The sequence below is a fragment of the Antechinus flavipes genome, chromosome 3 (genome assembly GCF_016432865.1).
Source record: "Antechinus flavipes isolate AdamAnt ecotype Samford, QLD, Australia chromosome 3, AdamAnt_v2, whole genome shotgun sequence".
Classification (NCBI taxonomy): Eukaryota; Metazoa; Chordata; class Mammalia; order Dasyuromorphia; family Dasyuridae; genus Antechinus; species Antechinus flavipes.
This window is the reverse complement of record NC_067400.1, coordinates 321,719,530-321,839,850: the sequence shown is the minus strand read 5'-3', so window position 1 is coordinate 321,839,850 and position 120,321 is coordinate 321,719,530. Positions and strand designations below refer to the sequence as shown.

At 34.3% G+C, this 120,321-nt stretch overlaps 1 protein-coding gene and 1 non-coding gene across 4 annotated transcripts; both read left to right on the top strand.

Annotated features, from left to right (window-relative positions):
• The first annotated feature begins 14,705 nt into the window (after positions 1-14,705).
• Positions 14,706-93,192, top strand: SNX4 (sorting nexin 4). 3 transcript variants are annotated; one of them, XM_051985478.1, is made up of 15 exons: positions 14,956-15,039; positions 31,313-31,414; positions 32,662-32,783; positions 36,224-36,359; positions 36,747-36,896; positions 37,306-37,353; positions 42,112-42,167; positions 47,201-47,273; positions 56,930-56,991; positions 61,881-61,946; positions 73,873-73,962; positions 86,682-86,781; positions 88,514-88,659; positions 89,798-89,912; positions 92,005-93,192. In XM_051985478.1, exons 3-15 carry the CDS (start codon positions 32,662-32,664, stop codon positions 92,050-92,052), a joined length of 1,212 nt encoding a protein of 403 aa, XP_051841438.1. In that variant the 5' UTR covers positions 14,956-15,039; positions 31,313-31,414; the 3' UTR covers positions 92,053-93,192. The 3 variants fall into 3 exon arrangements, with proteins under 3 accessions (XP_051841437.1, XP_051841439.1, XP_051841438.1); XM_051985477.1 differs by lacking the exon at positions 31,313-31,414 and having other exon boundaries at positions 14,706-15,039; XM_051985479.1 differs by lacking the exons at positions 31,313-31,414; positions 32,662-32,783 and having other exon boundaries at positions 14,887-15,039.
• On the top strand, positions 70,056-70,174 carry LOC127558402 (5S ribosomal RNA). The gene has a single exon (XR_007952800.1). It is a non-coding gene; the product is annotated as a 5S ribosomal RNA (ribosomal RNA).
• Positions 93,193-120,321: the final 27,129 nt, after the last annotated feature.

Genomic DNA, 120,321 nt, shown 5'->3' with positions numbered 1-120,321 from the left:
TGGCAGTAGCTGAAAAGAAAAAAAATATTTGAAAGGCGTTGCAAAGCTGGAATTGATATACTTTGACAACAAATTGGATACAGGGGGTGAGAGAGAAAAGTCCAGGATGTTTCCTACTGTGAGCATAGGAACCGAGAGGATGGTGCTCTTATTAGTAATATGGAAGTTTGGAAATAGGGGAGATTTTTGTGGAAAGGATAATGAGTTCAGTTTTGGACATGTTGAATTTAAGCTATTGGACATCCAATTGATAACTAGTGAACAGTAGGAAATTTTAAGATGAGGTCTTCATAGAAGTTAGAATTGAATGACTAGATTTGAGAAATAGCATAGAGATAATTGAATCTATTAGATGAGTTGATGAGATCACCTAGTGAAGTGGTATAAAAAGAGAAGAGAAGGGGACCCAGAACAGAGCCCTTTTGTATACTCATGCTTAGTGATTCTAACTTAGAGAAGTATATGGCAGAACAGCCTGAAAGGGATTGATCATAGAAGCAGAAAAATCTACAAAGAAAAGTATATCAAGAAGAGAGTAAGCAACAATGTCAAAAGCTTCAGAGAAGTCCAGATGGATGAAGATAAAGAAGAGGTCATTGGATTAGTGTAGAGGGCCGGAACTTTGGAGAAGTTTACCTGAAACAAGGATACTTACAAGTAACAACTGGGTATAATTGATGAAATTATATTCTCTAGTATACATATACTTAGTACTTAGCATGGTGATGTAATGGTTCTCTAGTTCACACATAATCAGTATACTGTAATGATATAATTACAATTAGGTAGTTAGGACTGGAAGAGAGATGGTCATTTTTGACCATCCTCCGGGTGCCCCTCCTGCACTCCTGCGCTAAGATCAGGGTTGGTCCTGAGGTCCTCCAGAAAGCTAGCCTGAACATTACAGATTAGGCAATGAAGAGATCATTCATTGGTAATTGTGGAGAAAATAGTTTCAGTGGAATAATGACGTTGAAAGCTGATTATAGGAAGTTAGAGAGTGAGAGGAGAAAACTGGGACACTAATGAATTGTTGGTGGAATTGTGAAATGATTCAACCATTCTGGAGAGCAGTCTGGAACTATGCCCAAAGGGCTATCAAAATGTGCATACCCTTTGACTCAGCAGTATCACTACTGGGTCTGTATCCCAAGGAGATCTTAAAGAAGGAAAAGGGACCCATATGTGCAAAAATGTTTGTATGGGCTCTTTTTGTGGTTGCAAAGAATTGAAAAATGAGTAGATGCTCATCACTTGGGAAATGGCTGAACAAGTTGTGATATACAAAGATAATGGAATTTTATTGTTCTATTAAAAAATGATTAATAAGGTGATTTTAGAAAGGCCTGGAAAGATTTACACAAACTGATGCTGAGCGAAACAAGCGGAACCATGAATACATTGTACACCATAACAGCAAGAATGTGCAATGATCAACTATGAAAGACTTGGTTCTTCTCAGTGGTTTAAAGATCCAAGGCAATCCCAATAGGCTTTGGATAGAAAACACCATCTGCTTTCAGAAAGAGAATTGTGGAGATTGAAGATAAATCAACATATACTATATTCACTTCTTTTTTGCTCTTTTTTTTCTCTCATGCTCTTTTTTAATTTTTCTCTCCCAACATGATTCATAAAGAAATGTGTATTTTAATAGTTAATATACATGTATAACCAGAAAAAATAAAATTTTAAAAAAGAGAGTGAAAGGAAGTAGAGGCAACTATTACAGACAATCCTTTCAACTTTAGCCATAAAGCAGGAGACATATGTAAGGATAGCAAAAGATCAAAAAAGGGTTTGTTTGTTTTTTTTTTTTTGAGGATGAGGAAGACATTGGGCATGTTTGCAGATAATGAATAAGGAGAGATTAAAGATAAATAAAAAGATGGAAGTGATAGGGGGAAATCTGCTAAAGGGGACTTGTATTCACTTTCTCAGGGACACAAACTGACCATTTCATCATGTGAGACAGGTGAGGAAATATATAGAGTGACAGGGGCATCTGGGTGATGTGAGTTAAGGAGAGAGAAAAGAGATTTCTTGACAAATGAACTTATTCAGTATGTTAAAAGCGAAGGTTCTCAAGACAGAGGGAGCACAGGAACTGTTGGAGATCTGAGGAGGGATGGGATTATTAGCAAGTTTGGTTAGTAAATGGGTTAGTGAGTTAAGAAAAATGTAAATTGTCTACTGGCATTGATGGTCTAGTTAAGATTATGCAATATAAATGTGTAGTGTACCCAGTCAGGATTGTTGCATGATTTTTCTCCACTTTTATTCAGCAGTTCATGCGAAAAAAAGGCCATTGAATGGTGATTCAAAACTAAGGTTTGGAGAGGCACAATTGGTGATAATGATATGGAGACTTGAGAAAAGGATATTATAGAGGTGAACTAATTCATCAAAGGGTCAAGGAAGAAAGTGTGACTAGGGCAGAAGTGATGACGGCCTAGAAGAGAGTGAGGAGTCAAGGGATTGGAGGTCACATTGTAGACAAAAATTAGGATTTGATCATGGAAGGCAGAGGGAGAGATTTGTTTTAAAATTTATTTTCCCTCAATTACATATAAAAACAAATTTTAACATTAGTTTTTTTTTTAATTTTGAGTTCCAAATTCTTTTCCTCATCCTCTCTCCCTGAGATGGTAAGCAATCTGACATAAGTTATCCATCTGCAATCATGTAAGATATTTCTGTATTAGCATTTTATGCAAGAAAATTCAAATTTAAAAATAAAGTGAAAAAACAGTATGCTTCAATCTGCATCCAGACTCCCATCAGTTCTTTCTTTGAAAGTGGATAGCATTTTTCAGCTGTCCTTTTGGATTGTCTTGGATCATTGTGTAGCTGAGAATAGCTAAGTCATTCATAATTGTTCATTGTACAGTATTGCTGTTATTGTATACAGTGTTCTGATTCTGCTCACTTTACTCTGCATAAGTTCTTTTAAGTCTTCCCAGGCTTTTCTGAAATCACCTGCTTTTCATTTCTTACAGAACAATAATATTCCATTGCAATCAAATACCACAAGCATTTCCCAATTCATGGATATGTCCTTAATTTCTATTTCTTTACCACAACAGAAAGACCTGTTAGATATATTTTAATACAAATAGGTCCTTTTCCTTTAAAAAAAAATCTCTTTGGAATTTAGACCTGATAGTTGTATTGTTAGATCAAAAGATATGCAGTTTTATAGCCCTTTGGGCTTAGTTCCAAATTGCTCTCCAGAATAGTTGGATCAGTTCACAACTCTACCAACAATGCCTTAGTGTCCCACTTTTTCCTCATGTCGCCAACATCCAACATTTTCTTTTCTGTCATATTAGTCAGTCTGATAAGTGTGAAATGGAACCTAAAAGTTGTTTTAATTTGCATTTCTCTTAATAGTGATTTGGAACATTTTAAAATGACTAGATAGTTTTGATTTCATCAAACAATTCTTTTGCAAATTTTATTTTACTTTTAAATGAACAAAAATGTTTTCCCAATTTAAAAATAAACAAGCCTTGTAACATACACACAATGAATCAAAACAAATTCCCACATTGACGTCAATTTACACTTTTGAGTCCACTACCTCTCTATCAGGAAGTAGGTAGGATGTTTCATCATTAGTCCTGTAGAATCATGATTGGTAATTGCATTGATCAGAGTTCAAATCTAGCTCTTCCATCAGTTGCTTTGTTACAACTAGCCCTTTTTAAGCTAGCCTATTAAAAACAATATACAAGTATTTGAGTACTTGCTGTGTGCCAAATACTTTACTAAGCACTGAGGTTATAAAATGATTAAATACAATAATCCTGGGAGTTTACCTTCTCCCAAACTATTGTTAACAGTCTTTGAAAATCATGGAAAATAGAGAAGGTATTAGGATATCATAGACAATATGTGATCCTGATTTCAAAAAATGAGAGAAAGTTGATTCTTTTAATCTCTGGGACTTTAATTCTTGGAAAATTCTAGGGATGGTTTGTGAGCCTTTCAAAAGTTAACAGTAATAGTAGCTATGAGCCAATATGAATTCATTGAGAACAAATAAAAAAAATCAGAATTAGAGCTGGAAGATCTTGATGTCATATATTCCAACATGTTTACATGTTACATGTACAGATGAGAAAAATGAAAGCTGATAAGATGACTTAGCAAACTAAATTCTTCCTTTTTTTTTTTTTTTTTTTTTTTTTGGACAGGGTGATCATGGAATACTATATAGCATGTGCACATAGAATGAATTTACTATTGTATATTTACAAAAGGCCTATATTAGTAATGATGACTTAGGCATGAAAATAAAATACCTGCAGAGGTAAGGAGCTCATAATCTACCAAGGCAAGGCATTATATTTTTGAATAGCTCCATTTTGATTAGGATGTTCTTATGTCAGTCATCAACAAGAATTTGTTATACCCAAATGTACCTTTCTACAATTTTTATCCTTGACTCTTTGTTCTCCCTTCTATGATCAAACAAATAAATCTAATCCCTTTTCCCAGCATAATCCTTCAGAACATGAAGATAGCAATTATGTCCACTAAAATCTTTTCCCCAGACTAAACGTTTTAGTTTCTTTAGCAAGTTCTCCCATGTCATTGACTTCAGTTCTCTTACCATCTTGGTTGTCTCCTTTTGGACATATTCCTGTCGATATCTAAAACATATTTCTTAGAACTAATTTATAACACTCCATACATGAGATCTGACTAAGGCAGCATATAATAGAACTATTAATTCCTTCATTCTAGACACTAGTCTTCTATTAAAGTAACTTTTTTTTTTTTTTTTTTTTTTTAACTACCAAAGCCCATTGTAGTTACAGGGTGAATGTGAATTGATGTGAATTGATGTCTGAGTTGGAAAGACTCAGCTGCCTGCTGTATTAGGGTCTGTCAGTAGATGTCACCCTCTGTTCTTAAGAAAAGCTGCAATGTCTTATGCCCTCCTATGCTGAAAAACGATGTCTCTTTTAACTTGGCTGGTAGCCATTCCAAGGGAAGAAGCCTTGCCAATCCTATTCAGGTTGAGCTTGATCATCAAAATAACTTGATGAGAATTACCTGCTCTGCTCAGGGAGAGCTGCCTGAAAAGTAAATGAGATCTATTTTAGATTACTCACTCAGGAAGCCATAGTTTAGAGGAAAGAGCCCTGGACTTAGAACTTATTGATTCAGTTTGAATGCCAGTCCCTAAATTATTGTGATATTGGAAAGGTCATTTCATCTCTGATGGGCCTCAACTCCCCATCCATAAATTAAAGAGGTTATACTAAATGATTTGTGAAATTCTAAGTTTCTCTGATGATTTGAAAAGAAAATTACACTGAGAGTAAGGAGACCTAGATTCTTATCTCTACTAATACCCTTATTAAATGTATTTATGTAAATTATCCTCAATTTTTAAAATTTAAGTCCTGCTTGATATTAATAATTTTGTTCCATGTACTCTTGATTTATTTTAGTGTGTGGTTGTTCTTTTCATTTACATTGTTGTAGTTACTATGTATATTATTGTTTGTTAAAACAATAGTTAGTTTCTTACTTCACTCCAAGATAAATTCATATAGCTCTTCCCATTTTTCTCTGTATCACACAAGTCCTAATTGCTCAATAATATTCCATTACACTCATGTACTACAATTTGTTGAGCCATTCTCCAATTAATGGGCATCTACTCTTGTTTCTAATTCTTAGCTATCACAGAAAAAGTTTTTGTAAATATTTGGTATATATGAGGACTTAATAAGCCTTGGGGAATAAACTCAGTAATGGAGTTGTGTTTCAAAGGATGTGGACATTTTAGTCTTATTTGTATAATTCCAAATTACTTTCCAAAATGATTGTGCAATTTCATAACTCTATCAATTATGTATTAATATGCCTATCATTCCACAACCCCTCCAACATTAATGGTTGCCATTAAAAACATATATATATATATGTATATATATATATATATATATTAACAATTTTCAGCACTCAAGGTGAAACATCAAGATTATTATGATTTACATTTCTCTTATTAGTGATTTAAAGCATTCTTTAATGCAGTTGGGAATAACTGAACTTTTTCTTTTGAGAACTTTTTGGAATATCTTTTGATATTACTTACCTATTGAAGAATGGCTTAGTCATATATATGCATATATGTATAATATGGATTTTGGATACCAATCCTTATCAGAGAAATTTGATACAAAGTGACTTTTTCCTCCCATTCGACCTTTCTTATGGGGCATTTATTTTGTCTGTATAGAAGCTTTTCATTTTCAAGTATTCAAAGTTATCTATTCCATCTTTTGTTTGGGTAAGAATACATATCCTACCCAAAGTTGTGAAAAGTATCTAATCTCCTAATTTTTTTTTAACCTGATCTTTAGATCATGTCCCTTTAGAATATATTGTGGAATATGGTAATTTGTTGGTCTATACCTAGTTTCTGCCAGACTATTTTCCAGTTTTCCCAAGTTTTTTTTTTTTTTTAATCAAATGTGGAGTTTTTTTTTCCCAGATAATTTATGTTTTCCACTTCATCAATCACTAGGTTATTATTGAGCTCTCCTGTTTCTGATTCTTGTTTAATCTTTTTCATTTTTTAAACCAAAACTGTATCAAATAATTTTAAAGAGAGCAGGTATCTAAAACCCATATTTATTGGGAAAAGTTCCAGTTTATTTTCATTACATATTATGCTTACTTTTGGTTTTAGATAAATACTTTTTATGATGTTAAAAAAGTCCCTCTAGCCTTATACTTTGTGGGATTTTTAGCATTAAAAGTGTTGTATTTTGTTAAAGTCTTTTTCTGCATCTATTGTGATGATCATGTAGTTTTAGATATTTTGATTTGGAATATGATTGTTTTTCCTCCCCTAAGTCTTGAATCATCCTGCTAAAAATTCCTGCTATAAATTCCTACTTAAATACCACAATTTAAAGAATGATTTTTTGAATAATCACTATAGTCTGCTTGACAGAATTTTAAACTTTTTGAGTCAGTATTTATGAATGATATTGGCTATGGCTGTTTTTTTTTCCCCTATGTTTTAATATTGTTTTGATTTAGGAATCAGAATTATATTTGTCTCATGAAAGAATTCTGTTAGGTTGCTACCCCCCAATTAAAAAAACAATTCATGAAGTGTGGGTACTAACTTTCTCAAAAAGTTTGATAAAATTCTCCATGATTTTATCAAGATCAGTAGTTTCTTTCTCCCCTCACTGCCTTTGGTAATTCCTATACAGCTAGATCTTTTTCCTGTTCTGAGAATGATTTATTTATCTAACTGGTTTTCTGTTGTTGTTGTTGTTGTTGTTTTTGATGTTGGTTAAGTCATGTATTTGGGGTTTTTGTTTTTTTGTTTTTCTTGGCAAAGGTGCTGGAGTAGTTTGCTATTTCCTTCTCTAATTCATTTTACAAATGAGGAAACTGAGGCAGAGTTAAGCTGTCGTTCTTTTTTGAGGCAAACAGAGTTAAGATGTCTTCCTGATTCCAAGCCCAGAGTTCTACTCATTGCATCACCTATCTGTCCTTTTTGTTGGTCAGGGTATTTTATATACTTGAAGGTATTTTTCTATTCCTCTTTTGTTTTCTGTTTTGATAGAACATAATATGTTCTAATTTTTTTTATTTCTTCTGCTTTTGCTGTTATTTCACCTTGCTCATTTACTATTTTATTTTATCTTAATTTTTTGATTTTTTAATCTAATTTTTCATTCTTTTTCATTTTATTGGATTTTAAATCAATTTACATTTAAGGTTATGCAAATTCAGTTTATATTTTCCTCCATCTCTATTTCCCCACTTCTGTGGTAAACATCTCAATCTTTTTGTAAAGGTGATTTATTCTTTGTAGCTCTCTTCCTCTCACCTTTGATCTTTTTCTTACCTCCTTTCCTTTAAAGCTTTATTTCTTCTGTCCTGCTTTTAATCTAGTTATATATTTCTTCTCCCTCTTTTTCTGGTCAATTAGATTCTACTTCTCAGTTACTCTTGTTCATTAGTTTTTAAAAATTCATTTTTATGTTCCTTTCCAAAAATGATTTCTCCCTCTCTGCTATTCATCTTTTCTTTCTGCTTACTATAGATCCTTATTCTCTCATTCATGACCCCCATAATCATCTGATCTTTTTTTTTTTCATATATTCTTCTTACAATCAAAGCTTCCAAGGTATCCATTCCAGGTTTTCCTCTCTAAGTACTGTCTACCACTGCTTTGTAGGGCTTACTCCATGATTTTCCCTTTTGTTGGGCTCACTTTCAAAATAATGCCAATTATTAAGTGTCATAGAAGACATTGCTGCATAATAGAATTCCTCTCCCCTCTCCAACCCCCCCACAAAAAAAAATTCATCTCTTATTGATCTTTTTTTTTTTCTTTCTATATTTGCCTGGAAATCTTTCTGTGTTCACAGTTTCCCCAATCCTCTTAAGTGCCAGTTTCTCCAAGAGTTCCAACTCCTCTGTTCCCAGAATAAGGGATTTTTCAAGCACCAAATCCCCCAGGCCTCATCCAATATAAAGACCTCATCTGCTTCACTCTCTCTCTTTACCTTTAGTAACATTCATCAGTGGAACTCCTCTACCACCAAACCAATACCTCCTTCTTTTCCTTCTTTTTCCAATTCTCAGTACATCACTTACTCTTCTCTATTTCCCTGCTATTCCACTTTCACATAAATTCTCATGTCCCATAAAAAAAGTATTCACCTGCAGGCAATGTGTTGCCAGTTTCTGTCTGGTTATGCTTCTTGTTTACTTCTTCACTGTTCTCTCTATTGAATTTCTACCTTTATTCTTATAACCTTAAGAAAATTTAGAAATAAGTATTTTTTCTGCTGTCACACTGTTGCTGTCACTTTCTTTTTCTACTGCATTTATTCAGTTCTTCTGTATTTCAGTTGATTGGGGTATTTGAAAAGCATATAATCTCTTCAGTTATGGTTTTCTAATAACTTTTCAACCTTTTTTTGTTATAGAACATCTTTTTGTCCTGTAGCTATGCTCAGAGTTGTCTGATCAGTCACCCTGGACGATATTCAGAGTTTCCCTGTTCTTCAGAATACATTACATTCCTTCCTCCTTTTTCTAGTGAGTGCAGAATGGTTTTTCATTACTTGAAATATCTTGGAGTCTTTCTCATGATGGCTTATAGAACTTATTATTTATGAACTGAATTGTTAAATTTAGCCATTAAGTGTTCTTGGATTTTACAAACTTGGTATGTCCTATCAAAAACAACTGAACTGGAAGCAAGAAAGATAATCTAATAATTAGACTATCTGAACCATTAAAAAGAGATACCACATTTCAAGAAATCATAAACTCCATATATATTACAGTCAGAGGACAAAGTGAAAACAGAAATAATCCACTGGTTACCTCTTAAAAGAAATTTGAAAATCAAAATTCCCAGAAATGTCATAGACAAAATCCAGAACATTTAGGGGAAAAAAAAAATACTCCAAGCAACCTGAAAGAATTCAAGGACCATAGTCAGCGTTACACATGACTTAGCAGCTATCATAATAATGGAGAGAAGAGCTTCAAATCTGATATTATAAAAGGCAATAATAATAAAGACTTAAAACCAAGAAAAACTTAATCAACAAATTTGAATGTGATTTTACGGGAATAAAGAAATAGAGGACTTTCTTTAATGAAATACTTGAAGTATTACTGAAGAGGCAGAGCTGAGTAGACAATCTGAAATGCAGAGGAGTCAAAAAGTTTTAGAAAAAGTACATAGTTGTCTTGAGAAGAAAGAAATGAGAGAAAAAGGGGAAGATATGGAGAATAAGGAGGAAATAGAGAAAGAAAAGGGAACGTACTATTTTATATAAAGGTACATGAAATGAACACCATACATAGATGAAGGACCAAAGGGAAAAAATTATTCGATAAATCTTACCTCTGCAAATGTAGATTGCAACATACTCTAGGCTTTTAATAGACAATATTTAAAGTGTTTGTAATCTGACCTTAACATAAAACAAACAAAAAAATATTTCCACATACAAAGTAAAACTTAAAAAGAGAAATTGCCATTCTGATCTTCCTTTTTTCTTTCTTTGAAATTTTTCATTAATCTGCTAAGTGAAATAAGCAGAACCATAGATCATTATATACCACAAGACTATACTATGATTAGTTCTGATGGACATGGCTTTCTTCAACAATGAGATGATTCAAACCAGTTCCAATTGTTCTGTGATAAAGAGAACCATTTACACCAGAGAGAGGCCTGTGGGAACTGAGTGTGGACCACAACATAGCATTTTCACTCTTTTTTTGTTGATGTTTGCTTGCATTTTGTTTTCCTTCTCAGGTTTATTTTCTTTCTAGATCAGATTTTTCTTATGCAGCAAGATAACTGTAAAAAGATATATACAAAAAAGTTGTCGAAAGCAGCAAAAGCAAAAAGAAGCAGAGAAAAAGATATATACATATATTGGATTTAACATATATTTTAACATATTTAACATGTATTGGATTACCTGCCATTTAGGGGAGGGGGTGGGGGGAAGGAGGAAAAATTTGGAACAGAATGTTTTGCAAGGGTCAGTGTTGAAAAATTATCCCTGCGTGTGTTTTGTAAATAAAAAGTTTTAATAAAAAAAATTCTCTACTAATGCTTTTTTCCCCTTTTCTTGCCAACAGTTATGTTGTCAAAAAAAAAAAAAAAACCCTACTTGTAACAAATCAGTATAGCCAAGCAAAACAAGTTCACATATATGCCATGTCCAAAGTTCTCATTAATCAATTCCATAGGTGTTTTAATTTGCATTTCTAATCAGTAATGATTTAGAGTATTTCTTTTCATGTGATTGTATATAATTGACTTGTCATTAAATGTTTGTAGCAGCCCTGTTTGTAGTGGCTAGAAACTGGAAAATGAATGGATGCCCATCAATTGGAGAATGGCTGGGTAAATTGTGGTATATGAATGTTATGGAATATTATTGTTCTGTAAGAAATGACCAGCAGGATGAATACAGAGAGGACTGGCGAGACTTACATGAACTGATGCTAAGTGAAATGAGCAGAACCAGGAGATCATTATACACTTCGACAACAATATTGTATGAGGACATATTTTGATGGAAGTGGATTTCTTTGACAAAGAGACCTGAGTTTCAATTGATAAATGACGGACAAAAGCAGCTACACCCAAAGAAAGAACACTGGGAAACGAATGTGAACTATCTGCATTTTAGTTTTTCTTCCCGGGTTATTTATACCTTCTGAATCCAATTCTCCCTATGCAACAAGAGAACTGTTCGGTTCTGCAAACATATATTGTATCTAGGATATACTGCAACATATCCAACATATAAAGGACTGCTTGCCATCTAGGGGAGGGGGTGGAGGGAGGGAGGGAAAAAAAAATCGGAACAGAAACGAGTGTCAATATAAAGTAATTATTAAATAAAAATTAAAAAAAAAAGAGTAAAAAAAAAATTGACTTGTCATTAAAAAAAATTTGCTGGGGTAGCTAGATTGCACAGTGGATAAAGCACCAGCCCTGAAGTCAGGAAGACCTGAGTTCAAATCTTACCTCAGATACTTAATACTTCCTAGCTGTGTGACCCTGGGCAAGTCACTTAACCCCAATTGCCTCAGCAAAAAAAAATAAAAATAAATTGCCTCTTCATATCCTTTGACCATTTATCAACTGGGGAATGTCTCACATTCTTATACATTTTACAGAGTTCTCTATATATTTGAGATAAGACCTTTATCCAAGAAACTATCCATTAAATTATACACACACACACACACACACACACATACATATCCAATTTTCTGTTTTCCTTCTAATCTGGCTATATTGATTTTATTTGCATAAAACATTTTTAATGTAATGAAATCAAAATATCCATTTTATATCTCACACTGATCTCTCTTGCTTATTCAAAAATTCTTCTCCTATATATGTCTGATAATATATTCCATGTTCTTCTAATGTTCTTATATATCTCCTCTTATATCTATATTATGTGTGCATTTCAAAAACTTGGAGCTAATCTTGGTAAATGGGCCCAATGTTTGTCAGACTGCTTTCCAGTTTTCCCAAATTTTAATTTGCCCCAAAATGAATTCTTATCACCAAAGTTTAAAACTTTACCTTTATCAAACACAAGTTTCTATAATCATTTACTATTCTATACTGTATGTCTCCTCTGTTCCACTGATTCATCTTGCTATTAATCAGTACTTGATAATTTTTATGATTATTGCTTTATACTATAATTTAAGATCTAGTATCACTAAATGTCCTTTACATTAAAAAAAATTCCTTTGATATTCTTGACCTTTTGTTCTTACAAATGAATTATTATTTTTCTATTTCAATACATTCAACATATATTTCTAGATCAACAAAATTTTTTTTGTAATTTGTGATGACATTAAACAAGTACATTTGGATAGAATTGTCATTTTTATTATATTGACTTTACCTACCCATGAACAATATTTCTCCAATTATTTAAATCTGATAAAAGTATTATATAGTTATGTTCATTTAATTCCTGAGTATGTCTTGGTAGATATACCCCCAGCTCTTTATTGTCTATAAATATTTTATTTTTAATATTTTTGTTTTTTTAATAGTATTTTATTTTTTCAAATACATGTAAAGATAATTTTCAACATACATTTTCATAAAGCTTTCCTCCTCCCTTATTTCCCCCTCCCCAAGACAGCAAGCATTCTGAAATAGTTAAATATGTGAATTCTTTTAAACATATTTTCATATTTGTCATTTTGTGCAAGAAAAATCAGACCAAAAGGGAGAAAAAAAGTAACAAATAAACTAAAAAGGTGAAAAATCAATATGCGTTGATCCACATTCAGTCTTCATAGTTCTATCTCTTTGGAAGTGGAGGACTGTGTCCATGACAAGTCTATTGGAATTGCCTTGAATCACCTCATTGTTGTAAAGAGCCAAGTTCATCACAGTTGATTATCTTATAAACTTGTTACTGTGTTGTTACCTTTATAAACTATAACTTATTTAGCCATTCCCCAATTAATGAGCATTCATTAAATTTCTAGTTCCTTGCCATGACAAAAAGAGCTGCTACAATCATTTTGCACATGTGGGTCCTTTTCCCTCTTTTATGATCTCTTTGGGATATAAAGACCCAGTAGTGGCATTGTTGGATCAAAGGGTATGCACAGAATGATAGCTCTTTGGGCATAATTCCAACTTGCTCTCCAGAATGGTTGGATCAATTCACAACTCCACCAGCAAACATTAATGTATTGGAAAAATTTATTATTGCAATTATAGATAATGCTTGCTGATGGGTTTAGATCAATGCTGCTATCATTTTAAGGAAAAATCCTTATCTTTGCTTTCAAGTTTTTACTTAGAATGAATGTTGTATTTTGTCAAAAGCTTTTTCTGTACTGATGTAATTTTATGATTTTTGTTGCATTCATTATTAATATAATCAATTATGTTAATAGTTTTCTTTATATTACACCATACTTACATTTCTGGTTGTGACCTCATTTGATCACAATGTGTAATCTTTGTGATATATTATTGTAATCTCCTAGCTAGTATTTTAGGATTTTTATATTCATTTACATTAATGAAATTTGTCTATGACTTTCTTTTACTGCTTTTGCTCTTCTTAGGTTAGGTATCAGCACCACATGTGTTTCATAAAAGGAGTTTGGGTAGGACTTCGTTGTCTGTTATTCCAAATAATTATTAAAAATTGGAATTAGTTGATTCACCACAAAAAGAACTAACAATTTTTTTTTGGGGGGGAGGGTATAAATAGGTCCTTTTCCCTTTTCTTTGCTCTCTTTAGGGCATAGACCTAGTAGTGGTATTGCCAGGTCAGTTTTATAGTCTTCCAAATTGTTTTCCAGAACGGTTGGACCAGTTCACAACTCTGCCAATTAACGCATTAACGTCTCAATCTTTCCACATCCCCTCCAACATCTGTCATTTTCCTTTTCTGTCATGTTAACCATTCTGATAGGCGGTCAGGTGTAACCTTAGAGTTGTTTTAATTTACATTTCTCTAACCAATAGTGCTTTAGAGCAATTTTTATCCAACTAGTGTTTACATTTTTTCTTGAAGGGTATCATCACCCTTTAACTCTCCACTCTGGGGACACTCGCCAAGAAGATCACCAGAAAGGCATCTTCCAGCTAGGATATCCAGTCAGCTCTAGGGGCTCTGTTTGGCTTTTCTAGGGATCCTTCGAGACCTGGTTCCTTACACTTTCCCCTCTCCCGTGTAATCTGTGATGCAGACACCCCGGCCTCCGGGCCGCTTCTTTCGGCTCAGAGCGTGTCTCCGGCTGTCCCCCGTACCTACGGGCTTTCATGAGATCTCTCCCCAAATCCCTCCCCTCCAACACGAAGCCTTTCCTGATCTCCCTTCACGCCAGAGCCTCCCCGTGCTGATCGTCTGTAGCTTGTTGGTACACACTTGTCTGAGGGCGGTCTCCCCCCCTTAGATCAGGCTTTCATCTCTTTCCATACCCCTGAATTACACAAAATGGGGATTTGCTGACTTTTTATTCCCCTGTCCAGGCTGTCGTCCTTCCCCGCCCATCCCCCACCTCCTCTCTCCACAGGGCGCCCCACCCCAGGCCTTCCTCCTTTTTCCTCCAGCTCCTACTCTCTCCTCCTCCTTCTCCTTCTCCCACTTCTCTTCCTCCTCCTCCTCCTCCTTTGTCCTGCCTCCCTTCCCTAGGCCGCCTTCCTCCTCCTCCTCTTCCTCATCCTCCTCTTCTTCCTCATCCTCCTCCTCTTCTCTACTCCTCCGCCCCCAGGAAACCTCAGATCTAGGGGCTCCGAGGTGGAGGCGGGGCGGACGGCTGCGCAGGCGCACTGGACGAACTGAGCCCGTAGCCATGGAGCAGGGAGCTCCCGAACTGCCGCCGGGGCCTCTGGCCGAGCCCCTGGGGGGCCTGGACACCGACCGAGTGGCAACCGGGGATGAGGAAGCGGCCGGGATGGGAAGCGAGACCGAAGGCCACCTTACAGACTCCGGGGACGCCAAGGTGAGGATCGGAGGAGAACCGGACCGGGCTCGGGCCTGAGCTCGGCGAGGAGGCAGCGGCAGCGCCGGCGCCTTGGTTCCGCTGGACCGGCGGGCGGGGGTGAGGGGAGGCCCGGAGAGCCGGGAGGAGAGAGGCTGGCGGAGCTACTGGCCGGAGACGTTCGAATTTGAACGTGAGTGTGGGTATTGTCAGTGACTGTGAATGGGTGTGCCTGCGAGCGTGAGTGTGTGCCTGTGAATCAGTGTCAGGCTGAGCGTGTGACTGAATGGGTGTGTCAGCCCTCCCCCCTCCGTCTGTAATCGTCTATGTGTGATTATGAATGCGTGTGTCCCTGTGAGTGAGTATATGAACGTGTGTACCCTTGTATGAGTGTGAGTGTGAATGTGAACGCATGAGTGTGAGTGATAGTGAATGGGTGTGTCCCTGTGAATGGATGTCAGTGTCAGTGTGCGTGAATGTCTGTCAGCAGGTGAACGTTGGAGTTTGTGAGTGTGAATGTCAGTGTATGAATGTCAGTGAGTAAATTCCAGTGTACCATTTCTTCCTGTGGGAAGGGTTCGATGTGTGATTGCGCTTTTTAGATAGGGCATGGGTAGACTCGAGAAGAATTTAATTCAAATCCTGCGCCCGAATATGTATTAGCTATGTCATCCTCAGTTTTCTTTTCTGTAAAATGGGGATAACAACAGCACCTGCCTCCCAGGGTTGCGAGGATCAAATGAGATAATATATGTAAAATGTTTTTTGATTCAGCCTTAAAAGTTCTGTATCAATGATTTGTGTAGATATGAATGTATGTAGAAGTATGTATCGTCAGGTGCAAAGACTGCAATGATAGACCACTGGAATAACAAATGAGTCTCAAGGGAAGAGAAGAACAAGGAAGGAAAATGGATTAGGGAGTGGGGATTTGAACCCACTAGTGTTATTTGAGGACGGCATAGACTGTCCAGGGTAGGTTTGAGTAAATCGGTTTGGAAGGGAGTTGGATTTAGTAAGCCATAAATTTGGGGATTTGGAGAACTACAGTTCCAGTCTGTAGAACTTTGAGGACAAGGTTGGGGAGCGTAGTATTGTGGGATGGTCTTGAGATGAGTTTCAGTCACTCTAGCAGCATTTACTAAATACTTCGTTTATACCAGGGACTATGCTAAGGCCTTGGAGATAGAGACAAAGATAAAACAGCCCTTGACCTCACAAAGGTTAGATTCTTGGGAAGGAGGGACATAACATGTATATACATTTGAATGTAAATGGTTCCTGGTGAGAAACTTCTCTACCTTTTCAGCTCGAGTACCCTCTCGGCAATTTATATTCATAGACCTGAGGCACTGAGAGATTGTGTAACTTAGAATCCCACTTTGACTTGATGCCAGCCCTCTTTCCTAATCGAAACTATTCTTTTGTGTTTATAAGTATGCAGAGAATAAATATGAGTATTTTTTTAAAGAGAAGGCACTGGCAACTGGGTGAATTTCATGTAGAACAGTGCACTTGAGGTCAGTTTTAAAGGAAAGGAGTTTTCTCAGAGGCAGAGGTGAGGAGGGAGTCCCTTGCTGTGGGCATGGGGAATGTGCCAAACCAAAGGCAGAGCTATATAGATGGAAGTGTAAAAAACAGCAAGAGTTCTAGTTTGACTCTGCTACAGAGTGTAGGAAAGGGAGTAATGTCTGATAAGGTTGCAAAGATGGGTGGAATGTTCTGATGTGGGAGTTTAGGGCTAGAGAATGGGATGGGGGGAGGGGTGTATAATCAAGTGACCGTGGTTCAGTTGTTTTTACTTTTTATGTGGCTTGTTCTTGTGCCTCAAAGACCCAGTAAATTGATGGCCTTGAAAAGTAGGGGTTTGAAATTTTTTTTTTCCCTCTTTAATAGTGACTTATTTGTCTAATTACTGCTTTCATTTAGTAAACTCTTACTGAGGTCCGTGTTTCTAGCTCCTGACTTTGCAAAAGTTCTTTGGTCTGTCTTTTAAGTTCAGCAATTCAATTAAACATTTATTAAATGATGACTTTGTTCTAGGTGCTGTATTAGGAGCTGGGGATACAAGGACAAAAATGAAACAGGACCCTTCCTTAAGGAACTTACATTTCACTGAAAGATATAGCATGTAGCTAGAGAAGTAAAACAAAGTAATTTAAGGAAGCAAAAGGCAGTCGTTAATAACTGGGATGGGTGTGTGAAATCAAGAAAAGCTGGGGGTGGCACTTGGCTGTAAGAAGAAAGCTCTTGATTCTAGGACTTAAAGGTGAGAAAAGAGGACATTTTAGACTTAGGAGAAGCAGTCTGTATAAAAGCCCAGACTGGGACATGGCATAGCCAGTCCAGGGAACAGCTGGTTGATCAGTTTAGATGGAATGTGATAAGTGAAAGATCATAGGATCATACATTTAGAAATGAGGAAAAACCTCAGAGATCATTTTGTTCAGCCCCCTCATTTTAAATATAGGTATTTGAGGCCCAGAAGGAGAGGTATATAGGACTTGCTTTCAAGGCCACACAGCTAGTAGGTGGCACAGCTGGGACTTGAATTGGGGTCCTCTGAACTCCAGAGCTCTCTGTGCTTTTCCCACTGTACCACACTAATTCAGGAAAAATAGGTGAATAATACATTATGATAACTTTTAAGGGCCAGGATGAGGACTTTGTATTTTATCTTGCAGGTAAATAAGGAGACATTGAAAATTTTGGAAATAGTGATATGAGGTGGACATACCTTATCAACATCACTTTGGTAACCCTGTGGAGAGGGGAGAGAGCCTGGTAGCAGGAATTTCAGTTAGAAAGTTGTTGCAGTAGTTCAGATTAGATATAATTAGGGATTCTATCAAGAAGCATTTATTAAATATATGTCTTAGACACATACACACAGAGTAGGTTAGTTAAGACTTGTCAATTAGATATATAGAATGAGGGAGAATAGATTGACAAAAGTTATTCCCAGTTTGTGAACCTGAGTGATTGAAAGAATAGTAATACTCTTGGCAAAAATAAGGAAGAGAGGAGGAGAAAAGCCCCAGGTTAAGAAGAAAATTCTGGTTTTAGGTATGCTGCATTTGAGATGCCTATGGGATATCCATGTGATGATGTCTAGTAGAGAGAAGAATCATGAAGAGGATGGTTTAGGAAAAAACTGGTCAATTCAGTCTCCATTGTGGGGATCATAGGTGGCTTGGCTTTGAATGATGTGTGATCAGCCAGTGAGAAGATGGGAAATTGAATTGTATCCCATCTTCCCTCTTTTCATAGTCTTTTTGGGGCTTGTCTCTGGCACAAACATTCCAATCCCATCTATCACTTAGGTAAAGTCTTTTGTTGAAATATGACTGATAAATTTCTATATTCACTGATGACTGTCATTTGTTCTTGCAAACTGTTGGAAGACTTCTTTAAAAATGCATATTTTAAACAAGTGGATTCAAAATCCACTATAATTCTTCAGTTAGAAGATAGGGTGGAAGTTTCCAAGGTTTTTTTTTTTAATGAGAGTTTTTATAAATTATATGCTTTTGAGCAGAGAGGAGAGAATAAATTTGTATAAGAGGGGTGATCATCAATATCAGATGCTGCAGAGAGGTCTCAGTAGTGATTATATACATAAGATGTATGAGAACTGAGAAAAGGCCACAACTAGATGTAGCAATTAAAAAATCATTGATAAAATTTGAGGTAACAGAGAGGTTGAGACTTTGGAAGACAGAAAGATGTGGGTATCCTTAATAGTAATAGACACATTTGGAAGAGTAGTGGGTTAAAGCAGGGAAAATAATCATTTATACTTACCTGAGCTACTCATTCTTTTCCACTGAGAATATGAAACATAAGGGTGTGGGAGTCCTTACTGTCCTCTATATCAGAGAGCCGCTATGCTGATAGATGTATGGGTCCACCATGGGGTGATCTAGAGAATAAATAGTATGTAATAATTCTGGGGAGGAGGACAGGGGATTTCATCTGCACAGCGGATGCCATGCTGACATTACCATCCTAAACAAGTAACTTAACCTTCTTCACCCTCAGTGGTGGAAGGCAGCTAAATGAGGAGTGTTAAGGGATTTTGGATGGTGTGGTTGTATTAGAGACAAATGGAAGGTGTCACCCAATCCATTTTTCCAATTTTCAGTTACATATCTCAGTCATAGGCCCAGCCTCAAGACCCCACTTTGAAGACTTTTAGACCACCTTCCTAATGCCTTTTATCATGTTGCATTCTTCTGCTTTTTTCCAGTCACTATGTTTGCTAGAAATCCATGCAATCTGCTGATGTAGAACTTTTCATTCTCTATAATAAAGTGAAAAGAAAAAGTAGAGCTGTTTGCAAATATTTTAATCTTGAATTTAAGAACATGTTTTTTAAATATACCAAATAAAACAGTTAAGATAGTGTCTGCTTATCAAGGGAATTAGTAGGATGGCTGATTGTATATGTAGGATAGGCACATATTTCTTAGAAGTGAAAAAGAATGTTAAACATTTAGGAAAATACTTGGATATGAGATCTTCTGATTATCTTTGTTTTTACTGGTATTTTATAATGTAAAATTTATTGATCCTTTTATTTTGGATATGACATTTTACAACAAATACACAAATAAGCCTTCCTCTAATATACATTCTTCCTCACATTTGGATTATTGAAAAAAATTGTTTTTCATACCAATTATTTCCTGATATTGCACAACATTCCTCTGAACCATTCCTTGTAACAAAGAAACAGTTTAACAAAACTAGAGTATTTAACAATCCTATACACTATGTCCTCTACTTTTTTGCTGAAACAAGTTGACCATTTCATTTAAAAATTTTTTACAAACATCACATTCATTTTTTAATGTATCTCCCTTTTGTCTGCCTCCCTATAAACCAAGTAAGCTTGGACCACTGTACTTGGTATTTATTTTATTTATATTGTTACTATTGTATGCCCTTTAGGCTCTACTTTTTTCCTTCTCTGCATCACTTAATACATTTTTTTTCATATTTCTCTTCAGTCTTCATATTGTCTATAAGGTGAGCATCTAATCCAGAAGTTCTTAGGCTTAAGTCCACAGATAGGTGAGTGGATAGGTTTCGAGGGGTGTGTAGAGGAATATGGTTACATTCTTATTTTATTATAATTGGTTTCCTTTGTAATTATAAGTATTTTATACTTTGAAAATATGTTAAGAAGGGGTCCATAGGCTTCACTAGACTGCACAAGGGGTCCATAACATAAAAAAAGTTAAGATTTCCTTGATAATGTAATGATAAATGGGAAAGAAGCATGTGTTCCTTTTGCATCTTATAAAAATATTTGCTGACTTATAAATTTGGTTTATTCAATTAAAAAAATTAGTTTACATTTATATGTCATTATATATGTTTGTCTTTAAATTGTTTACATTAGGTTATAATCTTCTAAAGGAAAGGACTCATGTATTTTTGTTTTCTGTTGATTTCTTCATGCTCTTATACATGTGATATTATTTTCTAAATATAGTGGTAGTTAACACTTGTTGATTGTGAACCATTTTTAAAGTGCTTGTAGAATTTTAGTTAACTATTTGGTTGCAAACATTGTATATAAATTCATTTTAGTCAGATTTAAAAATTAATATTTTCATGACTTCAAATTTTTCTTAGTTACTTTCCAGAGCTGCAAAGGCAGCTAGGTGGTGCAGTGGATAGAGTGCTTGTTAACAGGAAGACATGAATTCAAATGTGGTCTCATATACTTAGCTGTGTAACCCTGAGCAAGTCACTTAATCTCTGCTTCAATTTCTTCAACTGTAAATTGGAAATAATAATAGCACTTATTTCCCAGGATTATTGTGAAGATCAAGTGAGATAATATTTGTAAAGTGCTTTACAAACCTTTAAGCACTATATAAATCTTAGTTATCCTTATCACCTATATATGCTATTTCAGAAGTCTCAAGACATTTGGGACACTGTATAGTGGCACTTCATTTTAATATATTTTAAAGCCCAGAGATAATAATAGACTAGGGGTTATAAATTCTAATTATATAGTATTTGAGATTATTATATTTATATAATATTTTAAGTACACAAAATTCTTTCTGTAGTACCTCATCATGGTGCTGAAGTGACCCTGAGTTCTTGAAGGTCATGTCAGTGGGATACAAACTCAGATAGGCTTCATTAAGTTGTAAAGGCATTAGTTGTGAGTCTAGTGAAGAAATCTGTCACATGAGGAATAATTTGGCAAATTTAGGAGAGCTTTATCATCTAAAGATTGGTTACTAAATGGTGAATTGCTCAGGTGGAAAAATTAGTAAGATCTTTTGCTGAAGTGTGAACCTTGTTTGAAATTCTGTGATTGTCAACATAGAAAGTTCCCTCACTTATGAAATTCTGAGGTTTGTGAGGAAAATTTCCAGGCATTTTACAACTATATTACATCAACCAAGGGCCCAAAGGAAAAAGAGCTGAGTTTGGAGTCGAGATCTAAGGGTCAAATCCTGACTCTGCCACTTCCTGTTTGACCAGAATCAAGTCACTTGATCTTTTTGAGACCTCTGATTCCTCATCTATTAAGTGAAAGGATTGGATTTTGTAAGGTGTAAAAATTCAATTCTAAATCTGTAGTCTATGCTCTTTTGTATATATCCATCTATTTATTATTTATATTTTTTCTATCAGCAAAATCCCTGATTGAGATCTATAGAGAAACAAAACCCATTACTACCATGAATATTCAATCAAAACACATTTCTGCATTGGCCATGTTTATGTGCAATTTGTCTTATTCTATACTTCATGAATCTTTCACCTATCAGGAAATGGACAACATAATTCATCATTTAGCCCCCTCTGGAAACATGGTTGGTCATTATAATGATAAAGGTTACCTTTACTGTTCTGTTGCCTTTGTATAAATTGTTTTTCTGATTCTGTTTACTTTATTCTGCATAAGTTCATACCAATCTTACAGGTTTCTCTGAAATCATCCTCTTCATCATTTCTTAAAGCAAAATGTACTCCAAAGCTAAATGATATCCAAACTTGTTTATCCATTTCCCAATTGGTGGGCACTTTCTCAAATTCCCATTATTTTCCATTTCAGAAAAACTATAAATATTTTTGTACATTGTTAGAGTTTGTTTTAGGATTAATTTCTCCTTTAATATATTCTTCCTTCCTCTTGCCCCTTCTATTTTCCATGTCAAATGAAATATATTTCTGGACCAGCTATGTTTGTGTGTATTCTTCCCTATGTGGCATTAAACTCATTTTTGCTAGTTATGGACTGTAAGCCTTTATTCTTTGCTTTTTAGACTGTTTTATTCCAAATTCTCTGCTTCATTATAGTGGTGGCTGCTAAATTGGGAGTGATCCTGACTTTGGCTTCTCAGTACTTAAATCTTTCTTGCAGTATCGTTTCTTTAACTTAGAATCTCTGGTTTTGGAGGCTCTCATGTACTTGTGAGTTTTTATTTTAGGGTTTCCATCATGAAGAGACTGGTAAAGTCTTCTTATTTCCTCTTTCAGTTTCTCAGAGATCTGGGTAGGGTTGGCTTTCTTTTTTTTAAGATTTCTTGAAATCTGGAGTCTGGGTTCTGAGTTAGTTCATGGTATTTAGGTTGTTCCTCAGATCTTTCCCTGTTCCAGGCTTCCTTGGGCAGTTACCTTAGTTTGTAACCTCAGAATAATCCTTGACTCTTCAATCTTCCTAATCCTCCATATCTAGTTGATTGCCTAGTAGTTTTTTATTTCATTTCTACAGCATCTCTTTTATCCATCTCCCCAAAAGCAAAACCCTATTTTGTGCTTTTATTATATTTTTCTCCTAAACTCTCACCATAGCTTCTTGACTGGTCACCTTATCTCCATTCTTTCCCCTTCCCAGTCATTCTCTATATTGCTGCCATTTTGTATTCTTAAAGTATTGGGCAAATGTTATTTCATTGATTTTCTACATTAAGATAAAATACTAATTCCTCTGTTTGGCATTTAAACTCCTTCATAATACCAATTCAACCTATTATTCCAGACTAATTTCACTTAACTCTCCCTTATATACTTTTATGTTTCAGACAAACTGTATCTGGTATTACCCACATATGACAATACAATTTCACTCATGTATATTTGGAATTTCTTTCTTTCTCATTTGTACTTCTTAGGCTCTTTTCTACTCTATTTTATTCTATTCTTAACATAGGATTCATGAATTTGCTTTAAAAAAAAGTTTTAATGACTTTATTTTTATTTTTTGTTATTAGTATTATTTATTATACTTGATTTTCTTCATAATCCTATGTATTTTATGCATTTAAAAAACATTTTGAGAGAGTTACAAAGGAGTCCTTGACATTAAAAAAAGGTTACGAATCTGTGCTTGAAGGTCTCCTACTCAAGGCCCAGTCTGATTAGTCCCTAATTGCTAGCTTCCTCCATCTCTTGTAAGTTGGTTTCTAGTTATATTTGTTGTTTACCCCCAACTATGCTGTTTCTTCACAATAAAATGTAAGCTCTTTGAGGACAGGGATAGTTTTGTTTTTTGTCTTTGCAATTGCTTTACACAGGCTCAGGAAACTCCAAAAGATCTGGCTGATCATGCCAGGGCTTGGGTTCTGTCTGTCAGTGGCCACCAGTTACTAGTGTAGGAAAGTCTTCTTGCTACTATTTGGCCCCTGCTTTGAGACCCAGGAGACCTGACATTTTGAATTCACTTTGCTACCAAGACAAGTAATGTCTAGCTTTAGTGTATCTGTCTACCTATGCTCTGGTAAAGAAACAAAGCAATACAAAAAGCAATAAAACCTCTTTCCTAGACCTGTATATTTGCTCAGTTGTCTAATACAGGGGTCCTCAAACTACGGCTCTTGGGCCAGATGCAGCAGCTGAGGACATTTATCCCCCTCACCCAGGGCTATGAAGTTTCTTTATTTAAAGGCCCACAAAACAAAGTTTTTGTTTTTACTATAGTCTGGTCCTCCGACAGTGTGAGGGACTGACCCCTATTTAAAAAGTTTGAGGACCCTTTAGAGTCACTTTAAAACCATTCAAAACTAAACAGTATATTCTCCATTCACACTCAAATCCAAGTCCCTTAAAACTCTAAGGGGATCTTATTTCCTTAAACTTTCCCTGAAGCAATTAGATGAAGACCTTTAGCTACTAAAAATTAAGGGAGACTAAGGCCTCTGGTTCTTGTCTTGGCTGAACATGCCTCATTCTTCTGCATTTGTCCTTTTCTACTGAGGTTAGGTGTTTGAAAATCCTTAATTCCCTCAAATTCCATTCATTCTGGTGACTTTGAAGGCAAACATAGTTCTCAGAAATCCTCCAGTAAAACTTGAAGAATGCTTAAATTACCGTGCTGGGAGGCCCAGAAGCAATTTAGCTGGTGGTCCTGAAAGATAGTTTGCTGCAGTTATCTTTAAAGTAAAGTCATTTTAAGGACGCTGGGCCTAGTCACCTTGGTCTCTCCTTGCTTAATGATTGTGAGAAGTTATTCTCTAATCTCCTAGAGATGGGTGAGATTCTCATCATAAATAACTAATCTTCTCTGTAGGCATCCCCTGAAGCATAAAACCAGAATGGACTCACTTTCTGTCTTGCCTATCCCCCTGGTTCATCCCGAGCTTGAGTTCCAAAAATCTGAGTGACCAACTGTCCTGGACTGGATCTGACTAAGTCCATTTTCCAGTATATGGTCAATAATTAGATATCAGACTAGAATGAGACCCCTTTGGGTCATTCATCAGTTTGAGTTTAAAGTAGATTCACTTAGTCATAAGTAGAAGGGTATTCATCAAGTATGTATATGGGTATTAAGAATAATCTAAATTCTTTTTTGTTGTTGTTCAAATGAAGTTAGGAATTTTTTAACATCTCAAACATAATAATGTAACGTTGATAACATGATATATAGTTTTCATATATTATTAAAATAATATGTGATAGGTAGGCTTATCTGTAAAATTTTTCAAACAGTGGAATATTGATGGGTGTTGCCACTCAATTATTTTTTAACCAGTACTCAAGACTAATATTTTATCTTTAGCAGCTACAGCAGAAAAATATTATACACATAAAATGTTAGGAACAGCAATAGAATTTATATTGCTTTGCTTAATAAAGGATGCTCTTTATTCATCTATCTGAAACAGACTATAATTTTCATGTTCAAATGCTTATTTCAACAAAGAATAGCTTAAGTTGATTGAATTAAGCTAGCTCCCTTCCCTGAATTGCTCATGGTTTTCCACCAGCTAAACATTAGTGACTGTGCTAGGAGCTTCTCCTGGCGTTTTGAACTCAGCTGGTCAGGAAGTGAGGGCCACAGTCTGAGCTTTTTAGCCCCCTGAGCCAGTCTGGTCTATTGTTCAGTCATTTCAGTACTGCCTGAATCTTCATGACCCCATTTGAGTTTTTTTTAGCAGAGATACTCCAGCTCATTTTACAGATGAGGAAGCTAAGGCAAACGGAGATTAAGTTAGTTGGCTAGGGTCACACAACTAGTATGTATCTGAACTTGGGTCTTTGGGACTCCAGCCCTACCACTCTATCTAATGCTTCACCTCGCTGCCTCTCGTCTGATTTAGAGGGTGATTGTAAAAGAAAAACTAACCAAACCTCGTGGGGAGGGTTAGGTTATTACCCCCATTTTTCACTCTTTTCCTATTGCCTACAAACATGTTCAGGTTTCTCCTCTTCTAAAAGTTCTTTCCTTGATAGTGCTGTATCTCTCTCTAGCTGTCATCCTATTTCTGTACTCTGATTTCATTGCTGTACTTCTATAAAGAGCAGCCTATAACTGCTGGCTCTATTTTCTCTTAATGTCCTTCACAAATTTGTTTCTATCAGTCTAATGAAACTGTTCTCTCAAAAGTCTTTAATACTTTATTTCCAAATGAACTTTTTAAAAAGTCTTTATCTGCCTTAACTCATGTATAGTATTAAACATAATGTCCTCCTTATCAAATCTCCTACTTACCTCTTTATTATTCCTTTTAGTCTTTATCTTTTTTTGCAATGTTGGTACTGTTGACTATTCATCCTCCTCTTGATACTATTCTTATATATCTTTTCTTCTGTTAACATGGTAGTTTCTTGATGTCTTCTGCTCTTATTACCTCTAAGTAAATTTATCTCTATGGTTTCACCTCTTCCCAAATATGCAGTTTGTACTTCTAATTATCTACTGTTTTCCTATTAAAACTTCAAAGGTAACATGCCTAAAACCAAACTTATCATTCCCCATCCCCCCTTTAAAAAAATCCTTAAAGAATCTTTTCTTTGTCCTAATTCTGAGGTTCTCCTCAACCTGTCACCACACTTTTTGTCTGGTCTTATCCCAGATTATTTCTCTTCATCTACTATATATATAGACTAGTGACCAAGTTAAACTATGTGATTCTTTCTTGTACATACTATATGTTTTTCTGTTTCTCTGCCATTGTTCAAATTGATTTTTTCAGGATCACATATGGCAGGGTTTATACCATGTGCTAATACTGCCATTGTTACTTATAATATGCATTTTTTTCATGCTATAATGTTTTTAGAATGAGGTATTTTAATGATTTCCCCCAGTAGTGTAATTGGATGGTATGTTAAAGTGAGATGGTATTTCACCCTCATTTGTCCCTATAGATAATTGCAATCAAAATTTTCATTTAGTCGTATGTTTATGCAATGCAGTGATTTGTGTGTGTGTGTGTGTGTGTAGTTAAGTACATTTGATAAAATCAGGTTATTTGCAGCTAGTCAAAAATAATAATTTAGAAATAGAAATTGAGTTTCATTTACCATTTTTGAGACTTTAGGCAAGTTATTTAATCATTCTAAGACCATTCTAGCGTTTAACAAAGCATCTATCATATAATAGAGTTGAGATATTCCAGAGATGATGGGGAATGGGCTTGAACCCTGCTGGAAAAAAATGTTGAGTAGTTTGTTTTAGCTGGAGTATACAGCAAATGAATAGAAATAATGGGAGACAAAGTGAGTTAGTTAGAATGGAAGGCCTTGAGTATTGAAACACAAGTAGTTTGGAATTTTGTTAATTAGGCATCAGGGAGCCATTGAATATTTGTAACCAGAAGAGTGAATGATTAGACCTAAGCTTTAAGAATAGTAATAATAGCATGTAAAATGGATTGGGTGAGAAGATATAAGAAGATATTTTAATAGCCAAGATATGATCAAAAAGCATTTATTAACTTCTTATATGCTACAGTGCTAGGTATATAATATCAAATGACTTTTAGAATTCATTAACTAGACTTATTTAAAGTGGTGAGGTGGTACAATGGAGAGACATGCTGGTCCTAGAATCAAACCTGCATCCAAATTCTGCCTCAGACACCTGCTAGCTATGACTCCAGAAGTCATCTACCCTTGTATACTTCAATTTCTTCTACTGTAAAATGAGGGTAGTCATAGCACCTCCCTCCCAGAGTTGTTGTGAGGATCAAACGAGATAATATTTGTAAAGTACTTAGCATAGTACCTGGTATGTAGTAGATCCTATGTAAATGCTTATTCCCTTTTTCTTTCTCTTCTAAATGATTATTATTTACAGAGCTGAGGATACAAATAAATAAGCACTGATTGTCTCTCCTTAAGAAAGTCACATTATAATGGGGGAGATAATATATGAGAAGGTTTCTGCTGTAACTCTGATTTTTAAAAAGGCCCAGTCAGTAGCAAAACAAATGATAATTCATCTTCCATTACTATCACTTACATTAATAAACCATCTTGAGCCCTGATATCGAACTGTTTGACAATGCTGAGCACTTTGTTCATGAAATTTTGCTTTTGGAGGAACTGAGTGACTGTACATACTGAAGAGGTTGGGGTGGTAGCATCTGCTTGGTTTTTGTTGTTTAGCCTTTATTTTTAAAGAAAACTAATGCTTGTAATTAGCAATTGGTGTTGGTGATAGTGGCAGAGAGCAAGCCCATCACAGGGATTGCTCTCCTGGATGATAACTTTTGGAACTAGGCTAACAGGTCTGAGGGTGGTATATGATTTACCTATAAGTTGGTGTTCATTTGGTGATGTTAGGAATGGCACATTGCTTCTTCATGAGACCTGCTTCTTTCTGTGTGGGGCCAGGCTGAAAGGGCCACTGGACTGGGGAGTGGGAGAAGAGAGAGGGAGTTGGAGGCAATCAATGATTTCTCATAGTTTTAGATTTAAGATTATTTTCTCAAATATACAAAATTCACAGTTGAGTGGTTGATAATGAAATAGAAAAATGGTGACAGAATTAAGAGATCTTTAGGAGGTTGAATAAACAGGATTCAGCAATTAGTTGGTTATTTCTGTTCATTCCTTATATCCAAAAATAAGATGCTTTGAATATGTATGACTGAGAGAATGGGTTTGAGAAGTGAATGGGTGGTGAGATAAAGGAAAGCATTGTAGATAAATTCTTTAGAAATTTAGCAATGAAAAGCAAAAAAGAAATGGAATAGGAATTTGAGGGGTTAGCAGAATCTATGTAAGATTGGGGTATGAGCTAGGACAGATCTTTGAGGGTGTGCCTTCTTTTCTTCATCTCATAATCCCTTGATAACTTCCTTTTTTCTTTTTTCCAAGACCAATCCAAGAACATGGCACTTTGATCTCATCTTCTTTCATCTTCTGCAGCTGATTGTCTTCATTATTCTTTCTTTCTTCCTTGCCAAATATATATTTTCTTAGAATATTTGAACAAGATTTATACTCTCACACTATTTTGAACCTTCTGTAATCTGGCATCTGATCTCACTCAACTGAGATTGACTTCTCCAATGTCATGATTGTTTTTAATTGGAAAATATCTATGTCTTCATCTTTCTTGACTTTGTAGCATTTGACATTGTTGATCACTCTCTCCTCCTAGATACTCTATCCTCCCCGAATCTTCATGATTGCTCTTTATTTATTGTCTTCTTACTTGTCAGACTTATTTTGATGATTGGTGAGTACTAGATTTCTTTCTTGATATGCCTTTTCTTTCTACATTCTGTCTTATAGCCTCATTGGCTTAACCTTGGTTTAATTACCATTTCTATAGGATGATTTCCAGATTTATATTTCTTCCTCTTATGTCTCTTTGAGCTCCATGTCCACAGCATCAGCTGTGTGTTGGACATTTCAGACTGGAATTCCCATAGTCATCTCAAACTCATCATGTACAAAACTAAATTATCTTTCCCCCCAGATTTACTTGTCTTTAGAACTTGCTTAGTTCTGTTGAGAGCATTACTATTCTCATTTTCAACTTTGGGGTCATCCTTGCTTGACTTTTTACCCTCACAAACTCCATATACCTTTCAGTTATATAAAAATATAACATTTTTAAATGTTATATCTGCTCTCTTTTCTCTTCTTACATGGCTACCACTCTACTTTACCTTTCACCTAAATCAGTGATATCCAGAATGTTTTGATTGCTCATTCATATTAGTATGCATTGTCAATATGTGTAGATTTACTCATTTTAAAATTCATAATTTAAACAATTACATAGATTATAAAATCTTCACAAAAGGAAAAGCTTTTTAAGGGAAGAGGTAAATATTATTATTGTTCCAATATTTGATCATAGAGTCAATTCAGCATCATTAGAGTTTGAGTAGAACAGTGATCTGTTTTTGTGGAGGGCAGATTGAAAAGGAGAGCTATCTGAGATAGAGAAATCATAAGTCTTCTAATGAAGGCTGTTGCAGTAATCCAAGAGAGGGAATGAGGAAATGGTGGAATTTTAAGCAGGAAGAAGAGGAGAGAGATATGAGATGTCATGGAGGTAGAAATGACAAGATTTGGTAAATGATAGCATGTGTGAAGTAAGGGAAAGTAAGGAGTCAAGGATAATATCAAGGTCGTAAAAGCTGGGTGGTTCAAAGGAGAGTTGTACTCTTCTGGTCAGATGTCCCAGAACACAGAGCCAGCCTGCTCAATGGTGCCTGCTGTAGTTATGAGGTGACCTGAAGGAAAGAGTATAGAGACAATGGTGGGAGCCAAAAAATTTTGCTTGTTACATATGACTGGGTCCTAGTTATATTAGAATTAGAAGCCAAATTCCAAAGGACTTGTGATAGAGAGAACCATTTGTATCCAGAAAGAGGACTATGAGGACTGAATGTGGATCACATCATAGCATTTCTAACTTTTTTGTTGTTGTTCTTTGTTTGCTTTTTGTTTTCTTTCTCATTTTTTCCTTTTTTTTAATCTGTGTAGCATGATAATTGTGGAAATATGTATAGAAGAATGGCCTATGTTTAACACATATTGGATTATTTGCTGTCTAAGGGAGGGGATGGGAGAAGGGAGGGAGAAAAATTTTTTGTAAGGGTGAATATTGAAAACTATCTTGGTATATATTTTGAAAATAAAAAGCTATTATTTGAAAAAAAAAGGTACAGTAACAGTATTGTTAGTCACCATGAGAAAGGATATTGATATTGTTCTTACATGTCATATACATGTCTTATGTCATCATCTAATTATAAGCATAGTATTATCTCCTCCAATAGAATATACAGTCTTTAAGGGAAGAGATGCCTTCTAGTACTTCCTACTGTGCCTAGCATATTGTTTTTCATACATTAGATTAGATTAGTAAATATTAAGAAGTTAAAAAGAAAAAAAGAATTACAATTTATACTTTAATATATTTAACATGTATTGGTCATCCTGCCATCTAGGGGAGGGGGTGGAGGGAAGGAGGGGAAAAATTGGAACAAAAGGTTGGCAGTTGTCAATGCTGTAAAATTACCCATGCATATAACTTGTAAATAAAAAGCTATTAAAAATTTTAAAGAAAGAAAAAAAGAATTAGAGGCCGGTGTTGGGAAGGGGCAGAATAGGGGAGTGTTGATCGATATTGTATATTGGGGGCAGGGTGTAATTGTGTTGGAGGCAAGTGTATGATTGGTTGCCTCACTGAGATTGGATTGCAGCCCATCTTGCTCTGGAGAGCACAGTCCCAGGCAATTTTCATAACCCACAATGGCTCTTCCTATCTCAGATCTCTTTCACTCTGAAATTTATTTTTCATATTGCTGCTATATTGGCTGTCCTAAAATGCAAGATTGGTTATGTCACTCCCTTACTTTGTAAAGTCTAGTGGATATACCCCACTAATGGCTTCTCAGAATCTCTCCTAGACAAGTGGGGAGTCAGAAGATCTGCGATTCTTAGAGAAGGGAGTCCTTCCTTGACTTCCTAGGGTTTAGATAAGAGGGGAATAACCAGCTCTGATCCTTCAGATAACATGGATGTTCCTGGGCCTTAACTGTTTTCTCTTTTACTGCCTCCCAAGGTCTTCAGGGTCCTTGCCTCTACTTCCTAAATGCCTCTGGGTCTTGCCATCTGAGTACTTTTGCACCCTTAAACCATCAGCGCTTTTTTATCTGCCTTGCAGGTGAACTTTCTTTTATGTGTTTTGTCTGCCACTTGTGAATTCTTTGAGAGGAGGATTATCTAGCTTTTTCTGTTTTTATTCCCAGTGTTAGGTATAATGTTTGGCACATACTGAGCATTTAATACATTCATTTTCTTTCATTCATTCATTGATTACCTTCAAGATCAAATATAAACTCCTAGTAGGCATTTTAAAATCTTTCTCACTCTTACCCCACATATTTCTCCAGTCTTGTGAAACGTTATTGCTCTCTCCAGGTACTGTGGTCCACCCAAATTGTCCATCTTGTGTTTCCTCATACGTAACACTGCATCTCTCTGCCAGGCCTTTGTACCTTTTGTCCCTCCTGCCTGCAACAAAATACAGTCAGTACACATTTAAGTTCCTTCTCTTTGCCAAGCTTTGCCCTCCAAGGTAGAGGATCTGCTCAGAAGGCCAGAGAGTACTGATGTGATAAATGAGTACCAGGTGTATTCAGTCTTACAGAGTAATAAAATTTCCTAATGATGAATTTCCTGGGGAAGGAAGGCAGGCATATTGGAGAGTTTTGAGGAAGATAAGATTAGTTGAATTTGTACTGACAAGTTAGTAGAACAGTCTAACCCCAGGGCAGAATTTCAAAATAGGGAGAAAGATGGCAGGATGCTCAGAGTGGGTGCAGTGACTTATCCCTATTAACTGTTGCAGCACAATCTGCAAAAACTACCTGGAATTTAAGATTACTTTGAAAGGAAGGAGAGTTTGGACTTAGGTTTGAGGCTAGAATAGGGAAACCTTCCTTTCTGAGGAATATGGTTTTTATCTGAATTTTTGTAAGACCCAATTTTTGTTGTAATTGTGAGGAAAGCTAAATTGCTTTAATAAGTTTGATATTGATACTTATGAGAATCATTTATCATTTGTAAACATTATATAATAAATCTTAGCAACTTTGGTTAGGCTGAGAAAAGTAACTGCAAACATGGTAAGTGGTAATTAGCTTTCCAAAAAAATTATTGTATGTCTTAATTCATTAATGACAGTAATATTACTGCCAGATGCCAGTAGTTTATCGGCCAAAAACATGGGTATAAGAGATATGAAAGATAAAAAAGTTAAAACAAGCTAGTCTGAAAGATTTATGCTTGTAATCTGAAAGGTTTTATACTGGAGTCTCAAAAATGGCTTCACTATGTTCCTATGTTATATGTTTATTTTTTCTTCTTTACCAATGTGAAAATTTTATTTTTCCCTTTGGTTTTGGTTAGATGACAGAAGGTACTTTTTGGTCAAAGAAAATTGAAATAACTGTTTCAGAAGCAGAAAAAAGGACTGGAAGAAATGCTATGAATATGCAAGAAACTTACACAGCTTACCTCATTGAGACAAGGTGGGTTACAAAAATTATAGCAAGTTTATACTCTTTTAGCAGTTAACAAAGGTTATTGAGGTATGAAGGACTCTTCTGCCAATATAGCAGTTAACAAAGTATCTTTATTCAGCTATAATATTTCAATTTACTACTTGAATTTTTGTTTTGTGGGGAAGATTTTCTTTCTTTTGGGGGGGGGTGCTGTGGAGTGGGGTTTGTGGACATGAAGTCCACATATTTTGTCCAGGTCTGATTCTTGCTGTGTGTGAAAGAATGCTAGGGCCATCATTTGGACCATGGACCAGCTTATAGATAAAAGTGTTAGAATGTGCAAGATAGAAATTTGTAATAACTAGGGTAGCTAGGTGGCAAAGTGGATATAGTACCAACCCTGGAATCAAAAGGATCAGAATTCAAGTGTGGCCTCAGACACTTAACACTTGCTAGCTATGTGATTGGGCAAGTCACTTAATCCCAATTGCCTTGCCGCCCCCCCCCCCCAAAAAAAAAATGTAAGAACAAAGATTGATAGAGATTGGCTAGGACTAAGGTTAGCTGTGACAAAAGAGTAAAAAATGAAGAAATAATGGAGGAAAACTCTCCTATCTCTTAAGCTGATAATACGTTTGCTAAAGGAAATAAAAGTTCTTGGGGATTAAAAGTTTTTTTTGGAACTTATAATACATTTTTTCTATGCTAATAATATAAAAGGTGATTGATTTTTCTGCTTAACCTACCAAAAAATTCAACTTGTGATGCTGTATCTTGTCAGAGTCTCTCTCTCATTGATTTTTCCCAAGCCCATATCAACAGTATGGGATGGGATTTGAATCGAGATCTTCTGACTCCATAGCTAGTACTCTTTCCATTGTACCATACTGCCTCCTATGTAGATTTGATACCATTTAAGCAGATGGGCTAACAGGAAAGGAATTCATTAGGAAAGCATTTGAAATGTCTCGTTGAGTGAAACCCTCCATTGACTCTTGGCTTCTCTGTAAGAAGGAAATGCAGTGGTTTGAAGAATAATTTTTGTTCTTTTTTGTTCTTTTTCTCTCCTGTCTCAGTATGGTACAGGACAGTTTTGTTTATATGTTGACATATATATTGGATATTAAGAAAAAGGTTGATGCTTGTAGAGTATCTAAATACTTCCATGTTGTTAATTTTAGCAGAGTTGTGATTTTCTTTCAGGTTTTTTGATTTCTAAATCCAGCATTCTTTTCGAATAAGTATGATAATAAGGAAAGTTCCTGAAGTAACATGGAAAGAGGGAATATATAGAGGGGATAGGAACTTAGTCTGCTGAGGAGCAACATCTTGGTCATAGTTCTCAATTGCTTTCCAGAATGGCAGTACCAATTCATAGCTCTACTAGCAGCACATAAATATGCATGTTTTCATATAGCCCCTCCAGTGTTTATCATTTTGTTGATTTGCCAGTGTGTTGGCTATGAAGTGGAGCCTCAGAATTGCTTTAATCTTCATTTCTCTGATTATTAGTGATTTATAGCCATTTTAAAAAAAATATCCTATATCTAGCTAGCTAGAATTTCTTCCCTCGAGAACTGCCTATTTATGTATTTTTGACTAATGATTGAGGAATGGCTCTTATTCTTTTAAGTGTGAATCAGTTTCATATCTTGTAAGTGTCTTTGAAGATTTTATATCTTGTAAGTTTCATATCTTTCAGTATTTTGTAAATGAGATGTTTATCAAAGAACTTTGCTCCAAATATTTTTCCCAGTCAACTATTTCTGTTGTAGTCTTAGCTATTTTAGATTTATTTATGCACAAACTTTAATTTTAGATAATCAAAATTATCTATTATTTTCTTATGTGGTTTCTTATTTATGTAGTCATGAATTCTTCCCTTATCTTAGATTTCAAAGGTAATTTCTGATTTGCTTATGATCTGACCTTTTATATTTATGTCATATATCCATTTGGAGCATATCTTTGTGTATGGTGTGAGATGTTAGTCAATCTAATTTCAGCTAAATTCTTCTCTAGTTTTTTCAGCAGTTTTTGTCAAATAGTAGTTATTTTAGTAGCTGATTTCTGAGCTTTGGTAGTTTGTATACCTTATTTGTTTCATTAATCTACTGCTCTATTTATTTTATCAAATCATATTTATTTATTTATTTATTTAACTCATATTGGTTTGACCTGTCTTTGAATTCCATTTCATTCTTAGTTAGGGGCAATTTACATTGATTATTATGTGGAATTAGTCATTCAGAATTCAGAAAAAGCCAGTGTCCTAATAGTGTTGAAAATTCTGTTTCTTTATAGCAGTAGTTGCACTCAGTTGGCATTATTGAATAATTATTATTTAAACTCTATTTAAAATTTTTTTTTTGCAACATGTATGTATTAAATCTTGCTTTTTTCTTATTTAACCTCATGTTTAAACGTCTGTGACATGAAAGATTGATTACTGGCTTTAAGATTAAAACATTTTTCCTTGGAGAATTTGGAAGAATGTTGATATATCTGATGCTTTTGTTAGGTTGAAATATCTCATCTTAATCAGTGTACCTGACCTGGACATTAGGTAAAGTTAGAATTGAATTTTGATTCTCATTTTTGAAAGTTTTTTTTCCAATAATATTTTGTTTTACCAGATACATGTAAAGATAGTTTTCACCACACATTTTTGTAAAACTTTCTGTTCCAAATTTTTCTCCCTTCCTCTTTTCTCTCCTCCTTTCCTAAGACAGCAAACAATCTGATATAGATTAAATATATGCAGTTCTTTTAAACATTTCCATATTTGTCATATTGTGCAAGAAAAATCAGACCAAAAGGGGAAAACATCCATTAGAAAAAAAAAAAAACTAGCAAAAAAATGAAAATACTAGGTTTCAATCCACATTCAGTCTCCATAGTTCTTTCTCTGGATATGATTGGCATTTTTCCTTCCCAAGTCTATTGGAATTGCCTTGGGTCATTGCATTGTTGAGAAGTTGTGTGGATCTAGTCCATCACAATTGATCATCTAAAATCAGCCTGCTCATCATATCTTATAGGACAATAATATTCCATTAATTTCATATCGCATAACTTATTTAGGTATTCTCTAGCTGATAGGCAGCCATTCAATTGAAAGTTAATTTTAACACTTTGCTGGAATGATTTTCATGGATTGAGTTTATTTTGAATTGGGATTTTAAAATCTCAATTTGAAATGATCTTGGTCATGATAAAGACATCATTGGGAAAAAAAAAAGACATCATTGGAAAGAAAGTTCGATAAATGAGCTTTTACCATATTTTGAATCCATTCTTTTAGATTAACTGACTTGTTTTTAAGAGTATTTTAAAATGTCTTTATTAAAGAGTTTTCATTAATTTTTTTTTTGAAGTTTTGTCCGACATGAGTTTAAATATTTGTGGTAAGTTCTGAAGTTACCTTTTTTTTTATTTAAACATTCTCATTTTTATTTCCTTCCTAGATCAGTAGAATCAAGTGATGGCCAGAGTGTTCTTACAGATTCTCTTTGGAGACGCTATAGCGAATTTGAATTATTGAGAAATTATTTGCTAGTTTACTATCCACATATTGTTGTCCCACCACTTCCTGAAAAGAGGGTAAGAAGTTAAGCATTTGTTTCTGTAGCATTTTCCATTAAATAATTTTTGATATATTTTGTCTCAATTATTTAAAACCCTAGTGTATTCCAAGTTCTTTCCCATACAATGTGCCACATCTCCAAAGAGTAAAGCACATGAATATAAACATTAATGCTATATATACATCTTTACATTTGAGTGGTTTTCTACTGATTAAAAGAAAGAGGATATAAGTTTATTAGAAGTTGATGCCATTGTTGTCCTGTATTTTAACCTGAGTTTTATTGATAATTAAAGTGAATTGTACTTACATTGTTGTAATAATGGTGTATATATTTTTTGGTTTTGCTTTTAATCTTATTTAGCTTTGAAGCTTTTTTATTTGTGATTGATGTATTTACACAGGCAGAATTTGTTTGGCACAAACTCTCTGCAGACAACATGGATCCTGATTTTGTGGAAAGACGAAGAATTGGTTTGGAAAACTTTCTTTTAAGAGTGGCTTCACATTCTGTCCTTTCTGGAGATAAAATCTTCTATCTGTTTTTAACACAGGTATTTTATTTTATATCACCTTTGATCCTTTTATCTTCTAGAAACATTTTTGCCTGGCTGATTTTTTTTTTTTAATGAGTAATAAAAACTTGAAGTTTCTTGCTGAAACTTTAGTTAATACAACTACTGAAGACATTTACTGATATTGATTAGCTAATAGAAAATAATTTTGTCTCTTGTTTTTCCTGATGCAGTTATTTAAAATATAGATCTATAAGAACTCTGGTTTTCCTCCAGAGTCTCTTTTGGATTCTGGATGGTGATAGAGTTTTAAATTTTTAAATCAAGGATTTCCTCTTTTTACTACCTCTTCTTGGGAAAAAAAAATTTTTTTTTTTTTGGAAGTATTAGCGCTTTGATTTTTGTTTTGTAATAATTATGATGACTAAAATTTAATTCTGGTTTTTAGGAAAATAACTGGAAGGAGACTGTGAATGAAACAGGATTCCAGCTAAAGGTAATAATTGTGTGAATTAATTTTGTTATTAGAGAAATTTTATATCTAGCATTTTGGTAAAATTTTCAAAGTAACATCAATATAGTTCTTTGCATATTACTAGTTTGTATTAAGACTGTATCTGGAATTTAGTCATATCAGGAAATAGTTGAAATAGCAGTGGTAGATTTTTTTCACTACATTTCATTTATGTTAGTATATATATTGACATTTTGTCTAACAATCTTGTCTTTTTAAAAAATTGCAGTCCTGTGTAATGAACTCTTCATTGAAAGTGAAGAAAACTTTTATAGTATGTAATCTGTCCTTACATCCTAAGCAGACTGCAAATAGGTCATTTTAGTTTCATTGCATCATCCACTGGCACGGTGCTTTTTTTTATATATATATATAATGAAATTATATATATATATATATATATATATATATATAAAATGAAATGAGGTGATTCCTAAAAAATCATTCTACTTATTCTAAATAAAACTTTCTTGAAGACCAAGGAAAATTCAGGCCTTCTTGGGTTTGTCATTAGAATTTATATTTGGGATAGAAAAATAGTTCCACAAGCATTTTGGAGCATGGCGAGGGGAATCAATTACAAATGAAACCTTCTTCCTAAATAAATACACACACACATACAAACACAAACACAAACATACACACACATATGTACATATATTAGCATGCGTATATGTATTTATGTTTCTAAAAAGAGATTTTAGGTTGTCATTAGGTCAGACTATATTAGCAAGAATTTATGGCTTGATGCCAACTATACTTCATTCTGGTCCTAAATTCACATCAATAGAAAATAAAGAAACAAATTGTTTAATCCTTCCCATCTCTTCAGCCTAGAAACTCTGCCCCTTAGTCATATTGAGAATGCCTTACTTCATAGATAGAACTAGGCTGACCCTGATCATTATCCAAAAATTAAAATGTCTTTTATTACCTGATTTGACAAAATTTTTAAAAAGGGAAAAGATCCTGTAATGCTAACAGATACAATGTTTGTATACAGGACTAGTGTTGCAGAAATTTGGCAAAGTGATAGAAAAAAGAAGAAAAATGTGTATATTAATGATGTGATAATTCTACAATACTTTAAAAATACCAATTTCTTAATTGTGAATTGATATATAATGTCCTTATTTTTTTGAAATTCTGTGAAAGGAGAAAACTCATTAAGTTCAAATCTTCCTGTGATTACTTAAACCAATTCTAATTTATAAGTCATTCACCTTCTAAATGCACATTTTAAAAAATGAAATCTTGCTTGACTTTATGCTGTCAGTTTCTGAACTATCTATGGAAATCATCTCTGACAGTGCTGGAATAAGTACATTTTAGTTGGAGGATGGATTTAAAGAAATCTTAAATTTTTAAAAGGATAAGTATTCTGTAGAAATATTTATAACATATTTGAGACTATTTTTAAAAGGGCATCAATAGAAAATAGGTACTTGGTGTGCATATTTATTTGGTTTTAAAAATATTCTGTTAGTGATTCATCTAAAAAATTAGTATTCAGGATTTGATTCTAGCTAATTACCTATTATGAAGTTATCAAAATCCTATCCACAAAAAAATACTTCTTTATGTGTAAAATATATTTGAAATCTTGTAAATGCCAAATATGTAATTCTACTAAACCAACAACTATTTTTTGTTTTAAACAACTTAAATTTAACAGTTGATATTTAGGCAAGTTTTAGATTAATAATTTGGTTTGAACTTTTAAAATATCTGAGAGATGCAACATTAAATTTACTGCATAATTTGTAATATTGCTTTTTCATTGAGTTTGTGACAAAGAATAAATTGTTGCAAAAGACAGAGAAATGTAAATATCTTGGTGTATACCTGATTTTATCCTAGGCTATTTTTCTTTTAGTGTTCTTCTTCCCTTAGAAAAATGTTAAATTTGTATTGTGTTTTAGGAAGTATATCCTTTCTGAATATATCTGTATTTATATGTGATAATATTAATCACTTATTTGGCAGCATCAGCTATCATTAAGGTAACATACTTTGCTCTTTGGGATAGCCTCTTGAGCATTCTTTCAGAATCTCTTTGCACATATAAGCACAATACTAAAAAGCTTACTAATTTTTTAGTTAAAGGGAAATAGCAAATTAGAAATAAAATCAGGCAGATTCCTATAGAGGGAGATTCATGTACATTACAAGAGAAGAAAAGAAAAAGGTACAAAAAGTAGATATCGACTAAAATAATATAGACTGGTACCTTTTAATATTGGCAGAAGAGTCCTTCATACCTCAATAACCTTTGAGACTATTTGAAGCCCAGATACATTGAGAAAAATTTCCTTCTCAAAAAAATTAAATTAAGGGTTTGGGTATATTGTGATATGTTAACAGTTGTTTCAGAAGCAAAGAAATGGGAGTGCATGGGAGAGAGTAGGTGGAAGTATAAAATTAAGTAATTGTGTTTGATTTGTTTTTTATATTTTGTGAGATTAGCTTTAATTAAAAGACTCAGCAATTTGGTGGTGCTAGAGAATATTAGGTTCAAGAAAGACAGGACTGGACCTGTGATTTGACTAGTAGAGGAAATTCTCTTTATTAATTCAGGTCAGCACTTTATCTGCAACTTAGTTTTAGAATTATCTAGAAGCCTGGGAAAATTGGATGACTTGCCTTGGGTCACACAGCTACTCAGCCTCTGTCAGAAGTAGAACTTGAACCCAGATTTTCTTGGCTTTGAGGTTAACTCTGTATACTATGTCACTCTATAAATATCTACTCTATTTTTTTCCACAATTTTTTATCCATGGCTTATCCATCTTAGTAAGCTACTATTTATTTGTATAAAGATAGCGTGAGCTAGGGAATGGAGGCTTGGACAAGAGAAAGGCCTTTCTCCTGACTCACACTGACCCTCAAAGAGACTGCAGAAGACAACCAACCCAACCACTCTTGAGGATTCAGGAAATCCTGGATTCAAGACTTGCTTCACATTTGTGACCATTGGCAAATCACTTAAATCTCATTTTCCTTGGCAACTCTATAAACTCTATAAAACTTTTAAGTTACAGACTGTTTTCCAGTCTGTTTTGGTGGCTGGAACTTCCATGCTGGGAATTCCACGCATTGATGAAGTCATAGACCCAGACAATTGTTGTCCCTATCCCCACCAAAAAAATAAAAGTGAATGTCTTCAGTGTCTTGACTTGTGAAACCCTTTGGTTCTTACTGTGTATTTAATTTTAGACCACAGAATAATGCTAACTCTCTTAAATTTTTTGTAGTCTTTATTTGACTTTATTTGCAAAAGATTTTGCATACATAGATTCATTTGTTTCACTTGCTTCACTTGTTATCAAATTATATGTACATGTTATGTTGTCTGAGCTTCAACCTAATCATTTTTGAGAGCCTCACCACCAGGTTAGCTGCTGAGTGAGTTTTTGACAATAACTTTCAAAGTTCCTTTCCAAGTAAAAGAGAAGTGTCATTGAAGGGAGTGTTCTTACTATCCAAGTCACAGATTTTTTGAAATAGCGAAGTAAGTCTCCATTAAGTTTCTGTGTTGAGAAAAGCCAGTCAAAGAAAAAAAGAAACCATCAAGTTCAATGAGAGCCTGAGAATAATTTCTTTTTTAGTTCCCTTTGGTTTGGTTTTCTGGAAATGTCTATTAATACACAGGGAGATGCTTTTCAGGAACACTGATAAGGCAGGATTGAATTGGATAAAAGTATGGCATTAATAAATGTGGACGGTACCAATGCAGATTTTTCAGAACCATTAGGGTTTTGATAATTGCCTCTTAATAAATCTTTTGGCATTGATGGGCAAACTAACTTTTTTAGTACTCCTCATGATTTCTACTTTTGCTAGAAGTACCATCAGAGTAGCTACTCTTTTTTTGAAAAAAAGAATTTTGGTGGTGCTTTTAATTTTTTAATTTTTAGTTTTATTCATTTCTAGTTATTCATTCCCACTCCCACCCTCTCATTCTTTTTTTTCTCTAGTTTTAAATCCTCCCTTATAACAAAGAAACGGATGAGTAAAAAATAAAGAATGTGGCAATCAAGTCCAACATTTTTATATAATACTGTGCCCAAGGAGTCTTCCACCTCCCTGTTAAAAGCTGGAAGGTGTGTTTCATTATCCATTTTCTGAACCTATTATTCAGTTTTCAACCATTAGTTAGCTTTTTGCGAGATTTTATTGAGTAACTCAATTAAACTTATTTTGAGAATTGGTTTTATGCATCTATTCTAACTGGAGATAGTTGATAATTTTTGACACTTCATAGCACTTTACATTTGTTGGAAAGGAATTTGTATCTTGATTAAAAATATATAATTTATTGGGTGCCTCATAGAGTTTGCTAGCAAAGATTATTTTCATTCACTACTTTATTATTTCCCCAAATCCTGGAATCTCAAAATGAAAGAACCTAATATCCTTTTGGTTGATTATAAGCCATTTTGCCTCTGTGACCTGTACTCTTATAATACCTGAGAATAACATAGAGCTATTTCCCAATATTGTAATTTACTGGGCAATAGCATTTCTTTGGCTTTCATAAATGCCTAGTTTACATCTTGTTTTTGTGGTGTTTTTGAACAGTATTTCTTTGTGAGATTTGTTCACTTGTTCAAGAGTATTTGACACTGTGATATTAAAAAAATTTTATTTAAGCATCTTAATTCTAGAAGGAAAGTGAAACTGTTTGATTTTATACCCTGAAATGTAATTGTAATTGAGTTAACAAATTATTTTTTCCAGGCAGACTCCAGGTTAAAAGCTCTTAATGCAACATTCAGAGTGAAAAACCCAGACAAGTAAGGTTTTGATTTAATAACAATTACAGTGTTGTTTTGAATTGTGCCTTTCAAAAACTATTTAATTTTTTTCATTTCTGAATGTATGCCTTACCCAAGATTTTAAGTAGTCACTGAAGTCTGATAAGATTCTATTTAAACCAATTTAAATTTGGCTTTGAAATTTGAACTTGGTGATATTCAATTATAAAGTATGTTTAACTGATGGAAAACTTAAAAAAAAAACATACCATCTCTTTTCAATAGGCTTGCATATTGTTGAAGGGATTAAAAATAATAATCAAAATAGCTTTCATTTAAATTAAAATATATTTCCTTTCTTCCTGCTTTTCATCTGATGAAATGTATTTTCTCTTTCACAATGAACTGGGCCAGTTTTGTGCTTTAGTTTACATACCCTGTGAGACTAGGATTGAAAAGATAATAGATAATAATGTACTAGCACAAACTGATTCTATCTTGATTCTTCTACTGCATGAGAAAACTATTTACTGATAATTTCTGAAATAATGGGAATTATTTAAATATAGCTATTTGAAAGGAAGCTATGGAGTTTAGGAATCAACTTCTTATGAGAAGAGATCAGGGATTCTTCAAATTTTTGGTGCTTTCCACTCTTTGAATTGTGGTCTAATCTTGTTAGTAAATAGGCTTTTCTTGTCAAAAGATGTGAGTACTGGTCCTAGCACTGCTACCAGTGAAAGATAATTTTCTTTCTCAGTTTTTCTATTTGTTAAATGAGAGGATTAAAATTGGTTAACATTTTGGGAAAAACATTTGTTTTGTAGGGAGGTTTCTTTGAATGTTTGTTGAGAAGTGACTGTTGTATCAAAAAATTATATTAAAGCAGTATTAAAAAAACAAACAAATAAAACCCAATTCTGTACCACTCCAGAACCACCTATGAACCACAGTGAGGCATTGAAGTAGAGGGTGTGTGTGTGTGTGTGTGTGTGTGTGTGTGTGTGTGTGTGTGTGTGTGTGATATTTGATTCATCTGGATGATACTATATGGGGAAAAGATTGTTTTTTGTTTTCTCCTGAATTTCTTGGTATACTTTTAAAAGTATCACTTATCCTGTGACGAGAAAAGTACTAATTTTGAAAGCTGAAGGCTTAGATTCAAATCCTGAGTCTCTTTTTTAATCATTTGAATGACTTCAGCAAGTCACTTAACCTTTTGGATCTCAATTTCCTCAACTATAAAATGAGAGCATTGGACTACGTGACTTGGATTGTTCCTGAGCTTCTAAAATCTGTGATCCTGGAACTTCTGTAATTTATATTGCTACTGTATTACTTATTTAAAACTTCCAGAATAATTCTACTCAATATTCTCAGTTATTATCATCTTATTGCTAAATACATGCTTTTGCTATAAAAGAGGATACCTAGCCAAATGATCTCAATGATCTCTTCTAGTTCAGTATTTCTGATTTTATCATACTCCTGTGTCAACAAACATTTGTTTTAAATGTGTACAGGCTGAGAATGCTTTAACCAGACGTGGTGAATAAGCTATAATAGCTATTAGAATATTTCTAGCTAATACCTCAGGATAAGTTAGTTGTAGTTTGTGTAGATGATTTCATAGCAACCCAATTTTTACATATTTAGATAAGTTCTCTGATACTTGATTTTATGTAATGTAGTTGTAGATATCTAATTATAAATCAATTATCTGATTTTTCAATAATTAGGTTGATCAACATTTGAATATCTTTTTTGTAATCAACTTTGATATTTTGTAATGTAGAAATGTGCTGATAGATTAAAAATAATAAGTTGATTTTTAAAGGGGAAAAGTATAACTGTAAATAATTATAATTTTAAAATAAAAATAGTCCATTGTTGTCATATTCCTTAAAAAAAGTTTTGTAGAGAAAAAATGTCTAAACTTTGTGGTATTTAAAATCCAAGATGCAAGATATTATTTCATCTCTGCCCATTATCATTGTTATATATTTAAGAAACATTTCCTTCTAACTTAACTAGTTGTTTAAAATCAGCTTTACAAATTTATTGAAGTTTTTAATAAATAAAATGAAGAAAAGACATGTCTTTTTCTTCAAACTTATTGATATTGTTGAAATTTAGAATATCTAAAGTAGAAAAAAAGCACAGCTAGATGATGCAGTGGATAAAACTAGCCTCAGACACTTTCTAGCTGAGCAAGTCACTTAACCCCATTTGCCTCAGTTTCTTCGTCTATAAATTAAACTGGAGAAGAAAATGGTAAACTACTTTAATATCTTTACCAAGAAAACCCAAATGGCATCACAAACTGTTGGATACAATGGAAACATCATTGAACAAGGGCACAAAACATAAGATAAAAGAGGTAGGGATAAAGGTACACTATACAGAGTACAGCAAGAAATTAGAAAGGAGGAAAGATTGGGTAGATAGTGAGAACTAAGACTACCAGACAGAAGCTGCCCTCCTATCTGTCACCTCCCTCTACTTTCAGAGGACTTAGATTTCACTAGACATCATGAGGTTAAGTCTATAGGCTTTTGCTTTGGGCTTCTTGTTCCTCTCTTCAATATGGTCTTTAGCACAAAATATGCCTATTCACTGGTTAAATGGGAAAAATTATTTTACTTATTATGAGGAAATCTTGGTTTAGAAACTGTATATTGCAGAAAAATTTTAGGTATTAGAATTACTTAAATAAATTGGATACATTATGCATTCTCTGCATTTTTCACTTTCATATAGCTAATTCATTCTTTTAGTCCTTGGAAGGTCATTTGGTTCTGTGGATCACCAGATTCTCATTTTGGGTCCAGGAAGAAATAGTCACTGAAATATAATTTTAATAGTTTTGATCTCCCTTGTGTTCCAGCAAGCCTGTCTTATTTCTCTAAATTCTTTCTGACTGCCTGAATAATTTTCTCCAAGTCTTTGTATTTTTGTACCTTTTCCCCTTTAAGAGGCTTTTTAGCCTTTCCTGTGACCATTCTCTCTAGCTTTTATCAACCTTTGCTTCCTTTTCTCTTATTTTCTAAAATAGCTTCCTTCCTGTCCATTCAGACCTCCTTTTCAATCATGTTTTATCCTTGGTTCCAGAATATCTTTTCCAAAGTTGTCGTCTTTTTAATACTAGTTTTCTCAAAATCTGCACTTATATTTTAGTTATTCATACTCCCTCATGCAAGAATATGCTTGTATCTGTTGTAATTTAGAAAAGAGATAACTGTTACAACTTAGCTTCTGAATTTCAGGCAAAGTATATAGAGGCCTAACTTTATTTATTCTTTCAATTTCATTGACTATTAGGTGGGCTTCCCCATCTAAATCTGTAGGCATTGCTAACTTTATTGACTGAGATAAATAATAATTTAAAGGAGAAACTCAGGTTTTATTCTATTTCTTAAGTGTATATTACTAGATTTTGAAAAAAAATTACTAGATTATGCCCCTGTATGCCAGTTTTTTATTTTCAAATTATGATCCCTGTAGGAGGAGGATTAAAAGCTTTTTCCTCCTTCTTCACATTTATTAACCACTATTTATCTCATTAGAGATCAGTTATTTAAATTCTATTGGCATTCTGTAAGTGATTATAATGTAAATACATTTCAGAATTTTTAGACTCAGAAATTTTGTTCAAATACAGTGTATTGCCTTGGAGAGAAAGGAATCTAGAGTAAGAAATTTTATCTAACCTATTGTGAAGAAGTCTTGAAAGACTTAATCATGCCTAATTTCTGGATTCAGGATGTTCTGAAGGTCCTATTTATTTATAGGCAATAAATATATTGTCTATAGGCAATAGATCCAGAATGAGGCTTACAGAACTGTTTGCTTCTTGATACTCAGCCAAGGTAAATTAGGAAGGAATGAGCAGTGAGAAACATGGCTGGTACCACAAAACCAAAAAAACAAACAAAAGCAAAAACTCAACAATCCCCAAAACAGTCTTTAGGTCTCTCATACAAAGTTATTTGAAATAATATACTTTCTCCTCTTCCAGATAGAATGCTGGAAGGAAGTAAGGCCTTCCTAATGATATGTTGCCTAATCATGGCCACCCATTCTTATAAGCCCTGTGGTGTCCCTGATTTGGTTCTCAAAAGGTGGAAAATGATATGAGGAAAAAAAGGGTAGGGTGAAAGAGGGAGGTGAAGAAATACCAAATAGTTTTAAATTATCTCTGTTTTTTGACATGTTTATGCATTAATGAGTTTTGCTCATACTCTCAGCCCTATTTGTTTCCTGTCTTCTCATATAATATATTCCATTGAAACTTTGAATTGTAAATGAACTCTCTCTTTGATGACTACACATGTAGGATATTAAGATGATAAAAAACACCCAAGAAAGTCTAAAAGCACTTTTAAAATTTTTGGTTTTTTGTTTTTAAATCACTAACCATCACTCACTCTCAGTTTATCACTATCCTTCATACTTTTTTTTTTTCCCTACTTATCCTGAGAACTATATACAGAGTCTCTGTCTTTTAAGAGAGAAGCGTCAGTTGAAAAAACATTGCCTTTGAAATTAGAACTGGCTATATGTTCTAGCTTTAATAATTATAAACTATGTAATACAGGGCAAGTCACAGCTCTCTGGTTCTCTATTTCTTCATTTTTAATGAGGAGAATTTATTAAATAATCTCTAAAGTCTCTTTAAACCCTGCCTAGAGAGGGAAGAAATTGAATATTTTTATATAGAATTTGTTGTTGAATAACTAAATTTTTAAAAAATTCCCTTAAAAAATCTTGAGGCAAGTCTGTTTTTCTTATTTAATTCCAAAATGATTTTTGCCTAAAAAGACTTCACCACACAATAAAGATTTAATATGATTTGTTCCTAATTTTATTTTTAAAATGTCAAATGAAAAAGCATGTGTTATGTTCTTTTAGAATTTTGTTAGTTTTATCAGTTGGGGAAAAATCTGCAGCTAACTTAGAATTAAATAGTCAAGATCATTATTAACAGTTCTTAGATCATAGTACTTTCTTTCAGTTTGTTGAATGCTTGTTCCTTAATATATAGTGATACACTGTCTGTGTCCCGTTCCCAGGAGATTCACTGAGCTAAAACACTATGGTGATGAACTACAGTCTGTCATCTCACATCTTCTTCGAGTCAGAGCCGTAAGTGATCCCCATATGCTTTTTGCCAGAGAATTTATAAGACAGTACAATTGTTTAACCTCAATTGGCTGGGGTGGAGTGAGGGGAGAAGAGGGGTAAAGGAATCACATGCATGTTCAGTAACTTAGATTTTTTTAATCATTCCCAGTATGTTTTGTTAAAACAATTCAAAATGTTTCCTTAACTTTTTGAAAGTGTCTTTAGTTCCATTCATCTTCTAAAGTTTATAATTTAGTATATGTGTTTATTTTGATATATTGTCAAATCTAACATTTCATTGTGAGAATATAACTGATTGCTTTTGATCTATCTAATCACTTTTTACTCTGAATTTTCTTTTAAAGACTTGTAATATTTCAAATATTATAAGAAGTCTTATATCAGTACTCTTAAAATCTCCTTAAGACTAGTTAGATTTGTTGTAGTGGAAGACATAAAAAGTCTTCCAGGAAAATCAGGGCTAGAATTTTAGAAATGATTTATACATATCAAAACAGTTTGACTCCAATGATAGCCAGATGTTTTTGGGTGAATGGATGAGCCTTAGAAAAATACTTTATTTATTCTTACCCTTTGAAATTCTAAAGCCTGAGAAGGTAGCCTTCTTATAAGTAGTCTATGACATGTCCAGGGAAGTTTAGGTTATCAGGTCAGCTCTACATTCATTTGAATCCCTAAATTGGTAGTTTGATATCTTAAACTAATCTAGCCTTCTAACTAACCTATAGTTTCACTATAATAGGATAGTAAACATAACCTTTTACCTTATATCTACCTTCCTTATTTTCAGTTGAGAAAGCAGGCCCAGAGAGATATACTAATGTGGATGATTGTAATATTTTAGGTCATTTAAGTACTCATACAGGAGCTTAAATCTTCTTTTTTCCCAGTCAAATGTTATTTTCACTCTAATGTTATGCTACCTCTAACCATGGGTCTGATGGTTTGATTTAATCCAGATATCTACTCTGAAAGTTGGAGTAGAACTGACCAAGTTTTCAGCCCACAAGTAGGCAACAGCAAAACAGTATCTCTCTAATTGCATTCTTAAAAGTATTATTCTTCCAGAGTGAGTTACATTGGAACTAATTGTCAGGGTTCGCAGATTCTGTGGCTTAACTGAGGGGGACTAAATTCAAAACTGGAAGACCTAGATATGAATCTGGACTGAAATCTCCTGGCTATATTTCTCCCCCTCCCTCCCCATAAATGAGGGCCTATTAGTATTATTTTATATATAATACAACCTATATGTTATTATTACCCTAAAGTCTATTAGGATGTATAAACAAACAGAAGAATATCAATTCTCCTAGAATACCAGCTTTCCTAGCCAAATATAAATATTTTAAGTTGGGTCAGAAAGATATGATCTCAAAGTCAAAGGTTTTTTGATTTACTTTCAATTACCAGTTAGCCTCTTGATATTAAAAGGAGCCCATTATGGAGTATTATCTGTAATATTCTGTTTCTTAACACATACTTATTGAATGATCTATGTCTTTGACACAATATAGACAGATATGTCTTTGTTCTTTTAGAATCCAATTAATAAGCTACTTTATATGCTAACACCTTATAAATAGAAAGAAATGAATTTCATTGACATTTTTTCTCATAAATTAGGATGAATTTCTTGGCTTCTTATAGTAACATTTGTAGCTTTTTTGTGTAATTAGAAAAATTTGTTTAAGTTGCCAGCATAATTGCCATAGCCCAAATTTAAAGAAGCAAAATGCCCTTGAATATCGAAGACATTCCTAAAAAATTATGATTCATATATATGTCTATGTATATCAGTTCACACATATGTATATGTCCACACATATATATGTATTGAGCAACTATATGCAGTGTCTCAAGTATTTGTGCAGTTTTAAGTTTTAATAATTTCACAAGTGTAAGTGCTAAAAAGTTACAGAAAATAACAGTTGAAAGGTTGTTTTAAAAATAGTGAAAATAGTGATGTTTCTAATTAAAATTCAACATGACCATCATCTTGTGCTATACACTAATATAGTTGATTTTCAAACTTTATAAAAAAATCTTTCATCAGATTGAAAGTTACATTGAAATTACATTTCTCATTTTAGCCATAAGATCATCCAAAAAATACGATTTTGATGCTTACTTGACAGTTTTGACACTTACTCCACAAGTAAAAGTCTAATAGAGCTGATGAATCAGGTAACCAAATAAGAATATCTTCTCTGGCAAGGTATATCCAAATCTATGGAGAAGGAAAAAGTTTATGAGCTAACAAAAAATAGAGAACATTACAAAATGTAGTTTTGATAACATTAAATCAAAAAAGTAGTGCAACCAAGTTTAGAAGGAAAGCAGAAGAAAGCTGGGAAACAATGTTTATAGCCATTGTTTTTTGATAAAAGACCTGAATACAAGTCAATTGATAAGTGGTCAAAAATATGAACAGGCAGTTTTCAGATGAAGAAATTAAATCTATCTATAGTCATATAAAAAGATGCTCTAAATTGCTACTGATTAAAGAAATGCAAATCAGTACTAACTATGAGGGACCACACGTGTCAGATTGACCAATATGATAGAAAAAGAAAATAGTAAATGATGGAGAAGATATGGGAAAGTTGGAAGACTAATGCATTGTTGGTAGAGTTGTGAATTGATCCAACCATTCTGGAGAGCAATTTGGAACTATGTTCAAAGGGCTATAAAATTGTGCATATCCTTTGACCTAGCAATACCACTAATAGGTCTATATCCCAAAGAGATCATAAAAAAGAGAAAAAGATCCACATGTACAAAAATATTTATAGCAGTTCTCTTTCTGTTGGCAAAGAATTAGAAATTGAGGAATGACTGAACAAGTTGTTTATATAACAGAATTACATATAATGGAAATGGAATATAATGGAATTACACAGTGGAAATATATAATGTTAATGGAATGCTATTTGTCCTATAATAAATGATGAGTAGACAGATTTCAAAAAATTCTGGAAAAACTTACATGAACTGATGTTGGATAAAGTGAAAAAAACCTAGGGGAAGATTGTACACAGTAATAGTAAGCTTATGTGATGATCAACTATGATTGATCTGGCTCTTCTCAGCAATACAGTCATCTAAGACATTTATAAGGGACTTATGTTATCTACATTCAGAGAAAGAACTATGGAATTTGAATACAGCTCAAAACATACGTACTATTTTGATGGGTTCTTTTTTGTTGTTGTTTGTTTTCTTTTTTTTAATTGTAGTTTTCTCCTTTTGTTTTGATTCTGCTTTCATGACATGTTTCTGATGATTTTACATGTATAACCTGTATCAGATTGCTGTCATAAGGAGAGGAAAAAAATTGGAACTCATAATCTTACAAAAATGAATGTTGAAAACTATCTTTACATGTAATTGGAAAAAATAAAATACTGTTAAGTATGGGGAAAATATTTTCTTTGCCAGTTTATCAGTTAAAGGAAGTGTCACATTCAGTGTATAATCAAGTAGTGCCCCATATTATTAAAATTAAAAATTCACAAACAAAACTCCAAAAGAAATTTAGATAATCTTTCAAATAATGTTTTTTGTAAGTTTATATAACATTTTTACAGCTGAAGTTATTAAAGTTTAAAACTGCATTATTAAATTAAATTAATTTAATTAAAATAATTTAATTAATTAAAATAATTAAAACTGCATAATATGTATACAATGCTTAATATTTTCATGTGTGTGTATGTATCTCTTTGGAAGGTTATAAATTTAATACATATGTATGTATTCATCTTTTTTAAAAAATAGAAGACAAATACTGTTGTTACTGATAGATTTGTGTGTGTGTATATATGTGTATATATATTTGTATATATGAAACTTGTTATAAAATCACTGAGGACAGAAACTGTTTTTACTTTTTCTTAGTAGTTAATACTTAGCTTTGTTTTTGGCACATAGTAAGAATATAAATGCTTATTAAAATGATGTTTATAAAACATAGCTTTTGTATGTAAAACCATTAATAAGTAAGCAGCTAGAGATAAGAAATTAAAATATTTGGGATAATAACAATGAATGAGTTTGTATAACAGAGTTGTTAGATACTTTAAGGCTTCCCATGTCCATCATAGACTTTGTTCTCTTTGTTAAGATCATTCAGGGCAACAAGTATTGTGGGATTAACCAGCAAGCCAATATGAAATACAAATAGTATTGTTCCCAGTAATTAGCTAAGAATTCAGGTGTTTGAGCCTAAAACTACTTTTCCTCGCTCTTAATAATCATCTAGGTTTAGCAAACCAGATTTATTCTGTGTTCCTGACTCTGGCTCATCAATCTGTTTCTGACCTGTATTTTTAAACCTCTTTTCCTATTTGCTTCTCCTTTTCTACCCTAGATTCTAATAATACTATTTTGGACTTCATCATTTCTTCAACAGTAATAATGCCATAAAAATAGTATCAAAGCAGTTTCATAGGAAGGGCCCAGACTTTGATATAATTGCCAAAGCACTGGATTTGAAGCCTTAATTTGCCACTACAAACAGATTAGACTTCTAGATCTGATTGCTCATCTTTTGAATGAATGCATTGGACTAGATGCTTTTTATCATTCTTTCAGCTCCTAAATCCTTTATTCTTTGACACTTCATCTTGAAGTATAAACCATAGTCCTACTCTTTTTTAAAATTATACTTTATTTTAACATTCAATTTTTTAAAAATTGAGTTCCAAATTCTCTCCTTTCTTTCCTCTAGCTCCTCCCCTAGTGATTGAAAAAGCAAGCAGTATGATAATGATATTATTTTTGTGAATTCGTGCAAAACATATTTCCATGCTAATCATCTCGGCCCTTCCCTCTCTTCTTCCTCCAAAAGGCAAGAAAAATAAGTGAAAAAAGTATGCTTCATTTTGTACTCAGAATTCATCAGTTCTCTCTTCTGCATATAGCATTTTTCATTGTGGGTCTATATGTATAATTTTGGATAAAGTTTTCCTGAAATACCAAATTTGATATATTTTAACCAAATCTCATTCTAAAGTTGCAAAATCCTACTATTCATCATTTATTTGCCGATTTGCTTAATACTGATTCCAGGGAACCATTTAGTCTTGCAGGTTTCCATGAAACTAGTTAATATTAAATGAATACTGTATGTAATGATAGTTTTAGGTGAAGAACATTGTTGTTTTTGGTTTGTTTTTTTCATAATCTGGTTTTGCCTGACTTTATGCGTATCTTTTTCTATACTGCTTTATGTTCATTCCAGTTTCTATACTGGAAGAGACATAGACCCTTTCTGATTGGTTCCAGGAATATTCTAGTCGGTATCTTCTCCTTGGGTTTATTGTGAAAATATACTGTGAGACTTCATGATACTAAATTGGTTGATGTCTTTCTGAGCTTCTTCCCTGAATTACCAACTGCTAAATTAGATGTTTCTAACTCGATGTTTTCATAGGACATCTCATGCTTAACATATCCAAAATAGAACTCTTTTCTCTCCCTGAAACCTACTCCCTTCCCTAATTTTATTATTTCTATCAAGAGTATCCCTTCAGATAATCAATTTTACAACCTCAGAGTCACTTTTGACTCCTCCTTCTCCTTCATACCTTACAGCTGATCAGTTGTCAAGTTTTGTCAGTTATACTTCCAAAATGTATCTTTACTCATCAGAATGGGATCCATTAGGTCCTTATCACTTCTTGCCTGCATTGTTCTAGTAATAAGTAATAAAATGCTTCCTAAATCACAGGGGAATTAAATAAATTACATGGTTCTTCCTTCATATAAGATTGCCTAATCTTTAAGCCATGGTGATTTTTATGGCAATTGCATCAGTTGTGTTGTGCACTGAAAGCTTGATTATCTTACCATAAAAAATATTGAAAAGGTGACTAAAAGGAAAATTGAAATTACATTTCAATTAATTTTTGGCACATTTCACAAGAGAAGCATGTCATTGTCATAGTCTGCTGCTATAAGGGTAGATTGTAATAGATTATTAAATTGAAATATCCTGGGATTAATAATAATAATAACTAACATTTATATAGCACTTGCTATGTGCTAGATACTGTGCTAAGTATTTTATGATTATTGTCTCATTTGATCTTTTTAAGAGTCTTGGGAAATAAGTGCCTGGGAAATAGATGTTATTATTGTTCCCCTTTCCTCATTCCTGCTTAATCTTGACCTTTTGCTTAAGTATCATCTGCCTGGAGTTTTTCCTCGGTGTCTCATTTCTACTTCATTTTACCAGATCAAGCCAATTTCACTTTAACCACAGAGACAAAAATCAAACAATACTTGCCCCTAAGAAGCTTATAGTCTAATGGGGGATGGAAGTATAACTGCATTTTTAGATATAAAATATGTACCTAGTTAAAAAAAAAAAAGTAATTTTATTGGAAGCAGATAGCACTGATAGAGGCTGTGGAAAGAATCAGCAAAGGACTCTTCTGAGTTCTACTTGTCATCCTGAGAGTCAGAAGCTTTTACTTGTGCTAATTACTTTAACTAGAACTAGCTCCTATTATCTGGAGAATTTATTCTTACTCAAGTGCAGCTGTATGAGGTTTCCTTTTATAGTTCCCCTCCCCACCCAAGACCCTAAAACAGGGGTTTTTAATTTGGGATCCATGAACTAATGCCAAATTGTTGGCATTTTAAAATATATTTTCATAACCCTATTTCAATATAATTGGTTTCCCTTATAATTCTATGTATTATATTTGTTGAAAAACCTTATTACAAGAAAAGTTTGTAAGCTTTGACAAATTACCAAAAGAGTCCATTATACCAAAAAAATTAGGAATTGCTGCCCTTCATGAATTTCCAACTATTTGTTCAACCTGAATACCACTTGCTACTTGATTCTGAGCCTCCCCACCCCCTCAATGCTGCTGCCGCTACCTACAAATCACTCGGCTCCTCTTCTCAGTCTGGAGCCCACTGGGCAGGGCCAGCTCTGCGCCCCTTGTCAACCTGAAGCAGCTTCAGAAGATGAGACCTTCCTCTCTTTACCCCAAATGAATTTGGGTCCCAACTGCTTGAGGAGAGGGGGTTTTGTGGTGTAGGTCCTAGGGAGGAAGTAGCAATAATCCTACCTGTCCTTGGGAGTGCCATAAACAGTTCTGGCTCTCAGATAACAGTCTGTGAGTCAGTCATCACAGAGTTTCACAGAATTCAATGATGGGGTGCAACTGCACCTCTAAGTCCTATAATTCAATACTCCTCAACTCACCTCTAAGAGCATTCCTCAATTCTATGTCATAAAATTAGCATATCAGTGATGTGAAGCACCTTATCTCTCGTTTTCTTATAAATTTATCTTCTTGCTTCTGGTTTTTTGCTAAATCCCTTTGGAATTTAGCCCGCTTTAATTGACACTACAATTATAATAAACTTTGTCCTTTGACTTGGAGGGGAAAAAAAGAATTGCTGCCCTTAAACTTAGTTTCACAGTCTTACCAGTCATGGTTTTACTTTGGCAGTCAGGCTTCCCCCTCACTTCTTTTCTGGAGCACCTCCCTCTATCTTTCCTTTGCTATATCAGGTTTATATATTTTTTAATTGATTTGCACAGTACTTGTTTATTACATTGTTTAGAATTTTGGAAAAATCTTTTGATCCATTGAATTTCTTTAGGATGTAACCTAATAAGGGAGTTGCATATTCTCCACTCCTCTGGCTAATAATCTCATGAAGATTCTTCAATTTTCCTTCTTTACTGTCACAGGAGGAGTCCATATCTTGTATCTTTGGTACTGAAGAGTATGGAGTGAGAAAAGGAGATGTCTCTTTTGCCTCTTTGAGTTTCTCTGACCTTCTCAAACTCATTCTCTGCAAATAAAACATTCAGCCCTTTTTCCATTTAACCTGAAAATTAGTCACCTTCAACTAATGTTCCTGAATGTTTGTTGCTCAAGATATCTCAACAGGAGTTCAAATTTCCTTTTGATCAGATTCTTACAGAGCTCTTAGTTTTCCTGATTGTCAGGATTATTCTTTTCTGCTTGTTATTGTTTCAGTTTCTTTTCCTGTAAGAGAGAACAAAACTCACAACCTGAGAAAAAACATTAACCATTCCTGTCTACCTCTTCCAGGGCATGACACAATAGAGTGATTAATCCTAAAAACAAAACAAAACACAAAAAAACCATCTTCCTTCAAACCTGTTCTTGGAATGCCTAAAGCCTATGTATTCATTACTTTTCAGGGTTAGATGTGTTGCTTTTTTTTTTTTTTTTTTTTTTTTTGGCCTATCATTAGTATTAATCAAAAGTTAGATAGCTTCCTTATGAGCAGAATCAGAGAAACTGCAGAGCTAACTTACTGGCTTTACAAGGAGTGGAGTACTTGCCTTTCCCTCTTTGGGTTGGATTCTGCAAAACCCTGTTGGAGTAAAAAAAATTTCTAAAATTCTGAATTTCATGGTAGATTTCATAGTAAATCATGGGTTTTAATACAAATTTATGTCAAACATTTCTTTTGGAGATAAGTGTTGTGAATATGTTGAACCTAAGATTATAATTCCTTACTGCTCATTTCAACTTTCTTTCCCCTTTTCTCTCATCTGTATTATTTTGGGGCAGAATTTTAGGTCATGTAGTTACTAGGAAATAGGCTAGGAATAAGAAAGGCTATGTGACATGGGTTGGTAGGTAAGATCTAAGAATCTCAGACAGAAGACAGGATTTTGGGGATGGTAGAAGAAGCCAATATCCCTAAAAACTTGGGTTCATAAATTAAAGGAAAGAACTTTGCAAAGTTCTAAATGGAATGTGGACTGCATTCTCCCTAGGATGAATTTGAAATCCTTTTAATGGATTTAATCTTATATTAACTCCACCATCTCTTGTATTTGATGGCCTCAGATATTTAAAGGATTAGTATCTTCCTTATTTTATTTTTTTAAATTTATTTTCCTCAGTTACATGTAAAAAAACCATTCTTTGTTATAGATGTACATTAATTTTTTTAGCATATTAACTTATGAGTCATGTCAGGAGGGAAAAATCAGAACTAATGGAAAAAACCACAAGAGTTAAAAAAAAAAAAAAAGAAGGAAAAAAATGAATATAGCATGTGTTGATTTATAATCAGTCTTCATAGTTCTCTCTATAGATGCAGAAGGCATTTTCCATCCAGAGTTTATTGGGATTGCCTTGGGTCACTGAAGTACTGTATCTTCTTTATTTTATTCATATATTTTTAGTATCTTCTTTAAGTTAAAGCTTTACTAGCACTAAGGATTCTTATAGGTTGTTTGGGAACCAAATTTTCCTGTTTTATTAATAATATCAAGTATATCCTTAGGATATAGAAGAGTTTCAAGGAACCAGTTAGATACCTATAGTTTGTGTGGTCAGTGCTAAAGTCTCTGATTTATATCTTCAGGTGAGATCTATGACATTTGGGAAATTTTTGTGAGGCTAACTAGTCAAAAGAGCATAGGTTAACATGAGTTTTTATTTAATGTTTTTGGTAAAAAGTTATACTGAATTTTTATGCTATTTGTAAAATAATAACTTTTCATTTTTAGTATGTTGCTTTTGGTTTAACTTGTTAAGGAGATTGGAAAATTTTTTATCTTCTGATAAAAATAATTTGGTTGGAAACTGAATATGAGATGAAGTCAACCTAAATCAGTTTCTTATAAACATTTGTTTTAGAGAGTGGCAGACCGACTCTATGGTGTCTATAAAGTTCATGGAAATTATGGAAGAGTTTTCAGGTAAGCATTAACATTCTAAAATATTCGAAGTATTTGTAGTCCATTTGCCTTCTATATGGGAAATAATAGATCTTTATAAATATGTAGTTCTGGGTGGTAGAACTTTTATACATGTGATATTTATGCCATGGTAAAAAGATTGAAAGACTTTGAAGAGACTGGTTTCACTTCTGGTTCCATCATTTTAGTTGTCATGGGATTTGGGGCAAGTCATTCATCTTTTAGCTTCAGTATTCACTTTTATAAAATGAAAATAATACTTATGTTATATGCTTCACAGGTGTCTTTTTCAGGGAAAGTACTCTGATAAATAAATGTAAAGCACTATACAATTGTGAACTACTGGTCACTATTTTTTATTAATAGTAATCAGAATTCATAATGTTTAAAAAAACCTTTGATACAAGAAATCCTTTTCTAGTCATGGTATTTTATTATGTAACTGAATCTTTTTTGTATAAATCATTTGTCCTTGTGCAGTTTTCTTTTCTAAATTTAATTTAATTTTGTTGTTCCATTTTGACTGCCTTCCTCATTTTCTTGCTAGTCTTTTATTGTAGTAACTAATTTTTGGCTGAATTATCTTTTTAAAAAAATTTATAGTAGAAGCATAGGTTTCTTGTCTTGTCATTTAAGGATATTCTCAATACATGTCACCTTTTTAACATGTTATTAGTGTGTTTGTGGTTAAATTTAGGTGTATTTCAGATCACTATTAATATTGTTGCTAATATGTGTAATGCAGATTTGAATGCTTTTTATATTCCATGGAATAAATAATGGATGCTGCTATGAGTTGGTAAAAAAAAAAAATCTCCCCTCAAAAAAGATTAATGTTATTGTTGTAATTTTCTAAAAATATTTATATAATTTGAGGTAACAAGAATGTATTATGTTGAATGTCAACGTGTCATTCTCTTAATTTCCTCCATTAATTTCTGTATCCTTTTAACTAGTTGTTTGAAATTATACTTGCAGTATTTGAAAAAATCTGAAGTCTGAAAAAATTACAATCATACTCATTGTCTTTCTTTGACTTGTTTTTCAATCATTCTATTTTTAAATAATCTTGATATCAACAAATAAATTAATAAAATATGTCTGTGGCAAATATTCATCAACAACATTCTTGTGAATGAAGAGAAAGACTAAGCAGAATGTTTTGGGATTATTTTTAATAGCTCTGTTGTGTGATTTTTGAACTTTATCTTTGTTATAAACCTCTTACATGGGACACATCTGTTGTCCAAAGTAGGACTTAAAAGAAGAATCATTCATTTTGTCTTTGTACCAATGTTCACAAAAAATGGAGAGAAACCAAATGTTTCCAAGATAAAACATTTATTGTAATCACAAAAATATCTAGTACAAATTTATCAGGCAAGCTGATTTAAAAAACAAAACAAAACATTTAAAGATGACTAGAACTTTTTTTAAGCTTTTTATTATCAGAATATATGCATAGATAGATTTCAGCATTCATCCTTGAAAAACTTTGTGTTACCAATTTTTTTCTTTCCTTTCCCCTCCTCCTTTCCCTAGACGGCATGTAATCCAATATATATTAAACATGTACAGTTCTTCTACAATATTTCCACAATTATCATGCAGCAGAAGAGAAATCAGATCAAAAAGGGAAAAAAAGAAAGAAAACAAAATTCTAGCAAACAATAACAAAAAAAGTGAAAATACTATGTGGGGATCCACATTCAGTCCTCACAGTTACCTCTCTGGATCCCTAGAACTTTTAAAAATGTTATTTGAATTGATGTTATATTGAATTGATATCATTGATGTCAATTTGTAGACTTGCTTTAATGGAAAGAAAAGAGATAACTCCCAATTTTTAGATAAGCATGTATATAGTTTTTGCTATTGTAAAGTTTATTTTGATTAAATAGAAATTAGGTCAGTTAATAAACATTTATTGAGCACTTCCTATGTATCAACCAACTTGCTTGACGCTGAGGATACAAAGCAAAATCACACTTAGGGATCATGCCAATCTATTCAGGAAAGACAACAATATCTAGGGATATGCCATATAGATACAAGATAATTTAGAAGGAAATATATTACAATCAATATGTACAAAAGTCACACTTAATCTGAGCTTTAACGAAAATTGAGGGGTCTGAGTAACAGGTGATGAAGGAGTATATTCTTGTTGTGGGTGGCTGACAGTCCAAAGCTATCAAGATAGAAGAGGATGCGCTCACTTATAAGAAAGTTTTAAAAAAGAAAAAAGCTCATTTGACTGTATAGTACAGAGTTTGAAGGATAGTAATGTACAATTAGCCAGAAAAGGTAGTCAGGGTATGAAAAGCTTTAAATGCAAAGCAGGAATTTATATTTGATCCTAGCGATAATAGGCCACCATTAGAATTTATTGAGTGAAGGAGTGACATGATCAAATTAGGACTTTAGAAAAGGAATTTTTGGCAAATTTGTGAAGGATGTATTAGGGGAAAAACTTGAAGGGAAACCAAACTTTTATTTTATTTTTTTCCCCTTTTTTATTTTATAATAACTTTTTATTGACAGAACCCATGCTAGGGTAATTTTTTACATTATCCCTTGCACTCACTTCTGTTCCGATTTTCTCCCTCCCTCCTTCTACCCCCTCCCCTAGATGGCAAGCAGTCCTATATATGAAATCAAATTTTTAATAGAAAATAAGACTTATGAAGTTTTGTTAATTCTACAGATTTGATTTCCAGAAAAATTTTAGAGTCAATTTGTGCCAGGAAATTGACTATTGGACTTGAAAATTGACGTTGTAAACCTGGCAACTGGGGTTTGCAGCTAGGTAGTACATTGAATAGAATGCTGACTCTGGAGTCATGAACATCAGGGTTCAAATCTAGCCTCAGATATTTACTGATTGTGTGATAATGGGCAAGTTCCTTAATCCTGTTTGCCTCAGTTTCCTTATTTGTAAAATGAGCTCTTGAAGTAAATGGCAGACCACACCAATATCTTTGCCCAGAAATCCCCTAATGGTGTCACAGAGTTGGATGTGACTAATTAACAAAAAAGCAAAACAAAACTAAAAAATCATGTGATGATTACAAAAATGAGACAATAAAATTAAAAGTTTAACTACAGAATTTTAGCACTGTAAGAGTGCCTCAAACCCACCCTAGAATTTTATATTCTTTCCTTGGGATTTTATAAGTTGTTAATTAGTGAAATTCTAATTTCACTAATAGTAATGAATAGTAATTTATTAATAGAGATTTTTATTACCTGTTTTGTTGAAGAAATAGTACTTTTTATTCTTCAGTGTTTAAATAGAATCAGAGATGAAAGGATCTTTTTTAAATGTTAAAGAATTTTTATTTTTAAGTAAATTTTAAAAATTTATTAAATTCTGCCATCTTTTTCTCATCTTGAAAAAGATGGTAAAACAGAACTGTGATAATATATAGTCAGATGAAACATTCATGAATTGATTACTTGCAGAGTGTGTGTGTGTGTGTGTGTGTGTGTGTGTGTGTGTGTGTGTATTTCTCCTGGTTTTTCTCATTTCATTCTGCATCATTTCATACAAACCTTCATGATTTTTTCATATTCAATATTCCTTAACTTGTTCAGTCAGTTCTCCAAAGGGATGGATGCTCTTTAGTTTCTAATTCTTTGCCACTGCAAAAAAAAGCTCCTATAACATTTCTGTATATTTCTTCTTTCACTGATTTTTAAAAAGTATTTAAAAGGAAGTCTTGTAAAAAAAAAAAAAAAGAAAGAAAGAAAGAAATTGAGGCAGGGAGAGGGAGTATGCAGCTAAGTGGCACAGTAGATAGAACATCAGCCCTGAAGTCAAGAGAACCTGAATTCAAATATGGTTTCAGACACTTAACACTTCCTAGATGTTTGACTCTGGACAAGTCACTTAACAGCAGTTGCCTCAGCAAAAAAAAAAAAAAAAAAAATTGTTCTGAATTTTGCAAAATCAATATAGATGAACATTTTTGTAGGCAAATAATGGAAAAAGAGGATTGCATATGAAATTGTGAATCTTATTATATAAAGCTTTAAATATATATATATATAGTAAATTTAATATAGTTATTCCAGAGCTGAAAGTTTCTTTAGAGACCAACCATATAATTTACTTTCTCTTTTTAAAAATCCTAGGATCCTATGTCTAGAGCTTGCAGGGACCTCGGAAATCAGTTCAATTCTCTCATTTTATAAGTGAAGAAACTGAGCCTCAGGGTTACTACTGCCCAAGGCTTACTACTTACACAAGTAGTAAGCACCAGACATGGAATTTGAATCCAGGTCTAGTATTTCTCTATTAAAAAAATCAGTTCAAAGAGGTGATCTGAACTGATCAGGATTGCACAGTGAGGTAATTAAAAAAAAAAAAAAAACAGAACTAGGGCTATATTCTTTTAGATTCAGATAACCCAATTTGTGTAACCACTCCCCAAGCAATTATTTTTTACTAGCATAGGAAAGAATTAAAACTGTACTAAGACTCATAGGAGACCTGTACATGAGATCTTTTTTTTTTTTAATCTTTGACATTTTAGTATGCCTAACAGTAGGATCTCTGGGTCAAAGGATAGTTTCGTCACATTCTTTTTTTTTTTTTTTAAGTATATTTAAAATTGTTTTCTAGATTGATTGGGCCATTTCACAACTCTACCAGTAGTGTAGTAGTGTACACATCTGACAAAAAGTTTTAAAGTATAATTAAGTTGGATTTATTACTGGAACATAGTGATTTGCTTGAGTATTAAAAATACACACATCCTCATGCACAACTCTCTCACATTTTTACTCTCTCTCTCTCTAGATGTTATCTGGAAAGAAATAATATGAAAGACTGTTAACTTATGATATCCTTAATTTACATAATATTTATTTGACTTTTTTCTTAGTGAATGGAGTGCTATAGAAAAAGAAATGGGAGATGGATTACAGAGTGCAGGACATCATATGGATGTGTAAGTCTCAAGTGAATGTTTTTGATGTGCCCTAATGAAAAAATTTGTCAGTATTATTGTCTTTTTTGGGAAGATGATTTCAGTTCACTTCAACAAATGGCTTATTGTATTCTATGTCTAAATTGTATATAATGTTCAATAGTTCTTGCTACATTGAATGTTTTCATTGAATTTTAAAATGTTAAGGGGAAAATAAACCTTTAGAGATCAATCTACTTTGTTCTCTATTTTACAGATGAGGAAAATTAAGTCGCAGAGGGGTTAAATTGCTTCCATAGTTAAACGTTTAATGTTAATATTTGTGTCATTTATCTCATGGGACTCTTGTAAGAAAGGTGTCTTTTAAAACCTGGAATACTTTAAAAATGTGACTCATCATATCATCATTATTCTGTTGAATCTTAGTGACAGATACATACTAGGACTTTACTTTGGGGGATCTTATCCTGCCACTTGGTTTTCAGTAAGTTTATGAATGATAACATTGAAACTACTGGTGATGACATCTTTGGTTAAGTTTACTTTTCAGAATCAGCTAGAAAGTAGAACCTTCTACCACTTGGGTAGACTTGAAGTTTGGCACATTCTGAATGTCATTGAAACCTCTTGCTAATCTTACTGCTTCTTTCCTCCTTCCTTTATACAAACCTTCTCATAGTAGTGGCTTTCTGGGTGTTCAAAGTAACTTGGACACTTCATAATAAAAACTTTTAGTATATACCTTTATTCATCACTTAGAATCCACTGAGGAAGAATAGCTAGTGCATATACTGAAATCTAATTGAAATTTGTTGTTCATCCGAGTCAGAGATATATGTTGTTATGCCACAGTTCTCTTTAACTGTCGAGACTCAGTTTCCTTGTACAAGTTTCCTTTAGGGAGACTGAGGTCTCCCTAACTACTCCCCTAAGCTGTAAGTCTCCCTCTGGTCCATTAAGACTGAGGACCAATTTCTCTAAGGTTATAAATTGTTAGCACAAGCAAGATAAACAAGAGAGTAGACCTCCTGATTCTTTTCTGTCCTCAAGAATCTACAACATCCCTCTAAAATATTCCAAGATACCTCACTGACATCTTTATCTCTGTGTATTCAGACATCCTGTCTCTGGGTTTTTTTGGGTTTATGTTCTCCCCTATCCTGACAGAGGCTTTCCCAAGCTTTCCCTCTTCTTTGTCTTCAAAAGGTACTTAAAGGTTTGAGATTCTCCCATTCAGCACTGGATAAGTTGAGATGAGAGTTCTGTCCAGTCAATTTTACTCTCCCATTAATAAAATATTAAAAACTCTCTAATCTCTCTCCTGCCTCAGTTTCTCTGGCATTACAATGTAACTAATGTTGAACATCATCCTTAAGAACACTCAAATACTCCCTTTTGATGTTTCAGTTCTCAATTTCCTGTTTTAAAAGTCAAGTTCCTTTTACAAGATACAATTATCCTTAAAGATCTCAATAAACTGTATAAAAAGACCAACAACAAAACTAGTATATACTGCTTTTATGTTTTCTTAGAAAATAAGATTAAGTTGTGCCAGACTTTAGGTGTTTCTTAACCTTGTGGCTCCAGCTATAATACTACTACTACTACACTCTTTAGGATAAGGGTCCTCAAACTTTTTAAATAGGAGGCCAGTTCACTGTCCCTCAGACTGTGGGAGGGCCGGACTATAGTAAAAACAAAAACTTTGTTTTGTGAGCCTTTAAATAAAGAAACTTCTTAGACCTGGATGAGGGGGATAATTGTCCTCAGCTGCTGCATCTGGCCCGCAGGCAGTAGATTGAGGACCCCTGCAAGTTTAAAGTTTGTATTCCTAATTTAAAATCAACACCTTGATTCCAAAACTTGTTAAGTCCTTAAGCTTTTTTTCCCCCCTTTTTCTCCTCCCTAAATTTATTATTATTTTTTGGCATTTTCTTTTTAAATTTCAAATTCTATCCCCTAACTTCCATTTTCTCTTCTACCCACTGAGAAAAGTAATCAATTATATATGTAAAATCATGCAAACCATTTCAATAGTAGCCACATTTTTTTTTAAAGCAAGAAAAAAATAAGTGAGAAAATTATACTTTTAATTTGCATTCAGAGTTTGTCAGTTCTCTCTCTGTAGGTAGATTGCATTTTTTCATGAGTCCTTATCTATCGTGCCTCCTTGTACTGATCAAAGTAGCCAAGTCTTTCACAGTTGATCATCTTAGAACATTTCTGTTATTAATCACAATGATCTCCTGGTTCTTCTCACTTTACTTTGTATCAGTTCATATAAGTCTTGTAATATTTTTTTGAAACTGGCTCCTGATCATTTCCTGTAGCACAACAATCCATCATTGGCATGTACTACAACTTATTCGGCTATTTCCCAATTGATAAACATCCCCTTGATTTCCAATTTTTTATTTCCACAAAAAGAGCAGCCATACATATTTTTGTATATATGAGTATGTTTCCTTTTTTAAAATCTCTTTGGGATGCCGAACTAGTGGTATTTACTGGATCAAAGGGTAAACATGACTTTATATGCCCTTTGGACATGGTTCCAAATTTCTTTCCAGAATGGTTGAATGAGTAGACAACTCCACCAACAATTTATGAGTATACCTATTTTTGCCTCATCTCCTCCAGTATTTGTCATTTATGGTAGGCATGAGGTAGTAGGTCTGAGTTGTTTTAATTTGCCTTTCTCTATCAGTGATTTAGAAGATTTTTTCATATGACCACAGATAGCTTTGATTAATTTTTCTGAAAACTGCCTGTTTTTCAATTTGGGGAATTTATCAGTTTGGGGATCATTTGTCAATTTAATGACTTGTATTTTTATAAATTTGACTCAGTTTTATGCTCAGTATATTTTGAGAAATGGGCTTTTATCAGAAACATTTACTGTAAAAACTTTTTATTCTATTTCATTGTCTGTGGTATCTTTTAGCAAATTGATATAGTTTCCCTGATTATTCCTTTTAATTAGGTCTATTTTTGCTTTTACTTTGAGATCATGATTGCTAACCCTGAGATTTTTTTTTCTTTAGTTCAACTGAAGCATATTAGATTCTGCTTCAGTCCTTTATTTTAATTCTATGTGTGTCTTTCTGTTTCAAGTATATCTCTTGTAAACATTTTTGGTTTCTGGTTTCTGTTCCATTCTGCTTTTCATTTCCATTTTATGGGTAAACTCATCCTATTTAACATGATATTCATTTTTTTTTTTGTTATAGCTTCTTATTTACAAGATATATGCATGGGTAATTTTTCAGCATTGACAATTGCAAAACCTTTTGTTCCAGTTTTTCCCCTCCTTTCCCCCACCCCCTCCCTCAGATGGCAGATTGACCAGTACATTTAACGTGATATTCATATGATTACTGTCTTTCTTTCTATTCCATTTTCTTCTTTAGGTTTTAATATTATCCCTCCTCAAAAGTCCCATTGCCTCCCTTAATCTGTCCTGAGGCCTTTTATCTTTCCTTCCTCCCTTTTCCCCCCACCCCTTCTCTTATGCCTTACTCCTTTTTCTCAATTGGGTAAATTACATTTCTGTATACCATTGAGTATGTGTGTATGTGTGTATTCTTCCCTCTTTGAACCAATTCCAATGAAAATAATGTTCAAGCATTGCCCACCCCCACTCTTATGTTCCCATCTACTATAAAAACTCTTCTTGCATGACTTTTTTAATATGAGAAAAATTTCTCCATTCTGTGTCTCCCTTCCCCTTTATTTCCAGTGACTTCTGTTTCTCACTCCTTCATCTTTATTGGAGATCATTCTAACATAATCAACTCATATCCGTATCTTCTGTCTATATAAACTTCTTTTAACTACCCTAATAATGATAAAGCTTTTAGGAGTTACATGTATCATTTTCCCATGTCGAAATATAAACAGTTTAAGATTTTTATAATTTTTTTTCATTTTTACCTTTTTGTACTTCTTTTGAATTTTATTTGTCAGATTTTCTATTCAGCTTTGGTCTTTTCATCAAGAATATTGGAAAGTTCTTTATTTTTCCTCTGAAGGATTATATTCAGTTTTGCTGGAAAAAATTATTCTTGATTATGATCCTAGTTTCTTTTCCTTCCAGAAAATTATCTTCTAAAGTCTCTACTCCTTTAATTTGGAAGCTGCTAAATCTTTTGTCATTTTTTTTATTTAATAATAACTTTATATTGACAGTAATTTTTTTACAACATTATCCCTTGCACTCATTTCTGTTCCGATTTTTCCCCTCCCTCCCTCCACCTCCTCCCCTAGATGGCAAGCAGTCCTATATATGTTAGATATCTTTTGTCATTTTGACTGTGGCTCCACAATATTTGAATTGTTTCTTTTTGGCTGTTTGAACTATTTGACCTGGAAGCTCTGGAATTTGGCTGTAATATAACTGGGAATTTTGATTTTAGATCTCCTTCAGGAGATGATCAATGGATTCTTTCAATTTCTATTTTATCCTCTGTATTCAAGATAACGGGGCAATTTTCCTTGATAATTTTTTGAAATATGATGCCCATGCTCTTTCTTTGTTCATAGCTTTCAGATAATCCAATAATTCTTCACTTCCATTTGTTCAGTTCTAATTTTTAGTGAATTATTTTCTTCAGTCAGCTTTATTTCTTTTTGCATTTGGCCACTTGAACTTTTTGTGAAGTGTTTTGTTCATTACATTTTTTTTTCCATTTCACAAATTCGTTTTTTCAATGAATTGGTTTCTTTTTCATATCTATTTTGTAAGGAGTTATATGCCTTTTCCATTTCAGCAGATCTATTTTTTTTATTTTAATATCATTTTTAAATTAAAGCTTTTTATTTACAAAACACGAATGTGTAATTTTTCAACACTGACACTTGCAAAACCTTTTGTTCCAAATTTTCCCCTCCTTTCCCCCACTACCTCCCCTAATTGGCAGGTAGTCCAATACTTGTTAAATATGTTAAAATATATGTTAAACACAATATATGTATACTTATTTATATAGTTATCTTGCAGCACAAGAAAAATCAGATTAAGAAGGAAGAAAAAAAACTGAGAAAAACAACAAAATGCAAGCAAACCACAACAGAACTGGTGTGTAACCAAGACAGAATAGCCTAAGAGCCTCCCAGTAGATTCCCCAGAGCGGACTTCGCACTACACCTACACTTGGCTGCCTCTTCCCCTCCCCCCCCCCCCCCAATTGAAACAGACCTTTTCTGAAGTTCTTACAAAGTATCTTCTGCTGGAAATTTGTTATACTCCAAATATTTGTGGGTTCTGTCACTTCTTAATCAGTTCAGAAACTTAATTTATTTTTAATCTGAGGGACACTAGGAGGAGCTCAGATAAAGATGTGTCTATTTTCCATCTTGGCTCTGTCACTCCTCTCCTTTACCCCCTCTCCTCTTCAATAATCCAATAATTTTTTAATTCTCTCTCCTCATTCTATTTTTCAGGTCATTTGTTTTTTCAATGAGCTAGTTCATACTTCTATATTTTCAATCTTTTTAACTTTCTTTTGTTGTTAATATCTCATGGAATCGTTAGCTTTTACTTACCCAATATTAAATTTTGGGGAATTCTTTTCTTCAGTGAATTTTTGTGCCTTTTTTGCCAAGTTGTTAATCCTCCTTTCATAATTTTCTTGTATCATATTTTTTCCCTAACTTTTCCTCTGCCACTCTTACCTCTTTCTTCAGCTGGAACATTTTTCCACTTCATCTTTTTTGGGTTCTGATACTCTAGAATTTTCGATTCATTATTAAAAAGTATTTGGAAGAATTTGGGGAGAACATGGGTGAGTTCCTGCCTTTCTCTGCCATCTTGGCTCTACCCCTTTTTAACTCTTTAACTCTTCCAGGAGTTCTTGCTGGCCTTGGATCCAATTAACATTTTGTTTTGTTTTGTTTTGAGCTTTTTGAAAGAGAGATTAGCTGGGTTGCCTGTAATCCATCATCTTGGCTCCACCTCTACCTTAAGGTTGCTTGAACACTTTTTAAATGAATTAACACTCAGACTCCCAAGGATTTTTAAAAAATTTTAATAGCTTTTTATTTATAAGTTATATGCATGGGTAATTTTACAGCATTGACAATTGCCAAACCTTTTGTTCTAATTTTCCCCCTCCTTCCCCCCACCTCCTCCCCAAGATGGCAGGATGACCAATACATGTTAAATATGTTAAAGTATAAATTAAATACAAAATAAGTATACATGTCCAAACAGTTATTTTGCTGTACAAAAAGAATCAGACTTTCAAATGGTGTACAATTAGCCTGTGAAGGAAATCAAAAATGCAGGAGGACAAAAATATAGGGATTGGGAATTCTACGTAGTAGTTCTTAGTCATCTCCCAGAGTTCTTTCTCTGGGTGTAGCTGGTTCAGTTCATTACTGCTCCATTGGAACTGATTTGATTCATCTCATTGCTGAAGAGGGCCACGTCCATCAGAATTGATCATCATACAGTATTATTGTTGAAGTGTATAATGATCTCCTGGTCCTGCTCATTTCACTCAGCATCAGTTCATGTAAGTCTTGCCAGGCCTTTCTGAAATCATCCTGTTGGTCATTTCTTACCAAGCAATAATATTCCATAATATTCATATACCACAATTTATTCAGTCATTCTCCAGTTGATGGGCATTGACTCAGTTTCCAGTTTCTGGCCACTACAAAGAGACCTACCACAAACATTTTGGCACATACAGGTCCCTTTCCCTTCTTTAGTATCTCTTTGGGGTATAAGCCCAGTAGAAACACTGCAGGATCAAAGGGTATGCACAGTTTGATAACTTTTTGAGCATAGTTCCAAATTGCTCTCCAGAATGGTTGGATTCGTTCACAACAATGAATCAGTGTCCCTGTTTTCCCACATCCCCTCCAACATTCCACATTATCTTTCCCTGTCATTCTAGCCAGTCTGATAGGTGTGTAGTGATATATCTCAGAGTTGTCTTAATTTGCATTTCTCTGATTAATAATGACTTGGAGCATTTTTTCATATGGCTAGAAATAGTTTCAATTTCTTCGTCTGAGAATTGTCTGTTCATATCCTTTGACCTCCCAAGGATTTTTTTGATCTTGATTTTGTGTTTTGATATTTTTTAACCTGAATTTTAAAATGACTTTGTTGTTCAGTCTTTCAATCCCATCTGATTCTTTGTGACCCTATAAACTATAGCATGCCAGGCTCCTCTATCCTTTACTATCTCCTAAAGTCTTTTCAAGCTCACATTTGTTGCTTTTGTGGCATTTTTAAATAATAGAAGAATTTATTGAAAGCTTCCAGCAGCCCGGTTTCTTTGAAAATGTTAGGTTGAAATTTGTTAGGTTGAAAATGTATAAGGTTTCCATAGTGTTGTCTTTATATTTTACAGTACACATAGTTCTATACTGATTCTGTAAAGGAGTCCTTGATAATTATGCATCTTAAAAGCATACTTCAGATGCCCATTTGTCTATATAATTTCTGTACAACTGTAATTTCTGGTGCAAATTCTCACTCCTCTGAATTGGAAGAATTTCCCAAGTATCTGAAATTCTAACCCTTGTTTGGGGGTTCTTTATCAAATCATTAAATATGTTTGCAGAGAACAGATTGTTTAAAATGTTCTTATCAATATGTTTGGTTTTTTGTTGTTGTTGTTTAAAAAATTTTTTTTGTTCGTTTGTTTTTTGCTCAGGCAATTGGCATTTCTTGCCCAGGGTCACACATCTAGGAGTGTTAAGTGTCTGAGGTCAGATTTGACTCAGGTCGTCTTGACTTCAGGGCTGATGCTCTATCCACTGCGCCACTTAGATGTCCGGATATGATTCTGCTTTGTTCCATTGAGGATAGGGAATAGAAGAGATAAGGTACCATCTTCTACACAGTTTGGCAGCCTTTCAGATGTGGTCTTCTAAGTCTTCACTTATTTGCTCTAATCTGAGGTTTTTTAGGCCCATAATAATCACCCCTACTCTACAATCATTATAGATCAGGAACTTCTGTGTTAGCCTGAGATTAGGGCAAATTGAAGTATAATTGAATTGAGGACATGTCCAGAAAACTCAATGACATCTGGAAAATTTTAAACTAGATCAGGAATAGAGAAAAAAATGAAGTTATGAAAAGAACAGGACCAATTTAAGAAAACTCATTGGGTCTATGGCTATACCACCCTGAACGTGCCCTATCTCGTCTGATCTCGGAAGCTAAGCAGGGTCGGGCCTGGTTAGTACTTGGGTGGGAGACCACTTGGGAATACCAGGTGCTGTAGGCTTTTGAAAAAAAAAAAGAAAGAAAACTCATTGGATATTATTGTTCTGTAAGAAAAGACCAGCAAGAGGATTTTAGAAAGGCCTGGAGAGACTTACATGAACTGATGCTGAGTGAAATGAGCAGGACCAGGACCGGGAGATCATTATATACTTCAACAACAATACTATATGATGATCAATTCTGATGGATGTGGTCCTCTTCAACAATGTGATGAACCAAAGCAGTTCCAATAGAACAGTAATGAACTGAACCAGCTACACCCAGTGAAAGAACTCTGGGAGATGACTATGAATCACTACATAGAATTCCCAATCCCTCTGTTTTTGTCTGCTTACATTTTTGATTTACTTCACAGGCTAATTTTACCTTATTTCAAAGTCCTATTTTTCTTGTGCAGCAAAATAACTGTATGGATATGTATACATATATTGTATTTAACATATACTTTAACATGTTAATATGTTTAACATATTTAACATGTATTGGTCAATCTGCCATCTGGGGGAGAGGTGGGGGAAGGGAGGAGAAAAGTTGGGATAGAAGGTTTTGCGTGGATCAGTGCTGAAAAATTACCCATGCATATATCTTCTTGTAAATAAAAAGCTATAATAATAATAACAATAAAAAAAAAACTCATTGGAGATTGGGAGCAGATAGAATAATTCGAGAATCTAGGAGAGGAAAAAAGTAGTCATTCCCTTCTTCCTTCCCTTCTGCATTCTCACTCTGGCTGCAGTTGAATCTTCCCATTAAAAAATTACACTTGAAGATTTGACACCTGATAAAATTGCAGACCAGAACTCCAGAAATTGAGAGGAAACTAGTAAGAGAAAGTGTTCCATTCAGGACTAGGAAGGGAGAGGGGAGAAATAAGTTTATTTATTTAAATTGTAATTGGAAACAGTTAACAATCATTTAAGAAGATCATACAAAAATGAATATATAGGTGAAAGCATTTTAAGGGTCATGTAATCTAAAGTCTCTTTATTTTATAGATGAGGAATTTAAGGCCCAAAGTGATTTGTCTAATGTGGTATCAACTATGATGCACATTTATTGTTCACTCCAAATCTAGTTCTTTCCATTATACCATTTTGCCTCCAAATTGCATTTTGATAAACAAGACTATGTTTTCCTTATTATTGTTCTTAGAGAAGTTTATACATTTTGATATAATCTCTCAGATTTCTTCCCTCTAAATTGAGCTATCTAAATGCTAATCTTGTCTGATGTGCTAGCTCATGCATCCCTTTGATCATTTCATTAGTACTGCTCCCCATATTCTCTAACTCTGTTTTCTCTTTTTTATGATGGAGTCACCATATTTAAATACAATTCTGTGAAAATGGACACACCATAGTTTTGTGCAGAAGTATAAAAAATGTTTCATTTCCAATCCTTTGAAACTATTTGATGACAGCCACCTTAAAATATAGTTTTAGACGTGATATAGCTAGGCCACCTGACTTTACTTCCTCCCCCACCCCCATTAATTCCCTTGAAATTCTTGACCTTGTGTTCTTCCAGATGAATTTTGTTATTATTTTTTCTATCTCTAGAAAATAATTTCTTGGCAATTTGGTGTGGCACTGAATATATAGATTAATTTAAGTAGAATTGCCATTTTTAATATATTTTTACCTCAGTCTATCCATGAACACTTGATAAATAAATAAATACTTCCAATTGTTTAGATCTAACTTTATTTGTGTGAAAAGTATTTTGTAATTGTGTTCATATAGTTCCTAGCTTTGTCTTGGCAGGGAGACTCCCATATATTTTATATTATCTATATTTTAAATGGGATCTTTCTTTTTATATCTTACTGCTAGACTTTGTTGATAACATATAGAAATGTCAATGATTTATGTGGGGTTTATATTTTATATCCTGCAACTTTGCTAAAATTATTGTTTCCAGTAGTTTTTTAGTTGATTTTCTAGAATTCTCTAAGTATACTATCATATCTTCAAAGAGTGATAATCTTGTTTTCTCATGGCCTACTCTAATTTCAATTTTTTTCTTCTTTCTTGTCAGATAATTTATTAAAATATTAAGTAACATCAACCTGAGAAACTATTTATAGGTTTTTATTCTAAGAAATCTTTATTTGTCTCTCCCATTTCCTCTGTCTCTTTAAGTCTTGTCTACTGCCATCAGTTTGGTTATTTTTCAGAAATCTTTTTGTTAATATTGTCTTAGCATCCATAGTCATAGATCTTTTAAAGCTAGAAGGAGCTATTTTTATTTTCAACAGTGACTTCCAAGAATTTGATCTGTACATAGAAAAAAGTTCCTCCAAGCCAACATTATAAATTCCTAATCTGTAATTTCAGTGTATATATTTGTGTCTGTCTATTGTACACATTTAAAAATTTTTAATGCCCATTTTATCGATTGCACAAAAGGCATGGTATATCTTTAACTTTAATACTGCGCCAATTCTTTTGGGATGCCTAATTTTTTTTAAAGGCTAACCCTTTTACCTGTTCATTTAGTTCCATTCCCTGCAATAGATTGCTTCCTACAGTTATCCAGTTTTTTTACTTAATTTTACCTAAGTTTAAAATGGTACCAAGTTTTTTGAGATACCCTGTATTTAAAATGACCAATTCATTTTATATTTTCAAATTGTCTTTTCCAGCAACTTTTGTTGCCTACTTCATTTAGCAGAGCAAGGAATAAATAATAGTTAAGAAATAAATTCTGATTTTTTTTTTCTATTTCTTTGGTCATTTACAAATTGTTTATTTGATACCCGTTGCCCTCAGTTCTGAGATAAGCACTCTAGGATATACAAAGAAATAAAAAACATGGTCTTTGGCCTTGAAATGATAATTTAAATCTAAGAGATAAGGCTTAACATATTAAATTACTACCACAGAATTTATAATTGGATGCTAAACTGAAAGGATGGGGATCAGTAAAGTTAGAGAAAGCTTCATGAAGGGAAGTTGGAGGCCCTTAAGAGTACCTTAAAGAGTTGGGTGAACAGTGGGGAGTTCCTTCTCCCTATGCAACAAGAAAACTGTTTAGTTCTGCACACATATATTGTATCTAGGATATACTGTAACCTATTCAATATGTAAAGGACTGCTTGCCATCTGGGAGAGGGGGTGGAGGGAGGGAGGGGAAAAATCGGAACAGAAGTGAATGCAAGGGATAAAAATTACCCTGGCATGGGTTCTATCAATAAAAAGTTATTTTAAAAAAAAAAAAAAAGAACAGTGGGGAGTTCCTCCTAAAAAAGAGGAACAGCATGACCAAAGAGACAGAAATCATAGTATGATACTAAGAATAATCTGATTAGAAGAAAGGATAATAATCAATTAATAAACAGTTGCTAAGCATTTACTATTATGTACTAGGGACTGTGCAAAGTGTTGAAAAATGGCACAATATGCTTTCATATTTTGAGTCTACTTATTTTATAGAATATGAGATATACATACATACACATATACTCACATTTATATATATATATATATAATGTTGTTAAGAGGCATAGGCATTTATCAATATTGCTGATAAGTTTAATTGCCTTCACTAAATTTTGAAAAAAAAATTGGCTTAGTATACTTGATAATTTGTCTTAGTATTTTTAGAACTTTAATACTTTGTACTCTAGGAAAGTTGTTTAATTTGTGTGTATGTATATATAATATGTAGAAACATACCCATTTGTATTTTTTTAAATAGATATGCAGCTTCTATTGATGATATCTTAGAAGAAGAAGAACATTATGCAGATCAACTAAAGGAATATCTTTTCTATGCAGAAGCATTAAGGTAAGTATAGTTAAAATTCCTAGTTCCTTGCCTGTTGGTTATTCAGAACTGAGGCTGTATGCTTCAGTAAAACAAAGATAATGTGATTTTTCATTAATATCCTTGGTAAGTATTTAGAGACCTATCATGTACCTTTTTGTTGAACATTATTAGAAACCCACAAGCTAGTTTAAATCCATTAATTCCAGTACTGTGTATCAAAACCTTCTGTCACCTGGATGAAATGAAAATCTTCCTATTCTCTCAAAAGGGAGGGGAAAAAAGTGTGTGTTTGTATGTGTGTGTGTGTGTGTGTGTGTGTGTGTGTGTGTGTGTATACACACATATATATTTAAGCTAAGTCAAGATGGATTGTTTAAATAGTACTTTGTTCTATAGATACTGATGTGATGTGATCAGCAGTTTTTGAACAGATGATTACAATAATGAAAACAGTGTTTTAAATAGATTAATTTGGCAGCAAGGTTGCAAGTTGTATTGAAGGAGACTGAAGACACTGAGTTCACTTAGGCTGTTTGAATGGGCTGGATTTGAAGTGACAGTGATTTGAACTAGGAGAGGAGGAGGAGGAGGAGAAGGAAGAAGAGGAGGAGGAGGAAGAAGAGAAATAGAGATACTTGTAAAACCACTATGAGTCTTTTGATTGACATGACTTGGTGACTGAATATGGGAATCAAGAAGAGAGCTTCAGAAATGACTCCACATCTTAAAAAGAAAAGAAAATCTTTAGATAAACACTTTATTAATTTTCCTTTTGTATTGCTATCACTTCCCACTGACTCCTTCCCAATAACTGTAATGACCGCGTATTTAAAATCAGCCGGAGTCAGGAATTCAGGTTAAGGGGAAAATCTTCAATATTTATTGAAGTGAAGAGGTGAATAAAGATTGCGATAGCAATATGGGCAGCTGTGAAAGGAAGCCAGCTAACAGAGAGCGATCTGAGCTGAGCAAACCGTCGCAATAGCAATCCCCAAAGTCTCTCCTTCCCCTTCCTTTTCCACTCCCCTGCCTCCACCCACCAAAATCATCATTTTCTATACAACACATCAGGACTTGCACAAAGAGTGGGCGGGGGCCATTCTTTCTCCAAGCTTATATATTAATAGAGTATGGTCCAATTACTATTTAACCTCATGTGCTTGGGACCTCAGTGCATCAACTCAAGCCTCAGCCCATTACAAATAACCCCCAGTATAATCCTTACAACAAATATATGTAGTTAAATAAATCAATCCCTTAATCATGTCTAATGATTCATGCCTCTTTCAGTATCTTTGTCCACTACTAAGAAAAGGGAATTATGTTTCATCCACAATTTGTCACAATTAGTCACTGCATTACTCAGGTCTGATATTTTTCACTGTTATTTTCCTTTTTGTAGTATTTGTGTAAATTGTTTTCTTAGTATATCATTTTGTGTAAATCCTTTCAGATTTACCTGAATTTATTTATATTTATTGATCTTCATGGTCAATAATAATATTCCATTACACTCATACATTATAGTTTGTTCCTTATGCATATTGACTATCCCCAGATACCCTAACTACTCAATTCTTTGATATACTCACTTCCATGAGCTGTTTTTCCACCTCATCTTAGCCATGTTTTGATCTCACCATCATCACAAATGTTCAAGAATTCTAAAAATCCTCTTATCTGATTGTCATCTCTTTGTTTTTCACCTCTCTACCTTTCCTTAGATAACTTTTGTTCTCCAAAGAGTGCAGTATTCATCCATACTTTGTCCATACTTGACCCTCCTCAATCTACTCCCAGGTTGTCTCTTGGACTCTAGCCAGTCTCTCTTCTTCTCCTCATCTTGATCTCTTGGTAAACCAATTCAACTCTATACAGCTCTCCTCTCTTGAATACGTAGTTCCCGTGTTAGTTATCCCCAGCCAAGCTGGATCATTCTTACCATCCACCACCTTCATTCTTTTCTTCTCATTCTCCTTGATCTCTTTTCATCTTTGACAGCATTGGTAACTTTCTCCTTGATATTCTCTTCCCTCTAGGTTTCTAGGACACTACTTTCTCCTGCTTCTCCTATCAGACTGCTTCTCTTGTCTCCTTTGTTGGATCTCTGTCCACATCTTATCACCTCACCCTGCTACTCATTAAACTCCAATGGCTCCTTCTTACCTGTAGGATCAAATAAATATTGAGAATTCCGTTTAGCCCTTCATAACCTAGCCCCATTTCGAGTTTTCTTACACTTTACTTCCTGACATAGACTCTTTGATCTTGTGATACTGGTTTGTTGTCTGTGCCACAAATAAGACACACTTTTTCTGGACTCCAGGAATTGTCTCTGGCTATTCTCTGTTTCTGGAACAATTTGCCTTATTCTTTCCAACTGTTGACCTCAATGGTTTCCTTTAAGTCTCAACTAAAATCTCATGTTCTTTTGGAACTCTTCTCCAACCCTTCTGTTAATAATTCTTGTATATAGTTTGATTTATTAATATTTGCTTATATATTGTTTCTTCCATCAGATTGCAAGGTCCTTGAGGGCAGGGACTGTCTTTTGAGTTTTTTGGTATCCTTGTGCTTAATGTCTGGCATATAGTAGGTGCATATGTCTTTTCCCTAAATATTTATTAAGCACCTACTATGTACCAGGCATTGTGCTATGGACTAAGTAAACAAAAGGAGGCAAAAGACAGTTCTTGCTCCCAAAGAGTTTACAGTTTAATGAAGAACATAGCACTTAGCCCAATGCTTGGCACATAATAGGTATTTAATATTTGTTTTATCATCAGAATAAACAAGTGGAAGAATTGAGAAGAAAATGAATCTGATATATTAAATCTAAATTTAGACAAGAAAAATAATCAAGTGGAAATGTATCATAGATATTGGAAATGTAGGACTAGAACTTGGAAGACTTTGCAGTTATTGAAAGCCTCTTTGGAAAGTGCTAATTGAAGTCAGAAAAATCAGTGAATATTTGAAGAAGAAAGTATATGGAGAAAAATACAAAGGGCTGAAGATAGAACCTTAGAGAATATTCACTTGAGAAGACCTAATAAAAAGTATAGAGAAGTATAGAGGTGGGAAGAAAATCCAGATAGCATATGACCCATGGAAGTCGAGGGAAAGAAAATTTAAAGGAGAGGCCAATGGCCAGTAGTATTTAGTGCTACAATGTGTAAAGATAATAAGGGCTGAATATGGGGATCATTGAATTTGGCAAATTGCTTTACTTTGCATTTCTCTGATAAGTAGTGATTTAGACCATGATTATATGACTACATGTAACTTTGATTTCTTTGTCTGAAAATTATCTCTTGACATCCTTTGTTATCAATTGGAGAATGACTTTTACTTTTTAAAGTTAGACTAAGGCTGAGTGAAGAGAATCAGGAGAATATTATACATTGTAATAGCAAGATTACAAAATGATCAATTTTGATAGATTTAGTTCTTCTCAGCAATGTGGTAATCCAGAACAATGTAAAGTTCTTATCCATTTTTCCATAAAACCAGATTCTAGTTTTATTTCTTAGTTCAATGGTTTTCTTACTTTTTTGTTTTCTTTCAATTTTATTAATCTCTCCTTTGATTTTCAGGATTTCTAATTTGATGTTTAATTACACTAGTATAGTTTTATTATCTGTTTCCTCCTGGAATTATTCAACTTTTTCAGAAATTAATAGCAAATAGCTGTATCTCTTAGTGCATATATGTTTAATATTGATAATGACGTCATTGTCTTAGGCACATTTCAGCAAGATATCTTTCCTTATCTCTTTTAATTAGATCTGTTTTTTGTTTTTATTTTGTCTGAGATCATAATTACTACTCCTGCTTTCTCTGCTTTAACTGAAGCATGATAGATTTCTTCTCCAGCTCCTTTTTCTTAACCTGAGTGTATCTCTCTCCTTTTTGGGGAGTATTATCTCATCAGAATCACCTTGTACCCACACCCTCTGTTACACATACTCCTTTTTAATTGCTCTTATAGTAATAAAATTTATAAGAGTTACAAATACTATCTTGCTATATAGAAATGTAAAAAATTAAACCTTATTGAATTGCTTACATTTTCTCTTTCTTGTTTCTTTTTTTTTTTTAACTTATTTATGTTTCCTTTGAGTCTTGTTTTTTATCCAACTCTGATCTTTTAATTAAGCATGTTTAAAAGTCCTCTATTTCGTTAAATATCCATTTTTCCCCAGAAAAAAATTTTTTTGTTTTACTAAGTGATTCTTGATTATAAATTGAACTCTTTTGCTTTTCAGTACATTATAGTTCATATCCTTCAGTTCTTTAAGGTAGAAACTGCCAAATCCTTTGTGTGATTCTGACTATAATTTTATGATATTTGAATTGTTTCTTTTTGGTTCTTGCAGTACTTTCTCCTTGATCTGTGTACTTTAGAATTTGTCTATAATGGTCCTCAGAGTTTTCATTTTTAATCTCTTTTAGGCAGTGATCAGTGGATTCTTTCAATTTCTGTTTGCTCTCTGGTTCTAATATATCAAGGCAATTTTCTTTGATCATTTCTTGAAAGATCATTTTGGGCCTGAGACCAAATTACATTTTTCTTTAAGACTTCGCCTGCAGCCATTTTGACACTATTGTCCTCTTGTAAGTGTATGTTTTGATCCTCCGGGTCATTATAGTAACTTTCTGTAGTCAAGTTTTTTTGTTTTTTACTCTTTTTTTTTTTCTGCAGTTTTTGTAAATTGGTATTTTTATGTGACAGTTGAGCTCTGATCTTGCACTGTCCCAAGTTTTTTGTGCTGGGGTTTAGGGTCTTACTGCTGGCTTTCATTGGGCTTCAGAATTTTGATGTTTGCTTTCACTGGAGAGTAAGTTTCCCTTCTGGTTTGTCCTAGGGGATTGGGCCTCTCTGTTGGACTCCCCTGGGTATTGGGTTTAGTTGCTAGCCTATTCCATGGGTAGGGCCTTATTGTTGGTTTGCTAATGATAACAAAGTCTTTTTCTGGTAGCTGACTCTGGAGGAGAGATCTTGTTAGTCTGCTGGTTGGGCCCTGCTGCATGTTAACTGTGGAAACAAAGTCTCCCTGCCGGTAGGTCCCAGGGATGGATCTTGATGTTGGCTAGGTCTGGGGTGGGGCTTTACCACTGGTCAGCAGAGAAAGCTAGACCTGTCTGGACTTGAGGCGAGGGAGAAAGGGTTGCTGGGGTAGCCCCTTGCTGTTCTGCACAGACTGCTTAGTTGCCTTAGGAGGTTGTTGGTTTGAGGAGGATGGGACCTTACTGGTGGATTGCCCTGGACTTGGAGCCTTGCTGCAAGTCCCCTGTGAGGCTAGCTGCTGTTGCTCTGCTCTTGAACCATGCTCTCCTTCCATCCCAGTGAAACAGACCTTTCTGCCTGTGCTAGTAAGCTTCTTCCCTTCTCCTAGATCAATTGAGGTGATAGTTGTTCAGAGAGGAATTTGGGAGGGCTTTAGAGGGTTCCTTCTTCACTCTACCAACTTGGCACCAGAAGTCAGGGCATGTTCTTAATTGAGAAACTGGCACAGAAGATAAACGCAGAGGGAAGGAATGGTCAGCAGGAGCCACTTAGAAAGCAAAGGTATGGATGATGACATCTAGGAAAAGGATGATGATGGTGATAATAATGATGATGATGAAGAAGAAAAAAAGAAAGAGGAAATAAGGTGACAGAAACAAAACTTTCAGAAAAGAAAAAAAGAGAAAGAACAGTAATAGAAGGACAAGAAGAAAAGAAAAGGTTTGAGAAGCCTGAAGAATTTATATTAGAAGAAAAACTAGCAGATAAACTATGTCTAAAGAAGTTACAGGAGGGGACAGAGAGGTGGTAGAGCGGATAGAGCACCAGCCCCAAAGTCAGGAGGACCTGAGATCAGATCTGATTTCAGACATTTAATACTTCCTGGCTGTGTGATCCTGGACAAGTCACTTACTCCTAATTGCCTCAGCAAAAAAAAGAAGAAGAAGAAGAAGAAGATGAGATGATACAGGAGGAAGTAGATTGAATTATCACAAAAATATTTTTGTTGTTAACCCAATGTCTGCTGTAGAAGTTATGAATCCATTTCTTTTATTCTAAACTTAAAAAACCATATAACATAAAGTAGTAGGAGGGAGGAGGGGAGATGATTGTACATAAAGCTGCAAATCTATTATGGTACAACTTGCTTTTTTTTTTTTTTGCTGAGACAATTGAGTTAAGTGACTTGCCCAGGATCACACAGCTAGGAAGTGTTAAGTGTCTGAGGTCAGATTTGAACTCAGGTCCTCCTGATTTGGGGGCTGATGCTCTATTTGCTGCACCTAGTAGCTGCCCCTTTTCCTTTTAGATATAAAATTATCATGTAACTCACCACTACCCCCACCATCTTACTCTAGAGATGGCTACCTTTAGACACAAAGTGTGTGTGTGTGTATGTGAGAGAGAGAGAGAGAGAGAGAGAGAGAGAGAAAACCATTCTATATCAGTTCTTTCTTTGGGTGAAGATAGTAACTTCCTTCATATGTCTTTGTAATTAGTTTGGGTAGTTAGAATATTCACAATGATTTATAAACTCAAAGTTGTTCTTAAAATAATTTTATTATTACTATATACACTGTTCTTCTTAGTTCTGCTTATTTCATTCTTTATTTTATAAAAATTTATCCATGTTTGTCTAAGACCAATATCTTATACCATTTACTAAAATAAGATCAAAATGGATTATATGACCTAGGTATCAAGAGAGATATTACAAGAAAATTTGAAGGTGAATAATTTATGAATAAACAGTGTGAGGTGTAAAATGAATTCATTTTCAAGAGATGACTTCACAGAGTTAAGAAAGTTGCTAAAGATAAAAATTGCACAATGTGAAACATCTCTATATTATGCCAGTTTCTTGGAAGCATTTTCAATTCATTGACAGTGCTATGCAATGATTAAACAAACAAGAAAAGCCAAACTAAAAAAGAAAGTTGTGGTTCCTAGAGAGGATTAACATGGTCATGCAAACTGTGCTTTTTTTGCCTTAGAGGATATTTGCAAGACATTGAGGACTTGGTGTGACATTTCATCTTCTCTCCCTTGTCTTCTATTACCTACTCTATATGTAACACAACTTCCTCTCCTTTCAATTCTGCCAAGTACTACAATCAAGAAAAATAGCCAACACAAAATGTTTTTTTGTTGGTTATTTAACCCCTTTCCACTTACATGCTAATATAGTAGGGAACTTGGTTCTTGCTCCAAAAGATTAAATTCAAGAAACTTCATTGCTGCTTAGAATCACGGTAGAAGAAATCCTTTGTTATCTGCTATCTGTTTCTAGTGAAGCAGTCACTAAGTTGGATATAGAGATTTCTACTAGACTTCCCCCAAAAAATTCTGCAGTATTTACCAACAGTATTCAATAATTCAGCTTTAACCATACCTATATGAATTACTTCATATCTTGTCACCAAAAATGATGTATAATAAGAGCATGTGGATTGCATTTAATATTGAAACTGCTTTGTGTTAAGGTATAGCCTGAGGGTTTTAAAAATATATTACAAAGAACGCTACTTTTCTAAGAATACAGTGCCTGAAGTGGCTACTCATTTGACAAAAAATGTAAATGGCCAAAACTCATTCTTGAAGTCACTTGAAGAAGTAAAGTCACCATCATTGCATTTGACAGAACTGAACTTGTGATATTCTAAGTGTTTAAACAGACTAGTTCATATTTATCAGAATATTTCTACTCATTTAGTTCTTAAGGGGGCAAGGAAGAATTCTTAACCTGTTTTATTTACCTGATTTTAAATGTCTAAGAAACAAAACTTCCTTTGTTCTCCTAGATGATATTGGGATAACTTTCATGGGGTTTTGGTATTTCCTTTGCTTTACAAAACATCTTTAGCAAACTGCAGCAGTTACTATGGTTTGGTGAATTGTTAAATTAATAATTGTGACATCTGCTTTTATAAGGCAACATTTAATAAAATCATTATTATGAAGATTTCTTTAAAAAACAAGGAAAAATAAGTGATGAGGAAGTGAATCCATTTATAACTCATTTATTTAAAAAGTCTGAAAGTGAAATAAGGGAAAGAAATAGATCTGTAACAGAGCAGATTCAAGTGAAACTTTTTACAAGAAGAATAGACCTATATATATTGGATGATATGTTGAAAATATAAATAATTTTGGGGGATAGGGAAGATGCAATAGCACAAGAGTAGATGGGTGAGCCTAGAAAAGGAGGAGGAAAAATAAGATACTTGTAGTAAAAGTGAAAGAAAATAAGTCATGACAGCTGTCATTTGTAAATTGTTTAAAACTTTGAAACATTTATGTACATTATTTCATTTTATTCTCATAACATCCTTGAGTTATCTATATAGTAGATGAGTAAACTGTGCAGACTCCCATAATCACATAATTAAGTGTTATAGATGGAGTTTTAACCAAAAGTCTGGCATTTTATTCATTCTGCCACACTGCCTCCTGTGTAAATACATATAACTAAAGAAAAAGTGCTAACAATTGAAGGAATTCTGAAAAGGTCATGTTGGAAAGATAACACCTGGGCTGAATTTTGAAGGAAGTCAGAGATTCAACAGAGAGACTATGCATCACAGATGAGCACTCTACCCATAAGGGCTAATGTTGCTGCACTGTAAAATGTGCGAAGAGAAGTAATGTAAAATAAGTCTAAAAGATAGGATGGAGCCATATTGTAAAGGACTTTTTATAATAAAAGAGGTTTTTTTTCGCCTAGAGGAAAGAGTCGTTGAGGTTTGTTGAGTAAGTCGACATGTCTAGAGCTGTATTTTAAAAGGAAGATAATTCTGGCAGCTGTGTGACAGGTGAATTGGAGAAGAGAGAAACTTGAGGCAAGGAGCCTAATTAAAAGGTTATTGTGGGCAAAGTCAAGGGTTCAGCATAGCAGGAAGCATTTTACTTAGCTATCCATCTCCCCTGTAAACTTTTGCAAGTACATGTAGTAAATCCCAGACTGATAGGGAAATCCAAGAAAAAGTAAGCCAGGTCAGTCTAGAGAGATCTGTGGACACTGGGTTCAGGATCTGGCCAGGAATAGCCTTCCTGGAGCATTGCAATTGGAAAAGATATCAAATGATAGCTCTGTTGCTTACTACCCAGTTCTAAGTTGTAGATCCAGGGCTGACTGAGGAGGGAGCCTGCACCCTAGAGCAGTCTTGATCCCTACCAAAAAAGAAGAAAGTTCAGAAGCAAGAAACAGCTTAGACCTCAGGACCATAAAGATATGCTGTGGCTCAATCTGAAACCTGTTGAGAACTAGGTAAGGAATCCCAGACTAAAATGAAAACTATTTCTGTCTCTTTGAACTACCAGAGTTTCTCAGATAACTTATAGGGGCTAAGCCCATCAGCAGTCCACTATTGTTCAGACCCAAACCAAGTGAGGAATTTGCAAAAGCTCATACCAGAGGGCTGCAATCAGGCTTTATCCTGCAGAAAATCACTGTGGGAGCCCTGAAAACTTGAAGTTCCCCAGCCTAAACTCTCCTAGAGATCCCAGAATAACAACATTCAATACTGGAGAAACCAGCAAAAAAACTAACTTCCTTCCAGAGTATATAGCACTTGATTCTAACATCAAGTCCAAGGTCAGAAAGTAGGCTGGAGATGAGCAGACAAAAAAAAATGCTTTTATAAATGAAATAGAAATATAAAAGCTTGCCCAAATAACAGATTCCCTGAAAATTAGAATGGACCAAATAGATTCTTCTTAATGACTCCATGAGACAACCAGAAAGATATGAACAGTCAAGACAAGACTGAAAAAAAAATAGAAGAAAAATATAAGATATTTCATAGCAAAAACAGATGTCCTAGAAAACAGATCAAGGTCAGAAAAATTTAAAATCATTAGACTATATAGCATTATCAAAACAAGAATCTAGAAATCCTATTTCAAGAAATCTTAAAATTGCTCAAAGCTTTTAGTGGAAAATAGAAATAACTCATTGGTTTCCTACTGAAAGCAATAAATGAAAACTTCTAGGAAAATATCCAAAATCCAGAGCTTCTTTATTTGCATAAATGTCTTACGTATACACTCTAATTACATATTTTTCCCTAACTTTCCTTTCCCTTCTTCCTGCAGTGTAGTATGTTCATCTTCTCCCCTTCATTCTTTTCTTAAGGTCACTGAGATATAACAGAACTACTAAGCCTTCTGTATAGTTAAGCTTCCTCTATGACCTCTGATGCTAATAGGAATCATTGAGGATACATCAGTGTAGTGAATGGAATCAGAACAATTTGTACAGTGACAACAATATGGTAAAGATAAACAACTTTTAAAGAATTAGGAATTCTTATCCATGTAATGACCAATCATGATTCCTGAGGATTAAAGGTGACATGCTACCAATATCCTACTAGACAGGTGAACGACAGAATGAGACTTTAATATATTTTTTGAAATGGTCATTGTGAAAATTTGATTTGCTTGAGTTTAAATGGTTAGTGGGAGTTTTGTTCTTTTGTCCTCAGTGAAATGATATGTGGGGTAAAAAGGAGAAGGGTTAGATTATGTTGGTTTTTTTTTTTTTAATAATTTTTAAAAAGAGGTTGTTGCAATTGTCCTGGTGAGACGTAATGAGGGCCTAAACTGGAGTAGTGATTGTGTGAGTAGAAAAAAGCGAGGTATGGGAGAGATGTTTAGGTGGTCAAGTCAAAATATTGGCAAATGTTTAGATATGGGAGGAATGAGGGGAAGAGAAGAATTGAGGATAATTGAGGTTCTTGAGTTTGGGTGACTTAGCTTAGTTGCTTTTCAACAAGAATAGGGAAGCAAGAGGGAAAGATACTATCAGTTTCATTTTAAGCATCCTGTAATATTCATTTTATGATTTGACTGTTTCATGACAGTGTCATGTTTCATGACAGTTTCATTTAAATGTAAAGAAACTTTAAGAGACAGCCATTCAGTAAATGTTGAGCACTTAGTATCTGTAAGGCACTGATAAAAATACTGTGTTCAGCATAAAGGGTTTAATTTTTTTTTAAATTAATGGTATAACTCACATCAAATATGACTATAAAATGATGGCATTGTTTTTAGGTGTCTTAATACAATTCTACTACTTACTAGGTGGCAGCTCCAGAGTCCCTGAGTCCAAATCTGATCTCGGACACTTTAACACTTTCTAGCTGTGTGGCCTGGGCAAGTCACTTAACCCCAGTTGCCTCACAAAACAAAACAAATCAATCAAGCAAACAACAAGCTGTATTCCAGTTTCTCATGATGTATATCTGACCCAAAGTTGTTAAAGGATATTCCTTGTGCAAAAGCACAAGCTCTGCTGCTGCCAACCTGAGGTTCTTAATCCTTTTTTGTGTTATGGTCTTCTTAGGTAGTTTGGTGAACTCTGGACCTGTTCTTGCAATAATAATTTTAAATACACAAAATAAAACACATATGATTACAAAGGCATCCAGTTTTATTAGAGTAGAGATCCAAATATTTAAAAAAACAACTTCATGGAATTCAGGTTAAAAACCCCTATAATAAAGAATTTGAATATGGTCCTTGTGATAAACCCTACTTCTGTTACCAGAAAAACCATCCAGCTAAGTTAGCTGTGGGTGAGGAATTTTTGAGCCACTGCAACTCTGAGACCATTTGCTAAGTCATAAAGATGTGATGATCTGTGTTGGTCTCCATGCTAATTATGGTGGATGAGGCATAGATCTCACTGATGAACTCATAGGTCCTTAATACATTGAATTATAAAGATCAGCCTCATGAGATTTTATTTTAATGAAATAGAACTCCAGCAGTGTCAGAGGAAAGAAATAACACCCACCTCACATTCCCATCATGGTATATTGTGTTTAATTATAAATTGTTTTCTAACAGGCTTTTTAATATTTAAATAGTATCTCCGAATAATGGCATATTCATCAGAACTCTTCAATAAATTTTTTAAAAATTAAACAAAATCTGTGTTTTTTAAAAAAAGGTCTCAAACACACATTTCCATAGTTATTTCTCTTGCAGTTTTAGCCCATTTCTTGGTGTAGCAGATTAAGAAGTGGCCTGGAAGTTGACCAGGGTTTAAGTCCCACCTTCTGACGTGTGCTGACTGTGAGACTGTGCAAATCTCTAAGACACTAAGCTGCAGAGAAGGTGCCGATCAGTGTTGCTAGAAGTAGTTTCTTCTTGGGGAATTCCCTGTAACAATGGCTTCACAGGTGTCTTCCCATGTACTTCTTCTTGCATTATATAAAATTACACACATATTTAGAAATTATTAAGGTATGTTTATAACTACTCATATTCAAAGACATAATCAGATTTTTTGACTTTGTCCTGTGTTCTCCTGTGGGTTAAATTTATGAAATTATCTGTATTTATTAATATTGGGTTGTTAAACAAACAAGAAAACTGTAAGTCTAGACCTTGGCAGGTAGATAGCACACTGGATGGAAGTCTGGGCCTGGAGTCAGGAAGATTCATCTCCCTGAATTCAAATTTGGCCTCAGACACTTCCAAGCTGTGTGACCCTGAGCAAGTCACTTAATCATATATGCCTCAGTTTTCTCATCTGTCAAATGGGGTTAGTGATAGCATTTAATTTAAAGGGTTGTTGTGAGGCTTAAATGAGATAATGTACTCAGTACAATAGTCAGCACGTTATTGGCACTATGTAGAGATTTATTCCATTTTCTTCCTCCTCCCTTTAAAAATGATGAGAAAGTTAAATGATGGCCTTTCTTTTCCCTCTCAGAGCGGTTTGCAGGAAACATGAACTGATGCAGTATGACTTGGAGATGGCTGCTCAAGATCTGGCATCCAAAAAGCAGCAATGTGAAGAACTTGCAACAGGGGTAAGTGTATTTCATTTAATTTATGCTTTGTAAGACTTATATTTTAAGAACTGAGCTTTTTTAAAGAACAAGAAGAAGCAACATATGTAGTTATCGATATACAGATACTTTGTTTCTAATTCTAAGAGGCCCTGATTCAGAAATATACTTGTATATAGATTTGTGTATGGCCTTTTATTTAAAAAAATAAATGAGCTAAATAATTGGTTTTGTTGCTTAATGTGCTATTGAAGAGAGTTCTGTAGATATTGCTTTGATACCAGATTTGTTTATTGAAGGTATGGGAGTGCAGTGACCCAGACCTGTGATTTTATCTGTGTGGGGAATGCTTCTGATGAAGAAACTACCTTTTTGAAGCAGATTGGCAGTTGCTTGGCGATTTATACTCTTAGACAGTTGCTTGGGCCAGTTTTTTAGGAATTAATTTTTAATTCATCCTATAAGGATTTGGTTAATTGCTCTAAAAGAAGAGTCTTCTGCATTTTAAAAATTCTTTCTGTGAATACTTGTGAAGAATATTATCTATTTTAAGCTTCATGAGGTCAGGGATCATATCCTATTTATCTTACCCTAGAACTATAGTGTTGTGTTGGTGGTGAATATTTATTGGATTGAATTGTTATTAGGCTTGATTCGTGGGAGTAAGGTAGACATTGTGAGAAGAATCTGTTATGCTTTGTGCATCTACATAATAATGGAGTTTTATAATAATATATATATTTTTTGGTAAATCATTTTTTAAACTTTACTTTAATTTGATTTTTACACTAGTCCTGTCAGATGAGCAGGACAAGTTGTATTTTATGTAGCTCATTATATTTTGGTCTATACTATATTATATAGTTTCTATATTTTGTGTTTAATGAAACATTCAGAATCACAAAATGTCAAAAAGAAATGAGATTTTATCATCTAGTCCAATCCTCACCAAAATCCAGAGAAATGAAGGTGATTTGATCAGATTGGCACTACAAATGGCAGTCTCTTCCAGTTCTCCTTCTGCCATCCTTTACTACTCGGTTCAGAGAGATTTGAATGTATTACCTAGGAAGCAAGATTAGATCCCATTTCTTCTGCTTACCCGTCTATTGTTCTTTCCACCAAGCCATGATGCCCTTCTTTAAAGGAGGTAACAACCAATTTGAGTGGGCCAGCACTCAGTTTTGACCTGTAGTGATGAGATATCATGAGCCTTAGTTATAGCTATCTATAACTATCTATAACATGAGCCTTATCTACTTTTTCTTGGAATTAGTGTGTGATATAGCTAATTGTAGCAAAAGAGAGTAGTTTGTGAAATAATAGTTTGGTAGTGGGTTGTTTTTTTTTAAACTTTAGAAAAATTCCAGGTCATTCTTGAGTAGTTTCATTCATCCATCCACCATGTTGGTTTCTCTCACTGATTTCCTAAGAATGGGGAAAAGAAAAGTAATGCAGTTAAGAAATTTAGGATATTATCCTTATGTACTACTACCCATTAACAAAGCTTAATTTTGAGTAGATGATGTTTTTAGCCTAAGGTAAGCAAATTTTTTTTTAATGTACCTTTTTTTTCTTGGTTGGCTTTTAAATTACATATTTACTTTTATATTATAAAAATATTACTTAGTAACTATAATTAAACAAAAAGGATGCTTTTTGAGAGTATATCATGGTACAAGATTTTACTTATTTGGGAGATAGGGAGTGTGGAAGGAAGCAACTTTTTATTTATTTACTTAATTGCTTCTAGACTGTGAGGACATTCTCCCTAAAAGGAATGACTAGTAAGCTGTTCGGTCAAGAAACTCCAGAGCAAAGAGAAGCCAGAATAAAGGTGCTAGAGGAACAAATAAATGAAGGAGAAGAACAATTGAAATCTAAAAATCTGGAAGGCAGGTAAAAGTGCAAAGAAATTTACTCATTTTAGGACACATGAAATATTACTCATGGTGAACATGATTAGTTTTCCACTGAAATATCTTAATCATAGCACAATCAGAAATAGAAGATGTAATGGTTGAGCATCTGTAGTGTAGTTTATGTACCTGAAAATGTTCACACCTTCCTTGTTTTATATTTTGATGTCTTAAAGGATAACTATTGATTAAGTTTGACCATGAAGCATGTGTAAATGATTGTTTTTGTAGTTTGTATCATTTAATTGCCAGCTGACTGGCTTTTCTTATTTTGCTTCCATTAGGAAATGAATGTAGACCCACACTGTAGTATTTGCTTTTTTCATTCAATATGTAAATACTCTTCATTTCCTTCAAAACTATTCCTAAGAAATCAGAGTCAATTTAAAGATGTTTTTATTGTTAGAATAAAAATGATTTAAAAAAAGATTATTAGTTAAAAATATAAATGCAATTCACTCAGAATTTTTTAAAACCATAGTCATCCACTAAAACAAACATAGCACATGTTTAAGCATTCGTTTTATGTATGACGTCTTGGTGCAAACATGAGCCATGCTCATTTTCACAAAAAAGCCGTGCATTTTCATATGGCCAGTGGAAGCAGTTTGTACATATATATTTACAAAATTTGGCAGAATCAATTCAAGTAGCATTCTCTTGTTTTCTTGAAAGGTACAGTTTGAATACAGCTTTGTATTTTAAGACCACCTCAGACAGACTTTTTTCACACATTGAAATCACTTGGAAAATACTTGTTGAATTGAACGATGGCATTTTTATCATTTTATCATTATTGTTATTGTTATTGTTATTTTAATAGTATTTTATTTTTCCAAATACATGCAAAAATAGTTTTCAACATTCACCTTTGCAAAACCTTGTTTTCTAGATTTTTCTCCCTCTCTCCTTCCCCCTCACTAAGACAGCAAGCAATCCTATATAGAAGGCATATGTTTTTAAAGAATAAAGTGTGTATTCACAAAAATGAAATATTTTACCCAGTGATTTAAACTGTACACACACATTCATGTAGTTTAAACCAAAAAGGTTAACTGATATAAATGGTCCCATTCAGGTAAGTAACCATAATGATGACTACCTTAATTTCATTACAGAGAATTTGTGAAAGCTGCTTGGGCAGATATTGAACGCTTCAAAGAACAAAAGAATCACGATTTAAAGGAAGCTCTCATAAGCTATGCAGTTATGCAGATTAGTATGTGCAAAAAGGTAGGTCTACAATAGTGAAGCTGTAGATTTGTAACTATACATTTGGGGATTTAGAATTTCATTACATCTAAATGCCATTGTGATACTAGAAGAATTTATTTCTTTGCCTTTTTAAGTCCATAGTGCCAGTCATTAAATTGTTTAAATTTCATTTCATTACTTTATCAAATTTTATAGACAGATATATAGTATTTTGTAAAATTTTGAGTTTGTAAATTTATGCAATCTGTCTGAAAACTTGTTGCATTTGTAAATAATACATTAACCTCTAACTGTATATATTTGAGATGTTTAAAATTTTATTTCACTAATAGAATGGTCAAAATCTTGAATATGCTGTATTATTATTTCTTAATAATAACTCACATTGATATGAAGTGTTTCAGTTTTCAAAGCTGTAGGATCTGGCAGTTAATTCATTGAACTTAATTCATAAGAACAGCTTTTTTTTCCTCTGCCTAAGACCCTCTCTCCCCTGATTTTCCCCTTCCCTCCTGGCCCAGAGACCAAGTTATTAGCCATTTTCCAACATTCAGTTTCAGTTGTTTTGTTGTTGCTATTATTTTCATTCCCCTAACTATGATAAGTGTGTATATAATTTTCCTATTTCTGGTTTCTTTGTAACAATTTATATGTCTACCCTACCCATATTTTTCTGTATTTGTCATTCATTTTTTCTAATGGCACAGTGATATTACAATGCCTTCATATACTAGAATTTGTTTAGTCATCACCCAGTCAGTGGACATCAACTTTGTTTCCAGTTCTTTTGCTATCTCAAAAAAGCTTTGTGTAAATATTTTCGTGCATATGGAATCTTTCTTTTATCATTAACTTTTGGGATATATACCTAGCAATGAACTTTCTTGATCAAAGGGTATAGAAATTTTAGTCATGCTCTTTGAATAATTTTAATTTGCTTTCCAGAAAGATAGGACAAAATCACAGCTCAGGCATCATTGCATTATTGGGCCCATCTTTCCTAGTCCCTCCAATGTTGACTATTTCAACTTGTTATTTTATTTTATTTTTTTTTTGGCCATTTACTGAGTGTAAGATCAAACTTCAGAGTCATTTTGCTTTTCAATTCACTTGTTACTGATTTGAAACATCCTTTCATATGATTGTTAATAGTTTTCATTTCTTTCTTGTGACAGTTATTTAGATTCCTTGGACACCTTTTCTATTGGGGAACAATTAGCTTTTAATCTGTATTTCTGCTAATTGTCAGTATGCTTGGCATCAGACCCTTATCCGGAGGGAATTTATACAGGGATTTTCCCCTTAGTCAGCTCTTTCCCTAGTAGTAATAATTTCGTTCATGTAAAACCTTTAAAATTTGATGTGTTTGAAATGATCCGTTTTATCTTATGTAATCACCTATATTCTTGTTTGATTGGAAATTTACTTCCTAGTCATAGCTGTGAAAGATATCTTCTAGTTTTTTATGGGTATGATCTTTATTTTCTTGAATTCAAGTAATCATTTAAAGTTATTGTAGTATGCTCAATGTAATTCTAAACCCAATATTTGCCAACATTTTGTGCTTTCCTCAGGAATTTCTTTCAAATAGGAAATTCTTTCCTGTCTTACATGCATTTTTATCTCGTACAATATTTTTAAATCTTTCTTAAAGCCTCCATAAAGAATTCATTCCATGTTCTTGAGAACTTCCTTTGGTTCCTTTATTATTCCTTGGACAGTTTTGCAACATTTAGATTGTACATATCTGTATTATCTCTCATGCTAACTAAATTACTGACTTACTCATATTCCAATCCTATATGTCAGAAATGATGTCTTTTATATCACTTTTATCATGAGTCTTTTAAAAAACCAAACCATGCTTCTAATTTTATAATGGCAGTTCTTGGCGTCTAAACCACTTGTTCCTGGTGTATAGACAGAATATGCTATGTGTAGTTGGATAAACATAATACAGGAGTTGTAACTTTCCAGAACTTTAGATATTAACTAATTTATTTGGATTGCTTTTTGTTAATAATCTCTTGAATCTCAATGCAAAATCTAAAGTATCAAGCTTTTCAGAACTCTTTGTGAGTCATCTTTTAATATCTGCATTTTCTTTTAGGGAATTCAAGTGTGGACCAATGCTAAAGAATGCTTCAGCAAGATGTAATCCTATAGGAATGAATTCCTCTTCAATCAAGTGCCCCAGAACAGAAGCACAAGTACATAATGGATACTTAAATTGCTACCTGGTATACACAAAAATTTACAATTTAATCATTTGAGTAAATACAGTGTTCTTTATGCTGATTGTAGTTGTTAGAATAGCACAAAAAGAAGATGTTTTAATGAAGATTAACATTGAAATTAAGAACTTATAGTGATCCCCCCAAAGTCATTTGGTATTGTTCAAGAGGATTCTGAACTGGTAAAACTCCCATGCGAGTTAATGTTTATATGTCCTTTCAGCCCATCCTCTCTCTTTAAATGTATAAAATGATGTAGGGAGTTTTATTAAGATTATATTCTTGAGATTTACCCAGAAAAGATGGCCACGTGGAAACTCACCAGAGTGCTGGGAGCGGGGGGCGGGTTGATTTTTACTTGCCTTATAGTTGAGCTATTTGCTTGGACAAAAAGCTCAGCAGAAACTTAGTGTGAAATCTAAGCTATTCCACCCATACCTCCTCAGCACCCCTGTGAGTAATGTATGCATACACTAGAAAATGCCTTTAACTTTGTGCTTCACCAGAATTTTGATATTGGACAAAAATTTTATACTGCCAACAAAAGAAGACAACCCTTTAATGAGTAGGAGAGTCCATGGTCACGAATTAGTAGAAAGCCTTTTAATTAAATATATTAAATATAATAAGGAAGTTTTCAAATCATTTTTTTCAAACCTGAGTGATGAGCCTAAATTAACTTGGCTTAGCTCTTAACATATGGTGTTTCAGGGTACAAGATGTAACATTTCAGTGTATAAGATCTGTATTGTCAACAATAGATATGGTATCTTCATTATTAACATTCTTCTTTTATACTGCTTGGCTGTAATTTTATAAGGAAAAATGAATAAATTATATTGATTTTCTTTTGTTTGGTTTTCATGATACAGTATGTTCCAAAGCTAGGCGTCTTTATTTTTTACTAGCTTTGCAGAATCTTAAATGTGAACTTGCTGTTTCTAATTATGTAAAATAATAATAATCCACTACTATTTAGCATTTGACTTTTTTTACATGTTGAAAATGTTGCAAAATATTGTGGAAATTGCCAGACTTAATAAAAGAAAGAAATATTGTACTAATTTTCATATGAGATGTGTTAATTTGACAAAATGATTCATAACTATTAATACTTCATTATCTCTTGGAATATGTTCTTTAGATTTCATTATTCTTCAATTTATGGTCCCTTCCCTTATTCTCCTCAGCTACTGGTGTTTTTTTGGTTTGTTTCAATATTTCATTGTATATAATTTTGGGGAGCAAAATGCTTGCTTTAAAAACAAGAAGTTACACTGAAATATGATTTAACTTTTTTTAGTTATTATTCTCCTGGTTTTTTTTTCTTTTAAGGTAAAACTGGAAAGCCCATCTGTTAAAAGATTTACAAAGATTTTAAATGAGATAAGGTAATTTTTTCATTTGACATTACAAAAAACAAATGACACAGACTGAAAAATGACTGTGGCCAAATGTATAGTGTCCTTTTCTCATTCCCATTTGGGTTTTTTTAATTTGAAAAAGAAAACAAAAAAAAAATTTTAGCTTGATTCCAAGTAAGCAAAATAAAATTCTTGAATATTTTTCAATTTTTTTTGTAAATAAATATATACCTATATAATAAGATGTTTTGATTAGGACCTTTTTTTGCTTACTTTTTTACCTAGTCATCAAAATATTCAGTGATGAAGTTTCTCTGCATACTTTAGGAAACTAGTTTGTTTTTTTAATTGTTCAGTTTAGTAGCTAAATTTTTCCTAGCATTTTGGCCTGATTATAGAAAAGAGATAAATTATATAAAGGGACTTAGTAGAATTCCTTCTAATCTTTAAGTTCCATTTTAAAAAAGTAGTTTTCATTTCAGCCTTTAGGTTTTTTAAAGTATTTGGCTTAATTCTGAAAATTACAAATAAAAATCAAATATAAGCAATAAATGATTTTAAAAGTCTTTTAAACTTATTTTAAAAATAAATTCAAAGACAACAAACAACATTGCATCTCAATGACCACACCTTCTTGCCTTTCTATTTAGAAATGTGACAATTTACAGTGTTATCTCAACTGAATAGTTGTTATTTAAACTTCTCTTTGTATCTAGATATTTGAGTTTGTGTGAGTCACTAATGATTATAACATAACACACCAAAGCAAGGATTACGGAATCATTTATAAATATGTTTTTAGGGAAAGACACACATTTATATATGTATTACAGTTCAAACTCTAGCTGAAAGAGTATCTATAATCTTCCCATTTCCCTAGACTGAACAACATGGCTATCATTCTTGACTCCTCACTGTCCCTTACCTCTGAATCCAAATTGTTGCTGAGGCCTGTTGATTACACCCTTGTAAAATCTCTTGAATAAGCTCCTTTCTCACCTCTGATTACTGCCTTCATTTCCTCATGCTTGGACCACTGTAATAGCCTTCATTCAGTTGACAAAGTAATTTTCTTAAATGCAGGCCCAATCACAATACCTCCCATCCCAAGTGGGTCCCTCTTACTTGCAGCATCAAATATAAAATCCTCTTAAGTGTTCAAAGCCCTTCATAAGAAGAATGAAAAGGTACATAACCACATGCACTTTTCCATTCTTCTTATATCTTAAACCTCTCCTCCTCCATTCCCTATATGTACTCTTCAGTCCAGTGACAATGCCCTCCTTGCTGTTCTAGGAACAAGACAGTCTGTCTCTTGGCTCTGGTTATATTCACTGGCTATCTCCCTCCTCATCTCTGCCTTCTCTCAGCTTAAATTCCACCTTTCATAGGAACCCTTTCTCATCCTGTTGATTATGTCCTGTTTACAGCTTGTTTTACTGTATAGTTATTTCTATGTTTTCTCCATTAGATTGCGAACTCCTTGAGGACAGGGACTGTTTTTTGCCTTTCTTTGTATCCCTAGTGCTTAACACAATGCTTGGCATTTTGTGGATTCTTAATAAATTTTTGATTGACTAAAGCTTATTGCAGGGCAGCTAGCATAGAGCACTGGGCCTGGATTCAGGGAAATTCCTCTTTCTGAGTTCAAATCTGGTCTCAAGACACTTCTTTGCTATGTTAGCCTGGACAAATCACTTAACCCTGTCTGTCTCAGTTTTCCTATCTGTAAAATTAATTGGAGAAGGAAATGGCAAATTACTCCAGTATCTTTGTCAAGAAAACCCTAAATGGGGTCATGTAGAGTTGGGCACTACTGAAACAACTGAATAACAGTTCTTTAGAAATGTAACAGAAAAGCCAGGATTTTGCCATATAGAGTTCACAGTTTTATTAAATGTGAAATCTCCTTAATACACAGCATTTTAGACTTTCCAGTCCCATAGTAGAATGACATTGAGAAGGAATTTATTATTAACATACTGTAATTTTACAGGTATATTCATATGTAGGTTATCTTAAAATCAGTGTAGTTTTAATTATTAAAGCTTAAAACTGCACTAAGAGTTTTCATATATCCTGTACTTATTTTCATTGCAGGAAAAGTCTTTTGTAATTGGAAACAGTCACTTCTGAAAAATGTATTAATGTTAAATGTACTTTTACAACTCTTAATCATGACTTTTTTTTTAATTAAAGTGTTTTCTTTTAAAAACATATGCATATTATACCCCAAAGAGATACTAAAGAAAGGAAAGGGACCTGTATGTGCCAAAATGTTTGGGGCAGCCCTGTTTGTAGTGGCTAGAAGCTGGAAAATGAAAGGATGCCCATCAACTGGAGAATGGTTGAGTAAATTGTGGTATATGAACGTTATGGAATATTATTGTTCTGTAAGAAATGACCAGCAGGATGAATACAGAGAGGACTGGCGAGACTTACATGAACTGATGCTAAGTGAAATGAGCAGAACCAGGAGATCATTATATACCTTAATAACGATACTGTTTGAGGATGTATTCTGATGGAAGTGGATCTCTTCGATAAAGAGAGCTAATTCAGTTCCAATTGATCAAAGATGGACAGAAGCAGCTACACCCAAAGAAAGAACATTGGGAAATGAATATAAACTGCTCGCATTTTTGTTTTTCTTCCCGGGTTATTTATACCTTCTGAATTCAATTCTCCCTGTGCAACAAGAAAACTGTTCGGTTCTGCACACATATATTGTATCTAGGATATACTGTAACCTATTCAACATATAAAGGACTGCTTGCCATCTGGGGGAGGGGGTAGAAGGAGGGAGGGGAAAAATCAGAACAGAAGTGAGTTCAAGGGATAATGCTGTAAAAAATTACCCCGGCATGCGTTCTATCAATAAAAAGTTATTAAAAAAAAAAAAAAAAAGAAAAAAGAAGAAAAAAAAGAAAAAGGAAAAGAAACATACGCATAGGTAATTTTCAGTATTCATTCTTGCAGAACCTTATGTTCCAAATGTTTTCCCTTCTTTCCCCCCACTTCCTCCCCTAGATGGCAAATAATACAAACTTTTTTTGTATCAAAGGCTACACCTAATCCACAGAGTTTGAAAAACAATCCCAAAACCAAGTTAACTTCATTTTGATTATTTTTGTAGAGACAGTAACTCAGCACTACATTCATTAGTTTTTTAAATTAAAGGAATTAAACATTTATTAAAGGAAACATTCTCTCTTTTATCCTCTCCCTAAACTATCCCATCCCTTCCTCATCCCTCTATAGTTACACTTAATGTAACTCACCTTCCCTTAATGATTATCTTCCTCACTTGTGCATTTCATAATATAGACCCAGGAGCATTAGAAAGCTAATTAGATGGCATGGATCTCTCCCTTTTCTGAAGGTCTTCTCTTCTGTATGGCCCTCAAAGTCTGAGCTGTGCACATTAATGCTTGATGTCACACACACACACACACACACACACACACACACACACTTCACACTTTGTACATCTTTGCCTAACACAGCCAGTAAGAATCTCAGACAAGGTTTGAACTGGGTTTTTCCCGACTCCAAACCTAATACTTTAGCTACCTTGTAAGATACCGAAGTGGCCTTGAATGATGGAACCATGGCAAAAATTCGAGCCCAGGAAGCAATGTGATGGAAGCAGCATCTTATGGCAAGTCATCCGCATAGAATGTAGAGAAATCAGAGCTTTTTCTCGACTTGGAAGCATTTTACATTTGCAGGATTCTTTGTGGGTACTGTATTAGTACTTAACATTTTTCTGAGAAGTCATTTCCATTTTATATGGTGAGGTAAGAAAAAAAAAGTTTGTGATCCAGAAAGATGAGATTAGTTTTTTAGATTTTGTCCAATTGTCATGTGGAGTGTGGGTGTCTAAAGCAGGGGTGGGAGGGAGGGGGCAGAATGGGGGTGGATATAAAGGCAGAGTCCAGCATCTGGAGAATGAATTTTAAAATTCCTGTTTCCACCACTGTTTCTTTACCCCATCATGTCTGAAAGCAAGTCACCAGGCATCACAGTATAATTCCCTTTGCCTCCCCAAACTATATTCTCTCTCCTTTTCACAACTATTTTTTGAGGTTTTTTTAAGAGTGGTCAACCTTTCTGCTGTCTTCAAGGTCATTAGAGTACCATTCATCTATTAACTGTCAAAACCAGTAAGTTTCTCTTCCCCGCTCCTCTCCACTCTCCTCCCCTCCCATCACAGTGATTAACTTTGAATTCTCTGCAGCATTTGGCACTATTGATCTTGAAATACTCTCCCAAACTTGTCTTAAGTGATGCTGCACTGACTTGCTTCTTTGACTAAATTCATAAGTTTGGGATTTAGAAGGAACTTCAAAGGCTATCTAGTCCAATCCTCTTGTTTCACAATATAATTTTACAATAGCAAACTTCCTGAGGTCTTTATCACACATATCTAAATCGGAATCTAGTAGTTGCTTAATTCTATAAACTTAGATAACTAAATTCTCTCCTATAATATGTCCCTGCTGCCCAATAACTGTCCATCTACTTCCTTAATCTCTTCTAAACACAGTTCTCATCCTAGCTGAACCACATGCCCTTACCTTATACTTCATGTGGCTCACCTGACCCATATGCCTTTGCTGGTCCAGCCCTATTTTTGCCCTAGACCCATTCTACTCCTTTTTATTTCTCTGTTCACCTCTTTCTATCTTGTCCCATGGAACTCCTATCCCAAGCAAATTCCCCTTTCCTATAAGTACTTCCATAACTTTTGTCACAATATTTTAGAGATACCCTGTTTCCCAGAGCTAGGGCTCAGTAAGCAGGTCATGCCCTGAGCTTACCATAACAACGATCTTTTGTGCTCTGGATGATATCACCTTCTGGAAAAATGTCTTGTTTGGACCAGCACCAGTTCTGCACTGAGAGATTGAGCTCCCCCCTTCCCAGGGCCTTCCATCACATGTTCCCAATCTCTGTTCCTTGTCACTGCCAGATACTGCACTCCTGTTCCCAACACAGAACTCTGGTTCTGTGCCTCATGGGGTGGCCGTGACACCCAAGACTTGAGACAATGCTGTTCTCATAGGGCCTGTGGGAACTCAAGACCAAAAATTGATTGTTAAAATCCTGCCTACTTGTGGTATGCTGCCTTCGGCCCACTGTGTTAAGCCCTTCTTCTTAGGAAAAGAGGGATATGTGTTTTGGGATGGACGGGAAAGTCCATTTGCAAATGCCATTTTCCCTGCTCTGAAATTAATTAAACTTCTGTTTGTGTCCTGACTCTCCTGTTCGGGGCTCTGGCCACCCACAGGTTAGAGACCAATTCCAGTCTAGTTGACAATTTACATTAATTAAAATTTGACTTTCCTCTGAGATGCCATTTTCTTCAATGGAAGCTACTCTCATTTCAAGAGAACTGAAGAGAATTCACCTTGTTTCTTGCTTAATCTCTGCTGACTCCAGGCCATTATGATCTTCAACCTCTTTTCACCAGGCAGTTGGTAGTACAAGGCTTAGAGCCAGAAAAACCTGAATTCAAATTCTGCCTCAGACATTTACTAGATTGTGACCCTGAGCAAATTCCTGAATCTTTCTGTCTTGATTTCCTCAATGGGAGATGATAGCACTTATCACTCAGGGTTGTTGTGGCAATCAAATGAGATTGTAAAGCATTTAGCACAGTGCCTGGCACTTAGTAGGTGCTTAATGAAGACTTGTTCCCTTCCCTTTTGGGGGGCTAATGATATATATAGTGATAAATATAATGATATATAGGGTTATCTAAACCCTCTTCCCATCTTTATTACCTTCAGATCATGCTCCTCGCAAATCATGTCCTTATCAGAACCTAACTTCCAATTATTGGGTCATCTTGTCAATCTCAAGATCACGTGTTGCTTGCCAACCCTTTTAACTCTCGAGCTCAAGTTTCTTGACCTCCGCTAGTGACCCTGACCTCTACTCCATTTCAACAATCACATAATCACACTTCAGATAAAGTACTACCTCCTTTTAGATATTATCTGAAATCCTCTGCATTACCTCAGATCTTACTTCTCATCATTCTTCCTGACCTTGCTTTTTGCTCTACCACCCAAACAGACCTCCACTTCCCCAATTCTTATTCTGCCCGTTCTCAACTTCCTCTTGGTATCAATTGCTTCTATCAGCCTGAATCCCTGGTTATGCAGTTCAGTTTGAAGAAAGAAAGAAAGAGAGAGGCAGGGGGGGGAGGGGGGGGGAGAGGGACAGGGGAGGGAGGGAAGGAAGGAGGAAGGAAAAAAAGAAAGAAAAAAAGATACAAATGCCTACAGCACAGTATATTACAAACTGATTAAGATGCAAAGATAAGAACTTAACTGGGCAGGGATATGATAAATAATTATAGCATATAAACATATAAATGACATGTAAGAAAAGTACTCTGTGATGTCTAAGGGGGATAAGATCATTGCTAACAGGGGCAAAAGCCAGGAAAGCACTTTAGTTAGAATTGGGTTGGGTTTTAAAGGAAGACTAGACCAAAGAATGGAGTAGAGAATTCAAAATACACAGGGTATAGAGAGGGGATGGCAAAGTAGTCTCGGGGATGGGGGGAGAGAGGTACTCAAAGTCAAGTAATGTGACATAAAGCTGGAAAAGTAGGATGTTGCCGTATTATGGAAGTCCTTTTATGTTACTTTATAGCATGTGCTACTTTGCATACAGCATGTGCTTGATGAGTGTTTGTCGAAGCAAACTGAAATTTTATTCAGTGAGTATTAGGGAACCACTGGAAAATTTTGATCAAGGTGGACACACAATCAGATTTATGAACTCTTTAGCAATGGTGTGAAAGAGGTATTAAAGAATGGAGATGGGCCAAATCTCTTAGGGGAAGATGTTGCAGTAAGTAATTTGGTAGAAATGAAGACCTTCCTACAAGAAGCATGTCCCAATCCCCCTTAAGTCTAGTACTTGACCTCTTTGTTTATTTCCAATTTATCCTGTATATAGCTTGTTTATATGTAGTTATTTAGGAAAACTCTCCCCTTACATTGTGAACTCCTTGATGGTAGTGACTATATTTTGCCTTTATATCCCCACTGCTTGGCATAGGGGCCTGGCACATAGTAAGTAATTAATAAAATTTATTGACTTTACCTTGTTCTATCCCTTGTCTCTTCATCTTTTGCATAACCCATTTCTCCCATTCTACTGCCTCGTCTCACAAATATGTCCAGATTTTTCATGCCCTTTGCCTCCCCAGACCATATATTATTTCTTCTTTTCACAATTAGCTTTTTTTAGAGTAGTCAGTTCTTTCTGTTGTCAAGATCATTAGGAGGTACCATTCACTTCCTAATTTCCAAATTCAGTAGGTTTTTCTCCCAGTGATTAATTTTTAATTCTCTGCAACATTTGGCACTATTGATCTTTAGATGCTCTCCCAATCTTGACTTGTGTGATGCTGAACTGACTTGCTTCTTAAACTAAATTCATAAGTTCAGAGTTTATAGATAGAAGGAACTTCAAAGGCCATCTAGTCCAACCCTTTCATTTTACAAATGAGGGGATTGAAGCCAGAAAGATTAGATGACTTCCCCAATGTCATATAGGTCCTAAAATGAGTTAAGGATTGAATGTAGGTCATCTGCTTCCCTAATCAGTGGTCTTTCTGTGGTGATATACTGGCCTCCAATGATTTCTAATTGTCAAGTCAGATGGCTTTTTCCCAATCTGCATCCTTCTTGATCTTTGAAGTCTTTGACACTGTCAACTAGCCTCTGGGTGTTCTATCCTCCATGAGTTTTCATGATATTGCTGCTTTGGTCCCTGTCTTTGCTGTGTGATCATTTCTACCTTTTTTTTTTCTTTTTTGCTGAGTTATCTGTATTCTACCATATAACTTTTCTGGTCCCCTCTCCCTCTCATCAATACTCATGGGGGGTTCAGTGATCATCTTTGTGCATTTGATTGCCAGTTGTATATATCCAGTCCTATCCTCTCTCTTGAGCTCCACTTTCTCATCAACAGCACCATATTTTTACCTCCAATCTCTCCCTTCATCTTTCCCTATTTTTCTCAATGGGTTCACCATCCTTTTAGGAAACAGTATTCAAAATCTCACTCATCTTTAACTCTTCCTTCTTCTTCACCTTGTTCCACATCTGTTCCATCTAGGTCCTTCTCTATACCACATAGACCTCATCACCTTACAACTGAACTTTCACAATATTTTCTTAGTCTCCCTGGCTCCAGTCTCTCACTTCTCCAATTTGTCCTCCATCTAACTGCCAAAGTGATATTTCTAAACACTTCCCTGCCACTTTCCTGCTATTACCCCAGTGGCTCCCTATTACCTCCAGGTAAGGGATTCTTAACTTAACCCTTTGGCTTTCTGCTAAAGCCTATGGATCCCTACTCAGCATAAAACATAAAATAAATAAATATGATGCATAAAATAATAGGATTACAAAGAAACCATTATATTGAAATATAGTTGTAAAAACATTTTTAAGCCATATACATGTACCCATGGTTAATTTCTGCTTTAAGATGAAATACAAAATCCTCTTTCAATTAAATAACTTCACAATCTGGCTTCAACTTATCATTTAAGAACTATCATACACTGCTCCCCTTCATGCACTCTTCAGTCTTGCCAGACTGGTTTTCTTGCTTTTCGTCACACATGACTCTCCATTCTAGTGCTTTTGTAGAAGATGTCCCCAATTCCTGGACTTGTGCCTCTTAAAATTCCTAATTTCCTTCAAAGAGCAGCCCACAAGCCTTTTTGAGATTTTTCTAGACTTCCTTAAGTTCAAGTACCTGCTCCCATTCTCCTCCCCCATTTCTTTGAATTTCTTTTGTCCATATTAAATGAGACTATATTTGTAAAGTCCTTAACAGTATCTGACACATTTAGATGTTTAATAAATACTTATTCTCTTCCCTCCCTTATTTTATCTGTTTATATGTTACATGTTGCAGTATTCCCCTAGTAGAAGTTCCTTGAGTGTATCAACTATTTTGTTTTTTATTTTTGTATCCTTATCAACTTGCACAAGGCCCAACAAATAAGTGCAAAATAAATATTCATTGGTGGATGATTTCAGTCCTCAGTGTGATTAATTAGCCTAGTTTGAATTAATCATTTCTAGCAATACCACGAGAGTCCTGGTGGATTTTCTCCATTGCTTCAGTCCTATCTTCGCCCTATAGAGTGGCGTCTATACACAACCTAGGACGGTTGGCGCTGCCTCCCATGCCCACGGTTTCCAGTTAAGCTAGGATGTCCTTCCCTTGTGGGTCACAGGGTACTGAGGAATTGTGCCTAGATCATTTCCCTTCACTGTAGGTCCCGATCATTGGTTCTTTTTCTAGGAGGGATGATAGGACAAATTCAAGGGAAGCTAACTTTACCCCAAAAATGGGTCAAGATGGTTGGGGCTGACGTTGTCGTCTATTTAGGAAGACAAAGGGGACTAGAAGCTTTTACAAATGTCAATCTGGAGCAAACTGATACAAGCAGGAAGCCCATATCCGGGCAATAGAGAAGAAGGGATATATAAAGCTGATTCCCTCTAAGCTGGCCAAGAATGGAAACTGGAGATTTATTTGAATGCAAGTATGAAATACAGCCCCTGAGAGCCTTTTGGCAACGAAGGCAGGGATTACAGGACCCAAATGTGCTAAAGACTTCAAATTTCAAAAGAATGGAAAGAGAAACTCTGGTCTGGAGGTGTCTTGAGCTGTAGACATTTAGCTTACTCCAAATGGGCCAACTCCCAGAGACTCTCCTGGGAAAGGGGATTATAAAAGATCTTATGAAACCCATTAAAACATTAGAATACTGTAAAGAACCTGAGCTATAGGAATTAAAGTTACAGAAGTTGGTGGTTCTGAGAGCTGAGTCACAGAAAGTGGAGCTACAGAGGACAATGAGCAGTGTGGGGCCTCAGAGTGACCGTTGATGCAGAGATGCAAACCCTAACTTTCCCTCTGAATAGAACCTCCCTCATGGCAGTACTGTAAGTCAAAGATGGCTCCCTAACAGCCCCCACAGATGGTATCTCAGTTCTCCAGAGGTTTTGATGTTAAGCCCTTTCTGTGCGTCTGTTTTTAAATAAAATTCTATTTTAAGCTTTAGTGAATTTATATGTGGAGTTGATAACTACCCCTAGAGAGTGCTAGATAGCAATAATAGCTAACATTTATGTAATGTGTTAAAGTTTGCAAAGCATTTTACGTCTTTCACCTCATTTTCAGGTCATCTGAATAGCAGGCAATGAGGTAGAAAAGTTAAAAGTCACCAGAGTGTATCCAGGTCTTAGGTGTCTGAAATTCTATCATTCAGAAAATATTTTAAAAACTAATTATAAGCCCAAAAAACCTCATCATGAGGAATTAGAGATAAACACTGTTGCTACATCCTATTTACAATATTAATAGCTTCCAATTGCATAGGCATTTTTCATTTACAAAGGTGGAAGGACTTGTAATATAAATAAAGGTGTGGATTTTGTGTCTGTGGCCTGAAGACCTGCCTAAAACTGTTCAGAAAGAATCCTCACCAGGTTGGGCCAGCCACAGCAATACATACTGGAATCAGAGTTTGTTTCAGTCTTTGCTGTTGTATTCTCAGCACTTACCACAGTGCCTGATACATAGTAAATGCTTAATAAATACTTATTGGCTAATTGACTAATCCACCAAAACTCTAAAAGGGTTGCTATCAGTTTATCAGTGGGGGATATGCCTGCAAAACAAAATCACATATCCCTAAAACTGTAAACTATATAATGTAATAAAATCAAATCAGGAAAAAATGCTTTGATTATCCATTGTTCTTATTAATAATAACTGATATTTATAAACCTTGCAATGTCCTTTATATCCCATGATCTTATTTGTTCCTCAAAACAATCCTGTGAGTTGAAATCCTACAGATTTTTATTATTCCCATCTTATGGATGAAAGAACTGAGACTTAGAGTACATAAGTGATTTTGCTTAGGGATCACAGAGCTAATAACAATCAGAGAAGGGGATTCAAGCTCAAGCCTTCTTGAATCTATATTCAACTTTCTACTACAACAGTGAATGGGTAAGATCACAGTAGGATTCATGACAGTGTCATCATACTTATCAGCCAAAGAAAAATCTGTGACATCATTTGGGGATGTGAGAAAATGATGGCATCTCCCTAACATCCATCTGACTGGGAAAGTTGACAAAAAAGAAAAATGATATTTCAGAAAAACTGCAGGAAAATAGCATTTTGATGCACTGTTGGGGGCACTGTGGATATATATATATATATATATACATCCACAATATAACTATCTAGATCTGTGCCCATAGAGATCAAAGAAAAAGACCCGTATGTACAAAAATATAGCAGCTCTTTTTTGTGGTAGAAAAGAAGCAATGAAAAGAAGTGTCCATCTGTTGGGAAGTGACTAAACAAATTATGGCATATGAATGTAATAAATTATTATTGTACCATAAGAAAGGAAAAAATGGTTGATTTCAGAGAAAATCAGTAAGACCTATTATGAAATGATGAGCAATGAAATGAGGAAAACTAGAAAAACTTTTTATACAACATCAATATTATAAAGAAAAACAACTTTGAATTACTTGAAAATTCTGCTATCATGACAAAATACAATTCTAAAGGGCAAATGATAAGGTCTCCTATCCACCTCCTTATAGAGATGAAGAACTCACAACACAGACTATGACATATGTTTTGATATGTCATATGTTTTGATATGACCAATGTAGGAATTTGTTTTGCTTAACTATATTACAAGGTTTTTATTTTTATTTGATTTTTTTTCCACTGGGGAGTGCTATGGAAAGATGGAGGTGGGAGGTAGGGACATAAATAGAAAAGAAGATCACTGAGGCATTTTTTTAAATGCACAGAAGAAAACAAAGGGAAGGTCAGAATAAAACATAGATAAAAAGTATAGCATGAAAGCTATAATCAATGCAGTAGCAAGCCACAATTCTAAAGGACCAAAGATTATGAAAGCTATCCGATGGATTGAAGAAATAGAATGAGATTTTAGGAATATGACCATTATAGAAAATTGCTTTGCTTGACTATGCATATTTGAGAATTTTATTCTCTCTCTCTCTCTCTCTCTCTCTCTCTCTCTCTCTTTCTCTCTCTCTTTTTCTCTCTCTCTTTCTCTCTCTCTCTTTCTCTCTCTCTCTTTCTTTTTCTCTTTCTCTGTCTTTCTCTCTTTCTCTTCCCTCTCTTCCCTTGACCTACTCTTTCTACCTCCCTCTCTCCTCCTTCTCCCTCTCTCCCTTACTTGCTCCCTTCTCCCTCTCTCCCTCTTTTTCCATCTCTCTCTGCCTCTGTCTCTCCTTGCTTCTGTCTGCCTTTCTCTTTCTCTCTCTGTATCTGTTTCTGTCTCTTCCTATCTTACTCTCTATGTATCTTTGTCTGTCTCAGCCTCTCTCCTTGCTTCTCTATTTCTCTCTGTCCCTCTCCCTCTCCTTTTCTCTCCTTCCCTCTCTTCTTCTTGCTCCTCCCCCTGTCTTTCTCTCCATCTCTCCATCACTCTGTCTCTGTTTGTCTCTCTCTTCTCTATCTCTCTCTCTGTCTCTTTATATAATTGGAGAAGGGGGGAAGAGATGGAAAGGAGAAAAAAATAAATGTTTTTAATTGAATAATATTTTTTAAAGAAAGAAAATGGTGACTTGGCTAACAAAGTGGCAGTTGTCAGCTGTTTTCATTTGCAGTGTCTGTTTCATCAACTATAATAGAAGTTTTAGTCTTTTACTTACCACTAATCAAATATTTATTAAGCATCCACTATGCACTGTGCACTATACTAGGCACTGGAGATACATAGCAGGAGCAGCTAGGTGTCTAGGTAGATAGAATACTGAGCTTGAAATCAGAAAGTACAGAGCTGAAATCTACTCTCAGACACTTTCTCGTAGGTTATCTGAGCAAGTCACATAATGCTGTTTACTTGGAGAAGGAAATGGCAAACCCCTCCCTACTTCTGCCAAGAGAACCCCAAATAGGGTCACAAATAGTTGGATATGACTGAAATGACTGCAGTCTTCTGTCAAAGAGCTTCAATTCTAATGGGGGTATGGAGCAAAGTAAGACTAACACTACACGTGTGTGTGTGTATGTGTGTGTGTGTGTCCAGAATAAATATAAAGAGAATAAATGTAAATAAATGCCAAGTAGATAAATGAAAGGTAATCAGAGAAGCAGACACTAACAGTGGGAGAGCATCAGGAAAGGCTGTGGGTAAAAGGTAGTGCTTGAGCTACATACTGAAGCAAGAGAGAGATGCTATGAGATAAAGGTGAAGAGAAAATATATCCCAGATGGCCAAGGTTAGATGGAGGAAAGATGGAATGTTATGTGTGTGAGGAATGGAGAGAAAGGCAGTTTAAGTGGCTTACAGTGTTGTAATGGGGTTAGGGGCTGTGTGTAATGTACAATAGGTTTGGAAAGACAGGTCAGGGTGAGGTTGTGAAAGTCTAAAATCAAACAGGAATTTATTTCTAACATAGGTCATAAAACTGTTTGAGTTATTGGGCAGGAGAATGACATTGGTGAGATCTACACTTAAGGAAGGTCATTTTATGATGAGCAGAATGTTTAGATTTACATGAATTGATACTGAGTGAAGTGAGCAGTACTAGGGTAACAGTGTACATAGCAACGGAAAGACTGCATGATGATCAGTTGGGAAGAACTTAGCTATTCTCAGAAATACACTGATCTGAGACAATTCTGAAGGACTTTTGTTGAAAAATGCTATCCAGAGAAAGAACTGATGGAGCTGAATGAAGATCGAAGCATACTTTTTTCTTCACATTATGTTTCTTGGGTTTTTTTTTTTTTTTTTTGGTCTGTGTTTTCTTCCACAATATGACTACCATGGAAAATATCTTTTGCATGATTGCACATGTATAATCTATGTCAAATTGCTTAGTTTTTCAATGAGGGGGAAGGGAAGGAAGGGAGAGAATTTGGAACTTAGAAGTTTTTTTAAAATCTAATGTTAAAAATTGTTCTTACATGTAATTAGGGAAAATTTTTTAAAAGGAATTTTTTAAAAATCATTTTAGTAATTGTATGTAAAAAAAAAAAGTGGAGATCTGAGTCAGAGATACCAATTAGGAAGCAGCTGGAATTATTGGAGCAAGAAATGATAAGAGCCTGAACTGAGTGGGAACTGTGTAAAATTATAAAAAGACAGATCAGATGTAAAAGATGGGGAATATGTAGAAACAGCAAGACTTGGCAACTGATTTGATATATGGGATGAAGAAATCAAGGAGTTCAGCATAATGCTGAATGGGGTGGGTATAGATGGAAAGATTCTGATTTGGGCAAGAAACACCTGAAAAATCTGCTTTAAAAATAATCCTAAAATAAAATGTTATTGAGAAAAAAAATTAAAAATAATAACTCTGGAAGCAATATATATAGCCTCACAAGAGAAAGCTAGCCTCTGAGCAAGAAGGTATGAATTCAAGCTCTGCCTCTTATACATGCACAGATAGTGTGACCCTGACAAGTCACTTAATCTAATAATGACTCAAACAACTAAGATAGGAGTTTCTTAACCCTTTTTTGTGTCATGGAACTTTGTGGCACCCTGGTCAAGCTTATAGATCCCTTCTGAGAATTGGACATTTTATTTTCATTAAAAAATTTTTTTCAATTACATATCAACAAAAATTAATCTTAGTTTTTTTTTTAATTTTGAGTTCTAACAGAATTATGTTTTTAAACCATTGAGGAAATTTTTCAATTCTAGTTAAACTTTAGTAGAGATGAAGATCTATTTTTCCCCCATCCAAGTTTATGGAGTCTCTTAAAATCTATCCTGAAACTCCTTGGGCATCCATAGATCTGAAGTTAAGAAGCATAAAAGAGCATATGACAATGAGTAGTTAATGACATTTGTTGTTAAGCCATTTTTCATTCCTGTCCAGTTCTTCCTGACCTCAGTTAGGATTTCCTTGGCAAAGATACAGAAGTGATTTGCCATTTTCTTATCCAGCTTATTTTACAGATGAGGAAACTGAGGCAAACAGAACTAAATGACTTCTCCAAGGTCACACAGCTATAAATATATGAGGCCAGATTTGAATGCAGGTCTTCCTGACTCCAGGCCTAGCACTCTATTCACTGAACCAACAAACTGCATTGAGGAATATGAGTGTTCTTTCCCCTTGTAACAACCTTGTATCAGCCTTGTATAGTGTTTTGCAAATTCTTAAGCATTATTTTAATGTCAATCATATTTATTAACACTTTTCTAGGGCCAAACTTATTCATTATAATTATATAATGTTCCATCCTCCCCTCTTTTTTTCAATTTACATAAAACATTCATTTTTAAAATAAAGCACTTAATCAGGACTGAAACAATTATTAAAGGAATAGGAAAACACTTACAGCATACATATTCCAGGAATTAGAGATTATCATTGCACAAATAGTGGAAAAAACAATTTCCTCTAAGACTTACTGCCTAATGTGCAGAAGGGGTGCCAGATTTCTGTTGCCCAGCAAAACCAAAGATTAGGAAGATACATTCTTAAAGTGTCTAGATTTCTATTTAGAGTGTCTGATGTTTTTCATCATCTCATTTGTAAGATGAGCCTCTTTCTGCTGCCTTCAGCTTGCTCTTGGCAACTGGTAAGCAGACTTCACTGCTTGCCTCTGTCACTCTTCCAACATGGAGTACCACCATAGCTATATCCTTTCATCTTTCTCCTTCTGAAGTCTCCTGACGCAATTGTCTCTCTGTTGAGTCTCAAAAGAATTTAAGTCTTGGAACATAAATCTCTCCCATTGTTGAGGAGGAATTAATTAGAAATATAGTCCTTTCCTTCATATCATATTTTATATACTCCTTTTGTCAGTTTTTTTTTTTTAACCAGCTGTGACTGCTGGACATGCTACAGCTTCTTGGAGCCAAAGTAAGAGTTAGGAGACCAAGTAAAGAACAAAAGTGGATGAGCAGCACCGAAAAGGTTTTGGCAACCACCTCACATCTCTCATATTTTAGGATAAATGTTGGAAGGGATGTAGGAAAGCTGGTACACTAATGCATTGATAGTGGAGTTGTGAAATGATCTAACCATTCTAGAGAATAATTTGGAACTATACCTAAAGGGCTATAAAGCTATGCATACCCTTTAGCCTAGCAGTGCTCCTACTAGGTCTGTATCCCAAGGAAAATCATAGAGAAGGGGAAAGGCCCCACATGGGCAAAAATGTTTGTAGTATCTCTTTTTGTATTGGCAAAGAATTGGAAAATGAATAGACGCTCATCAATTGGGGAATGGCTAAATAAGTTATGATATATGAAAGTAATGGAATATCATTATTCTAGTTTAAAAAAATGACAAGTTGATTTTAGAAAGATTTACATGAACTGATGGTGAATGAAAGAAGCAGAATCAGGAATACATTGTACACAGTAACAAGAAGATTGCTCAGTGATCAACTATAAAAGATTTGGTTATTCTCAACAGTTCAGTGATCCAAGGCAATCCCAATAAACTTTGGATAGATAATGCTATCTGCATTCAGAAAAAGAATTATAGAGATTGAATGTAAATAAACACATGCTATGTTCACTTTTTTCTGTTTTTTTTCTCTTGTGGTTTTTCCCTTTTCTGATTTTTCTCTCTCAATATGATTCATAAAGAGATGTATAGTTAAAAAATTGATATACATGTATAACCAGGAAAAAATAAAACAATTAATAAAAAAGTGGGGGGAAAGCATTTAGCAAACACTCATACCAGAATTGCTAACCCTTCCTGAATACTCCATAACACTTTCCTGGCAGAGCAGCTAAATCAGGATAAGGGTAATCAACAACTTCAAACTATTATGAGGTAGGAGAATATCTACTTTAAGCATGTGAAGACTTTCTTGGATGACATGGAAGGATGAGAACAATTTGTTCCAAAGGTCATGAAGATGCCTAAAGCAGGAAGTGGAGCATTTAGAGCATGATCAAACATTGATGATGTTAAAGTCTTCCATTGCATCCTGGGTCATCTTTACTTTTGTCCTGCCGCTAGACTTTGATGACTCAGGAGGAAAGAATAAGGTTCGTGACTTTGTGCAATTCTGCCTCACATAATCCAATTCACAAGCAAGTCAGGACATCACCTATGATTATCATTGGTCCTCTTCAAAAATGAAGGACTAATAACAACAACAATTATGTCAGCTATATTTGGGATCAGGAAAATCCAAGAAGTTAGAATACCGGAAGAGATGATGACAATGAACAATACTTGTGTTTTCTTTACTAAGTAGAATGATTTTCAGACAAGGAAAATAAAACAAAATATTTTAATAGGAATAGAGAACCATTGATAAGTGGGAAGGTAAATGCAAACGCCTACAATTGGATTTATAAAATTAACTACATAAATAGGAAGTACCTTGTGACATAGTGAAAAAGAACTGGAGTCTTAGGGCCTGGGTTCAGGTTCTGCTTTGGATGTTTACTATCTGTATGATTTTGAGCAAGTCATCTGACTTCCCCAGCTTCATCTGTAAACTGGGTGGTTGGCTTAATGGTCTGTGAAGTTCCTCTCAACTCTGTTCTAGTCTTTGAAAGCCCAAGAGTTAATCCTTAAAGAAAAAGAAAGAAAGTGTTCAATTAACTATAGAAATGTAGCCAAGATTTGTTTATAAAGTGCAAATAAGTCTCTTGAGTAAATTAGAGAATGATGTCACTGGACAGTGATTGGCCATATATTTTGGATGACTTTTAGAAGAGAATTGCAAATTTCTGGGATCAATCCTTTTCCATTCAATTCAATTCAAGGAGGGATTTACCTTCCAATCAGATGTGCAGAAGACTCATGGAAAAGAGGAATCTGAAAGACTGCATGGAACTGGTAGAAAAGAATCATGGTGGAGACAGTTGCCCTAACTAGTAGGGTAAGAATGCCAGGAGCAAGCCTATGTGGGCTGATCAGATATGACCAATATTAGGATAAATGTTGAGCTGTTGGATTCTCTATTCTACTCATATACCCCAGACTACAGACTGCCAGGCAATAATTCTATATCCCCTGACTCCAATTTGGTTCCTACATGGGAACCTTTTACTCTGTTCTCTGGGAAAGTCCATTTTTCTTTCTTGGTTTTAAATATTTATTTTCTCTTTATAATGTGGATAATTATAAATAATTTTGAGTATATGAAATTGAGGATTTTTTGCACAAAGAAAATTAATGCAGCTAGGATAAGAAAGGAAGAGGTTGCTTGGGGAAAATATTTATATTATATATTTTTGTATTTCATTAAGGGTTTGATATCCAAGAAATATATATAACTAATAGCAATATATGAAAATCATTCCTTAAAAGAAAAGTAATAAAAGGACATGAGTTCTCAAAAGAAGAATTGAAAACAATTAACAAACATATGAAAGAATTCTCCAAGTCACTAACAAGAAGAGAAATGCACATCAAAACAAATACAAGGTTTCATCTCATATACTACAAACCATTCCCACAATCCCAACTTTCCTATGACTGGTGAGAAGCAACACCATTATCCAAGTTTTTTAGACTCCCAGTCAAAGTGTTATACTCAACTCTCACTATCTCTCCTCTTTCTTCTCCCATATCTAATCTCTTGCCAAGGTCTATTGATTTCAACTTTTTGAAACATCTGTTAAGCATTTCTCCATCTGTCCTCTGACACTGTACCACCCCAGAATAGGTTCTTATCAATTCATACTAGGGCTATTGCAATAGCCTGCTGGGGCAGGGGGCTCTCCTTGACTCTAGCCTCTGCCCACTCTTTATTCATCCTTCTTCTAGCTTCCAAATGATTTTCCTAAATCTCAAGACTGGCTATTGAACTTACTCAAAGAATTGTGCTCAATGGATTTTAGTAGTTCTCTCTAGAATTAAATACAGAACACTCTGTTCAAAAGCTAGGAAATAATTTTTTTTTATATCCAGTGTTTCTGATAAAGGCCTTATTTCTAAAATATATATATAGGACTGAATCAAATGTATAAGATTGCAAGTCATTCCCCAATGGTCAAAGGATATGAATAGACAGTTTTCAGATGATGAAATTAGAACCATCTATAATCATTTAAAAAATTATCTAGATTACTATTGATTAGAGAAATGCAAATTCAAACTCTGAGGTACCACCTTTGAGCTTGGCTAAGATGACAGGAAAATATTGGAGGAGATGTGGGAAAACTGGGAAACTTATGTATTGTTGATGGAGTTGTGAATTGATCTAGCCATTCTGGAGAGCAATTTGGAACTATGCCCAAAGGATTATCAAACTGTGCGTACCCTTTGACTCAGCAGTGTTACTTCTGGGCTTATACCCCAAAGAGATACTAAAGGGTGCCAAAATGTTTGTGGCAGCCCTGTTTGTAGTGTCTAGAAACTGGAAACTGAGTGGGTGCCCATCAATTGAAGAATGTCTGAATAAGTTGTGATATATGAACGTTATGGAATATTATTGTTCTGTAAGAAATGACCAGCAGGATGATTTCAGAAAGGCTTGGAGAGACTTACGTGCACTGATGCTGAGTGAAGTGAATAGATTCAGCACAGTAACAGTATACAGTACACAATAACAGCAAGATTATGTGATGATCAATTATGATAGATTTGACTCTTCTTAGCACAGTGATCCAAGACAATTCCAATAGGCTTTGGGTGGAAGATGCCATCCACATCCAGAGAGAGAACTATGAAGACTGAATTCAGATCCCAGCATAGTATTTCCACCTCTTTGTTTGCTTGTTTGCTTTTTCTTTCTCATGATTTTTCCCTTTTGTTCTTGATTGGGACTGATAGGATGAAATTTTCTCAGTTTATGAGACTAGGCCTAAGTCACATGATCCCTATGGCAGAGTCAGAAAATCAGGTCTTGGACCCTGGATTACAGGAATTCACATGATCTCTAAAGGTCAGAGCCAGTGACAGGAAGTTACAGGAAGTGACGCAGTCAAAGTTGGTGACCATTGGTCAAGGATGGTTGCATCCTTTTAGTCTATCCAGTGAACAGTCTCAGATCTTTTGCTTTTTAAATCCTTGACAAGGCAGAAGCTGGCCAGGTTCCAGTAGCACATGGTGGGAGTTAGGATGTCTCCCAGGTGTGCTTGGACTGCTCCCTCCAGGAACTAAATAAATGCTTTCTCTTTGTACCTGAAGATGTCTCTGATTAATTAATGTGGGAACATGGATCTAGCACCCATCCCACACAGTTGGAAACTTCTTTACATGTAATTGGGAAAAATGAAATATTATTGAGGGGAAAAAAAAGAAACTATTTTTTAAAAATCCTCTGTTCAATGTTCAAAGCCCTTGTTAACCTACCACTTCATCCCACCCAATTTTTCTAGTTTTTTTAACCTTACTCTCCTATTAAGTATTCTTCAATCCAGTGATACTGGTCTTGTTTTATGAGGAAGACACTCCACTTCTCAGCTCCAGGTATTTTCTTTATCTCTCATGCCTGGAAAGTTCTTCCTCTTAATCTTCTCCTACTAGCTTTCTGAACTTCCTTCAAGTATCAGCTAAAGATTTTCTTCTACAAGAAGCCCCTCTTAATGCTAGTGCTTCCTTCTTTAAAATATTTACTTTTTTCTTGTCTATATCTTGTTTGCACATAATTTTCTTGATGTCTTTCTCATTAGATTGGAAACTTCATAAGGTCAAAAACTGTTTTTTGCCTTTCTTTTTAAAATCCTCAGCACTTAGCATGATACTTAGCAGGTGCTTAATACATGTTTATTGACTGACAAACTTGGCAAAGATAACAAAAGATGGGTATATTAAATGTTGAATAGGTTATGGAGAGAGAGGAACAATATTGCATTTTTGTTGGAGCTATGAACTGGTACAACCATTTTGGAAAGCAATTTCAAATTATATAAATGATAACTTTGAATCAGAGGTTTCACTACTAGGCATATATCTCAAGGAAATCATTGGCAAAAAACAAAAGGCCTCATATGCAACAGAATATTTATAAAAGTACTTTTGTCATAGCAAAGAACTGGTCACAAAGTGAATCCCTATCACCTAGAAACAGCTAAACAAGTTGTGGCATATGAATGTAACAAAATACTATCGTGAGATAAGAAATAATGAGCATAAATAGAAACATGAAAAATTTTGTATGAAGAAAATGAAAAGTGAAATAATCAGACAGGAAAACAATATCCACAATAGTTACAAAACTGAAAATGGAAAGAATGAGAACTGAAAAGCAATGTTATGAAATAATAAAGTACAAGTTTAATCCTTGCTCTTTGTGGTGGTCAGAGTCAAAAGGTGTGTCAAATATTATATATAATGTTAGATTTTTTTCAATGTGCTGATGGGACTAGATTTTTTTTTCTTCTTATTTATTTCCTTTCCCTCCCACCTTCTTTCCCCCCTCCTCTCTTTCTTCTTCCTTCTTTCTCTTTTTTCCTTCCTTTTCTTTCTTCCTTCCTTTCTTCCTACTTTTCTTTCTTCCTTCCTTCATTTCTTGCTTCCTTTCTTTTAAGGCTCACTGGAAGGACAAAATGTGAGGGATAGAGGAGAAAATCTGGAGATGATAGTATAAAAATAAAAGATACCAAGAAAAATCTATTTTTAAAAGTTTGACACTCAAAGTCCACAAAGAATTTACACAGTGTTGTGAGAGTAAGCAAGCTATTTCTAACTAGACAAATAGTCAAAAGATTTGAACATACTCCCACCTCCCCCCACACACACCCCTCATACAATTGTAGGTACTTTAATATTTCAGCAGATCTGTGATCTCATTGATGTGGATATTCTTGACAACTATATAGTCTGCAGACCATCTATGCTGTCTCCCCTATGGTTCTTGCTCATGTTGTCCTATAAATCTTTGACAAGGGATCCATTGGATATGGCAAAGGGTGATAGGGCAAAGAGTCAGAAAGAATGAATCAAATCTGACTTCAGACACAGCTATGACCCTGAACAAGTTACTGAACCAGTTTGCCTATTTTGTCCTTTGTAAAAATGAGGATAATAATAGCACCTGCCTTCCAGTCTGTTGTGAGGATAAAACAAGCTAATTGTAAAGTGTTTAACAATGCCTGCTACATAGTAGGGCTTATATCAATATTAGCTGTAGCTGGGAGCCTTTTTCTTTATCCTTTGACCTTGGTTAGATACCAGTAGAGACTATGGGTTCTTTGTTGGCTATCCCCTGCTTTCATTACATGATTGACCTGCTTCCTTTTCTAGGCTTAATATTTCTTTTGTACTTTCTTTTATTCTGCAACTGCTTAGTTCTTCTTTAGTAAACTGCCGTCTTATTTCTCCATACAGTTCTGCTCCACTACCCCCAAAGTGATCAGCAACTTTATTTCTTTGGAGGCTATAGAATACTATGATTCATAGTCATACAGTATTACTGAAGAATATTGTTATTAAAAGACTAGATCTTAGGTACCACCTCACAATGATCACATTGGCTAATATGACAGAACAGAAAAATGTTGAATGTTGAAGGGAATATGGGAAAACTGGGATACTAATGCACTGTTGGCAGAGTTGTGAACTGAAGAGAACAATTTGGAACAATGCCCAAAGGGTTATAAAATTGTGCACACCCTTTGCTCCAACAATACCACTAGGTTTATATCTTAAAAACATCCGAAAAAAGAGAAAATGACTCATTTATACAAAGATATTTAAAGTAGCTCTTTTTGTGGCAACTAAGAATTGGAAATTGAAGGGATACCTGTCAATTGGGGAATGGTCAAACAAGCAATGATATATGATTGGGACAGAGTACTGTTATGCTATAAGAAATGACAAGCAGGATGATTTCAGGAAAACTTGGAAAGATTTACATGAACTGATGTTCATGTGAGAAGTGAACAGAACCAGGAGAACATTGTATAGAATAACAGCAATATTATTTAATGAAGAACTATGGAATAATTCTATTTATTCTCAGCAATATAAGGCAATCCCAAAGGACTGATGATGAAGCGTACTATCAGTCTCCAGAGAAAGAACTGTTTTTGTTTGAATACAGGCTGAGGCATGGTATTTTTCACTTTTTTTCTTTCATCATTTTCTTTTATTCAAGCATTCTTGCACAAAGTGATCAATATGAAAATGTTTTGCATAATTCCATGTGTATAAACTTTATAATTGCTTATTGTCTTTGGGTGAGGGATGAGGAGAAGGAAAGAAAGGAGGGATAGAATTCAGAACTCAGAATTTTAAATAAAATGCTTAAAAATTGGGGGTATAAAGAGAATTGGGCTTTGTTTCAGGAAGAAGTCTGAAGTCATTAAAAGCATTGTACAATTTCCCAGCATTATTTTTCCATAAAATACATTCATCTATATTTCTATCAGTGATGTAATAGTGTATGCCTCATTTTTCATAATCCTACCAATATTAAATTCTCACTTTTAATTATCTTTACCAATTTAATAACTGTAAGAGAGCTTCCCAAAGTGGTTTTCATTTGTTTCTATCTGATTATTAGAGTTTGAATACTTTTTCATGTAGCCTCCATTTCATTTCTTACATTCTTCAGGTTTCTACACCCAAAACCCAGAACCCTGCAGAGCCCATATTCAGGTTCTCCTCAAAGACAGGGATCAGGGAAACAGCTATAAAATCAGGGGAGTGCTGGAGCCAGTTTCTACTAGTTCTCCAGAACTTATTGTTAAAATTTCAGTGTGAGCATTTACACCTCAATCAGAGCTTGATTTACTGTTTTGTTAAAATTGCCTAACCTTGAAAAAATGATGGGAGAGGATATTAATAATGCAAATTAAATTTAAAAGTATGCCCTGCATAGTTTCTTTTTTGGGAAGGAAGAACCAATTGCTAAATAGTTAATAGCACACCCCTGTGCCAAATGCACAATTTTTTTAGAGAAATAATTTTATTACCAAAATGTGTTACTCAGCATTCATTCATTTACACCCAGGTATAATCAAAGAAAAATTTTGATATATACAGAACAATAAATGCACTAAATACTTTAAAAGGGATTTTTAAATTTTTTACTTTTTTTAACATTTTTTTAAAATTTTGAGTTCTAATTTTTCTTATTCCCTTCTTGCACCTATTGAGAAGGCAATCTTGTATTGATCAAAGGAGCTAAGGCTTTCACAATTAATCATCTTTAAAATGTTGCTTCTGTGCACAATATTCTCCTGGTTCTGCTCATTTCACTTTGCATCAATTCATGTAAGTCTTTCCAGGGGTGAGTTTAGATAAGAAAGACAGTAAGCAGTATGAGATCCAATAATCATGTGAAGTCATACAAAACATATTTTTATATTTGCCATATTGTCAGAAAAAATAAGAAAAATAAAATGAAAAAACAATGTACTTTGGTTTGCACTCAGAGATCATCCGCTCTCTCTTTGAAGGTATTTAACATTTTCATTATGAGTCCTTTGGAATCATAGATCAGTGGTCCCTTGGATCATTGTCAACAGTAAAGCAGTGTCAACAAAATTTGAGTTGAGAGAGTATAGAAGAGGAAAGAGTGGTTGATAGTATTCAAGCTGTCACAAAGACAACAAGAATCATAACTTTCTGGGAGAAAAGGGAGTATTTATTTTCATTTTTAAGTTAACAAATATCAAATAGACATTTGCACATACATAGTAGAAAAGAAAAAGAAGATTGTACATGAAATTGCAGGTCTTTATTATGAACAACTTGATTTTCTTTTAAATATATTATGTTTGACTAGGTGGTGCAGTGGATAGAAGGCTGGACTTGCAGTTAAGAAGATTCATCTTTCTGAGTTCAATTACCAGCTGTGTAACCCTGGGCAAGTCACTTAATCCTATTTGCTTCAGTTTTCCCGTTTGTAAAATGAGCTGGAGTAGCAAATGGCAAAACAATATCTCTTCCAAGAAAAGCCTAAAAGGGGTTGTGAAGAGTTGCACATGACTGAAATGACTAAACAGTAACAACAGCAAAATTCATGATGTAGATGTTATAGTTATTCTGTTCTGGGCATGCCTCTTTCTGTCCTTTCTCATGTTTCATTCTCTGCATTTAAAAAAGACACTTTAAAGAATATTATTTATGGGATTCCTTGCTGTTTTGGGAAGGGGACAGGGAGAGAAAGAGGGAGAAAAATTTGGGACACAAGATTTTACAAAGGTGATTGTTGAAAACTGTTTTTGCATGTATTTGTAAAAATAAAATACTATTAAAATCAACCAATCAATAAATAAAAAAACCTATTCTTTATTTATTTCCCTATCACCAGGTCCCCTCACCCTTTTACATTGTACCTATCCTTTGAAAAAAAAAAGAAAGCAAAAACCTTAAAATAAATATACATAGTCAAGCAAAACAAATTCTTATATTGACTGTCTGAAAATCTATAATTTTACACCTTGAATCCATCACCTCTTTGTCAGGAGTTGGATAACATGCTTAATTTTCTTTTTGGTATAATAATAATCTTACATTCCTGTGCCTCAATTTTTATCCAGTAGATGAGAAAACCCCCTTTCCTCTGGTTCTTTGTTACAACAAAAACAACTGCTAAATCTATTTTTGTACATGATTCCTTTTCTTCTTTCCTTGATCTTTTTTTAGAAAATAGACCTAATGTGGTGATATTATTAATGCATAACTTAATAATGAAGTTGAAAGGGGCAAGTTCCAAATTGCTTTTCAGAATAGCTGGACACAACTCCATCAACATTATATCAAAGTGATTCTTTTCCTTCAGCCCCTTAAACATTTAGGATTTTCCTTTCTTGTCATCTTATCTAACCTGATAGATGTGAGATGGAACTTCAGAGTTGATTTAATTTCATTGTCTCCAATTATTAGCTATTTTAAATATTTTTTCATTATGGGTATTGAAAGCATAGATTTCTTTAAGAACTATCTTTTGCATTTTTACAGTCAAAGGTTCTGATAAAGGCCTCATTTCCAAAATATATAGAGAAGTGACTCTAATTTATAAGAAATCAAGGCATTCTCCAATTGACAAATGGTCAAAGGATGTGAACAGATGAAGAAATTGAAACTATTTCTAGTCATATGAAAAGATGCTCCAAGTCATTATTAATCAGAGAAATGCAAATTAAGACAACTGAGATACCACTGCACACCTGTCAGACTGGCTAGAATGACAGGGAAAGATAATGCGGAATGCTGGAGGGGATGTGGGATAACTGGGACACTGATACATTGTTGGTGGAATTGTGAACACATCCAGCCATTCTGGAGAGCAATTTGGAACTATGCTCAAAAAGTTATCAAACTGTGCATACCCTTTGATCCAGCAGTGTTTCTACTGGGCTTATACCCCAAAGAGATAATAAAGAAGGAAAAGGGACCTGTATGTGCCAAAATGTTTGTGGCAGTCCTGTTTGTAGTGTCTAGAAACTGGAAACTGAGTGGATGCCCATCTCCAATTGATGGGCATATAAATTGTGATATATGAATGTTGTGGAATATTATTGTTCTATAAGAATTGACCAGCAGGATGATTTCAGAAAGGCCTGGAGAGACTTACACAAACTGATGCTGAGTGAAATGAGCAGGGCCAGGAGATCATTATTTACTTCAACAACAATACTATATGATGATCAATTCTGATGGACGTGGCCCTCTTCAGCAATGAGATGAACCAAATCAGTTCCAATGGAGCAGTAATGAACTGAACCAGCTATATCCAGTAAAAGAATTCTGGGAGATGACTAAGAACCATTACATAGAATTCCCAATCCTTATATTTTTGTCCATCTGCATTTTTGATTTCCTATTTCAAAGTCCGATTCTTTTTGTACAGCAAAATAACTGTATGGACATG

What these genes read in the sequence shown, in the direction of transcription:
- SNX4 (XM_051985477.1), top strand. Translation starts at nt 14,890, where the DNA reads ATGGAGCAGGGAGCTCCCGAACTGCCGCCGGGGCCTCTGGCCGAGCCC. An exon ending in AAACAGGATTCCAGCTAAAG is followed by an intron (nt 37,354 to 42,111) that starts GTAATAATTGTG and finishes TATTTTTTCCAG; the next exon opens with GCAGACTCCAGGTTAAAAGC. An exon ending in AGATTAGTATGTGCAAAAAG is followed by an intron (nt 89,913 to 92,004) that starts GTAGGTCTACAA and finishes ATTTTCTTTTAG; the next exon opens with GGAATTCAAGTGTGGACCAA.